The sequence below is a fragment of the Arachis ipaensis genome, chromosome B5 (genome assembly GCF_059453495.1).
Source record: "Arachis ipaensis isolate K30076 ecotype BB chromosome B5, ASM5945349v1, whole genome shotgun sequence".
Taxonomy (NCBI): domain Eukaryota; kingdom Viridiplantae; phylum Streptophyta; class Magnoliopsida; order Fabales; family Fabaceae; genus Arachis; species Arachis ipaensis.
Window position 1 is genome coordinate 150,587,201 of NC_142440.1, and position 142,790 is coordinate 150,729,990.

General features: G+C 34.1%; 16 protein-coding genes across 21 annotated transcripts; 8 read left to right on the forward strand and 8 right to left on the reverse strand.

Moving 5' to 3' along the window:
• The first annotated feature begins 13,956 nt into the window (after nt 1-13,956).
• Nucleotides 13,957-16,086, forward strand: LOC107644463 (zinc finger CCCH domain-containing protein 20). Its single transcript, XM_016348324.3, has one exon. The coding sequence runs from the start codon at nt 14,395-14,397 to the stop codon at nt 15,514-15,516; it is 1,122 nt and encodes a 373-aa protein (XP_016203810.1). The 5' UTR covers nt 13,957-14,394; the 3' UTR covers nt 15,517-16,086.
• Nucleotides 16,087-20,656: 4,570 nt separating this feature from the next.
• LOC107644464 (putative LRR receptor-like serine/threonine-protein kinase At4g29180) lies at nt 20,657-25,384 on the reverse strand. Of its 2 annotated transcripts, none has more exons than XM_016348325.3 (12): nt 25,001-25,384; nt 23,567-24,601; nt 23,347-23,485; nt 23,163-23,234; nt 23,002-23,073; nt 22,820-22,900; nt 22,562-22,704; nt 22,156-22,382; nt 21,922-22,048; nt 21,778-21,840; nt 21,373-21,598; nt 20,657-21,236 (listed from the first exon to the last, which is right to left on the reverse strand). In XM_016348325.3, exons 1-12 carry the CDS (start codon nt 25,095-25,097, stop codon nt 20,807-20,809), a joined length of 2,712 nt encoding a protein of 903 aa, XP_016203811.1. In that variant the 5' UTR covers nt 25,098-25,384; the 3' UTR covers nt 20,657-20,806. The 2 variants fall into 2 exon arrangements, with proteins under 2 accessions (XP_016203811.1, XP_016203812.1); XM_016348326.3 differs by having other exon boundaries at nt 24,984-25,216.
• Nucleotides 25,385-29,891: 4,507 nt separating this feature from the next.
• Nucleotides 29,892-32,347, forward strand: ATMND1 (Mnd1 family protein). The gene is made up of 10 exons (XM_016345724.3): nt 29,892-30,000; nt 30,330-30,410; nt 30,534-30,650; nt 30,771-30,809; nt 30,911-31,018; nt 31,103-31,165; nt 31,256-31,307; nt 31,435-31,479; nt 31,663-31,742; nt 31,961-32,347. The coding sequence occupies exons 1-10, from the start codon at nt 29,998-30,000 to the stop codon at nt 32,027-32,029; spliced, it is 657 nt and encodes a 218-aa protein (XP_016201210.1). The 5' UTR covers nt 29,892-29,997; the 3' UTR covers nt 32,030-32,347.
• Nucleotides 32,348-33,183: 836 nt separating this feature from the next.
• Nucleotides 33,184-34,548, reverse strand: LOC107642446 (large ribosomal subunit protein eL31-like). 2 transcript variants are annotated; one of them, XM_016345844.3, is made up of 3 exons: nt 34,421-34,548; nt 34,213-34,319; nt 33,184-33,618 (listed from the first exon to the last, which is right to left on the reverse strand). In XM_016345844.3, the coding sequence occupies exons 2-3, from the start codon at nt 34,293-34,295 to the stop codon at nt 33,339-33,341; spliced, it is 363 nt and encodes a 120-aa protein (XP_016201330.1). In that variant the 5' UTR covers nt 34,296-34,319; nt 34,421-34,548; the 3' UTR covers nt 33,184-33,338. The 2 variants fall into 2 exon arrangements, with proteins under 2 accessions (XP_016201330.1, XP_016201409.1); XM_016345923.3 differs by having other exon boundaries at nt 34,213-34,333; nt 34,421-34,525.
• Nucleotides 34,549-36,114: 1,566 nt separating this feature from the next.
• LOC148566210 (arabinogalactan protein 20-like) lies at nt 36,115-36,724 on the forward strand. The gene is made up of 2 exons (XM_088486043.1): nt 36,115-36,382; nt 36,480-36,724. The coding sequence occupies exons 1-2, from the start codon at nt 36,265-36,267 to the stop codon at nt 36,551-36,553; spliced, it is 192 nt and encodes a 63-aa protein (XP_088342169.1). The 5' UTR covers nt 36,115-36,264; the 3' UTR covers nt 36,554-36,724.
• Nucleotides 36,725-37,753: 1,029 nt separating this feature from the next.
• SNF7.1 (SNF7 family protein) lies at nt 37,754-40,290 on the reverse strand. The gene is made up of 7 exons (XM_016348331.3): nt 39,876-40,290; nt 39,600-39,762; nt 38,895-38,994; nt 38,696-38,781; nt 38,512-38,603; nt 38,304-38,418; nt 37,754-38,174 (listed from the first exon to the last, which is right to left on the reverse strand). The coding sequence occupies exons 2-7, from the start codon at nt 39,675-39,677 to the stop codon at nt 37,983-37,985; spliced, it is 663 nt and encodes a 220-aa protein (XP_016203817.1). The 5' UTR covers nt 39,678-39,762; nt 39,876-40,290; the 3' UTR covers nt 37,754-37,982.
• LOC107644468 (asparagine--tRNA ligase, cytoplasmic 1) lies at nt 40,221-43,061 on the forward strand. The gene is made up of 6 exons (XM_016348332.3): nt 40,221-40,802; nt 41,145-41,738; nt 41,918-42,174; nt 42,278-42,407; nt 42,538-42,596; nt 42,685-43,061. The coding sequence occupies exons 1-6, from the start codon at nt 40,317-40,319 to the stop codon at nt 42,866-42,868; spliced, it is 1,710 nt and encodes a 569-aa protein (XP_016203818.1). The 5' UTR covers nt 40,221-40,316; the 3' UTR covers nt 42,869-43,061.
• Nucleotides 43,062-44,110: 1,049 nt separating this feature from the next.
• On the forward strand, nt 44,111-46,258 carry LOC107641318 (Tetratricopeptide repeat (TPR)-like superfamily protein). Its single transcript, XM_016344814.3, has one exon. It carries the CDS (start codon nt 44,164-44,166, stop codon nt 46,132-46,134), a length of 1,971 nt encoding a protein of 656 aa, XP_016200300.2. The 5' UTR covers nt 44,111-44,163; the 3' UTR covers nt 46,135-46,258.
• A 7,718-nt stretch (nt 46,259-53,976) lies between these two features.
• LOC148566211 (uncharacterized protein At2g29880-like) lies at nt 53,977-54,568 on the forward strand. Its single transcript, XM_088487443.1, has 2 exons — nt 53,977-54,321; nt 54,524-54,568. The coding sequence occupies exons 1-2, from the start codon at nt 53,977-53,979 to the stop codon at nt 54,566-54,568; spliced, it is 390 nt and encodes a 129-aa protein (XP_088343569.1).
• Nucleotides 54,569-62,843: 8,275 nt separating this feature from the next.
• LOC107644470 (protein FAR1-RELATED SEQUENCE 5-like) lies at nt 62,844-63,461 on the reverse strand. The gene has a single exon (XM_088487814.1). It carries the CDS (start codon nt 63,459-63,461, stop codon nt 62,844-62,846), a length of 618 nt encoding a protein of 205 aa, XP_088343940.1.
• A 3,644-nt stretch (nt 63,462-67,105) lies between these two features.
• Nucleotides 67,106-70,491, forward strand: DHS (deoxyhypusine synthase). 3 transcript variants are annotated; one of them, XM_016348333.3, is made up of 8 exons: nt 67,106-67,246; nt 67,386-67,669; nt 67,773-67,940; nt 68,412-68,630; nt 68,917-69,003; nt 69,236-69,341; nt 69,421-69,656; nt 70,006-70,491. In XM_016348333.3, exons 2-8 carry the CDS (start codon nt 67,460-67,462, stop codon nt 70,084-70,086), a joined length of 1,107 nt encoding a protein of 368 aa, XP_016203819.1. In that variant the 5' UTR covers nt 67,106-67,246; nt 67,386-67,459; the 3' UTR covers nt 70,087-70,491. The 3 variants fall into 3 exon arrangements, with proteins under 3 accessions (XP_016203819.1, XP_088345213.1, XP_016203820.1); XM_088489087.1 differs by having other exon boundaries at nt 67,127-67,246; nt 67,434-67,669; XM_016348334.3 differs by having other exon boundaries at nt 67,137-67,250.
• Nucleotides 70,492-70,719: 228 nt separating this feature from the next.
• On the reverse strand, nt 70,720-74,515 carry LOC107642145 (cation-dependent phenylpropanoid and flavonoid 8-O-methyltransferase 1-like). 2 transcript variants are annotated; one of them, XM_088487810.1, is made up of 6 exons: nt 74,430-74,515; nt 74,182-74,254; nt 73,114-73,193; nt 72,799-72,943; nt 71,862-71,993; nt 70,720-71,360 (listed from the first exon to the last, which is right to left on the reverse strand). In XM_088487810.1, exons 2-6 carry the CDS (start codon nt 74,227-74,229, stop codon nt 71,070-71,072), a joined length of 696 nt encoding a protein of 231 aa, XP_088343936.1. In that variant the 5' UTR covers nt 74,230-74,254; nt 74,430-74,515; the 3' UTR covers nt 70,720-71,069. The 2 variants fall into 2 exon arrangements, with proteins under 2 accessions (XP_088343936.1, XP_016200938.1); XM_016345452.3 differs by lacking the exon at nt 73,114-73,193 and having other exon boundaries at nt 74,430-74,485.
• Nucleotides 74,516-79,646: 5,131 nt separating this feature from the next.
• Nucleotides 79,647-85,287, reverse strand: LOC107644471 (uncharacterized). Its single transcript, XM_016348336.3, has 7 exons — nt 84,908-85,287; nt 84,585-84,717; nt 83,831-83,934; nt 82,993-83,164; nt 82,764-82,904; nt 82,380-82,614; nt 79,647-82,294 (listed from the first exon to the last, which is right to left on the reverse strand). Exons 1-7 carry the CDS (start codon nt 84,946-84,948, stop codon nt 79,848-79,850), a joined length of 3,273 nt encoding a protein of 1,090 aa, XP_016203822.1. The 5' UTR covers nt 84,949-85,287; the 3' UTR covers nt 79,647-79,847.
• A 2,815-nt stretch (nt 85,288-88,102) lies between these two features.
• On the forward strand, nt 88,103-91,653 carry LOC148566212 (uncharacterized). The gene is made up of 6 exons (XM_088487444.1): nt 88,103-89,793; nt 89,951-90,170; nt 90,742-90,982; nt 91,074-91,204; nt 91,280-91,471; nt 91,522-91,653. The coding sequence occupies exons 1-6, from the start codon at nt 88,103-88,105 to the stop codon at nt 91,651-91,653; spliced, it is 2,607 nt and encodes an 868-aa protein (XP_088343570.1).
• Nucleotides 91,654-94,804: 3,151 nt separating this feature from the next.
• Nucleotides 94,805-96,231, reverse strand: LOC107642146 (putative phospholipase A2 homolog 1). The gene is made up of 4 exons (XM_016345453.3): nt 96,065-96,231; nt 95,934-95,982; nt 95,732-95,851; nt 94,805-95,192 (listed from the first exon to the last, which is right to left on the reverse strand). Exons 1-4 carry the CDS (start codon nt 96,212-96,214, stop codon nt 95,017-95,019), a joined length of 495 nt encoding a protein of 164 aa, XP_016200939.2. The 5' UTR covers nt 96,215-96,231; the 3' UTR covers nt 94,805-95,016.
• A 1,115-nt stretch (nt 96,232-97,346) lies between these two features.
• On the reverse strand, nt 97,347-99,595 carry LOC107644472 (uncharacterized). Its single transcript, XM_016348338.3, has 3 exons — nt 99,381-99,595; nt 98,553-98,748; nt 97,347-97,826 (listed from the first exon to the last, which is right to left on the reverse strand). The coding sequence occupies exons 2-3, from the start codon at nt 98,732-98,734 to the stop codon at nt 97,640-97,642; spliced, it is 369 nt and encodes a 122-aa protein (XP_016203824.1). The 5' UTR covers nt 98,735-98,748; nt 99,381-99,595; the 3' UTR covers nt 97,347-97,639.
• Nucleotides 99,596-142,790: the final 43,195 nt, after the last annotated feature.

Genomic DNA, 142,790 nt, shown 5'->3' on the forward strand with positions numbered 1-142,790 from the left:
AGTCAAAATTTCTTGACAAAGATGTAGTATAATCCATGGGTGTAGTAGCAGGTTTGGCTCCAAGTAAGCCACAATCATTGATCAAATCTAAAGCGTATTTTCTTTGATAAAGAGCAATCCTGGTTTTACTTCTTGCTACTTTCATGCCAATGAAGAATTTTAAAATACCAAGATCCTGTATCTTGAATTTGCTGTCCAAGAAGCGTTTAACAGCTTTAATTTCCGAGAGATCATCACCAGCTAACACAAGATCATCGACATAGACTAAAATAACAGTGAAGCTAACATTAGTGGACTTGGTGAATAAAGAGTGATCATTTTCTGACTGAATATATTCCAAATCAATTAGAGCATTGGATAGTTTGATGTTCCATTGATGGCTCGCTTGTTTCAAACCATAAAGAGATCTTTCTAATTTACAAACTAATTTGGGATTATCACACTTCAGCCCTTTTGGTAACTTCATATAAACATCTTCATGGAGATCCCCATGAAGGAAGGCGGTATTGACATCAAGTTGATGAAGATGCCAATTCTTTGATGCTGCAATTGCTAAGAGAACTCTCACTGTGCTCATTTTAACAACCAGGCTGAAGGTGTTAATATAATCAACGCCTAGAATTTGAGTGAGCCCCTTAGCAACTAACCGAGCCTTATGTCTTTCAATTATCCCATCTGGGTTGAATTTCGTGCGAAAAATCCATTTACAACCTACTACATTCTTGCCAGGAGGAAGAGAAGTGACGATCCAGGTCTTGTTTTGCTCAAGAGCAGCAAGTTCTGCATCAATAGCTTTTCTCCAGCAATCATGTGCATAACAGCCTCAGAGTAGTGCTTCGGGTCAGGGGTATTTATAAGTGCAAAAGTGAAGGCTAAGTGTTTTAGAGAGAAAGATGCATATGACAAATGGTGTGATAAAGGGTACTTATAGTTTGAAGAAGAACGAACAGCATTGATGGGATCCTCATGTGACGCCATACTGAAACAATGAAAGTCCTTAAGGTATGAGGGTAGTTTTCTATCTCTCTCAAACCTTCTCAGGGCAGGTTGAGTTGGTTCAGGTTGAATGTGATCAATATGAGGCATAAGGGCAGTAGCATTATCACTATTTTCATGAATGGATGATGCATATGCAGATGATGTAGAATTCTTACTAATGTCATTATTCAAAGATGAAAGAGAGCTATTGTTATTAGAGACATTAGCAGTCATTCTAGGATGTGATGATGTATGAATAATATCCTCATAATGTGATGCAGAAGGCAATTGCAATTCAGGAAAAGGATCAAAATCTGTTGGATTAAAAGAGTGTTGTGGGTGAGAATTTGAGTTTGCATGAGTCCCGGTTGTTGTTTGAACAGATCTAAAAGAAAAAATGTGTTAAAAAAATTTTGTATTTCGTGAGATAAAAATTTCTTTTGTCTTAAAATCAAACAAAAGAGAACCTTTAGTTCCTGACTTGGATCCTAAGAAAATACACTTTCGAGCTCTAGGATCTAGTTTTGTCCTACCAGTTGTAAGTGTTGAAGCAAAAAACAAGACAACCAAAAATTTTAAGCTTATTTAAATCAGGTTTTGAATGAAATAAAGTCTCATATGGAGTTATATTGTTTAAAAAGGCATTAGGTAACCTATTAATTAAATGAACTGAATGTTGCACAGCATAATGCCAAAAATATTTAGGAACATTTGAATGAAACAATAATGCTCTTGCAACTGTCAGTAGGTGTTGATGCTTTTTCTCCACAACACCATTTTGTTGTGGAGTTTCAACACAAGAAGTTTGATGTTCTATGCCTTTTGAACTATAAAATGAGTCCATTTTAAATTTCATACCATTATCAGTTCGAATTCGCTTAATTCTTTTGTTGAATTGTGTTTGCACAAGTTGGACAAAGTCTTGAACTAATTTTCTAGTTTTAGATTTCAATTTCATGCAATAAATTCATGTGAACCGAGTTTTGTCCTCAACTATAGTTAGAAAATATTTATGACCTGAAGTTGATTGAATAGAAAGAGGTCCCCAAATATCAATATGCAATAAATCAAGACATTTTTAGAATTTGTATTGCTTGTTGTGAAAGGTAATTTTCTCTGTCTAGCATATTGAGAAGAATCACAAACATGTGAAGAAGTAATGCAATCAATAAAAAGAAAGCCTTTTTGCATAGTAATCATTTTGTTGTAAGGTAAATGACCTAGTCTAGCATGCCAAAGAGTTCCTAGGTCTTGCTGCACACTAAGAGCTATAGATTGTATCCTAAAATCTAATGAAGGCAGTTTCATAGGTTCAGCATTCATCACATATAAGTCTTCTTGCATCTCAGTTTGCCCAATCATCTTCAATGAAGGAAGTGCCTTTATCTCACAATAAGAATCAGTGAATCTAAATTCACAGTGTAATGATTTAGTAAGTTTGGAAACATAAATTAAATTATATTTAAAGTTAGGTATGAATAAAATATTGGTAAGGATTAAAGAGGTTGACAATTGCACAGTTCCACAAATATTCGTAAAGGTCTTAAATTCATCAGGTAAATTAACCAAAACAGGCTTTATATGATAAAAAGTTTTAAAAAAATCTTGAAGATAATATGCATGATCAGTAGCACCACTGTCTAGTATCCAAGAGGTTTTAGTAAAACATGCATTCAAAATATGTCTACCTTTTGGTTGAGTTAAGGTGGCTGAGGAAGTGATATGATTCACACTACTTGAAGTTGTCATGAGTGGTTGGTGGAGAAGTGCAGTTAAAGTTTGCTTCTGGTCTGGAGTCAAGACAAGAGCAGTTTCATTACCACCTTCTTCTTGACCAGCATTAGTAATGTCACCACCAGCACCTGAATCTTCAATTTCACTTTCAATGCTGATGTGATTTGCACTTTTCTGCTTCTAGTGTGCAGGAAAACCATTTTTCTTGTAGCAATTCTCAACCAAATGTCCAATTCTGTTGCAGTAAGTGCATAATTTGGAAGTGCATCATTTACCAAAAATCTTCTGAGCAGTGTTTTTCTTGCCACCACTTCAAACTCTTTCTCTGTCTCTTGAGGAATAACTACCTCTTTGTTGATGTTGTACTTCCATAGGATTTGTGATTATCTTTGTATCCAAGAAATCTGAACTTAGTTCCCTCTCTTGTTGAGTTAGCATTGCCAAAACAGCATTGATATCAGGCAAAGGTTTTAGTAACATAATATGAGATTTCACAGTAGAGTATTGCTCATTCAAACCTCTGAGAAATTTCACAACGTATTCCTCATAAGCATAATCCGTAATAATTTTTAATCCACAGTTACAGCCATTAATACATGCTATACAGCTAGGGATTGTACAAAGGTTCTCTAATTCTTCCCAAACAGATTTCAATTTGATAAAGTAGGAAGTAACAGTTAAATCACCTTGCCTGATAGTGTAGAATTTCTCTTTCAATTCTCTAACTCTAAAGACATCTCCATGTGAGTAACAATTCTTCAAGTCCTTCCACAGATCTGAAGTATTGCTAATCCATATCACACTCTTAGCAATTTCTGGGGAGAGCGAGAGATTGAGCCATGAAAGCAAGATGTTATTGCAGCGATTCCAAGCTTCAAACAAAGGTTGATTCTCAGCTGGTTTTGGAATCGAACCATCCAAGAACTTCACCTTGTTCTTCGATCTGAGTGCTCTCCACATATCGTGTGACCATTGGTAGTAGTTTTGAGAAGTAAGCTGAAGCGGAATCAAAGTCGTACATGAGTTTTCACTCGGGTGCAGATAATACGGGCTGATGGGCCAGAGATTGGAGAAAAAGAGTTTGATCTGTTGAGCTGAGTTTGAAATTACGAGAACTGACGCATAAACGCTGTGGATCGTTCGAAATCTGCAGCGGAATCTACTTGAGTGTTGACATTTGAGCTATTTTCTTCGCTTCTCGCCATTGATGTAACCTAGCTCTGATACCATGTAAAATTGTATCCATCTTAAGCAGCAAATTAACAATAAATGGAGAAAGTGAAAAAGAGTTGCTGGTAGCTAGTGAAATGGCTGCAGCAGAATGAGGAAGAAAAGGAAAAAAAGAATGATTGAGAAGAAACCAAGAGAGAGAGGAGTGTTGTGATGATGAATTTTCTAAGTCCAATTGAATAATACATCATAAGAACTTCACACTATGCTATATAATTTATATAGCTGTGCAAAAGGTTTGAAAACAAAAAGGAATAACAAACTATATATTAGCTAACTCTAACAAACTAGTCAGCTGAATAATCTAACAAACAAACAAAAATATACTAACAAATCTTTTACATTTGAAAATATTATATTAACTAACATATACAAAAATAAAAAATAAAATAAAAAATCAAAGTTCATTTAAGAGAACAATAGATAGAATTAAAATTGTCTGGGGCTTAGGGTTAGGGTTACGTCAGATGAAAAAACTGAAACAACCTAAAATCATATAACTAGTATTGCCTTAACAAAATAAGAATAAAAAATAATTTGCTTTAACATAATCTAATCCCATTTTATCTGATTCAAAAGGTTCTAATTCAAGTTGGAACGTATTTTTTTAAAGATATTTGGACACACAAAAAAATATATTAAATTAATTATTATATATTGAATTTTTTAAATAAATAAAATAAAATATTTTATTTACAAGAATAAGTAATTTGAAACATTTTTAGTGATTTACGTTGCCTTACTTTTCTTATTTACAGTGTAAACGAGATAAGACATATCACAAAGTCTACGCATCATGTTTGCAAACGTAATACGTGGGAGATAACTATCAGTAGTATTTCGCTTACACCGTAAAGAAGATAAACGAAGAGTTATGACGTTTTCACTATAAACGAGATACAGTACGACAAATTTCGAGCAGTTATAAAAGGATCTGCAACTATTTGTATTCTCCCAAACAATTCACTTCTTCTTCTCCTCCGTTTTTCTTCCCAAACTTAAGAAAAAATGTCTAGTAGTAGCGGATACGTAGTTGTAAGTGTATATCCCAATTGTCATATAAGAAACAATGATACTAGGGTGATATTTGAGTGTGATAATCCTATTATATTAGTTCCGCACTCGAAGAGTAAATTTTTTGTCTGAGTTAAAGAGTCTAATATTGAGGAATATAGGTGCTAGCACTAGGGGCGGCAAACAAGACGAAATTTGTCGGGCTGGCCCGCGTAACCCAAAAAAGGCAGGTTGGGCTGAAAATTTGAAATTGCTGGCAGGCTTCGGTGGGACGGGCTTTCTCGGTGGGCCAGGCTTTTTTTTTAGGGCCGTTCTTTTACAAATTTCTATGATGTTATTAATCTATAAGAGGATGAAGATGATAATTGAAGATATTCTAAGTTATATTTTGGAATTATGTTTTATGTTTGATTGATTATAAACTTGAAGATGTTAAATTATATGTTTTGGACAGTGTTTGCTTTGCTACAGATAATGTTGGTTTTATTATTTTGTTTTAAAAAACTTGGTTTATGATTATGTTTATTACATATTTATAATTATAAAGACTTTAATGTTTGTGAATTTAAAAATTATAATTTTTTTATTCCTTTAGAAATTATAAATTTATTGAAATGGTTGTGAAATTATATATATTGTTTAATATTTAATGGTTTAAAAAAAGATATTTAGCGGGCTTGCCCCGCCAGCCCACCGTTAGGCGGGGCGGAGGAGGAATTCAAGACCGCCTCATTAGGCGGGCTTTCCCGTTTGCCACCCTTAGCTAACACCGATGGGAAATAGAGTTTTTTTATTTTGTCTGTTTTGGCTCTATGGCGTTGAGCATGTACGCCTCATGTTTGACATCCACGGAAAAATCATGGTGGAACAAGTGATGTAGATTTCTGCGAAAGTTGGTGATGTTGGTGGCGGTGGTCTGGCAATTCGAATTTTGTCCAGGATAACCCACTTCTTGCACCACCACAGTTGCACTGTGCTAGTCCAATGGTAGCACTACAAGAAAAATGTTGAGTACCATCGGATTTAGCGTTGGCCATTAGTGGCGAGTTTTCCGTCGAATTTATCGGCAGTAATGGCGTCGAATTCGTAAGGTTTAGTAATTATCAGCGGATTTTGGAATCCGACGATAATTATTTGAGGGAAACAAAAAAAATGGCGCGTTTCTTACCGTCGAATTTATTAGCGAATTTTTCTGACAGTAAAGCCAATTAGCGAAAACGATGCATTTTGGTGACCGCAAAGTTTTACCGTCGGAAAATTTTGACAATAAATTTGACGGTAACTGAGACGTAAATTCAAAACGCAAACCCTCTTCCCCCTCATTCAGATTCATTCCCTCTCTCACTAAACCACTAAAACCACCATCTCCTTCCCTCTCCCAAAACGACCCTCTACCGCCGACACCGCCACCACCACAGCCCTCTCTCTGTCGCCATTAACCCACCCACCCCTAAGACCCCCTCGTTCTTCTTCTTCTTCTCCCTCTTCTCTCTTTACCACTTCATCGTTAACCTTTTCTATTCTCCGAACTGCTGTGCCGCACCACAGAGCCACCACTGCAGCTCTCCAACTTCACCTCTCTGGTGTCTGCTCGTCATCGCCACCACCACCATCGCTGCCTAGCTTGTCCTCTTCGAATCGACTCTGTCTCTGCAATAATAGGTAACAGATTCAAATGCAAATATTAAAAATAGAAGCTTGTATGCTTAATGATGATGCATGTTGAAATTCGATTAGATTATACTTTATTTTGTTAATTGAAACTCTATATTAGGATAAAATATTTTGTTGTAAATTGAAAAAATTATCAAGCTGTCCATTTTAACAAATTCAAAAATGATTGAGAAATTAAGTTATATTGAAGCATATGTTGCTTAATAAGGATGCATATTTGAAAAAAAAAAAAACTAGTTTAACCTGTTCTTCTATTTGATGAAAGTGGAGATGGGTGTTTATGTCTGGTTGTTTATATCCAACTGTTTTTCTTTTAATAGATTATATCCACATGTATGTAAACTATATATTAAATGAAACATTATCCTAACAGATTTTGTTAGTAGAGTGAAAAAATATTTGTTTTCTATTTAATAGCTTTTTCCTTTTTTCTATGAAAACCTGGTTAGATGATGTATATGATGAGCATGGAAACTGTGTTTTTATACGTGTTTGAAGACGGCTGAATTTGTGTTTATGAATATGCCCAAGGTTTTATTGATTGTTGAATTGGTTTTTCCTATTTTGATTTTGAATTTCAACTTTGAAAAATGTTTCGATTATTGAACTGAATTACTGAATATTGTTGCTGGAGTTGTTTGACATTGTCTGAAAGAAGTGCATTGACTGTGTTACGGCTGGTTTTGATACATGCAGACATGGCAACAGGAAGAGGTGCTGCGGAGGCTGTTGGTCATGGTTGCAGTCGTGGTCGGGGTAGAGGGAGTGTTTCCTCCGGTACCCCCGGGACATCTGGATCCTCTCCCTCTACTCTGACCATCCCGATCACGCCACATGTTGCGGGTTTAGTGGACCAGTCGTTCATCATGGTCCCTAACCCCAACTATGTGCCGCCGTCCACGGAGATGACGCCGCCTCTTACCACTCAGCAGCCCACATCCATGGCGATGCTGAGTCCAGCTTTGATGCCACAGCTTCGGAGTTTAGCCACGACAGCAGCTGATGCCCCTCCACCACCCACCATCGTACAGTTGCGCATTTGGCCTCATGGTAACACGGGATATGTATCACGTTCAATGCTCTTGTATTTTCTGTTTATTATTTTCTAGTTTCATTGATTATGATTTTCGTTGTTGCTGAGATTTCCTGAAAATTGATTCTTGTTTAGTGGATTTAGATTGATCTGAAATGCTGGTGGTTATTATTTTCTAGTTTTATTGATTATGAGTTTGTTGTTGCTGAGATTTCCTGAAAATGGATTTAAGTTTAGTGGATTTAGGTTGATTTGGAATGCTGCTAGTTATTATTTTTTAGTTTTATTGATTATGATTCCCGTTGTTGCTAATATTTTCTAAAAATTGATTCCTATTGAATGGATTTAGGTTGATTTGGAACGTTGCTGGGTTTGAAGCTCCAGGTGCAGAAGCTCCAGCGCAGCCTTCACCAGCAGGCTCAGAAGTTTAACAATTATCAGGAGATCCTCACCCGCGTGACGTCTACAGGTGAGCTCAGGCTGGAGTTTAGGGAGTCGCTGGAGCATATGCAGCGTATGATGGCTTAGATGGAGGTGTACCAGACCCAAATGCGCGCCGTTGGCATCGACCCTGCTGGTGGCAGCACCGCTGTTGATGGCAGCGGTCCTGCTGCAGGTGGCAGCGGTAGCGCTGGTGTCACACGGACATCATCATCGCCTCCTGCACCGCCGACTCAGGGTCATAGAACCGACAACGACGACTACCCGGATCTGTAGATATTAGGTTTTTGATTTATTGTTTCATACATTTATTTGGTGTACTTGACTTTTATTTAATTTGCCCATTATGTTATTTATTTATTTTAAATAAAAATTTCTCATCATTTATGAATTGACCACTAATAGTGTGAAAAAAATTTAAATTTAAAATTTAAATTTACCATTTATTTCAAACTTAAAAAAAATTAAAATGATAATATCATCGGAATTATAGTTGGATTACAAAACAACATTTTTAGCACCAACATTACCGTCGAAAAAATTTGACAGTAACCAATTCGTTTACTGAGCTGGTAATCCGTCGCAAAATTCGACAGTAATTACCAGCTAATGAAATAAGTCCGACGATAAGCATTTAACAGCGAAGTTTATACCGTCTGATTATTTTCAATGGTAAATACGACGGTAAATTAGTTACCGTCAGATATATTTGAAGAATTCGACTGTAAATTCGACGATACTCAACGTTTTTCTTGTAGTGTAGACATGGATGTGGATGGTGAGGAGTCTGATGAGGAGTATGTTGCCGATAGCTATGATAGTGGTTCTTCTGAGGATGATGACAAGGAGGAGTTTGTACCAGAGACTCCAGTGGACACAGTAGTTCGGTATCTTCTGCTTGTGCTGTAACCAATTTCGACCATATCAATTGTACCAAGTCACTATCATACTTTGGATATGGACACGATGCACAAGAAAACTCTATTTTCGAATATGGGTGGGGACGCTTTCAATATAGACGGTGATGTGAAGTTTAGGATTAGCCATATATTCAAAAGCAGAGAGAAAGTATTGCAAAGTGTGAAGAATTACAATATCCGTAGAAGTGCTGAGTGCTGAGTCATGGAGTCGAATCGATTTAAGTACCATGTACATTGCAGGCAAAAGGCAGCAGGATTTCCTTGGAGTGGTACGTCCATGCAAGTACAACGGATCCCCAAGAAAGTATGCGACACCTCTCGAAGTCATCCAATAGTGGCAACCACCTGATATGGATATGATTGTTTGACTTGTCGGTCATCAGGTAACCTCCGATCAGCAACAGGATGTAACACCTCGTGTATGGAGGGTGGTTGCATCTGTAGTAGCGGGCATATGCTAGACTTGTTCCCGAAGCCATGTCAGCTTGATGGAGAATGACTCCTTCCTTTACGCACCCTACTACTAAACATGAGGAGACCTGGCACCAAGGAGCTCATCTACCAACTCTCAGGTCGGGTGTTGGTACCATGTGTGAAAATCACACAAGCACCCACCCACCGACTCTCCGTGTGTGCGTAACCCCAGGTAATACGCAACGTCCTGTAGGGTTATGGTGCACTCATCCCAAGGCAGGTGGAAAGTCTGAGTCTCCGGACGCCAGCGCTCCACGAATGTAGTAATTAAGGATTTGTCAAAGACAAAGTTCCTGAGCTGCACCGTGTTGCCATAGCTAGCTTCCCTTAAGTAAGGAAGAATGCGTCCAGTGGTACAAGAGTGTGGCTCACTCGCCTAAAAAGTAGTAGGCGTGACCTCTATTAAAAAATATAAAGATTTCAATAACAAATTTATTTTATTTGTAAAGAATTTTATTTCGAAATAAAAAAAATTAACAATAAACAATTATTTCATATTTTAGAATAATTAATTATAAAAATCAGATATTTAAAAAATTTATCAAACATCAATGCAACATATTCAAAATTAAAATTAAAAATATAAAATTTGATTTAAATGCATAAAAAATATAATTAATTATTTTAATTAAATTAATTAATTAACATGTATTAATCTCTACATTTCACAACCTAACAAATTTTAATAACATGACAACCTATTCTACGTGTGTAACAATATTGGATCTATAAAAGTATCCTAACTATAATTACATGTTCATTTAGTTAAAAGAGGAAACAACAACGTTAACCTCGAAGTCGATCACTCCCACAATGTGCCAAGTCAGGTACAAGCGATTGATGTATCTGTCTTGTGCATCCACGCGCGCCATAAAATCTGAATATCTCACAAGTATTAAGAGAAACATCCGAGAAAGGAAGAAATGAAGGTAATATACAATGAAAGTGACAAAAGAGGCACTATAAACGAAAATTCTTATATAGGCGCGTCTAAGCCTTATCTTGTTTAGTGTGTGTATTTTGTTTATACTGTAAACAAGATAAAATACATGTCATAACATGTATACAAACGTGATATGTACATTGATAAACGTAACTTATTTCGTTTACACTTTATAGTGTAGACGAGATATACAGATACTTATTTCGTTTTTATTGTAAACGAGATCGAGATAAATAAGACAATGTAAATCAGTAAAAATGTTATAAATTATCTATTTCAGTTTATATATTTATATATAAATAGATATGTATAATTTAATTTAAGTTTAATATATATTTTATATTTTAATATTAATTTTATATGTTAATGGCTTATTTTAGTATGTATTTGGTATATTATATTTTTATTTAAATATATATTAATAAATTAATTGTTATACTTTATTAACTTAGGCAACAATTTTTCAAAATTTTTAAAAATGAATACATATTCGTTTCTTCTGATTTTTCCTTCGTTTTCAAATAAGATTAGTTTCCTTTTATCTGAAACCATAGCAAAGTTTTATTTTTATTTTTATTTTTTTTGGACGTGGAAACCATAGTAGAAATTAATTGAATTGAATTGATGTGCGGTGGTGTCTCTGTCTAAATAAAATTAACTAAAATAGAGAATGAAAAAGAAAAGAGAAAAGAAAAAAAAAAAGGGACGGTGGGTAAGTAGAGAAACGATAAGAACGATATGGTGAGGGGCAAAAATGACAAGTGACATGAAAGTCAAGTAATGGATTAGATGGCCATCAACTCCGAGAAGCTAAGATATTGATGTGAGACAAAACTCTTAAAATAAATATTGATATATTGATTTTTCGTTATAAATAAATTTCAGATACCATATTTGGCTAATTTTTTTTGAATAGAAGTAAAAGTGGTGATATATTTTAATATGGTAATTTTTGTTATTTTTTAAAATTGTGAAAGTACATAAATTTCTGTGACCGGTTTTTGTACTTAAAATTTTTTAATTTTTTTTTAACATAAATCTTTGGGATCGATTTGTGTACCAACACAAATCTCTTGAACCGATTTGTGTACCTTTCAGAAATCCCTAGGATCGATTTGTGTATCTTTCACAAATCGGTCGGTCCGATTTCTACTTCTCTAATTAAACGATCTCACATTTAAGTATAACACCCCAACAATCTACATTTAAAAAAAATACCACTACCACTCTAATATTAAAAATAAAAAATTACCATATTTATCTTAATCATTTCAACGATTATATGAATGCACGTACATAAATTCTTATTTTGTATTGAGTAATATTAAGAAAATAATTTTATTAATTAATATCAATTATTTTTTATAATTATCTTGTTTATTTTAATTTTAAATATTAAATTGAAAATTAAATATTTTTAAAATTAAAAAGATTAACTAATATCAACTAATTAAAAATCGATTCATTCCTAAATTTTTTATTTTGTATTGTTAGAATATATCTACTAAGTCATGATGTAAACACATTAAAATATTCTCAAAAATTCTAACTCTATTTGTTTTTAAACTAAAAATAGTTTTCATAAAGAAAGTTAAAATATTATATATCATGTATTCACATACATCATCGCAACATATCTTTTAGCGGTAGATTCAATATCAATAGATCATCATGCAAGAAAATGGCTCATCATCGGTTATGATTTCTTCTTCGGTATGAGGTATGAGAATTCATCAATTTGATTTTTTCTTTTGCAAAAAGTTAGACTTTAATCTCACGATTATCATTTTGCATCCAACCCCACTCATTACCCGCTTTATCCGTGCATTACATTAATAATACTATTTAGCAAAAAAATAAAAAATAAAAAAAAATTAGAAACTACGGTTTTAGGATAAACTACTCAAAGCATCTCTTATTTTTTTAACACGTTTAATTTTATTAAGGGCAAAACTTTTTTAAATATTTTAAATATCATAAAAATACCTAATATTAAGTATTTATTCTTAAAAAATAAAATATTTTTATTTTTAAAATTTAATAATTTTATATAAAATAAAACTTTTCATTTATTTTTGATATAATAATATTTTTTATTTTACTTTTTTATAATATTTTAAGAATATTCTTTTCGTTATCAAATTTAAAGGATATTTTATCCGTGTTTTCGGAAAATTGAGAACAATCTTAATAGTTTAACACAGTTTTATTTATAAAAATACTCGTAAGCTTAGAATATTTATTAAAAAAAAAATTAAAATATCATATATTTATAAAAATATATTTATTACCTTGACTATTTTACATTTATTATCAATAATCACACACTAATTACCATAATTATACTGATCCGTTTGTTGGATACTATACGATTGTATATAACAGTTGTTTAACTATTTATCGATGGTTCCATGACCTTCTTTAGAGCTCATGAGAAGCATTGTGAAGGTGCCCGCATGGTATAATTGCACCCTGAGTGTGTAGGTACGTATAGGCCTAATAAAAACAGTCGTTTCGTATATTCATCAATATATTAAACTTGTCGTTTATTCTACGTCGTTAACATCATGCAATAAGCGTTTAATTGGTTCTAAACCCTCAACTTTGGGCTTTAGGGTTTAGACACAAAACTAACATTAGCGAATCTATAGTAATATATACTTATCCAAATTAGAACTATTCTTATCTAAAAATAATATTCAAATTAAAAATGAACTCATTTTTCTTCACTTCAACACGCTGTGTGGCCATGTTTATTTTGGTTTGACGGGATATAAGGTCTAGAAATGGAATTATAAATAATTTTGATGAACTGAGGATATAATTTTATAATGTTTTAATTTCATTTAGTCTTTTTTTTAATTTATATTTATATGGTCATTTGAGTAATGAGAAATATCATCATCATCGTCAATTATAATAATTCATGTGATTATATATGAGTAGATCTGATCGAATCCATCATCATTATCCATATTACTCCAACCAATTTAAAAAGTTAAACTTATATAGTTTTACAGCAAAATTAAAGCAATTGATGAATGTACTGAACTAATTAACAATACGTAATTGTACTATATATATTAATCAGACAGATAATAACATCTCATTTGTTATATAGCAGAGACTTACACAGAGTTTATATTAATTAATAACATACCATTATCAAAATTCATTTTTATAGAATTTTCAAGACTCGTTTTATGCGTTACTTTCCAAGTCATTCATATTCATCAAGTTGCATATAAAAAGAAATTCAATAACGAGAAACTCCAATAACTTTAAGGGCAAACCCATTGTTTCAATTTGGCAACAAAATTGAACGATTCGTTCGTTCAAACACCACGGGCTTCCCAATTAATTTTCCCCACCAGGCCATCTCAAAAAATAAAAAAAGAAAAAAAGAAAACGATAGTGGATAAGAATTGAGGACTATATCCAATTATTATTTTCCATGATGATGATTATTAATTTTCCCATGAAATATTCCACCATTTCCTTTTTCATCCAAAGAAGATTGTATCGTAATTATTCAGGAACAGATCTTTTAATTAATTAAACGAGTCGTATCGCACGCTCCACCGCTTTCCGGAGACCAGGGGCGTCTCACAGATAATAAAGTCGAATACGTTACACCGCTGTCACCTAATCCAAGTGACCCTCAATTACAGCGTTCCACGTGGACTAATAACGCCACGTTAGTATACCCACGTGGCACAAGCGGAAGCGAACCGTGACGTTATCCCTCAAATGTGCACGGTGACCGAGAAAAACCCTCGTCTACTTTAACCGCAGTGGAAAAGATCGCAGTTTCATTGATTTTTTTTAACCTAACCATGGTAAACCCAAACCTAACCACAGTTAAACCATGGTTAATTCGCAGTTTATAAAGGGTGCCAACCCTGCCGGAGTTTTCGTAAACATCCATAGTATCACCCCAGAAGAAAAAAAAAATGATGCTCGGGGAGCACCATCGTGCAAATCCTACGGTTCACGTGCCACCGTGGCCGATCCTCGATGATCAAACGGCTGATATGTACTCTCCTTATTCCGTAACCGAAGGCAATGCTGGCGCAGGCGATTACTCTCCTTACTATCTACAAGAAGCTCTGTCCGCCTTGCAGCGATACCTGCCGTCGAATGATGCTGCCGGCGACGGTGGTGATTCCGACGGGGAGGCTCAGGCTGACGCGCCGGTTGACGCGTACTCGTGTGACCAGTTCCGCATGTACGAGTTCAAAGTGAGGCGATGCGCGCGCGGGAGGTCGCACGACTGGACGGAGTGTCCGTACGCTCATCCTGGCGAGAAGGCTCGCCGTCGTGATCCACGGAAGTTTCACTACTCCGGGACGGCGTGTCCCGATTTCCGCAAGGGAAACTGTAAGAAAGGTGACTCGTGCGAGTACGCGCACGGCGTCTTCGAGTGCTGGCTTCATCCAGCGAGGTACCGTACTCAGCCGTGCAAGGACGGCACGAGCTGCCGCCGGAGGGTGTGCTTCTTCGCGCACACGCCGGAGCAGCTTCGTGTCCTCCCGCAACAGAGTCCTCGAAGCGTGGATTCGTACGACGGATCTCCATTAAGACAAGTCTCGATGCCGTTCGTGTCGTCACCGACTTCAGTTTCGCCGCCGGTTAGTTCTCCGGTGGATTCTCCGCCGATGTCGCCGATGATGAGGTCGCTCGGCTCAAGTAACATGTCTGATATGGTTGTTGCTCAACTGAGAAACTTGCAGCTTGGGAAGATGAAATCGATGCCTAATAGTAACAGGAACGTGACGGTTGGATCTCCGGGTTTCGGATCTCCCCGCGGATCTGTTATCCGGCCCGGATTCTGCAGTCTACCAACAACACCCACACAGGCACCGGTTCGGTTCGGGTCGAATTGTTTCGAGTTGTGGGAGCAGAGTTTCGAGGAGGAGCCAGTTATGGAGAGGGTGGAGTCTGGAAGGGACATAAGGGCGAAGATGTTTGAGAAGCTGAGCAAGGAGAATTCTCTGGATAGGTCCGGTTCTGGTTCGGGTCGTCAATCGGGTGGAGTCCCGGATCTTGGGTGGGCCTCTGAGCTTGTTAAGTGAGAAAAAGAAAGTGAAAAGCTCAATGGGCCGTTTGGGTCCGGTGGGCCTGGCCCATTAATTTCATTTTATATCGGGTTGATCATTTTGTTTCGTCTCTCTCTCCGATTTTGCCAATTTCATTGTGCATAGAATGATAGAAAGAAAAGTGGGGGTGGAGTTGGAGTTATTTCAAGTTGTGGGGGAGGAACGGGTGAAGATTTATTTTGGGGAAGCAATTAATCCAAGCAAGAATGGTGGCTTTTTTTTCTGTAAATATTTTATCGCCGAAGGTAATGGGGGTGAAGAGTAGAATCTCTTTTTTGGGGGGAAGCTTTTTCTTTTGGAAAAATCAAGGCCGTTATATATGCATTGATATATGGGGAAGAAAAACTATCCTAAGGTCTTTGTATAGTTTTTATATTTAGCAGATTGTTATTATGGATTACTATTATTATTGTTATTGTTATTGTTGTCGCATCTATTTCCCCCCTTGCATTTTACTAATCTCATTTGATGTATGTCTAATATGTAGGAACCAAGTTCTATGGCTCCTGTAATTCAAATTATCAATGTTATATGCATTATGCTTAATCTATTGGGTCTGCTCTTTATGTTCCACTTGATTTGCAATCTTTTGTGGCTCTGCACCTAGGTAAGGAGAATTGAAGATGCTAGAAGCCTAGAAACCTTTTCAGTCTGTAAATTGTTTCATTGCATGTTATGAATTTTCTCTTCAATTTTTCTTTTAAAATAAAATAAATTGTTTGTTCTCCTGTGTCTTGTGATAATCTTAGGTTGAAGAGTGAATCTAGAATGTTTTAGAAGTTTTAATTTATTTTTATAATATTTAAATGATTAAATATTTGATTTTATATATATATATATATATATATTATTTTTTTTTGAAAATATTAAGAATTATTTTATTTAGAAATTAGAGTATGAACCAAGACTTTTGATTATATTTTTATTTTATTTTATTCAACAGATAGATATCCTCTTGGCCAAGACATAAAAAAAGAGTACATAGATTTTTTATTAGATTGAGTATCCAGGATACCAATATCTCATTTATGGTATAGATGAAGGTGAAGCATGGGTATGGTGTGTTGAAGTAATAAACAATTCCAACCATATTATATAAAACAAGTTAAAATTATACATATATTTATATTAATTATTAATGGTTGATTTAAATATTGAAATAATATTTTTATAAACCATTATGCTCATCTTAATAGGGGTTTGTGATGAAGCTAATGTATTGAGAGATGGAGGGCTGAGATTTGGTTTTGACTATATAGAAGAAATGACTATGACTATGAGTGTGACTAGGTACTGGGTCCTCATCCTCATCTTGGTGGTAACCCATCTTGATACGAAAGATAATAACTTGTTCGGCGTTTTCCCCTTTTGAGTTTTGTCTATTTGCAAAAGGGTTTCTATACCCTGATGTAGTGTGATGTAACACTTGGATCCCCCCATTCACTATTCTGCTATTCTTTTTCATTACTTGTTTTAGGGGAAAACATTATTCTATAAAAGGGTTATCACTATAGTATGTACTTAGGTTTATGTGTGCATTCAATTTTAAATTAAGATTAACATCAATCAACAAGTAACAAGGTTGAACAAGTCGTGTGTGTGATTGATAAAGATGAATTATTAGCAACATTGAATGGTCATTGTAATTTTGCATGAATAGTTGGGTTGAAAAATAAGGCCATATAGCAATCTTAGGTCTATCATAGTGAAATGGACTTTGGGGGGAACATTACAAATACACACATGGATGGTTAATGCAAGATTGCCACGTATGTTTTTGGATTGTTGTTTGTGTTGGCGGTTGTGAGGAACAAACAAAAATCATTATCTTTAATTGATATGAAAGGTATCGTTTTTTTCCCCTTTCTTTCTTGCCCCATTGTGGCAGTTCCAATTTGAGGACACAGGGTCCTTGTGTGCATTTAGTTTTGCTTGTCTTTTATGCCGTCAAACGTTATTCAATAATTACATGCCTACTTATGTAAGATTCTGTGTTCAACTTCTTGTGCTTGAATTGAATTCTATTGTTTCACAATTTTTATGAAATGGTGTGTTAATATGTTTCAGGGTAGTAATGGTATTTTGCTTCTTATAGGAAGAAATTGTATTCTATTTCGTTGCCCATGTCACAATTCTAATTGGAAAAGTAAAATATGAAAAGCAATTATACAACTCTGTATATCTGTTGTCATACTCAGTAGAAAAGTAACGTTTCGAGAAACAATATTATCTTATATATATCATTGTCACGCAGCAGCATAAATATTTTTCTAATCTAGCTTTTCTGTTCATTTAATAAAGTGTTGAAATAGTGAAATTGCAATATGGTCCATCAAAACATGATTGACTAAGAAAATGGGTTTCATTGCTGGGTGAGTTGTTAGCTTAGGAAGGTTAACCCAAGGCAATATAAAGAAGCTTAATTAACAAATCAATTGCTAACAAATGGGTGATCGAACTAATCAAATTATTAGGTCATTGGTTTAATTAATGGATTATTAATTGAATCGGTCTCACATAAATAAAAAGATTAAATAATTAAAATTTAAAATTAAAATTTAAAATATATATATTTACTAATATTTTAAAAATTCAAATCATTCTAAAATAATATGAAACAGGAATAATAAGTATTTTATTATTTTTATATTAAAATAACTATTATTTTTAAATTTTAATAATTTATTAATTAGTTTATATTTATTATATTATTATATATTACATACATTTATTAAAAAAATAATATTAATAAATATTATATAATTATAAAAAAAATGAGTTTATAACTAAGACTAAAATATATTAAATAAAAATAAATTATTTAATGATATATATATATATATATTATAATTTACATATGGATGCCTCCTTCTTTGAGAAGAGTGGTTTCAACCCCATATCAAGTATTTTGGAATTTAATTTTAAATTCCAAAATCAGAAGCGCGGATCATGAAGGATCGTATGGTACACACATGTTGGGATACGGTGGACTTGCAAACTGTTGATGCGTCGTAGGTTTACCCTCATCTCCAACCGAATGGTTTAGTCGGACCGATCTTTATAGATTTGATCGGTTTTTGTCGGTTCACTCTAGTTTTGACCGATTGGTACCAATTTTTTTTATTTTAAAGGGCCCTAGCTTTAGACCGGACCGATGTAAGGTCCAATTCTCCGATTTTCCAGTCAAACCATTGGTTTGGTCCGGTTTTAACATCTTTAAATATTTAAAGAAAGCCTTATTCTCATCCGAAGGTCTAATGACCAATTTTTAAAAGTACACAAAATGTCCAATTTTTCCAAGCAAGAGAGCTCTGTTAGTCTGTTGTGATGGTTAATGTTTTTATTTATTTTTATTTTTCACATTTTTTATGACAGCCTTTTAGGTTTTAGGGCACTTAACGAAAAGAACCTCAACGATGCAGTTACATATTGTACGGAGGTCACTATCAAAGTTCCCTAGAACATCCTAAGCTTTGTAGCATCCCCAAGTTGACGGAAGACTGTTGGTTGTGTGCCAACAAGTTTGGCATTTGATTTATTTCTTTTTATTTATTTTTATGTGAAATGGATTATTAAATCAGGAGACAAGATCGACGAATTTGTGGTAGAAATTTGGAGATAAGATGCTGATTGAATTGACTATTAAACCACTACAGATATTGTTAACACACCTTAATTTATTTATATTATTTCATAGCATACAATATCTTTTTAGTGTGTCTTTGGCCTTATCCCAAAAGACAGAATCTTAGGACCAGTCTTTTTGGCTTGGATTTTATGTGCCTTCCTAGTTTATAATTATAATCATATATCATTCTCTTGGGTTTTCTTTAGAGGTAATAATATTCCACTTTGATTTATGAATTATGATTGTTTGTGTTCCGGTTAAGATATTTTCAATTTCAAGTTTTAAGGGGAATTTAGTAGATAAATGAAAATTATACAAATTTTATCAAATATTCATGAAAATGAATATCTTGCGTTTGGTTTATTTATTAGAAGTTAAAACAGATGCTACAGTAAAAATTATAAAAAAAAAATTTAAATGGATAAATGAGTCATTATTTAGTTCCATCAATATTATTATCTTCATTTATTCACCAAATTCTTTTATAATTATTTCAATTAACAGTAACACTCAGAATTTCACTAGTCAGAAAGATTGTTAAAGCTTCTTACAATTTTTTTTTTGTCCACACTACACACATTCATCACATACACACACACTAAAAAGTCTGTTACATTCTATTTTTGGGATTTGAACCTGATGCAGTTAGATAAGAAGTTTGCCCTGACCAAAGCTTCTTACACTTGTTTTCTGGGGTATTCAAAAGAGTTGCATTTTTTGGGCCTAAACTTTTCAAACTTTGGGTCGTCGGTTACAACTTTGGGCTAATTTAGGCCCAGAAGTGCTCCGGATTCAGACATCAAACCGGATCAATGTACCATGACAAAATTGAGAATTCACTTACACAAAAAAAAAAAAAAACTTGAGAATTCACCAAAGAAAAACAAAATGTATTGAACTGAGCACTTTAAAGCTACAACTAGCAAGACAAAAACAAAAAAAAAAAAGCTACAACTAGTAAACCAACTTGGATTGGTTCAGTAATCAACCCACTCGTCCGCTTAAGTAAGTATCGGAATTAAAAACCCGCCTTGTACATGCAGTAACGCAGACCCTTGAAGAGTTGAAAACTTGAAATGTTGACTGTGATATAAGAACTCTTGATATGCATGGGTTTGATACACAATAAAAATGGCATGTTTTTACGGCATTTGAATAAGTAGTTATTTCATTAAGTAGTTTTAGTTTTTACAGAAGATATTATTTTGGCATTAATATTCTTTAATAATTAATACTTTTTTTTTTTGGTTTTCTTAATAAGTAGGTAAAGAAACAGTAAGCATTATTAGAACTTGAAAAAAGAGAGGAACAAGAAGTGGTAAAACATGACCAAAATCGAAATAAAGAGAAAGACAACAACAAAGTCATGAAGGTGGTTTGTGTTTGTGTAAGTGCTTTTATAAAAGCATGCAAATTTTGTGATTTCTCTAAAGCCATAAACTAAGAATTTGAATAATCAGAGGTGAAAAGAGGGCCATGGTCACCTGAAGAAAATGCCTCACTCAAGAGCTACCTTGAGAAACATGCCACTGAATTAATAATCATGGATTTGGTTCTTAATTTGAAAGAAAAAATCATGATATATGCAGTAATTCATTAGTACAACAATTGAAGAAGCTTTAGGAATGCTTAATTACACTATCTTGGGAAAGGGTAGGTGATTGATTCACTATCCATGGAATATGCTTCAGATGAACTATAAAGTTCACTATACACATTTCTTGGCACCATAATTGTTTCACTAGGCCTAGGCAATTCCATCTTCAAACACTGCTTTAATTCTGATAACACAACACTCATTGTAGGCCTCTGAATGGAGGTTGATGCAGTGCATGATATTGCTATTCCTAATGCTTTCCATGCAGCATTTTCATCATATTGCCCTTGCAGCCTTGAATCCAATACTCTGCTCAAATCTTTACTTTCAAGCTCTGGCCTTAACCAATCAAGAATGTGCATTCGCTGCTCGCCTTTTAATACGGCCGGCTGCCCCGTGATTAGTTCCAATAGAACAATTCCAAAGCTGTAGATGTCACTCTTCTCATTCAAGTTCCTCAATTTGTAGTATCTGAATAAATGGAACAATGTAGTTTGTGTTACTTAGGAAACTAAATTCCATGATAAGAGAAAATAAACAATAGTTCTGTTATTTTTTCTCATGTACTAGTTTTCTGAGATTAGAGTTGTGATTCTTAGGGACTTACTCTGGATCAAGGTAACCAGTGGTTCCCATGACTGCTGATTCTGTATTTTTGTTATCATTCTGATGGACTGCTGATACTTCTACATTTTGTTTTTCATTGCGAAACACCCTAGAGAGGCCGAAATCGGCTATCTTCGCTTCTAAGTCTTCGTTTAAAAGAATGTTAGCCGACTTGACATCTCTGTGTATTATAGGTGGCTTGCATCCATGGTGTAGGTAATCCAATCCTTCAAGTCAAAAGACATTCTTCATCAATCATCACTACAGAATTGCAAAATTATATAATCCTAGCAACATAACCATGGATAAAAAAATCATATATACCAAAAGAAGAAGCAATTAAACTGGTTTAAATGATGTTAGTAAAATAGGACAATATGAAAGCAAAAATTGAAGGTAGACATACCCTCTGCAGCATCAATCGCTATCTGAATTCGCCTTTCCCAGCTCAAGTTTTGTGAGTTTCTAACTGCAACCATGATATTAAGTAATTCCGTAAAGCTATACAACAAAGAAATAAGGTGCAATCTAAAGCATTGTAAGGGTCTACCTGAGAGATAATCTTTTAGGTTGCCATTCGCCATGTACTCATATATGAGTGCCATTTTATTATCATCATCACAGTAACCAATGAATGATACCAAATTTTTGTGATGAACAGTCATCAAGAGCTCAGCCTGCAAGCCATGATTTTAGTTTCTTTCTTTTTTGATGCTTCCCATGTTGAATTGAATAACATTTCCATTGAACTTATGTTGTGTATAAAGTACTAATTAGTAATTACCTCGGTCTGAAATTCCTTTGGGCCCTGTGATGATGATGATGGAGAAAACACCTTAACTGCAACTTGGTTGCCATTTTTTGTCTTACCAATATACACAGTTCCAAATCCTCCTTTCCCAATGACCATTTTGAAGTTTTCCGTGATCTCTAAGACCTCGACATAGGTATATTGCCAGTTCCTTGACGCTACGGTTCTTACTTCATTGATGGGCTTGCTCATCTCCTCATCTTAGTTCACGAAGAAATAAAGTAGGTTATTAAAGCTATATAGAGCTTAGCTTAAAAAAATTAATCTTGTTGGTTAAGCAAAAGTGTGGTTATTGTTTGCAACTTGTGAACTTCCTATCTAGTCTTCAGTTTTTGAGAGGAATATGGAAGTGGTTAGATTCATTAAATCTAGAATATACCTGAGTTATTAGTTCTCATAAACTTCCAAATCAAGATGAAAACAACCAATAGAGCTAAAACCGATGATAATGAGGCGACTATGGGAACAACAACCTTTTTGTTCTTTTTGTCACCCCAGGCGCATCGATTTTGATCATCCACCCTGAAAATGGTGAAAACAAAATGCTCAGATCCTCCAGTATACATCTTCAAATGCTTCATACATACATAACACCTTGGCTCCTATTAGTTTTAAGGCAAATATAGCAGGAACTTACTTCATTGTTAGTAATCCAGCCCTTGATCTTTCTTCAAGAGTATTAGTGACAGAACCTGATAATTTGTTACCTTGTAAGTTCCTACAAATATTTTCATTTTTTCTTGCATCAGCCATTTAACAAGTTATCATTATATATAAGGTGCTGAGGACTAAACCAGCATCAGTCACTGAAAGACTTACAAATATTTAAGGAATCTCAGTTCTTCTAAAAACCGAGGGACTGTTCCGGTTAAGCTGTTGTTAGATAAATCCCTATGTTCAAGATAATGTAGCTTCTATTCAGTAACGCAAAAAATATGCTAAGCATATTACATTCTCATTTTTTCAAGATGTGTACTTACAATGATTCCAGCAAAGAGAGATTGGCAATGGAAGGAGCTATTATTCCACTCAAACCACTTGAGCTTAGATTCCTATCAAAACAATATGTTCTTTACTAAGTATATATACCATGAATTGGAGTTTAAGTTCTAGCCAAAATATGAAATAAGGAACATGGTATGCAGAAAGCTAGAGAGTAATCACAGTGATATAATTTGGCGAGGAAGCGAAGCGCTGTAGTTGCATCTTATGCCCTCCCAAGAGTAGTTCCTTGGCTCACAAGGATCGCCCACCCAATTTCTTTGAACTCCATATCTTTCTTTGGTGTCCACCATAGCATCAACTGTGTATAAATAAAAACTAAATTTACTTTAAGAATAATCACAAAATAAGAAAACATTTGAGATGCACTTTCACATCATACCATCTTGTTCAAGTGTTGGAATTGTGTCTTGCTCTCTTACAACATAAATCTCAACCGCATTAAGAATAGGTGGAAGGGTTGAATCTTTTGTCTTCTGTATAGAAACATGATGTTCATTCGCCACCAATGGTTTCGAATTAGAAACAACAGTTGCATATAAGTAGCGTGGAACTAAAGGTTCAAACAAGGGAGATCCATTCCAAGATATATTAAACTTCCTCAACTGTGTTTTCTGAAGCTGATCCAATTCAGCAAAGTACAAGTAGACATAAAACTTTGAATTCGGTTTATCTGGGGTCCAAGAAAGTTCCAAAGCATCGCTGTTATTCCTAGGCCTAGCAGCATTCTTCATGACTTCAAACGGTGCTCTATAACCATTAGCATTGACATTGATTTCTGAAGAAGTTTTTACAGAATCCCAAGAGGGGGAATCATAAGGGGACCAAATTCTATCATAGACGTCATCTTGATATCTTCCGCTTGCATTGATCATTGAACCAATGTCCCATCTTTTGAAAAGTAACAAAGAAGAAGATTCACCAAACTCTGCATTATAAATAGGACTATAAATAGGCCTAAGTTCCAATGCTGAGATAAAAGGAGTTCCTTTTCCCTTATTTACAAGACAAACATTAGTAACATCTGATTCTGCCATGCTGATAATTTCCAATACAACTTCCTCTGAAGCATCTCTAAATGTCACCGATGACCAGAAATTGACGCCGACATAAAGATCGAATTCAGGGAGATTGTTTTCGCCGTCGTAGTTTCCATACAAGAAGGAAGCCCTGATAAAATGTAAATTCCCTTTTCTTCCAGCTATTAAGCCATAACAGTTCCTCACTCCTTGAGGGAAACTTCTGAGATCAGAGAGTGGCTCTGGCAAATTGGGATTTTTCGGGTATGCATATTCAGTGGAAATGTTTTTGTTAACACCAGTTTGTATATAAGATCCATCACTGCTATACTTTATATTTGTTACATCATCTGTGTATGAAAGATTCTCAGGACTACCACAATCAATGCTTATGAACCCTAAAATCAGAAAGACAAAGCAGATTAAGAAACTGAAAAACACAAGCACCCCAATTGACATGCATGCAAAAATCTGAGATATGAAAGCCTTCAAAGTAAAACCATGAAATGCTCCTAGACCACATTTTATACATATAAGAGCAGCATGGTGCACAAGCATTCCACCTTAACGCAAGGTTCAGGAAAGTGCTGCACCAAAGGGTGTAATGTAGGCAGCTTAACCTGATAATTACATCAGTTGGCTGATTTCATGGCTTGAATCGCACTGAAAGTTATTTTATACAGTATTCCAAGATGATGAACAAGAACAAAGATCATAGAACACAAACATGTCCAATAATAGTGTTGCAGAAAGAGTAAAATTTAGTCTCACTCTAATTACATTGTTATGACGCTAACCTGTTTGTTGTTGTGCCTGAATGAAGATTGCAAGAGCAACACTACAAAGCATCCACAATAAGAAGAATGTTGAGGAATTGGCCATGTTTCTGGACATAGAATAGAAAATAAGCCTTGTGATGCTGGTAAATGAACAAATTATGTATATATTGGTCAATGTTGTGCAGTCAAGTCAAATAAGATAGCTAGCTAATTGGTTTTAATTAACTAATGAACGAACTACTAATTTTGTTTTTGACCTTTAATGAACTAAAGTATTAAAATGGTTGTGATTGAATAAGAACAGTGAGAGTAGCGTTAAGTCAAACACTGGGAACCATTTTAGTTGCAAGTTGGCAACTTGGATGTGAGTTGCTAGTTTTGAACAAAACCAGCCCCTGAAATGCTGAAAACCAAGATGTAATAAGCGAATTAAAACCCATTTTGGCGCTGAAATTTTCGATCGGCTTGAATTTCGACCTATAAATTTATAGTTATCCAATTAACACCTTAAATATTGGATAGTGTCCCATGTTTATCCCTGTAGCTATCTGCGTTAACGAAGATCTAATGTGGCACGTTAAGTTGACAGAGTTTATATCCACGTGGTACTCAGCTTGCGAGAATAAATGTGTGATGAGTGAATAATGTGGCAAAAGTTGAATGAACTCAATTTACAGCCCTCTTTTCTCAATACGTTCGAGACTTTGATGGAGAAATTGAATTCGTTCAACTTTTGTCACATCATTCACTCGTCACACATTTATTCTGATAAATTGGATATCACGTGAATATACACTTTGTTAACTTAACGTGCCACATCATATCTCTATTAATAGGGATAGCTACATAGACAAATATAGAACACGATTCAATATTTGGGGGTGTTAATTGAGTAACTATAAATTTGAGGTAAAAAATTTCATGGCTAAAATGAATTTCAACTCTATAATAAGCACTAAAATTTTATGTAAGTTAACAATAATGGAGTATTGGCATTTCATTTTTAATGTTGTAAAATTTAAAGATATTGGAAATCCTCTATGAATATTATTTCAATAAAAGAATTAAGAAAACAACTACAACATGAATATTATTGTTTACAAAATTTTTTATTTGTAATTTTAATGCCCCAACAACGATGTATTTTAAATTTATACTTAATTGGATACACGTGTAAAATAAATTAATTTTTTTATTAGTATAATATTTTAGAGTTATTCATAAAAGATAAGAATGAGTGATTTTGTATTTTTTGCTGTTTTTGGAAGAGAAACAGAGAGAAAGAGACTGAAATTAAATTAAGTCTCTGCATTATGGTTAATGCAAAATGTATAATATTAAACTATTTCTTAATATTTTATTTAGTATAAGATAAATATGTATATGAAAAAAATATGTATCTTCGCTTTTTGAAGATATTAAAGAGATTAAATTAAAAAAATATTATTAAACTTTTATTTTTTTATTTCTAAAATTTTTAATATAATATATTTCTACTTTCTAGAAATAATAAATGAATTAAAATTTTGTATTCTAAGACTGAAATTTTCAATCTTTTATTACCAAATATAATATTAAATTTTAATCACTCAGTGTCCATTTTAATTTTTGAAAATAAATACTAATTTGATAGAAGACGCATTACATTTTTATTAGAGACATGCAAGTAATTCTTAAAAATTAAATTGCTAAGTTGGTATAATAATTTTTATGTGATTCAAAGATACAACAAATTAAAACTTGGTTTTTTATTAGATAAGGTGTCAGAAAAAGAGTACAACCAGACAGGGAAATGATTCTAATAAGTTAGTGAATAAAAATGAGAAAACCGATGAGAAAGGCATGTCTATCACCTACTTTTGATTCTTCATCCTGATTAAGGATAAAATAAGATTGATATAAAAAGTACTCTTAGCGATAACAAAAAAGGAGTTTAATTACGTAAAGCAATTGGAATGGACCCTAAAATTTCAGAAACCTGCTACTAAGTACTAACTATACGTAGAATTCAGCATTATTTTATCTTTATTATCAAATGGGTTTAATTAAGAAAGTTAGTAATTAGGACCTATGATCTAGAGTATGACGATAGAGTTGTCGGACGAGGAATTATGTCACCAACTTACCATTGACTTTTATATATATATATATATATATATATATATGTTTCTCTTTGTCATTTCATTTACAATAATAATGTTCAACATACACATTTTCTTCATTTTCTTAATTTCTTTCATTTCTAAATTTGTTAACAATAAGCACTGAGTTGTCAGACGAGGAATTATGTCACCAACTTACCATTGACTTATATATATATATATATATATATGTTTCTCTTTGTCATTTCATTTACAATAATAATGTTCAACATACACATTTTCTTAATTTCTTTCATTTCTAAATTTGTTAACAATAAGCACTGATCATGTGTGTGCAAGTGTATTATAACTAGCTTCCTTTCAATTTTTTTTTTTTAATTGATATCCAAATTTTATTTCCAAAAATTCAATTAGTTCATTTGGAGAAATCCGTTATGATTTTTCTTCCAACACAAAATTTTTAATCTTCTCAAGAAGTTGAACTTAGAGCAATGAAAAGAGAGACTTTAATTTGATCTTGGATATTTATCAAAATAATTAGAATTTGTAATTAAGAAAACAGCCTTATACTTAATTAGTTAATTAGCTATAGAATATAGAGGCTATAACATGTTAGTTAGATGTAAAATAAAATCAGTGAGCAAATTAAATTTATAAAATATATATAAAAAATAAATTAAAACATATATATATATATATATATATATATATATATATATATATATATAACGACTAATTTTTTTGTTCAAATAACATTTTTATAGATCATTCTATCATCATTTTAACTGTTGTTAATCATTAAAATTATGTTCTCTCTCAAAATAATTGAAAAAGAATATTACAACATCCAATTAGAAATAACTGATTAGCTTTAAATACATATATAAATAAGAAATGGACTAAGAAAAATCTCAATACTAGATAAATTTAATTTAGATTTATAATATTATTCTTATTGATTTTCTTTAGTTTTTATGTATATCTTTTCTTTTTTTTTTTTTTCTTCATTTAAATAGTAGCATAACTTTAGAGAAGTACTTTAATTTAATGCCTAAGTTGATATTAGTAAACTAGTAAATATTTTCTTTATGGTATTCTACACTACAATTAAGGAGTTGGTACTAATTTTCCCAGGGAAAAAAAAATGTAAAGGGCTTAAGGCGTTGATAATATGGGCAAAAAACACAATTAAGTCGAGGGAGGAAAGAAATTACATGAATTAGCCAAACTCAAAATTGATTGAATTAGAAAAACATGTAAATCGAACCAATGGAACTCGAATTATGATAGAACACGTGATGGATGTAATTCGAATCTATATGGTTCGAACTACAATTGAGCATAATTCGAACTAGATGAGTTCGAATTATTCAAGAAGACGACGTTTCATGTAATTCGAAGTAAGTTGGTTTGAATTACATGATGTACAGTTCGAATAATAATAATAATAATTTGAATAAAACCAATTCGAATAATAATAATAATAATAATAATAAGATTTTTTTTTGGTGACTATAATAATAATAAGATTTAAACATACTTTATTATATTAGGTTAGATAAAAATTAAACTATTTAAATAAATAATTCGGTGTCTAGAAGTCAAGTCTCAGAATAATTTTTTTGGGAATTATTTATCATATTATAAATTCATAATTATATAAGTATGTGAAAGATTTATTTTTTAAATTACGTTTTTAAATTAAATGGCTTTCAATATTATTAGATTGTGTTATTTTTAAATTGGTCAATTCATTTTATATTTATATATTGTAATTATTTATTTTGTAACGAGTATCACTAAAATTTTAATAACAATTATTAAATTAAACATTGTTACTATGAGTACTATAAAAGTTTATAATGTACTCGTTACTAACCTATCACATAATAAAAATTTTTAAACTTTATAAAATGTAATTTTTTTCATAGACTAGTATTATCGAACTAATTGAATTCGATTTAGCATTGGCTCCATGTAGATATAATGGTTGGTGTATTAAAATAATTACATGGATTAGATTTATGCTATAAAATTTACATTCAATTAAAAATTTTTATTATGTGATAGGTTAGTAACGAGTATATTACAAACTTTTATAGTACTCATAGTAACAATGTTTAATTTAATAATTGTTATTAAAATTTTAGTTGTACTCGTTATAAAATAAATAATTACAATATATAAATATAAAATGAATTGACCAATTTAAAAATAAAACAATCTAATAATATTGAAAGCCATTTAATTTAAAAAATAAATCCTTCACATACTTACATAATTGTGAATTTATAATATGATAAATAATCCCTAAAAAATTATTCTAAAACTTGACTTCTAGACACCAAATTATTTATTTAAATAGTTTAATTTTTATCTAACCTACTATAATAAAGTATGTTTAAACCTTATTATTATTATTATTATTATTATTATTATTATTGGTTTAATTCAAATCATCGTGTAATTCGAACCAACTTACTTCGAATTACATGAAACGTCGTCTTCTTGAGTAATTCGAACTCACCTAGTTCGAATTATGTTCCATTGTAGTTCGAACCATATAGATTCGAATTACATCCATCACGTGTTCCATCATAATTCGAGCTCTATTGGTTCGAATTACATGTTTTTCTAATTCGAACAAAACTGATTCGAATTATATAGTAATGTGCTTTGGCTGATTCGTGAATCAATTTTGAGTTTGGCTTATTCATGTCTTTCCTCTCTTGGCTTAATTGTGTTTTTTGGCCCGATAATAATTTGGTATCTCGTTTTTTTCCGCTAACTTAAAAATATAAAGCGCAAAATTTTACAAGCAATTTTCCCGCCAAAACCAGAGAACCGCAACTACGCACGAAACGCGTTTCCAGAATATTCTCCGTCACTCCTCCGCCACCGGACGCCGTCGGAATGGTAATTCGTTTTCCTCTCTCGCTGGAATGATTCCTCTGTTATCTTTGTTGATCTGCGTTTGCATCTTAATCGCTTGGATTCCTCCCCTTCGTTGTTTATGTTTTTGTTTTTCTGTTCGATTCTATTTGATGCCGTAATTTGGATTAGAGAAGGATCAAAATTAGGCCTAACGAGAAGCGAAACCTAAAATGGAACTTTTTTTTTTATTTTCCCCTTTTGGAGTTTCGAATTATTTGAGTTGGAGTGCTCTCTTTGTGTTTGTGAAAATGCCAGTTGTGGTGTTTGTGAAATTACAATTTGGTTGACGTGTTCTCATTGTGTTGCTGCAGTCGAAGAAAAGGGGTCTTTCATTGGAAGAGAAGCGCGAGAAGATGCTTGAAATCTTCTATGAGTCTCAAGACTTCTTCCTGGTTGGCATAAAATTCACACTTAGCTTGCACATTTTGATGTTAATCTGAATGAGTGTTGCTTTGATCATTTATTTCATTGCCAATTACTAAATAGTTTTGTTATCGTTGTTCTTGTTGTTTCAGCTTAAGGAGCTGGAGAAGATGGGTCCTAAGAAAGGTGTTATCACTCAGTCTGTGAAAGACGTTGTTCAAAGTTTAGTGGATGATGATCTTGTTTCCAAAGATAAGATAGGAACTTCTGTAAGTTTTGAAATCACTTAATGTTATGTATGCATTGCCATGGGAACATTGTCAAAGACACAAAATATGTTTCTTATTATTTATGCTTCTATAATGCATATTTATACTTTTGCCTATCAGGTATATTTCTGGAGTCTTCCTAGCTGTGCTGGAAATCAGGTGAAGTTCCAATTACCAGAGCTACAATGTCTTTGGCCATGTAATGTTTGATATGATTGTAAATGTCGCTGTAAAAGTAACCAAATAAACTCAATGCACAGCTTAGGAATGTGCGTAACAAACTCGACTCTGATCTACAAAGCAGTAAGAAGCGGCATGCTGAACTTGTTGACCAATGCGAGGCACTAAAGAAGGGGCGAGAGGAATCCGTGGGTTATAGTCTCTTCCCCACCTATATTCCAGTTAGTTCTACTTCTGTGTCATTGTATTTCTCTATGTTGAATGTGAAACAGGATGAACGAGCGGAGGCCCTAGCAGATCTCAAAGCAATTGAGCTGAAGCATAATGAGTTGAAGGTTGGATTATAGTTTATTAGTTGGTAATGTATATCATGGGTATAAAGTCTGTCTTATTTGTAACAGTCGAATATCTTTTAACTATTTCAGGATGAGTTGGCACAGTACAGAGATAATGATCCAGCTGCTTTTGAAGCAATGAGTTACGATATGCTTTTTTATTTTCTTTATATGTACAATACATTAACGTTTCAGAAGATTAATAATCTTCATACCTTGGTATACTTTGGAAGTTTGGACCCTGATGTTTCTGGTATTATTATTGGCAGAGGAAGCAATTGAAGTTGCTCATGCATCAGCCAACAGATGGACAGGTATTACCTTCCATGTTTAACTTTCTATTTTGTTTTATTTTAAAATTATTTTCTTATGTTTCTGTTTTCCTGCATGGTTTTGATTCTAGGATAGGAGGGAGAAATGGCATGTCTAGTATAATTAAATATCATACGGTGATGGCGATACATATATTTATTTGTTGTGCCCAATATTTTATGCAGATAACATTTTCACCCTGAGACAATGGTGTTCAAACAACTTCCCACAGGCTAAAGAGCAACTTGAAAACATGTACAGGGAGGTCAGTCATTTGATTTTACCTAATCATCAGCTAATTTGTTGGGACTTCTTTTGCTTCAAATATTTGTTTCAATTGAATGGAATGATATAGCTTGGTAACTGCAGCAAGCTTACCACATAAAATATCCTCCAGTGTGCCCCATCTTAAACATGCTTTGTTGTCATTGTCTTCTCCTGTTTGTTTTTCATTTCTGTTTCGCACCTTGCGTCTCCATGCAGGTTGGTATAACAGACGATTTTGACTATTTGGAGTTAGCTCCTCTTCCACTCAAAGAAGTTGCTGATTAATTACATAGCCTATCGAAATGCGTAGTTGTGCACTGCTGACTCCAGTGTTTCTCTCGAACACCGACAATTAGAATAAAATTTGATCAAGTATGCCAATGACATCCTCATTTATAGGGAAATGGTTTGTTATTTTCTTCTTTCTTGTTGTCTTGAACCAATGACCTCTCCAGAGACTTTTTGCTTCGAGATGCAACATATGTAATTTGCTTTCATCTTTTTCTACCTCTATTTTGTTTTCCCAACTTGACTGAGGTTGGTATTTCTCACTTTAAGGAGGATTTGCAGTGTGATTTATTGATGGTTTCTTTTTCTTAATAATCTATATTAGCCTTAGAAAATCTTATTTTTTAAGTAATTTTCTTAATTCTGAATTGGTGGTTACTTGCAATCCTAGAGCCTCCCAAATTTCATTTTTTCTACTTATTGCAATCTACCTTGCCAACAGCAGCTCATTCCCTTCTAAAATTGATCATACAAAGCTAGCTTTGTTCTTAACTGTAAATTTCCACCAGGGTTGTATGATATATTTCTCTGTAACTATCACTTAGTCAACTACCTTAACGATTTTATACTTTCAATGACAAGTCCATAGTTTTGTGTAATGCTCTTTGCTCTATATCATAATAATCAATTAAGTAGTCTAATAAGATGTCATTTTCCTTGCTCACTAATTAGTTTTTACCACTTGGCCACTTGGAAGTTGTTTAATTAACATGCTCCCAAAATTGTTATTTTTTATGTCTGATCCTTAATTGGTCTGTAGTGTCTTGGCATTCATGTTGCTTTGTACCCCAAAAAGAACTAAAATGAGGTGGCTTGCACCGTCATAATGCCACTTAAGAGTCTTCGAAAGCAAAGGTTTTACAATAAAGCATTTATAGTTTGATCATGTAAATTAATTTAAACAAAGTTAACTAAATCTAAAATAAGTACCAAAATAAAGGTTTTATCCCTGTGCTGTCTGTTGATGTGAATTTGGTTTATTTGCTGAATCCAGTAGTAATATAGCATTGTAGACTAGCCATATCCAACTGTATACAACAATACAATATAACACATCAATTTGATTCATAACTCTAGAACTTTAGGACATGCTTACCACATATTAGTCTCAACTAAATCGGTAGGGTAAAAAATAAATTAGAAGGCAACGGTTGCAATAAAATACTAAAGTAACATCATCATAAAACTTCAAACCACGTCTCAGCAACATCAGAATTAATTGGAAAAATCTAGAAAAGGCAAAATTTGATTGCAAAAGACAATAAAAAACTACATGTGTCCCTGGGTTTCAAACAGAAATGAAGAATCAATCCTCATCTTCAATGACCTTGGTGCCCAACCCCTTGATCTCTTCCTTGGGGATTTCAACAACAGTGACCAGTGAGTACAGCTCTTCCTTTGCATCTTCATCATCGTTCCTCTTGCGAGCAATGCGAACCCTAATCCTCCTTGGGACACTTCGGATACCCTGGCTCCAGACAAATTTGTTCAACTTCACATCTACTCTCACATCATTGGTCCCCATTGCTTTTTGGGCAAACTTCCTTATCTCCTTAATGGCATTGGGAGCCTTCTTCTTGAATGTGCTGTCCATACACAACGACAATCCAAGCAAAAACTAGTCATGTATCAGACATTGTCTTATTCAATAACATACATGAATTATGCCTCAATTACTAAATATTCATATAAACAAAATAAATAACAGCAAAAACTTTTATGATGTTACTCATTAATATATCAAATACACAACAGAAATTATGGATAGTGTTGATAATAAAAGAATAAAAACAGAAGCTAAAATCTAGAGTTATATGCTTAGGTAAAAACCATCTATCAATAATCAATATAGAGCATGGGCACAACAATTTTTGTATGAATAATCCATCCAGGTAATTGAAAAACAAACCATTTGGCTCCATATTATAAATCACCTTATGCTCCAACTGAAATTATTATGTTCAAACTTGAGTTCCTAATCATTCTTTTTCTTCGTATTATTTTTTTGCAGTTCCTAATCAATTTTATTCTACAACCACCGTAAACTGTAAGATCGTGAGAACATGTTTTGAGCTAAACATATGGGAAACACTAGGTAATTAGGGTTCAACATGATACACTGAAATAAAAGAAAAAAGAAAAAGAAAAACCAGATCTGAAATTGAGAAGAAATGGAATACCAGCCATGCAGGCGCTTGTGCAGATTGATGGTGTACTCTCTGGTAACCACCTCCTCCTTCCTACCTTTCGCCTTCTCCACCATTCTCGATCACCACGATTCACTTACCTACACAACAAACACTGATCCATCAATCACATTAAAAACCCTAACTTTATAAATTCAAATCCGAACTTCCAAAAATTTCTGCAAGATAGTAGTCGAGGTACCTTTGGTTCCAGAACTTTGAGAGGCAGCGTAGAAGCTGAAAGACGAAGGAGAGTGAATGAAGCTATCGCCCTATCATAACAAGAAGCTAAAACCCTAATCCTAATGGGCCGATCTCAATTATGGGCTTTAAGGCCTAATTTAATTTTGATAAAAACTGTTTTCAACTAAAATAGGCCAAACTGTCCAAAAATATTAAATATATGCCAGCAGACAAAATTTTGGGGCCATATCCCATTTTTTGTGGCTCACTAATTTTAGTTTTCAAAGTTTAACTTTTAGGTTGCGTTCACGTAGACACAAAATTGTATTTGACAAATGAGATAAGAACAAAGACATTATATCACGAGATATTGAATTAGTATATTTTGTATTTATCTTGATTGAAAGACAAAAACATAATTTTTTTTTAATTATTCTTGTTAATTTTTTATAATTATATTTTTTATTATTATAATTTTTTTTACAATTTTGTTGAATAAAAAAATAAGAATAAATTAAATTTTTATAATTTGTTCTAATTTATCACCAAACAAAATATAAGTATATTAATTTTTGTGTCTCTTCTTTATATCTTATTCTTAGTATATTGTCTTATTTTATTCTTAGAACCAAACGCAACCTTAATTACAAGTCTTAACAAAGAAAAAACTCTTTTAATTACAAGTATCAACATCCCTGTCCAAGAAAAAAAAACAGAATAAGGTAATTTTATAATTAAAAATTGATTAATATTTGTTAATTAAAAGTTAATTTTCTATATGTATTCTATTAGAAACTCACCTATCCTTCTTTATCAGTGTTCTTGAATTTTGTCTTCAATTTTAATCAATGAAATATCGATTCTTCTCAAAAGTAAAGTAAAATAAAATAAAAGTTGAGTACTTATAAGTGCAACATCACGTTAAAGTCACATTCATTATAATAAATGTTAATGATAAAAATAAAAAATTAAACGATAAGAAAAGAATGAGAAGACAATGAGAAGACACATAAGAAAAGAAAAAAAAAAAATTTATTTATAAAAATAACGTATTATCAGCTTGCTGTCAGTTTGTGATATGTGATTTGTGAATTGGGTTTGTTTGTGGGCCCCACATCATGCAGAACCAGCCAACCATTGCCGTCCATTGCAATTTACAACGGTTCAATAATCTTTCAAATTTTAAGAAACCCTAAACCAAAGAATAAATAAAATAAATTAAAACTCGTGTTTAAATTTTAGGTCGTTGATTTCAGTTCAATTGATTAATAAAAAATCAAGTAAAATTCAAATCGGTTGAATCCAGTTGTGCATATGATATTGGACCAATCACTCAAAACACAACCATGTGGCACACTGGCACCAAAACAAATCAAACCACGAATATTCTTAGGTATTTATGTTTTACAAATTATGATTATTATGATGATGCATTATTTTCACTAAAATTTTGTTAAATAAAGACTATGATAATTAATTGTACTTATGAATATTTGATTTTGATAATCTAACGTTTTGGAAATTTCAAAAAACCCAATCTGATTCATGATTGGTTGGACCTCGATTCTCTCTACACAAAAACAGCTAGACTGTGTAACGTGCAGGAAATAAGAGCCGTACACGTGGCATAAATCAACGGCTAGTAGTGAGTAGCTATATAATTAGCCAGAGTGGCTACTTCATTGCCAAAGATTCTCCCAACCCAAAAGAAAACAAACCAAACCAAACCACCTTTGCTCTTTGGTCTTTGCTGTCTCTAATTCTCTCCCTTATAAACCATCTCATTCTTCATTTCCTCATTCAACTAAGTTTCACTCTCTTCTCTTCTCTTCTCTTGCTTCTAATTCAATTCATTTCATTACAATGGAGGTCTTGAGAGTTCAGCTTTTTGTTGTATCCATGGTGGCTCTTGCTTTTGCCTATTTGGCTCCTTCCATTGATGCTCAACCTCTTGCTCCTGCCCCAGCTCCAACTAGTGATGGTACATTTTAATTATATATACTATATGTTTTTTTTTAATTATTATAATATCGTTTGATTCATGTAACGGATACACCTGCTATTTGAATTCTACGCAGGTATATCTGTGGACCAAGGAGTTGCCTATGTGCTAATGTTGTTGGCTTTGGTTCTTACATACATAATTCATTAGGCTTTTGCAAAATTCGGAAGGCCTAATTAATTAATCGGATCGGATTGGATTGGATTCATCAATTGACTATGGATATTTTTTTGGGCTATTTTTTAATTTTTGTTTATACTTAGCTCCCTTGTCTGTATTTAATTGTTTGCAGTCTATTCTTTGAATGAAACTTATTTGATATTGGTGGGGGTGTGTCACATTCACTTTCTCTCCTCTAGTGTATATTTTTGCCATTAATTCTTGGTTCCACTTTTATTCCACATTATGAATTGTAGAAAAGTTTAGTCCCATTGAAAAAAAATGAAAGTGAGTCAGAATCTCTTCAAGGGATTTGGTAGGGGAAGGGGGGTGGTGGGGGTGTGTGGAATAGTAATAAACAGCTTTTGCTTTTGCCTTTTTTTTTCTTCTGGTTCCTTTTTTTCAATTTAGTAATGAAGAATAGTTTTACAACCTGTTCTCCACAAAACAACTTGCAAGTTGCAATGCTCAATTCGCTTTCACAAAACAAATAGCAATACAGATTAGCTTATGTTTAGGTTGTAACAAAAGATGAATTTGCAATAATGTCTTCTCAAAGAATTGACATAAAAGTTAACTTAACGTGCTATAGGGACGTCTCTTTTCCTGGATAAATTGGATTAGTTTTTATGTTTAGACTTTTACTTAATAACAAAAAGGAAAATATAAACATTAAAGTCCAATTTGAATGGCACATAAATAGCAAAATACAAATGCTTCGTCAACAACTTGTTCAGTTGTTTGTATATAATATAATATAATTCATATATAACTTGAAAATGGATTCTCTTTCACATGCTTTTTAGTCTCACTTAAATTTTATATGATGCCAAATACTATACAAGACTAGTTTAATGCTCAATAATATTAGTCTCTCAATTACCAACATTTTGATAAACTAATCTTGGGCCCCTTTTTTAAATTTAGGAGACTAGTACAATCCTGATATGAATTTCCACCTTTAAATTTTGATTTTGAGATATACACTGATTGAACTGAAGGAAGATTAATCTTGAGAGTAATCTTGAAAGACACTTTTATGTTCAATTCTTGTCACCTTCATGTATATATATATATATATATATTCTCTGATCTGTTCAATGGTTTCACACATACTTGTGGCCATCATGCACAGGATGGTGCCTGCAAAATTCTGGCTTAATCATAACCACCAACAAATCCAACAACAACTGCACAAAATGATATTTATCTTATTGACAAGTGATCTCAGGTTCAACTTTTTCAGACTATTGTACAAGTGCACTCTCAAAGGTGCAAAAGTTGATAGCTAACATGAAAATGATAAATACACAAGCCATTAAACTGCAATGTTGGTTGCGACGCGACATTCATTGAACTAAAACAAACTAATGCGTGGTGTGGATATTGGATTGTATTACATTTGAGAATATGGACCTGCTCAAAGTGCCATCTCAGCCTGCAAAGCTGCCAATTCGTCTTCTTCTTGAGTGCGTTTTGCAGGGACGGGCCGAGTAGGTTGCCGGCCGGCTGGGACTTGCACCGGGGCAGCAGGAGCTGTAGTTGCTGGTTGAAGAAGCTGTTCTTCCAATTCAGCACCCTCCAGTTCTTCAAGCTCAGCTTCCAATTCATCCTAAAGGGGAAGAAGACAGAAAATTCAGAATGCATTGAAGACATGCTAAAAAAATGTGACACTACACAATGAATACAGATTTTGCAAACCCTACAGCAGAATATATATGGTAAACAATTTTAAGATCACCTCATCGAAATCAGCTGCTGCACCAATTGGAGCAGACAGTGCTTCCTGAATCTGCTTCATGTTTTCGGTTTGCTCATTGATCTCATCCATGGTCTTGTCAACATCATCAATATTCCTAGAAAAAGTTAATTAAAAAATATATAAGACATCATGTGAAGAATAAGCTGTAAGAAAACCGATATATCATAGCATAAGTTGCACTACATACGTTGCTTTCTGCATAGCCTTCATAGCCGATGCTCCAGATCTTAATGCATCTACTGTTTCTGTGGTGGCTTTGGCACCTTCCAACATTATCATCTGGAACACAAGTTTCCAGCATAAGATGCAAATCAAAGATAATAAACTAAAACATTTTATGGACAAATTCTATTGGAATATCGGATAAACACCTGATCATGAATGCGCAACTGGAAATTCCCAAGTTGCTCTATCTGTTGCTCATATAGCCTCTTCCTCTTCAAACATTGTATTGCCGCTGCATGAAACAGAATGCACAAATCTCAGGTCACAATAGAAGTGAAGGTGGGAGGAATGAAGGCATTAAAAAACTATTGTATTGAACAACAACACAAGAGTAATGCAGTATACCCCTTTTGTTCTTCGCCCTTGTGAATTCTTTTGCCTTTTCAACTTCAGCTGAAACCTTCTTAAGGAGAACTTTCTCCTTTTTCTCCAGCATTTCAAGCGTCTATAAGATTCAAAAACCAAAACAGTCAAATTAAGAAAAATTTTCCCCGAAGGCATAAAATTAATACTATACGAAACGGAAAAGGGTAACAAAAATCTACGTATGATACTACATGATGCAGAAAACATTGGATAATGACGCGTTTAAACTTTGAAAACATTATTATCCTCTAGCCATGAATGAAAGATTTTGTAAAATTCTTATCATCTATGATCTAACCATGATCAAGCAATCTCCCTACAAACAAGAGTCTAACATCGTCGAAAAAACTGGCAAGAGCACACTAACAACTTGTCATCTATTCTCGTGAATTTCAAAAGGCATTATCCATAATCAGGGGGGGAATGATTTGTACTAGGAATCACTGAATCAAAGTTGCCATAGGAACAAGATTAAGTGAAATTACAAGGCAACTGAGGAATTTAATTGCAACATAAAGCTAGAGCTCAAAAACACAACATACTCATCAAAATTAACAACTAATTTCAATCCAAACAGTTGCACTATTACATACTCATCTAATATGAACAAAGCATGGGAAACATTTAAAAACGAAGCAATCACCAGTGAACCATCATAAATATGAACAATCATGAGTGAATTACCTCGTTTAACTTATCCAAAGTGGTTAAAGCATTGGTTTCCTGTTTAGGTTTACCAAACATGCGCCCAAACATAGACATGGTTGATCCTTATAGATTAATATATACAGATGTAGATTCAAACTCCTTTACAATAGTACCCTTCTTCGTTGCAGAACCGATCTTCCTGAAAAAGTCAAAAAAGGAAACAATTTCAATCGCGAAATATTTACAATACAAACAAAGAAAGAATAAATCCCCAAAACAAAACTGAGAAAAGTGGCTGTGATATGAACCAACCCCTTCTAGAAAAATCAGATTTTGGAGTGAGATCGATAGAGAAGTCAACAAAAAGATCAGAACTTGAGATCTGGGTATGGTAAAGGAAAAGCAAAAGAGGAAAGAAAGACCGGTAGTTTTAGTTCCCTTCAAGCGTGTTGTTTCGGTGTTTGGAGGTTCAAAGAGGAGAAAAGAAGCAACCTTGAACCTTGTCTGTTGTCTTTTTTTATCTTTTTTTTTTTTTTTTTTGGTCGGAAACCTTGTCTATCTCAGTCTCTTATTTCCACCCCCTCCACGTGGCGCGAAATTCATGGGCCAGGCCCATTAGGCCCAATCATAAATTCAGACAAAAAAGTGTTTTTCTCTGACAAAAAAGGCTAGGGTTTTTCCGATATTTGTGTCTCATTGTTTCACACTTTCACTTTCTCACCAGAAGAGAGAAATAGAGAAAGGAAGAAGCCAATGGCGGAAGCTACGGCGGAGCAATTGGCCGCGACGACCATAAACGACGACGGGATCGTTCCGAAAGCGGAGTTCTCGGATAGGGTTCCGATCAATTCCATAATCTCGCGGGCCGATGGTGGGTCAGGCCTAGCGGGCAAGAAGGCCCGCGTGGGCGGGTGGGTAAAGACGGGTAGGAAGGCCGACAAGGACGCTTTCGCTTTCTTGGAGCTCAACGACGGATCATGCCCCGGGAATCTGCAGGTGATCGTGGAGGCGGGGCTTGTCGCCGGCGAGCTGTCTCAGGTGGTACCGACGGGGACCTGCGTGGTGGTTGACGGCGAGCTTAAGTTGCCGCCGGAAGGGGCGAAGCAGAAGGTGGAGCTGAGGGCGGAGAAGGTTGTTCACGTGGGACCCGTCGACCCTGCCAAGTACCCTCTTCCGAAAATGAGGCTCACACTTGAATTCTTAAGGGACTTCGTTCACCTTCGCTCTAGAACCAACACGGTAATTTCCTAAAGTTTCAGTTTTTTGTATTTATTTTGTTTGTTTTTGGTGATTGTAAATTAGGGTTTCAACTTGACTTGGATCAATCTTAGATTAGTTGGAGTTCATCTAGTGGCATAGATTAGAAAAAATAAAAAATAGTGCTTGATGCATTACTGTTTAATGTGCATCAGTATTGAGTACCAATTTTCTATTTGATTTGTTCAAATGAATGGAAGGTGATTATGGACAAGAGTGGGAAGTTTTGTTGTGTGTTTACCCTGAGATCAAATTTTATTATATTTCTTGTTCTTAGATCAAGATTCTTTGTTGACAGCATTGGATTGTTGTGTACAATTGCAGATATCTGCTGTTGCTCGAATTAGAAATGCTCTTGCTTATGCCTCACACACTTTTTTCAATAAGCACGGGTTTCTATATGTGCACACACCAATAATCACGACTAGTGATTGTGAGGGTGCTGGTGAAATGTTTCAAGTAACAACTTTGCTCAGTGAAGCCGAGAGACTGGAGAAGGAACTAGTACATAATCCTCCTCCAACAGAAGCCGAGGTGGAAGCTGCTAGAGTTGTTGTTAAGGAGAAAGGGGAAATTGTTTCCCAGTTGAAATCTGCCAAAGCAAGTAAGAAGGAAATTGGCGCTGCTGTGGATGAGCTTAAAAAATCAAAGGATACTCTTTCGAAGCTGGAGGAGAGATCCAAACTTAAACCCGGTATTCCTAAGAAGGATGATGGAAACGTGGACTATGCCAAAGATTTCTTTGCCCGTCAAGCGTTCTTGACTGTTTCAGGCCAACTTCAAGTTGAGTCATATGCTTGTGCTCTAAGTAGTGTATACACCTTTGGGCCAACATTTCGTGCAGAGAATTCTCACACTTCTAGACATTTAGCAGAATTTTGGATGGTAGAACCAGAACTTGCTTTTGCAGAGTTGAAGGTATATCGGCCTTGAACTCATTCTCAGTTGTTCTATTATTATAAGTTTAGGAGAATATATGGCTATTCTTTTCTTACGTTTTCCATGTCTAAATTTAATCATTAATTATATTATTTGTTGCTATTATTAGTGCCAATGTCTTATGCTTTTGAAACTCACGACTTTTCATTATTGTGCAGGATGACATGAACTGTGCCGAGGCATACGTGAGATTTTTGTGTCAGTGGTTACTTGACAATTGCCTAGAAGATATGAAGTTCATGGCTGATAAGTTTGATAAAGGTTGCATTGATCGTTTGAAAATGGTTGCTTCTACCCCATTTGTTCGTGTTTCATATACAGAAGCTGTGGAAATACTGGAGGAGGCTGTGAAGAATGGTAAGAAGTTTGATAATGAAGTGAAATGGGGAATTGACTTGGCATCTGAGCATGAAAGGTATTTTAGTTTTATTTTATTTTGGTTTGTGTTTTTCACTTATCAAAGATCTTCTTTCTTATTGACTTAGAGTAACTGATATCTGGGACATGGTGTTATGCAGATACCTTACAGAGGTAAAGTTTCAGAAACCTGTAATTGTGTATAACTATCCAAAAGATATCAAAGCATTCTACATGCGACTAAATGACGACTCAAAGACAGTTGCCGCCATGGATGTACTTGTACCAAAGGTATCTGTCCTGCGTATTTGATTCGATTTTTAAACATATCTTGTGTGCCTGGCTAGTAGCTATTGGTAATATTTTTAGATACCTAGTGCCTCTTCTCTTGGTGAACTTAAAGCATGAATGTAAATTTCAGGTTGGTGAATTGATCGGTGGAAGCCAAAGAGAAGAGCGATATGATGTGATCGTTCAAAGGTTCGAAATATAAATGCTATATACATTATAGATCACAAATTGTGTTCTCTTTCATTTTTTTTATAACTATTTCATTTTTATGTTGCAGGATAAAGGAGATGGGGCTTCCTCTTGAGCCATATGAATGGTACCTTGATCTGAGGCGGTATGGAACCGTGAAACACTCTGGATTCGGTCTTGGCTTTGAAAGGATGATTCTTTTTGCAACTGGCCTTGAAAATATTAGAGATGTGATTCCCTTCCCTCGTTATCCTGGTAGGGCAGATCTATGATCATAGTTATGGATCTGTTGCATGTGTGACTAGTACAATTTGATTCCACAAGTAGTTGGAGTTATAAACAGAAATCTAGTGAATACGTTTTGATGCAACTCAACCTTGGGACATGTGCTGGGTTATTCTTTGTTTTGCTACATCCATTTGAAAGGATAGAATCTTTATAATTCAATCAAAGTTATTATTTCCAGTCTTGTATTGTACTTCATTCATTATCATAGGTTTGTTTCTGTGAAATGCCAGATTGCTTTAAATTCAAGGTATTTATATATTTTTGGTTGTGAGCTATATACACTAGCTAATTCATTTGCCAAAGCTGTTATGGTAACCAAATACATTGATACATAAGATTGTAAATCAGTTATACACCAGAGAAAGTAAACCCCAAATTTCTCCAATCACACACTAACGAAGTGGTAGCTCGGAGTTTTGTGTTGGATTAAAAACATATGGAACCTTTAATATCTGGGGCTATTCAACACATGAGAAACCAAGCTGCTATTAACTAGGTGCAAAAGATGGAGGAAACATGGTCAATCCAAAGTTTCAAACAGAGAGCTCTAATTTAGTAATTTACTGAGCTAAGATTAAGTTGTTAGTGATGCTCGCAATTGATGTAATGAAATGGTCGCCTGAGGAATTTGTCCTTATGTTTTCACTTTTATGCGTCATCGCGTCCTTTCTATTTATACATTACCAACTGGTTAACTACAACCACTTTATACATTGTTACCTTATCAACAATGCTTGTTCCAAAATGCTTTAGTTAAAGCAAGTACAAAGAAGCTTTTCAAAGCATTAAAAAGTCTTATTTTTCTACTATTTTCGTTCTCAAATCACTACCACTATTATTATAATCAATACAATTATAATTTTTGCCATTACTTAAAAGAAAATCATAGTAGAAAAAGGATATTTTTTAAGGAAAAGAATTTGATCAAAAGACTAAAATAGAATGAAATAAAATGTTTGACACAAAAATAAGACATTTTAAATATTAGGAACTAAACTAGAATTTAGCTTAAATGTTAAGTATAAAAATAATATTTTACCCTAACGACGAACTCCACAATTTTTTGATAAAAATATGAAAAAAAATATACATATAAACATGTGAGGTTATTCTTGAGAACTTCTATTGACCTAACATATCCACTTTTTAGTTTTTTAAAAATTTCATATACCTCGTCATAAGTACTTCATGTTATGACAACCTTATATTGCATATATATAGGTTGAAACAAATTCATGAATAACAATAAAAAGAAAATAACACTCACATTATCATTATCATGATGGTCATGTTCCCCGCCATATCTCTCTCAACGAACATAACTGTCAAAACCAACATAACAGTTTCCGCCACACCAACACCAAGAACCACAACAACTCAGAAATTACACAAAACAACACCACCTCTTGGTTCAACCCTGAAATCCCTTTGCAAATTGGGAAAATTGGAGGAGGCCCTTAGCGTTATAGAATCCTCAAAGCGCAAACCCAATGATGAAGACATTGAAGTTTTCTCTCTCTTCCTCCATGCCTGCATCTCCACAAAGTCATTGGAACATGCCCAAAAGCTCCGTTCCCACATTCTTCGCTCAAAACCGAGCCTTTTGCAGAACCCCACCCTGAAGAGCAAGCTCATCACGCTCTTCTCCGTCTGCGGCCAACTCGAGGAGGCTCGCCGTGTCTTCAATGACCAAACCAGCAGTGAAGCCACTCCCTCGGAGCCAGTGTGGGTAGCCATGGCAATTGGGTACTCTAGAAACGGATTTTCTACTGAAGTTCTGCTTCTGTATAGTAATATGTTGTTGCATTCTGTGAAGCCCGGAAATTTCGCGTTTTCGGTGGCTCTTAAGGCCTGTGTGGATACCTCTGATGCTTTCTTGGGTAGAGCAATCCATGCCCAGATTGTGAAGCATGATGAGGAAGCTGATCAAGTTGTGAAAAATGCCCTGTTGAAGTTCTATGTGGAGTGTGGAGGGTGCTTCAATGAGGCACTGAAGGTGTTTGAGGTAATGCCTCAACGAAATGTTGTATCTTGGAACACGCTGATTGCGGGTTTGGCTGGTCAAGGGAGAGTGTTTGAGATGCTCGATGCTTTTCGAGTTATGCAGGGAGAGGCGATGGGGTTCAGTTGGGTCACCCTTACAACGGTTCTTCCGGTTTGTGGTCAAGTTACTGCACTTCACAGTGGGAAGGAGATACATGGGCAAATTGTGAAGTCTAAGAAGAGAGGTGATGTTCCTTTACTTAACTCTCTTATGGACATGTATGCCAAATGTGGAGCAATTGGTTATTGTAGAAAAGTGTTTGACAGAATGCAGAACAAGGACTTAACATCATGGAATACAATGCTTTCTGGGTATTCAATCAATGGGCAAATAGATGAGGCAATGGCTTTGTTTGATGAAATGATAAGTAATAACATTAGGCCAGATGGTATCACCTTTGTTGCCTTGTTATCTGGTTGTAGCCATTCAGGACTTACAAGTGAGGGGAACAGGTTGTTTCATGTGATGCAAAATTATGGGGTGAAACCATCTCTAGAACATTATGCTTGTCTGGTAGATATGTTAGGTAGGTCAGGGAAACTCCACGAGGGGTTAGCAGTGGCAGAAAGCCTTCCAATGAAGCCTAGCGGAAGCATATGGGGATCGTTGCTTAACTCGTGTCGGCTCTATGGCAACGTTTCTCTCGCAGAAACTGTGGCCGAGCGGTTGTTTGAGATTGAACCTAACAATTCCGGAAACTATGTGATGTTGTCCAACATATATGCAAACGCAGGGATGTGGGAGGAGGTGAAGAGAGTTAGAGAAATGATGGCAATGAGGGGAATCAAGAAAGATGCCGGATGTAGTTGGATACAAATAAAGCATAGAATTCATACATTTGTTGCAGGAGGGAGCACCGATTTTCGCAATTCAGCTGAGTTTTGCAGAGTTTGGAGTGAGTTGTCAAATGCTACAAAGAAAGTGGGATATGTCCCTGACACAGAAGTTGTTCTTCATGATATTAACGAAGAGATGAAGACAACGTGGGTTTGTGGACACAGTGAAAGGCTTGCAGCAGTGTATGCACTCATCAACACTGGTGAGGGAATGCCAGTTAGGATTACTAAGAACCTCAGAGTTTGTGTGGATTGTCACTCATGGATGAAGGCAGTTTCAAGAGTTACAAGGAGATTGATTGTATTGAGAGATACAAATAGGTTTCACCATTTTGAAAATGGTACTTGTTCTTGTAAGGACTATTGGTGATGGAAATACCATACTTGTTCTTGTAAGGACTATTGGTGATGGAAAGTTACCATAATGGTTTTCTAGTAATGTTGTTATTAAGTTTCCAACAAAAGTTTCAGTGACATGCAAAATTTTGGAAAAATATTCACCTTTATTTTTCTCACTAATATTTCAAACTATTGTTAGAAATATTTACTCTTCAAGAAAATTTCAAAATTATGAGTTAATCTCACCAAAAAAGAGCAATTTGAAAGGCTAAATTCAGTTTGTAATGTTGTATTATATCCACATCAATTTGACTTCAAATCCTAGAACTATCACAATAATTTAAATTTTCTAGCATTTGCTTGATTTAAATAAGCCTAATTTAAGGCAAGTTCTACTGTGTAGATGGTCTGCTGATGTCTACAAGTATAGATTTGTGGTGGCAACCTATGGTTACAATAATTGTCATAAGAGGAGATAAAATTTAAAGTTTGGTAGGAACCTGTTGAAAAAGCTGAATGATATTCACGTGAGGAGATTAATGCTTTGGTTTGATAATTATATTTTATCATGATTAATTAAGTTAACTTGATTACGGGCCGTATCTTGGATTTTCGACATTTTTGAAAAAAAAGTTGTTTTTATGTTTAAGGTCGAAAAATATATAAAAAAAAAACATAAATTAACATCATTGCTACAACTACGCCGTATTATTTTGGTCTTTCATACACTCATCATCATCCATATGCAAAAAATTGATATTAAAATAAATAATTATATAATTCTAATAATAATAATAATAATACAAATAATTAAATAATTTTAAGCAACATTTACTTGAATCTGCATGTGTTATATACAATAATTTATAATTAATTTTAATTATATGAATTTAATGAATCATTTAAATCAAAATACGAATTCTATAATAAAGTTTGATTTGTTTTATATTTATTTGAATCTAAAAACACCCAAATATATAAGAATTGCAAAACAATTGATTATTTTCTTATAAAATTGTAAATTATTTATATTATTGAATATTATTTAAACATATTATTATACACATAGCATAAGTAAAAGAAAAAAAAACACATAATTGTGAATAAAAACTAAAATATTATTTGAACATACTATTATTAAGATATAATATAAATAAAAAAATATATATGTATGAATAAATATTAAATGTGTATGCTTAAAATATTATTTTGATAAAATTGTTTATATGATTTAAATCACGAATATTAATTATATTTTTATAAAATTTTAATTTATAAATAAATTATTTAAAAATATGTATATACTATACCCAACAAAAAATTTGAAGACCACAAAATTATTAAACTTTTGTTATAAAAAAAATATTTATTGGTACCAAGTACTAATGTAGACAAATGATAAACTAATAATTACAGTATATATGTTTGCACCCTAAAAATATTATTATAGAATATACTTGGATGAGAAGTTTGGATATAGAAGAATAAAGAATTTTTTTAAGCATACCTCAAATAAAAGACATATTTATATAAATATTCATTATATATTTAACAGAAGTTAATTTTAATGTATTGTTAGTATAAAATTGTTTTACATATACATTTAATTACATAACGTTACATCAATAAAAATAACTATCATTTATTTTGACTGCGTAAATAATCATCTAAAAGAACGGATGTGATTGTACGACTGTGTAAAATATTTTACATTGTCAATGCATAAAAATTAAAGTCATATTTAACAACGAAAATATATATAATATTAAAATTCATGGGCGTTACATTTTGGAAAACCACTTTAAAGAAAACAAAACCTATTTTCATTATCGACGGGCCTGAGTGGCTGAGACTAAGAGCATGCTGATAAAACTATATTTTATGATGATTTTTGAATTGAAAAGAGTGAATTTTATTAACTTATCTTACATTTATTCTTAGAAATTGTATGTTTTTGTGAATTTTCTTTTAATTGGGCTTAATTGTTAAAAACATGTTTTTTATACTTTAAATTACCAAATTTAATTCACTTTTATTCTATTTGATACCTTGATATGTTTGTTTAAGTGATTTAAGGCTTAGAAGGTAAGGATGACTTAGAAAGTTAAAGAAAAAGCATGCAAAAGTAGAGGATTCATGAGGAAATAAAGATTGCAAATTCTCCAAGTCGTGCGTAGGTATGGGCTGTGCACACGCATCATCTTCATTCATGCGTACGCACCATAGGCGTATACGCATGACTCCAAGCACGTGGCTCACTTAAAAGAACACGTGGCTCGCAATTTCAAGCCCATTTTTGGGCCAATCCAACTCATTTCTAAAGCATTTAAAGCATGGATCAAAGGAGATCAACTAAGTAATTTTAGTTTAGATTTTATTACAGTTTAGGTGATTCTAGAGAGAGAAAAGCTCCAACTTCTCTCTAGAATTTTAGGATTTTTAGGATTTTTTAGTTTAATTTCTCTTTAGTTTTTGATTTTGGTCTTGTTTTAGCTTAATTTTCTTTATATTTTCTTGTTCTACCATCCTAGTTGACTTAGTTTTAATTGTTAGTTCCTTTTTTTTTTGCTATTTTTAGTTTATGAACACTTGTTGAATTTTCAATTTTTTTTAATGCAGTTTGAATTTTTTCATGTTTATTGATGTTCATTTGAGTTGTTATTATTGCTTTCTTGTCTTGGTTAGTTGTAAATTTTATTATTATTGTAATTTATGATGCTTTGCTTTTATACCTCCTGAGTGTTCGATAAAATGCATTTCTTAGTTATAGAATAGAATTTTGTATTATTGGCTTGGGTTGGTAACTTGGGTGACCTTGAGTTACTAATGTCCAAGTTGATTGATAATTTAAAAATTTTAGTTAATCTTATTTTCATTGACGCTAATCTTTTGCTAATTCAATTAGTAAGTTGATTAGAACTTATATATTAGGATTAATTAATTCTGGTTGACTTTTCTCGCCATTTAGAGGTTGATGAATTGTGTTTGCTCTTTGTAATTATCATGTTGTGGTTAGTGACAAGAATATTGATCCTTAACCATCAACCCTTGCCAGTATCTTTCTTAGTTAATTTGCTTTATTGCTCTTAGTTTAATTTGTTTTGTCATTTAGATATTGTTTTACTCTTTAATTTTTTTGCCATTTATATTTCTTGTTTAGTGATATGAAAATCTCGATCCCTCATAGTCAATAATACACACACCCAACTACAATTCCATGGGAGAATGACTTGGGATTTAAAACTTGTGGTATTTGATTTGAATTGTGACAATTTTTCTAAACTTTGATAGGGTTGGTTACTGGTTTAAGACTATACTCATAACGAATCTTGTTGTTTTTAATTTCATAAATTCTAAACCAGTATCTAGCCGTCATCAAGTTTTTGGCATCGTTGTCGGGAAGTTACAATGTTTATATATTGATTCAAGTAGTTAAGTGTTTGGAGATATTCATTGAAAAATTTAAAAAGTTTATATATTGATTCAATTACGTAATTAGGTTAGGGTTAACCTAAAGGCTGAAATTAGTCGAATAATATGCGATGTAATATTAGGTATTTAGGGTTTAGGGTTAGGACCTTAAAAAGAATACTTGGTACAATATTATGATAGTTTAGAAATATGGTCTATGATATCGGACAATGTAACAGAGGACAAGCATGCTCCGTTCATACTTTAGGGGTGTTTAATAGGCAGTAATACGTTATATGTAGTTCAGTAATAAGCTATGTGTAATTTTGATAGTGTGGTTTTGTTAGTTGTGTGTAATAGATACTTCAAGTTTGGGTATGTAGGGTTTAAGGTTAAGGGTTTAGGATGAATTTAAAATACTAATACAAAAGATATTAATAAATTGTTAAATTAGTATTTAAATAAATCAAGTTTAAAATTTTAAATTATAAATTAAAAATTGAATCTCATTAAATATGCATTATTATTCTTGTTATAGTGTTAAAAAAGAGTAAACATCAAATCCGGTCCGTGTCTATTCTAAAATAGGACAAGGCGACCTCTAAATAAAATGCACCTAATCTTGGGCGCCGCGTCTGAAATGATGACAAAATCCATTTTGTAGACGCTTCATCTAAATTGGGAATGCAAAATTTGGCAACACATTTGCCTTGTGTATATTTAGGAAATTAAAATATTTTATATATTTACGTAAATAAAAAAGGCATAAAATTAGCGATAACAATATATAGTATTAATAGTAGTTCTAGTAGTAGGGTGTAGGGTTTATGAAGTGAGGGTTACCAAGAAGTTAATCTGATCCTTTCCAAGGACACTGATTACGATGAATTGACAACGATGGTTTGTGATGCGGTGTGTGAACAGTGAACAAGATCTTTATTTTAAGAGTGAATTGTGTTGGAAATATGGTCTAATTCAAAAGATGATTACCTAGTCTTGTAAGGGGTTCATTTGTGTTAACGCTATGTTTGTTTAGATGGAAAATAGGGAGAATTTAATATGGACAGAAAGAAATAGAAGGAAAATGTGTACTTTCACTTGTTTGGTTTTGAAAGAAAATGTAAAGGGAAAAATACAACAGTAACAAAAAGTGAAAGGGACCCACCAAAAACTTTTCTCTCCAAGTAAGGCGAGAAAACGGAAAGAAAACTCATTCCATTCCATCATTCCAAACCCTACCCTTCTCTTTTTCTCGAAGACTCTTCTTCAACCTGGGACTCAGCCGTGTATGCTACCCACTTCCAACACTATCAACCATTGCAACTGTTACCAACGGTCCATTCTTCCACTACTGCTCAACCATTCTGGTCACAGCGTCTTGCATCTACTGGTAAAATTAGGTAAGTTTTCTATGTTACTCTTATTTCACCTTTCATTCTTTAGATTCATGGATCTGTGTGTTTGAGATTCAATTTTGTAGTATAGGGACAAAATTACATTTTAGTTTGATTTACTAGTTTGTTAATTTTCATGTATGTAAACTGTTTGATAAAATACTCCAATGAAAAAATGCAAACTTACTAATTCATAAGTTAATCAGAGTTGAAAGAATTGATATGTGTATAGACTATAGATAAGTTTTTGATGTTGCTCTTATTTCACATTTGACGCTATATATTGATGGATCTGTGTTTGTGATTCAATTTTGAAGTATATGGACAGAGATTATATTTTGGTTTGATTTATTACTTTGTTAATTTTCATGTATGTAAACTGTTTGATCAAATGCTCCAATAAAAAATTGCTGATTCATAGTTTGTTAACTTTTATGTCTATAAACAGTTCGATAAAATATTCCAATCGAAAATATAACTGGTAAAGTAAACTTGGTTTAAAATAAACTAATTGATTTCGCAGGAGACACAAATTATTATTATTAGGGAGCTAAGTTATTAAACGATAGAAATTAACAACTTACCTTTCACGGCAAAGTAAACTTGGTCCACCGCGCTTGTTCGCAAACTTGATCCATAATCTACACTTTTATAACTATTCAGCTATTTTATTTATTTGTACACAAAATTCATAAATAATTCTCACATGGATAGGTGATGAAGATGATTAAAATAATTTTTTTATATAAAAAGGACAGCTAAAAAAACGTTAAACAATTTTAAATATTTGATTAAATTAATTTATGATATAACATATAACAAATTAATTACTATCTTAATGTGAATAGTCTTTATATATAAAAAAAATTCTCTTTTATAGTGTTTAATAATTTTCTTCTAAAATACTCCTTTCTATATATCTATAATTTTTTTCATTTTTATGTAAATTTAAACCCACAACCACATTAACACCTATTAGTTGCTTTCGTTTTCTGTGTTTTTTATTTTTTTTTTCTTTCATATGTAGTTTATGTTTAAATTTTTTCGAAAGGTATAAAAAATTGTTATCTTTCAATTGGTTGAGATTCTTTTACAATTAATTATATTCTTTGATTAGGAGGTCATATATATAAATACTAGTTATTTAACTGCATTGATTATGCTTAACATATGATGCTATATTTCTTTGTTTTTGTTGGTGCTGTAAATCTACGATATATACATTTGAAACTACAAAGTGCTTGTTAAACAGATAAGGCTGATCATAAAGAAAGTTTTTTGGTCGCCAATATGGAAGACATCTTTAATTGTGATTTTCCATTAAACCTTTCCTTTAAGTTTGGGCTCGATAATCAAGAAAATATGTTAACCCTTGAAAACGAAGAACATATATTAATAGTTTTGAGGGAGGATTGGAAAAGACGATAGAAATTATGCACAATAACAATGATATGTTACATCGTGCACATGTTATATTTATTGAGATTTATGTCTACGTGGGTTGACAAATCCATCTCCCATAAATTGGTTGGACGAGAACAAATTCGAGCTACTTTAATGCAACAGTTAAGAGAAACTCATAGGTGTCGTGACATCCTACACATGGGCCCTGATGCATTTCTTCAATTGTGTGAGAAATTAAGAGCAATATGTCAAGTGAGAGATACAAAACATGTTACAGTAGAGGAGCAAGTTGCTAGGTTCTTGTATATAATAGTTCATAATGTGAAAACTAGAACCGTTTCTTTTTTCTACCACCGGTCTGGAGAAACTGTTAGCCGCCACTTCCATGCTGTGTTACGGGCAATTATTTTACTAGAAGATGAATTTCTTCGACAACCATCTGCATCCATTATTTCTCCAGCGATCCTTCACAATCATAGATTTTATCCTTATTTTAAGGTATGGACATGTACAATTACATGAATAAATAATTTTGATTGATATATACAATTTCATGTTACTTTATTAAATAATGGACTATTATTTAGGATTGTATTGGAGCTATAGATGGAACACATTTTCGTGTCAAAGTACCCATAGTAGATCAACCCAAATTTCGAAGGAGAAAAGACTGGCCGACACAAAATGTATTAATTGCATGTGATTTCGATATGAAGTTCACTTATGTATTAACAGGTTGGGAAGGAACAACATTTGACTCAAAAGTTCTTAAGAATGCATTATCGAGGGATGATAATCTTAAACTTCCATGAGGTTAGCATGTACATAAAACTATATTGTCTCATTAGTAGGTAAAGATTAGTAGTTTGTGTGTTTATACTAAATTAATCATTTTAAATGATGGATTCTGTAGAAAAAATTTATCTTGGGGATGCTGGATTTATGCTGAAGCATGGATTAATTATCCCATATCAAGATGTAAGGTATCACTTAAAAGAGTATGCAAGACGTGGCCCATAAAATGAAAAGGAATTATTTAATCTTCATCATGCTTCATTGAGAAATGTTATCGAAAGGTCATTTGGAGTTTTGAAGAAAAGATTTGCAATAATCACAAGTGGCATTGAACCACATTATGACTTTGAAACTATGACTAAAATTGTGCTAACTTGTTGCATATTACATAACTTTTTAATGGGTGTAGATCCTGATCCACATCTCATAGCTCAAGTTGACCGAGAACTACAAGAAAATAATCCAGAAGAGGATGAAATAGTTCGACATGAACAAGATGAAGACTATAGGCGGGGAGCCATGTTAAGGGATGAAATAGCTGCTCAAATGTGGGCTAACTATCAACTAGGGCTCTGATCACTCGTTTAAAAAATTTTGCAAATAAAGTTATTAGTTGTATTATGTGTGCGCTGAGTTGATATTATAACTTTGATTTGTTATTATTGAATTCATGTTACCTCTTGATGTGTTATTATATTCTGTTTAATGACTTTGGTGTGCAATTATTGAATCAAGTTGTCACATGTTATACTTATGGAGTGTATTGAATCTTTATTTATTGAATAACTGATAAGATAGTTTACAAAAATTTTGATTTAAGATTATGGATGTTATTTCTATCCACTTGTTTTGTAGATTGACAAGTGTTAATGGCAAAAAGAGCATCGTGCCAAGGTGAGGCCACTAGTCGGGATACCTTAAGATGGACCGACGAAATGGATACAACCTTCATTGATGCTTTGATTGAAGAATGTCGCAAAGGAAATAGAGTGAATGGCACATTTACTACAATGGCATATGACAATATACTTTCACTTTTGAGATCTATCTATGGTAATCACCTCCGCAAAGAGAATCTTAAGAATAGACTCAAGACTCTAAAAGATCATTTTGGAGTTTGTTATGATCATTTTCATGGGCTTAGTGGATTTTCTTGGAATTCAATTACAAAAATATTTGAGGCTGAAGTTGAAGTTTGGGAAGAATTGATTAAGGTAAACTTTATGCATTTACTATCTTTTTTTGTTTTAAATTTCACTAGTAAATATTGAAGAATTATTTCAATAATATATATTTACATATAGACATACTCATAGTAAATATTCTACTATTTAATTTAGACAAAACCAGAAGTGAAAAAGTGGATGCGTACTTCAATTAAACACTATGATAAACTATTTGAGATATATGGTACAGACAGGACAACAGGAAAATATGCTGAAAGTGCCAAAGAAAAAGTGAAAAGGTAGAAGAAGTATAAAGAAACAATTAACTTGAATGATGATGATAGTTTCTTAAATATGGAAGAGGAGTGGAATGATGAGCCAATTACTCCTCATGCTACTAATTTTACAATGGATCATAGTCCTGAAATTGGTTTATCTAACCAATCAACTGGCTCTCAAGGAACATCATCAAGAGGTACTAAACGCAAAACAACCATGAGTGATAAATTAGAATCAGAAATGGAAAGAATGAGTCAAGTCATTCAAGCATTGATTGAGATGATGAAAGATGGGAATTATTTTTATGAGAGATCAATTAATATTGCTGAAAAGCAAGTGTTAACAGCTGAAGAACAAGTGCAGGTAGCTAAGGAGCAAGTTCAAATTGCTAAACAACAAGTGCAAATAGCTGAAAGGGGTCTTGTGATTCTTGAGCAAAGTAGGCCTCGAATTTACTCTGAAAATGACGTGTGGACTGAGTTAGAGAATTTAGGTGTGATGCCAGAATTGCGCATGAGGTGTTACCGCTTTTTATGCAGAGAAGATAGAGCTGAGAGAATTTTTTGGTGTTCCAGCTGACATACGTCTTGCCACATTATATGAATTGATGAAAGAAGCAGGTGCACTCTAGGAACAATAGTCCTAGTAATGTGGCTAATATTTTGAGACGGGCACAAATATAACTTTAAGATCAAGAAATGTACTAGTATCTTTATATTTTGTGGGTAACATATCTATGACTTAATTAAGGCTTATAATGAAAATACCTCATGTCTTTGTATTTTGTGACTTTCATAACCATAACTATTGTTAACTATGCTATAAGTAATGAGTTAGTCAAAGAAGTCTATGCTATTAGTAATGACTTGATCAAAGAGGTCCCAGTATTAAGTTTGTTAGTTTCGTATGTAAATTTTGTTTTTAGCTGACCTTAACGTGTTATCATGTAAGACTTATTTGATGTGTATGTGTAAGTGTAATATAAGACATAATATATTAATCAAATGATATAATGTGATCGGTTAGCCTCTTTAAAATGATGTACATGTACTTATTGATTTAGATATTTTTTCTTCTTGAAATTATCTCCAGTTTATGTATTGGGATGAGTATTAAACAAAAATAAAATTTATATCTAAATAGATCACTCTAATTTTGTGATTATTATTATTATTATTATTATTATTATTATTATTATTATTATTATTATTATTATTATTAACTTGTTATATTATAAATATAATTAAATTTTGTTGTTATTATTTAATGACATTTATAAATATTTACATAATAATTATATACATAATAATATTACTATATAATATGAAGGGTAATATTGTTATTATATAACTTAATTCATTTTTTTTATTTTTCTTTCCAAACAAACAACATAAATTATTTATCTTTCAATATCTTTTTATCTTATTTTTTTTCCATTCAAACACACCCATAAAAATTAAATTTCACTTCTATTTCTTTTTTTTTTTATTTCTTTTCATTCAATTTTAGCAATATTTGTATAAATTAAAAAGTTGGACATACTATACACTAATATTTTTATTTTATTGTAATTTAAATATTATTATTGTTCATTGAAACATTATTAAAGTTATGACAATCGTTATTTTTGTTGATCACGGTTAGTATTGTTATTGTAAATATAATTTTTATTATTAGTGTTATTATTATTGTGATTACTATTTTATTTGAAATGAGTTTTTTATGCATTAGTTTAAGGTAGCGCACACTCACGTGGGTTTGGGTGTGCAGGTGAGGGGATGGATTTTATTGATGGATTATAAAATGCTTATAAAAATAACTATTTGTATCCATGAATTTTACGAACGTTAATAAAAATACTCATTAAAAAAGAAAACTGATGTTGTATTTATCAAAGATGGATTTCGTATGACAAAAGTACCCAAATCCTAAATTTATGTTAACTTTTTAATAAAATTTTAGAATTATCCCATTCTTTATCTTCAACCCTTCCTCTCTTCTTTCTCAAATCTCAAATACCTCCATTGCCACTTGTAACACCCTCATTATCCGAATGTCACGCTTCCAACTGCTCCACTCTGATAGCTTAGGCATTACGACAACTCTAAACATATTTAATACTAAAATAAAAGCCTGTTTAAAACTTAAAACCGCAAAACCTTAATAAAAAAATACTTTTTCATTGAAAGCATAAACATAAATGTACATACAAACCAGATACAATAGCTTAAGATATATATATATATATATATATATATATACACACACACAAAACACTAGCTTACATACATACATATTATAATTTTCTATCCCTCTTACAAACTTAATAAAGATATAAGGCGAGAGAAAAATAATAGCTAAGATAATACAAAATACTGAATAAACAGAAAAATGAACATAACTCTTCTGAAGCTTCGACGTCCATATCCTGAAAAGGAATAACCTGTAGGGGAGTGAGAACGTCGTCCTCACTTGTTCTCACTATAGGATTACAGAAATTGCTATAACAAGATACGTAAAATAAAACTATTCTTAGAGTACAGTGATCAGTGCTCGTCTTATGAGTCTTTCCAAAAACCATGGGTCCACATTCAAAATTCAGAAAATCCTTTTCGAAGAATTGGTAAATTTCTCAATTATTTTAAAACAAAACCTTTTCCTTTCTTGTAAAATCTGAAAAGTTTTTCCCTAAATAGTATGAATGACCAACATGTCCCAAGCATAGAATCAATTAAGTCTATGCTGTAAGAGTTTGATTTTTCATACTTTTCTAGACCACAACCATGAAAGCAGTTACTTACGTGGTATAAATGATCATCCCGTTCCTAACATAGGTTCATTAAGTCTATGTTGAACCGGTCAGATACTTTATACAGAACTAGAACTCAATATACCAATCACGGCCTCAAGCCCATCCAATCCAACACGGCCCCTGGCCCAAACAACTCAATCTTCAACCAATTCATCACAAACCAACCAATCAAACACAATCACAATTAATGTAGTTCAAACACAATTAATAGCAATTACAACAATTATAGCAGTTAGCAGTTAACATAAGTATTCACATAGGCAAACCAATTACAACATGCACACCCAAACAATGTCACATAAATGCATATGATGCATATCTGTCCTACTGGCTGTGATATCACATTGTCGGTTATGTTGCCAAAGCCGACTAGGATAAGCGGGATCCAACTACCGTCCTTATCCGTAGGTCCCATAGACAAGCGGGATTAAACCACCGTCCTTGCCTCCACCGTAAGCGGGATTAACCACTGTCCTTACACGGGCGCCGCACCCTCGACAAGCGGGATTAACCACCATCCTTGCCAGGCGCAAGCGACTTATCAACAATTTCATCTCAGCATAAGCGGGACGAACCCGGCCCTTATGCCTACCAAGTAATAACTCATCAATCTCGATGATATCCACAATCAATCAGGCTCAATAACTTATTTCAAATTCATTCTTAGCCCATTTTTTTAAATAACAAATGTATTCAATTCACATCTTGCCAAGAATCACTTTTCAAAACGGAGCCACATTCCACATCTTTCTAACACTTCCAAACCATCACAAAACCATGTCAAAATCAAAATCTCTTTTGAAAGACTTAGAATCATTCATTTCTAAATCAAGATTTGGTCATAAAATTCCTCAGCGGAGTCTCAAGACTTCAGGGGAGAATAACCTAACTCATTTCTTAAACTCATTGAAAACCTCTGAAACCTTAACTTCTTGATTTGAATAAATAAAATTGAATTTAAACCAAAACCAAGTCATGTATCCAAATATTCCGAACCAATTTCAAAACCAACTTATTTAAATCAAAACCAAATCATTTAAACCGAGAACCAGTTTCAGTTTCATTCTTAAATCTATTTCCAAAGGCTCAGAAATTGTTTCAGCTTTACTAAATCAAAGTTTCAAAAAATACTTCAAATTTTTCCTAAAATGTCGTAAAGTGAAATTAGTTAATCGAACTCCATTAAACATCCCTCAAATTACTTACTTGATCAAATTCCAAAACTTAAATATTTTCATCTTTAAATCGGCTTTAAAACATGATTCTTTTCTAAAATAGTTTACATTCAAAATATAATAATTTCCTTAATAAAAGGGTCCAAACATAATCCATTTATCAATAATACAGTTCAAGGCATAATCCATTCCTTTTTTAAAATACCATTTCAAATAAAATCTCGGATTTTATAGAAATTTCGGTAGCATCTCCCCTAAAACTTCGATTTTGCCACATTTCCGGGTTCCAACCAAACCAATCCTCAACTCTTTCCAACAGATTCAAGACCAAATCAATTTCAAATAAAACAAAAACTCAACTTTCAGATTATCAAAACCAATCCAAATCAACCAATTCAGAAATCTCCAATTTATCAAAATCAGACATTGTTTCAATCAAATAGGCAACCATATTCATTCAAGACAAAATCAGACAATTCATAAGACTCACCTAATCACCAGAAATACATTTCGCACAGCATATCTATTTCTAACAATTCCCATTTAAAATAAATTAGTTTGTATAAAAAGCCCCTACCTCGACTCGTCGAAACCATAACCCAAACGCATCAACTGAACTCTTTCCTCTCAGCCCGGAACCAACGACAACCACAAACTCAGCCCCTTATCACTTTCGCAGCACTCACAGCAACCTAAAAGCGGCATTCAACATACAGAACTTGAACCTACATTACCAAACCTCAGAGTTTATAACCAAACATAATAGAATACTAACGCAGGAGTTTTCGAAACATAAATACTTACCGAACTAAGAAAACGAAACAGCGGCGATAGCTGCACCGGTTTGGCGGCAGCCCCGGCAACCACCTTGAGCGGCAGTGGCGACCAGAACTCTGGCGACGACGATTGTAACAAACATGCAGCGATGAAAATCTTCTGGAAACTCAAAAGGAACGAAAGCCAACTTAAAAACCCTTACCGGAAATGGCGTTTCCGGCGGTAGAAGCTCGGCCAGAAGCTCCGGCAGCGGTGGATCTGGCGGTAACGGCTTCTCAACGGCGACACACTCCACGGTGGTGACTCCCGCGCAACGCGTCTCGCTCTCTCTCGCGAACGGCAGCGACGGCGACTCCTCCTCGCGCGACTCTCTCCCTCGGTCCTGGTCTCCCTCGCGATGGCGATTAGTGGCGCGGTGGCAGCGGCGGTCAGCGATGGTGGCGACGAGCTAGAGTACGAACGGCAGCTGCTATGGACGACAGCAATCTCGACGACAACAACGGCCTCTTCTCCTCCTCCTGGTGGTGACGCGACAGCACAATGGTGACGGCGCAGGGACGGCGGCAGCTGAGCGTGGCACAATGGTGGTGCGAGCTGGACGCGGCTGGGGTGGTGTGAATATTACTAATTTTGGGACTTAATTTGAAAACTAATTTAATCTCTAAAATTACTTTAAAATATTATTTGTGGTATAAAAATACTAATTGATCCTCAATCAATTTCTCTAATTGGAAATACATAGTATAATTAATTTTCTTTATCCTTAAAACTTAAAGTATTGAATGATATAAATATAATTGATCTAAAATCAAATCATATGAAATTCTTATTATTTCATAACTACCAACTTTATAACTTAATTATAGAAATGAATTCAATAGTCATAAAATTATATGAAATTCTGATTTAAATAGCCAAACCTCATTATTTTTGAATTTCTAAAACTTTAAATCATAAATAGAAAAATAATCCATAAGTATAGAGTTTGGATAAAAACCTTAATTTATTTCAAATCCAATTAATCAAAATTACCTTAAATTATTTTCAATACAAAGAATTTTTGAAATTAAAACTGTAAATAAATATATGATTTGAGATTAGTTTCAAAATAGGACTTTTCAAAAGTCTTGGGTCTTACACCACTACCTTAACCAACATCTATTCTCTACTACTCCACTAACCACCACTGCCGCCATCTTTCCACGCTGACGATGACAAAGACGACAACTAGGCAACCAGGCAATCCATCCGTTCCCACGCAATGCTACCACCTTCAGCTGCAGCCACCCAAACTCTACGGCGGTCCCAACGCCGCCTCAAGCCCATGCACATATCATCTATACCTTGGCATAGTGGCAAGTTCAGAGTTTAGAGCCACCGGATTCAAGCTCCAGTAGTGCCGTTACACAGAGATGCCGCAATGCCTCTCCGGCCAAGACCCCGTCTAATGTCGCCACAAGATGGAGAAGCTCCGAAAGCGAGACTGAACCGAGATCTAACGCGCAAGGTCCCTTCCTGTGGTGCGATTCAACTCCTCCTAGGTCCACTTCAAACTCATGGACTCCATGGAGAAAGGTCCTATATATACAACAGTACAAATTACAAATTTATTATATAATTAACGAAGTTGAACAAATCTCCTGTAACTAATAATTTATTTGTTTTTATCTATACCCAAATTGAACCAATTGAGTGTATTCATTATTCAAATTCTCTTAGAAATCTCCAATCATATCTATGTTAGGATATTTGTCAAGTCAGAGAATGACTCCGATAACCACAATGGCAATGGAGGTGCGTGGCGTTGATTGTGACGAAGATGACGCGGGGTTTGGGGAAGAGGGGGAGAAAAAGGGGGAGAAGGATCCGGTTGGAGAGGTTGTGTCGGTGATCAAGTTTCTTGGAGATGGGTTCATGAAGATGGAAATGCCGTCATGGTAGCAGTGGTGGAGTAGAAGAGAAAAAAGAAGGTGGTTAAGGTGGTGGTAATAGAGGGATGTGAAAGTTTGAGTGGGAAAGAAGAGATGGTTGGAAGTTGATGTTGAAGATAATTGTGGGGGTAATTCTGGAATTTTATTAAAAAGCCAACATAAATTTAGGATTTGGATACTTTTGTCGTACGAAATCCATCTTTGATGGATACAACGTTAGTTTCCTTCTTTAATGTGTATTTTTGTCAGCGTTCGTAAAGTTCATGGGTACAAATGGTTGTTTTTCCTAAAATGCTTTCTTTGTTCTTTTGTATTGTAGTACTCCGTAGATGAGATAGAGGATATTTATTGTGACACATATTTAAATGAAATGTCTTTAGTGGTGTTAGCCTTGTTTATCCCCCATTCTTCTTCGAATATACAAGGAGAGTCGTATGCGTTCATGGTCATGACAACCGAAGCCGGACGTTTTCAGTTTTACGCGGTTTGTAGAGGTTGTGTCTCTAGCGTTTACAGGTCATGAGAGGAATGCGACCAACAAGTGAACGGTTTCCGAAATAATGAACACCGTGGCTTCCATGACTTGTCGGAGGCCTTGGCTTGGATGCGCAGCACCGCATCTCCTTTTTCTCGTCAGCCAACACCACAGGTTCAACCGGTGAGAAGAAGACCGTCAAGATTGTTAGAAGGTGCTTTCTATTCAATCCCTTCCCCTCAGCAAGTTTCTTCCATGGGAGTGGCAGCCAACAGCCAGCACTGTGGAGGTAGTAGTAGTGGTAGCAGCAACCCTGTTTAAGTAGATGGTGAGCTTTAACTTCCTTTCCTTCTATTTAAGCTTCTGTCACGATTTTCATATAGCAATCTTGTAATGGCAAAGCAACTGTCATGTTATTGATGTGCATGATTCTGAACTAATACAGAATTGGGTCGTGCAGTTGCAGAGCCAGGGGCAGAGGGTGAGTTCATGTATGTGGAAGACATGGAGCTCATGTTGATGCGAGCATCCTCATTCTTTGGAATTGGTTCCCTACTCTTTGTTCCTTAGGAAATCAACTCAAACGATGAACGAGTGCTGTTTGGGTTTGTGGTGGTTTTTCCCCACAATGGCAGAGGTCTTGATCTTGTGGCTCATGGTTCTTTGTACTATGAGGAACGCTTTGCTCATCAAGAAGTTTCTTTCACAATGCTTGATAAGATTCTTTCTGCTACTGGTTATACCGTTCGTAATTACAACTACCAGATTCTTCGACGTGTGAAAGAACATTTGAATTAGGACAGGGTGGAAGAAGTTGGTAGATTGAATGCGCAAATTCATGTACTAGAGAAGGAAAACGAGGAACTTTTGGGACAAGTTGAAATGTTTGGAGAGATGTTAGAGGAATAGGGTGCATTGTGGAATCGAATGCTACCACGTCCCCAAAATGTTGACATGGGATCAAATTGTACCGGGCCATCGACATGGGATCAACAGCTGCCTTGCCTTCTAGGTAGACTATAGTAGCGTTCATGTCTCCAATACCAACCTCTGCACGCTTCTTACGATCAATGTAGTTGTATGTGTTCTTCTTCGTAAACCCCAAAGAAGAATAACCACCTTCAATCCCAGCTCATGTACCCTAGTATCTTAGATATCGGTAAGCCATACGCATGCATTCCATCCATGTGGCCCTTTGCGAACCCAGATATCACCCGGCAACTTCGGATCATGTGAACCATTCCCCTAGGCATCAGTTCATGGTTAAGCTCGAGGATTACTTTCCGAACCTTCCAAATTGAGCTCCCCTTATCAAGGTATACAAACATCAAGGCCTGACAATTCGTGTGTGTCTCAGGCCTGTGAGATCTCTTCTTGTCTAATCTGTTGTACTGCTTTCCATCCCTTAGGCCAACCCTGTTACAGAAGAACCTTATTCTCATTATAGTCTCATCTTCATCCTTCGCATAGTCTCCCTTATAGATCCCAAATCCGTTGCATTTCCCTAGCCTCGAATAAAACTCATATGCACGCTCCTCACTTTGAAACACCATTTTCATTATGTCCTCGACACTCAACCCAATCACGTCTCCATACACACGACCATCCTCATCCGACAACAACTCAGCCTTTCCTAAATCATCCTCATCAACAACATCATTGTTTGGAAGGCCTAACTCAGATTGACTTTCATCCGATGACAAATTGATTATCTTGTCCATCCCACCATAGCATTCCATCAGTCAAATTTTAATCGAACAGAAATTCCTAAAACAAGCGAACAATACATAGACCAACACTATCACATACGGTATTTAAGCCACAAAGTCAACAACACTAACTACAAAATCCTACTTTTACATAACAAGATTATTAAATAGCTACTCTACCTTCATTAGCAAAACTAAAGGTAGGATTCAAACCAACTAATCAAAAGAATTGCATCGTGCCGAGACATGATTGATGTGGAAATATTATACGTTTCACCCAAACATTAGTTGCAAAAATGTTAACTCCACTTCAAGGGTCAACAAATGCATTCTCACATTTATGACAATGACAAAACATCATGCAATTTATTTTATTCTAATCCAAAAGGGTTACTGTCCATTTCTACTGTCAGGAACAAAACTTAGACAACCATTTTCAATTTATTCAACAAAAATAATAAATTTCAATGATATCAATACAGAATACACGCTCTAAATCCAACCTTTACCCCTTTTATACTGTATACCTTAAACCGTGTGTTATCAAATATTCTAAGTGACAAAATAAATATATATTCTAACAAATACCAGTTATTATTTCCTAACATTTTACAGGGACAAAAACTACATCTTCTGGTGCTATTAGCACATTCAACTGCTAAATTAAAAAAACTCAATTTTCAAGCCAACCTAAGTGAAGCTTAACTCTACACTCCGCCGTAAAACATAAATATTCACACACAAACATATTGAAAATGGTATCTCAGAATAAAAATTTACTGCCTCAACCGCACACCGGTGCCAATATCCTCCCACTGGATCTAAAGGAAAACAACCACAAGCCTGAAAAAAAGCTGAAGAAAAAATCAACAAAGCCAAGCCCCCAAACAAAAAGATCTCTGACTTTGCCTTGTCTTCGATTCCCAAAGAAGGAGATAAGCTATTGTAACAATCTACCTCAACTAAAAATTCAACAAAATTTAAATCACATTTCGCCAATGAAATTGCAAAATTTATTATTTTAGAGAATAACATTGTCATCAACAATTATGGAACTCAGAGAAATTATAAGAATTGTTTCAAACACGGTGCATATCTACATGATTAGAAATTTATAATTGAACATCCACAATAGGAATTAACTTCTGTGCTCACCTGAAGCTGCGCCACTGCCCGATTGTTGTTCTCTTTGTCGACCGCGAAAGACACAAGAAGACTTCAATAGGCAACTCTCTGTTTTATGTCGATCAAGCAAGTCACATCAGATTCATGCCGTGGGTCACGACATCATAGATGATGGCACCTCTTGTAGTTCTTCTCTCCGTCATCCCCGACGCAGGTCACGGTGTCCAAGAAGAAGGCGTCTCCTCTGGTCCTTCTTTCGCAGCGTTAAAGAAGAAGGCGTGTTTTTGTGGAACTTCTCTCATGGCGTCGAGGATGAATGCGTCTATTGCGATACTTCTCTCCGCAATCCAATTAGAGTCACTGGACGAAGAAAGGCAACACTTCAAGTGATGGTCATTTTGTTCAGTTTTTAGCTCTGTGTACGTGGGGTAAACAATGGCTGAGAATGGGTTTAACTCATTGAATGGTGGGTCATATATTTTTTCTTTGGGTCGAGTAGATTTTTTCATAACCTTCCAAAGCCCAAAATGGTACGGCGTAGTTGTAGTAGTGATGTTTATCCTTTTTTTTTTGGTAATTATAGTAGTAGTGATATTTTTGTTTTTTAGGTATTGAGTAACAATAATGTTAATTTATGATATTCTTCTTATATATTTTTCGGTTTTAAACATGAAAACAACTTTTTGTCCAAAACGTTAAAAGTCCAAGATACGCCCCTAATTAAGTTAACTTAATTAATCATAATAAAATATAATTACCAAACCAAAGCATTAGCCTCCTTACATGAATATCATTCAACTTTTTCTACAAATTCCTGCCAAACTTCAGACCTTGTCTCTTCCTATGACAATGACTAAAACCCCAAAGTGATCCCTGAGATTGGACGAGTTATCCATAATCGTCATTGACTTTCAAAATTCCCTAATGGTATCCCTCACATTCAGCTCCGGGACCCATAGTCGTCCTGCGACTCTTTCCAGCGCACAGTCAGCAAACGGAGTAATGATTTGGCACCTCCCATGCCATGCTGGAGCCAGCAACGGCTAGCTGACGTGGCAAATCTTAATTTTTTACCCAATGTGGTCTTGGTCCCATTAAAACCCTAGAAAGTAAGAATGATTATTATATGCAGTATCTCTTCTTCCCTTCTCCTCCGTCCCATAGAATTTTGCTTGCATAGAATTTTGCTTGCTTCAATTAACAAACTATGCTCTGGTCCAGCAGAAAGCTAACTAAACCCTAACTTCACTTCTGGTCAAAACTATAACAATTCAACTTGATTTCGCTGAACATATTGACCTAAATTGGAAGCTCGAAGCTCAAATTGCATACTTGGAGCTAAAATTTGGGAGTTGGGGATAGTAACAATGCAAATTGAAATCCATTGGAAGCTCGAAGCTCAAATTGCATACTTGGAGCTAAAATTTGGGAGTTGGGGATAGTAACAATGCAAATTGAAATCCAAAGTCCAAAAACACAAACATTCTGTTATCCCTTGCAAAAAGTGAAGAAAACTCACCAAGAAGATTAATCTCAGAGCCATATCCATGAACCCTAACAACATCTTCGAACGCCATGGCTGCATCTCTCGGCACGCCATACCAGGTCTTCCCAGAACCCATGTGAAGGTAATTCAAGCTATGGAGGTCATGGTCCTCAACATGCCAAGCGAACCAGCTGAACAACATAGCCAAATACACCATTGGAGAAGTAACACCATGTATCTCCTCCTTCATGAACCTCAACAATGAACCATTCGCCCTCGAAATCTCCCTCATATTCCACGCTGACTCCGCTAGCGCCGCCGCACACTCCTCCCTGCATTTCCGGCTGAACGCCGAGCCCGGCATGTCGTTCACATACTCCACCGAGAACGGCTTGTCAACGGTCGCCTTCCAGAACAGCGTCTCCACCTCGAGAGGCCCTAGGCCACCGGAACAACAATTATGGTGGACCACAATTATGGGACGGAGGAGAAGGGAAGAAGAGATACTGCATCATTCTTATTTTCTAGGGTTTAATGGGACCAGGACCACATTGGGTAAAAAATTAAGATTTGCCACGTCAGCTAGTCGTTGCTGGCTCCAGCATGGCATGGGAGGTGCCAAATCATTACTCCGTTTGCTGACTGTGCGCCGGAAAGGGTCGCAGAACGACTATGGATCCCGGAGCTGAATGTGAGGGATACCATTAGGAAATTTTGAAAGTCAAGGACGATTATGGATAACTCGCCCAATCTCAGAGATCACTTTGGGGTTTTAGTTTATGACAATTATTAATTTATTATAACCATAAGCTATCACCACAAATCTATATCTATAAACATCAATAGACTATCTACAGAGTAAAACTTGCCCTAATTTAATTGCCAATAGAATAGAAAATTATGATTTTCACTGATTAAAAACTTGTTTTGTTACCCGATAAAATCTTATTATGAGATTAATCCAAATGAAATTACTTAGAAAATTATATAAAGTCATAGTAACACTCACCATAAAGCGAGACACATGTCATATTTTCATTGATCAACTGCTATACTTCATAGTGAAGTATACAGAACATACTTCACCAGACGATGCACCATAATCACAATCCCTAAAACCAAAAACACTGAAAAGTGAAAACACATCATATTCCACTCTCTGCCGCCGGCACCGCGACGATTATCACCTCTTTCAGAAGCTCAGGTAGGTGCTTAAGCTTTCACTCTTCATCTGTTCTCTGTCTCTTTTTTTTTTTTTTTATATTGTGTGTTTTAGTTTAGATAAATATTCCTTCTGTCTTCATCTGTGAATTGAGTTTTGTTGTTATAAAACTTTATCCCAGTATCATAGCACGTTTGTGCTCCTCGTACTGTGTTGCAATTTTCACAAGAACTTCTCAGCTTGGGATTCAGCTCGATGGGTGAGGCAAAGGAAGATAATGTTGTTCTATCTTCAGTTCACTCCACAGTCTTCAAAGAATCCGAAAATCTAGAAGGAAAATGCACCAAAATTGAAGGCTATGACTTCAACCAAGGCGTCAATTATCATCAGCTTCTCAAGTCCATGGTCACCACTGGCTTTCAAGCTTCAAACCTAGGAGACGCAATCCAAGTCATTAATCAAATGGTTTGTTTTGTTTGCTTTTCTTTGTGCCCCCCATCTGTTTGTTTTTGTGACTTTTTGCTCATAAAGTTATTGTCTTTGCAACTTTTGGGGAACTGGGTTGAAGCTAGATTGGAGGCTCGCTGATGAACCAGTAGTCGATGATTGCAGTGAGGAAGAGAGGGATTTGGGTTACCGAAGGTCTGTTACGTGCAAGGTGTTTCTGGGATTCACTTCTAATCTCATCTCCTCTGGTGTTAGAGACACTGTTCGGTTTCTCGTTCAACATCACATGGTGAGTATCCTGTAAGCGTAAATTGGGAAGTTGGTTCCCCTTAATTTGTGTTAACATGATAAATGTTTGGTTTTCGGTTGTATCTGGAAAAATATCTGTTTTAGTGTGTTGTTTGTAGTGTCATAAAATGATTGTAAGATGGAAGAATTGAAAAAACTTTTGTAGCTGGTGCATATAATGTATATAGTATCTCTAGTTCACTACCAAGTATTTTGTAGCATAGCATCGTGAAAGTAGAGACTTTGTTGTTAGATTGTTCATCAATAGGGTGACAAGCATCACATTGACTGATTGTTGCTAATCCCCTTGATTAGAGATAAATTTAAATTTAACTGATTGCCTTTGAACAATGATAGAGTGTGTACTTGTTGAATTCCAAAAGTAATTTTCAAAAGGAAGTGTTTTTTTTTCCTTTGGAAAAATAAATTAAATTCAAATTGTGATAGTATTATAATTCTTGATCTGTTACAGGTTGATGTAATTGTGACAACTACTGGCGGCATTGAGGAAGATCTTATAAAGTGCCTTGCACCAACATACAAAGGAGATTTCTCTCTGGATGGAGCCTATCTGCGCTCAAAGGGATTGAATCGTATTGGTAATTTGTTGGTCCCTAATGACAATTATTGCAAATTTGAGGACTGGATTATTCCCATTTTTGATCAGATGTTGACAGAACAAAATAATGAGGTACTTTATTTTATAGCTGTCTTGTAGTGTGTGTAAGTTTTTGTGGATGCATGGGGACTTATTTACCATCTGTCTTTGTTTTCCTTTTTCAATATTAGTGTCGTCTGTATTTGTATTATACTATTCTGTATATGTTTTGTTTATGGTAAGTTGCTAACAAAATTAACTAAAATAGATTAACATTTTAAAATTGAATGGCATACCTCTGATGAAGCAGGTGCTACTTGAAACTTGTTTTTCCCGACACTTGTTCATCTTACTCTTTTTTCTTCTTCCTTTTTGACAGAATGTGATATGGACACCATCCAAGTTGATTGCTCGATTGGGTAAAGAAATAAAGAATGAAAGCTCTTACCTTTATTGGGCATACAAGGTAAGGCTGTGGGAGCAAAGGTTTTTTTATAATCATGTTATTCCCTGCATTTTGTTCCTGATTCAAGTCTTCGCCTAGTTCCTTTTCCGAGCATTAGGTTATTGTTTCTCTATATTTCTTGTATCATGTATGTATACGATGAAACGTAGTTATTGTGTAAATTTCCTGATTTTCTAAACAGCATTGATTTAGAAAATCACAATTATTGTTGAGTTTCTTTCATGTTTTCCAGAACAATATTCCAGTATTTTGTCCGGGCTTAACCGATGGCTCATTGGGGGACATGCTGTACTTCCATTCGTTCCGCAACCCGGGTCTGATTGTAGACATAGTGCAAGGTCTTTTCTACTCTCTTTTGCCTTCCTACTTCCTGAGTGAATCTGAATTGTGTAGAATGACAACTTTTCAATGTAACAGATATAAGGGCCATGAATGGAGAAGCTGTACATGCGAGTCCTAGGAAGACCGGCATGATTATTTTAGGAGGTGGTCTTCCAAAGCATCACATCTGCAATGCCAATATGATGCGTAATGGTGCAGACTACGCTGTTTTTATTAATACCGCACAAGAATTTGATGGTAGTGATTCGGGAGCTCGTCCAGATGAAGCTGTTTCCTGGGGAAAAATACGAGGATCTGCAAAAACTGTTAAGGTACATCGTCTATATGATTTCACAATTACTTTTCTTCTTGTCAGAATTCTCTAAATTGCTGCGGTGAATGCTATGGCTATAGTTTCATACTTTTGGATTATTGTAGCCAGCTAATATCATCAATCATCATCCTGATTTAGAATATGACTGAAAATTCCAAGGTTCATCCAATTTTATATTATAAAATACAACCATGATTTCTACTAACATTAGCAGAATTGCAAAATATGCTGATGTCCATTGTTCTTGTTATATTTGTTGGACTTCTAAAGATTTATGTAACGTAAGTCATGAATAAATATTTGTCTTAATCTCTATGCTTACAAATATGTTGATTTCATTAAACCAGGTCCACTGCGATGCAACCATCGCCTTCCCTTTGCTTGTTGCCGAAACATTTGCCCCAAGAGTGAAACCTTGCAATCAATAGAGGTTAAGACAAACTAACTGTCAAGTTTGCGTAAATTGCATTGTTTGAGGACATTGATGAACGTGTTCACCGTTGGTATTCGATTAGGTCAACATGCCTGTATTCGATCGGTATCTCCATCACTATCGTGTGCATTTTATGTTATACCATAAAAGAAAAAGTAATACACTAATTCTGACTGCATGAGAGACAGGAATTATAGATGCAGTAACCAATTTTCATTGATTTATGTGAGTTTTGGGATGAGGATGATTGTAACTTCTAAAACAAATAACATTAGAAACTTGAAAGTTCATCAACTTTGCAAGTCAGTATATTTTTATCTTTTTTTCCAACTGATGGCCAAATTTCATGTTGGAGGAAAAGATATATCACAATTCAGACCTTATTTGTTCTTCTGAATCATATTGCTGTGCCTGTACTTGTGTTCTTGATTGTATATATGGTTCTGAATCAAATATAATGATACAATGGTATTTTCTTTTACTTCATTTTAACCAAATGTTTAACAGTCTCTTCTTTGACCAACATTTGTCTGTTTTATCTTTTGGAAATCTATGAAGAATTTGTGAAAATAAATATCTGCCAAAATAGTAAATTAATTCATCATTTTCGTTTAACAGCAGGCCACAAACACGAAGCATACAACCTTATTTTGTTTGATATATATATGGTTACTACAAATCAATTATCCCATGGTTCAGTAGTAACTGTCTCTTAAGATTCTGTTATATGACACCACACGTACAAATGAAACATCATAGTACTAATAAGGTGGTCACCACATGAAGTTGTTAAACGAGAATCTTTAGATGATTTAACATGTTTGACTGAAATGTCATCTAACCGTTTTTATTTATCGTCTTCACATAAGACAATTTCATGTGAGTAACCATGTACTAATAATCAAATAACTCGTCGTTTTTATCCGTATATAGTTTATTAAGGTTTGACATTCAAAGTGAAAGTATGATTTAAGTATATCATGCAATGCGCCTGCAAATAGTGAGTCCGTCTCCGACAGAAGCAAGAGCGATCTCAACGCGTGGGTCTGTGGCGAGTGCGTCGTTGACTTCGATTAAAGCTTTTCGATATGGTCTGTGAGAAGCTTCAACATCCTCTTCAGGCCACACAACATATCCACCTAAGAGTGTGTCATCGTAGACAAGCAACCCACCAACCTTCACCAGATTTATGAGCCTCTCATGGTACTTCACATAGCTCCATTTGTCAGCATCAATGAAGGCGAAGTCATAAGTTCCCAAGTTTGAAGGCTACAACAAAAACATACCAAGAATATAAGAAGAAGAAGAAGAAATAATTAGTAAGTTTTTTTTTTTTTTTTTTTGTCTGGAAATCAAGGAAAGAAAAAGACAGAGTTAAATTATTAGAGGAACAAAGGTTATATGAGAAATTCTTTAAATGTTCTGTGAACAAATCAAGTCGTTTGCTTGCTCTATTCACTCTGTGTAAAAGCAATAAAAATGGAATTAGTTGAGATGACAAATTGATTATAAGTTAATTAATAGGTTTTGGGTTTAAGTTTTCAAAATAACAAAAGAAAAAATATATGGATATATATATAATAAATCATATTGCTATTATATATAGTATGAAAGTATGGATATAGATATCATTTTAAAAATAAATAAATTTACATTGTTGTATGACAAACAATGAATAATAAAAATTAAATGATTTGATTTGCTGCTAGAGCATATAAACCTTAATTTCTCACAAAACCTATGTTTCTCCAAGCAAAGAAAAATGCTTACATCTTGCAATAGTTTGTCCAAAATTGGCAGAGCTGGAGACTCTATAAAATCAATCTTGTGCTCTACTCCAGCCTTTTTGATGAATGGTAACCCAACCTCATAAGCTTTTCTGTCAATATCTATGGCTGTAATCTGCAATAATTATAACGTCTTTCTTTTATAAAAAGAAAATTGAAATATATATGCTGGATTTATTTTAAATTTAATTCATATAGGGAATGAATTCTCTCTTGTGAAAGATTTACAAGACTTAATAATTTCTTATCTTGACTATTAAATACTTTATTAAGCTTCCTTATTTGCTCAATGTCTAAAGCAATATCAAAACTATATTCTTATTTTGTTGTTTATATTGACATTTCATCTCAATTATAAACTATCTTATTTCCTACTATATTTATTCCTAACATAAGTAAGACGTTGAAGCAAGTAAAAAGATACTATAGCAAATTAAATAATAAGATAAATAAATATTGTTATAATTTCAAGTTTTATAAAATATAATAACCAGACGACTAAATAATAAACATAATAAATAAAATAGAAAACGATAAATAGATTTTAGCACCCTAACTTTTGAAAACCGTAAATACAAGCACGTGGACTTTTTAATTTATCAAACACAAAACGAGGTGTTTGTACTTTTGAAAAATATGAGTACATGTTTAAAAAATTTTATCATACCAAGTCTAAGCCACTAACTAATCAAAAATATAAAAATGTCCCTCACATTTTAAAACATGTAATATATAAGTTTCTCTCGATGACTTATTTGTCCTTGTATATTTTGGACAAAAGAACTTATATGTCTCACATTTTAAAAGATGAAAGACATTTTTGTATTTTCAATTAGTCAATAATTTATTTATCTTTGAATTAAAAAATTAGAAATCTATTTATTTTTTTCTCTAAATAAAATATAAAAAATTGTGCAAACCTTTCCATCAAGAGGAATGTTAAGAGCTGTAAGAAGAAGAGAGTAGCCAGTAAACACTCCAATTTCAATCGTCTTTTTGGCATTCAATAGCTTCAACAATATTGACAGTAGTTGGCCTGATTCAGGACTAGTACCCATGAAACCCCTAATAATAAATTTCGAAACTTTTTAGTATGAAAAATGATTTAAACTCTTTATCCTTCTAATTTTTAAATAGAAAAGGTTTTGAGCTTTTTTATCTTTTATATTTTTAAAAAATATTACATATATATAATTTTTATTCATTTAAGTATATTACATATATATGTTAGTAACCTAGGATAATTCTGAGTCAGTTCCCTCAGCTCTTTAAGAAGCTGTGGCTCGCGAGGGTAAACAGCAGTTTCCACTATATACTGTAAAAAAAAAAAAAAAATTACACATATTAAACCATTTTGTTAATAATAGAAAATTTTAGGCATAAATAAAATTTTGGTCTTTTATTTATTTATTTATTTATTTGATCCGGTAAAATTTAAATAGTAGTCTTGACAAGTAGAATTGTTATTGTGAAAAGACGTATTTATTGAAAATGTTATGTTAATACTTAATGGAATAAATTAAGCTAAGACAAAACTAAAATAGAAACATTTTAAATTTTATTGGACCAAAACTATAAAAGATTTATTATTAACCAAAATAAAAAAGCAATTAGTTTTTTTTTTTTTATAGAAACCAAAAAGTTGTTTAAACTGAAACTTTATTAATAGACATTACACTGATAAAATACCATAAATTTTTTTTATTAAAATTTATTAAATAAATATTTTTTTTATATCTTTAATGTATTGAATATATAATAAATTTTAAATTTTATTATTATTATTATTATTAATAAAATACATCTTTAAGATATAAAATAGCTAAATCCTTCTTAATTAATGGTTACTATTATATTATAAGTAGAAAAATAATTTAAGATTTTAAAATTGAAAATGCGACAATTATTTAAAAAAAATTGAAGTAATTATTATCTCAAAAAATCCAAACCAAATGACCATAAAATGAGGTTGATTTGGATTGGGTTTTGAATATGAAAGAAATTAATAAACATCTTTTCGCACAACAAATAATGTGAAGTTTTATAATAATAATAATATACTTAATAAATACATAGTTCAAAAACAATAAGTGTAAAGTTTTGGGAAATAAAAAATGAAAATAAAATCGTATGTTGAATGAAGTAAAGGAATGATCATTCAGGTTTTAAAATATTATAAATTAAATCGCTCCAAACCTTAGATTTATTCGTTTAATTTGATTCCATCTATCTTACTAATGATAATAACTATGTGAAATTGTGAACGAATCCAAAACAATACAATTGATATGATTTGTACAAACCTTTGCTAACTTTTCGCTCTGTAGTATGACTGGAGCATCGGAATCCATTGGTTCTTCTATGTTTTCCAGTTCTCTGCAATCCAAACATCATGTTCAAAACACCCTATTATACTAAATTAGCTAAACCATGTGCTAATAATTTCAAAACATTAATTACTTAGTTGCATAAATGAATAGAATTATTAATAGAAGAAAAAATACGTGAAAGATGAGAGAGTGTATTATAATATTTCAGTGACAACGCTTACACTTGAGAATCCTAGGATGTTGGAGAAGTATGTATTATAATCTGAGGATGAGAGTGTGAGTGTTAGTGTTATATATAGAGAGCAAGCTAGGGTGCCACTGACATTCAATTCAAAATTAGTACCACTTTAATTAATAGAATATTTTTAGAGCATTAATTTTGGTATTTTTAAAAAATAAATAAATTTAAAATTAAAATTTATATTCGAATTGATAAATGAAATAAAATTAGTATTATTTTAAAAAAATAATATCACTTTAACGTAAAACTAATAAAATCTTGTTATTTATATAATTATTCTTTTGATAGAATAATTAAAAATAATATAAAATTTTAATTAAAATTAAGACCAAATATTAAAATAATAAATTTTATTTTGTATTTTAAATTATTATTTATAATATATGATCACATTAATATTGATATATCATTTTATAAAATTTAAAATAAAATTCAACTTAAAGTTAATATTGGATATGCTCTTTAAGTATTAAATACAAATCATACACAGATACCAAAAGAATACAAATCATACGCATTAAGTTAGTCAATGGTTTATTATTAATTTAGTATTTAAAAGATTCAATCACAAATTTTTTTAAAAAATATTATTAATAAAATAATTTTTGAATGATTTAAAAATACAACAAAAATAATCAATAATTATTATATTTGTTATAAGTAACAAAATAAAATTTTGTATTTAGAAATGATTTATTTATTTGATTTGAATTTTTGTGGTCATATTTAAATAAATATTTAAAAATTAAATAAAAAATTTCAAAATAAAATTTCATTTTTAAAATTTTCTTTTATTTTTTGAAAAAATATGGTAATTTATAAAAGAAAATAAATCTTTTAAAAAAATTTACATGATATAAAATTATCAAATTTTAAAAATAAAAAAATTTTATATTTTTAATAATAATTGTAAAAAGTTACATTAAAATTTAATTTTTAAAATTTTTTTAAACTATATATAAAATATCTAATTTTTTTATCACATTTAAACAAAATTTATAAATATATTTGTCTTTTGTATTTTTAAAATTTTTTTTTTTAGCGACGTTAACTTTCAAATATTATTTTGTTAATTTTTTTTTTAAACGGTCAGATGAGGCGGCTTAGTTGAGAATGATAAAAGTCTTTTTTGAGTTTATTCTTACTTGTGTCCACCAAGATTTCTAGATCTATGCATCACACTGGTTGATTTTTTGCAATTTTTTGCAAGAAAAATCTTCCATTAATAATATTCTCTTGCACTGCGACGGTCACATCAAAATCAGGTGAAGTACCAAAAATACCTCTGACAAAATTTTGGTGCTAACAAGTAACAATTACACTACTTCTAAAAGAGCAAAATCATAAAAACATTTAAAAATAAAATAAAATGTGACAATAATAATTAATAAATACTTTTTAAATGACCTTAATATTTAATAATGATTATTGTATTTAATCTGAATTTCTGTAAAGATATTTAGATAATAATTTAACAAATATATAAAAAATCAAATTAAAATTTAATTTCCAGACTTCTTTATATTTTATTTTATAAAATTTTATGTCATCTATAAAAATAGCAAACAAATGTCATTTGGTATAAAATTACTAAATTTTAAAAATAAAAATTTCTCTATATTCATAAAAAATAGCATCAAGTTTCAAATTTTATAGCATTTTTTATGATACATATTTTATATTTGATTATTTTTTATCACATATTTAAACCTTTTAAAAACGCTTTTGTTGTTTTTATTTTTTAACTAAAGATTATTTTTAATTTATTGTTGATAAAATAAATCAACTAGAGAGAACCATTCTCCTATATAGAGATGGTAAAATTCTCTAAAATGCGGGATTTTTGCCGGAGCTGTCTCAAATGAAAATCTAATTGTAAAGGGGATAGAAGACGAAATTCTCCCAAGGAAGGTGCGGGGATTTGAGTGGGGATAAGAGAGAGACTCAAAATTCCTAATTCTTATTTGCATAAAATCTTTCTTTAATTCATAAATTTCCAATGTTATCCATACTCCATCCAATGGCCTATAAGAATATATTTTTAATATTTATTAAAAGAATTTATTGTATTATTATAAAAATTAAAAAAAATATACTATATTATTATTACTATAAGATTCTTATTACTATACTATATTATTTGGTCTATTTTAAAATTATATTATATACAACTCTTATTATTATTACTTTATTTCTTAATTTTTTATACAAATTATTAAAAATTACTCCAAAAAAATTTAAATTTGGCACATCTTTTTTATTAAATATATTTAAATATATTATAATTATAAAATTAATTCATAACTTTATATTATATTTTTGGTGTTATTCAAATTTATTTTTAAAATTTTTTTAATTATTTACAAACAATGAAAACAATAAAGATGTAAATTTGTACGATTCTAATATAAAAAACTTATGTTTTTTTTAATAAATGAATTCAAATTCCTAAAAATAATAATCTATAATCTAATTTATATTCTATTTTTGTTGAATAATTATATAAAATTATATATAAATTATTAAATAAATATTTTATAAAATATTTTTAATGTAAAATACTTTAAATTTAACATTGGTATATATATTATCCAAGAGAAAAGCTCTACAACCAAGTAAAATACCTAATCAAGTAAGTTGTTATAAAAAGTTTTAAATTTTCGGATATGCTTTTCTTCTTCACCTTTATTAGTGTTACTATTTAGCTTCTTCTTCTCCTTCTCATTTTTTCTCACCTTTCTCTTTTGCTATCATTGTCGTCGTCTTCACCACCTCCTACTCCTCTCTTTTTTTTGTTTGAATTTCTTCTCCTCCTTCTTCTCCATCTTCTTCATCATCGTCATTATCATCATCGTTATCGTGATTGTCGTCATCGTCGTCTTTTTCTTATATGTATAGCAGTTTAAATTCAAAATGCACCGAAATTCCTTAACGATGACGACACACAAAAAACTCACTTTAAAACAAGCTCAAACCAAGTGCACCTTATTTAAATCTAGAATACACCGAAATTACTTAATGATAACTCAAAACTCTTCCTCATTTTTCATTATCATCATCATCTTCTTTTTCTTTTTTTCTTATTCATCTTTTCCTACTTTTTTTACCTTCTCATGATTCTTCTTTTTTTATTCTCTTAATAAGAATAAAAATAAAAAAAAATCAAATAAAAAAGAAGAAGTACATAATGATGCAAAATCGGTAGGAAGAGAAAGAACTTATATTCATTCAACTAAATAAAATTGCAATTTATTCAAGTCTAATATGAAAAATAATACTCCAAAACATAGTTGTAAGAATCAAACTAGATCAGCAAATTAGACCTTAATTTGATTCGGTTTGATATTATGACTGTTTAAAGATAAAAATCGATCAAAATCATTCGAACCGTGTCTAAACCGGTCAAAATTTGCAAAATTTCTTGAGGTGGGATTTAAGAAGAAGAAAAAAAAAAGAAGGAGAAGAACTTATAATGATGCAAAATCAGTAGGAAGAAGAAGAACTTATATTCATTCAACTAAATAAAATTGTAATTTATTCAAGTCTAATATGAAAAATAATACTCTAAAACATAGTTGTAAGAATTAAATTAGACCAATAAATTAAACCCTAATCCAATCTGATTTGATATTCTGACCGTTTAAAGATAAAAATCAGTCAAAATCATTCGAATCGTGTTCAAACCGGTCAAAGTTTGCAAAATTTCTTGAGGTGGGATTCATGTCAAAACCCACACTAAAAAAGATTTAAGCATGCCTGTAGCCACTGAGCTACAGTGTGTTTCACTAAATTATGTGTGTTTAAATATATTACATGTCAAACAGCTATGATTAAATTGGACCCTTTTTTTTGTCAGAATATTGCTATTTTTTTAAACTAGATATTGTTGAATTTTTTTTTGTGATGGAAAAATAACATGTTGGACTTGTTTAATTGTTTTATTTATTAGAAAAAATAAAATTAAAAAAATTTAAACATTTATTTTTTAGAGACCATAAACAATAATTTTTATTTATCGATTTCAATTGGACAAACAAATTACATGGTTATTTACCTATGAATAATATAATGTAATAGGTATAACTTAATTAATAAATTTTTAAAATAAAAAATTAATTAATTTAATATAAAAATAAAATAAAAATTACTTGTTATGAGAAAAAATTACATAAAAGTTAATATAGTTCATGGATTGTTATTATTGTGTCAAATTAAAATATTATTGTAGTAACACTGACTAATTTTTATCTTTATACTAGTTATTTTTAGAATTTGAGACTTAATTATTCTTAAAATATCAGTAAATATATATATTTCAAATTTTAATTTTATATTTTTTATTTATATAGGACTGGTTCTATCAGTTCAACTAGTAATCTATCGGTTGAACTAATAAACCAATAAACCAGTAACTTAATCGGTTCGATTCTGACAATTATGCTCTTAAAAGAAGAAATAAGAACAATAGAAAAAAAAAAAGAAAGAAATAAAAAAGAAGAAAAAATGCAGCATTAAATAAGATATTTTGTGCTTTTGTAACAAAATTTTGGTGTCAAAATTAAAAAATTTATGTGTTATTATTAAGAAATTTGTGTTGTTTTTCTGATAAATTCTGCATAATTCATAACTCTTCCTCCTCCTTCTCATTTTATGCCACTACTACTTTTTATTTTTTTTTTCTTCTTTCATCTTCTTATTTTATTTTTTCATAATTCTTCTTATTTCACTCTCTTAAGAAGAATAAAATCGCAAAAAAGAAGAAAAAAAAAAGAACAAGTAACTGCACCTGAGGAAGAGGAGTAAAAGAAGAAACAAAAATAAAACGCAGCAATAACAATACCAATAGAAAGAAGAGGCGCACTAAGAAATACAAAAAAATGCGAAGAAGAACAGCGTGATTTCACCTTAATGTTGTGAGTAAATTTTGTTGAATTTAGACCAACTTAATAAACTTAATTACCAAAAAAAACTAAGATGTATAACAAAACTCATTATCTAATTAATCTCTAAACAATATTAAACAATATTAGACTATATTATACAATAAAGTCCCATTCTAGAATATATAAAGTCAAGAGAACATGCATCATACATGCTAAGTTGCTAACACGTTTCCCAGTTACCCATCTAGGCATTATAATCACCGCTTATGAAATATGAATTTTTCTTGTATTTTCAGGGCTGGTTCGTAAGAATATTTGATGAATTCTGTGACTCAATTTATACAACAAAAATACCATGTGACATCTATGTTCCTCAAGTAATTTGAATATTAAACTCACGCATCTATGTATACCAATACCAGTACAAGCTGTAAAAAGAATGATGAACCACTAAGGAGTACTATATAGTATATACTGAGTGTGGCTACGCAACTAATATGCAAAGCAAACAAAATTTATTGGCGACCCTTTCTAAGAGACATGAAATGAGCAGCAAAGGAGTCATAGTCAGGTAGCTTTGGATGAACATGACCAGCCTTCTCCTTACTATCTGCTTCAGAACTTCCACCTTTTGAAGCCTCTTGCTCCTCACCATAATCTTGCATCACTTTCTTAGGAAGAGAACTTGAAGGTTGCACACTGGTGGATGATCTAGGCTCAGAACTTGCTCGATTTTCGGAGCTATTCATGGATGAGGCCTCTTCATTTTCACTCTCCTGAGAAGCTCTAGTAGATTTCCATCCAAGTTTTGTACGAGTAGTCGCAGTTTTCGAGGGAACAGATGTTCTTCGTGATGCTCCGCTACCAGGACGAGCAGAACTAGCTAAATTTTGTTTAGGCTGTTCATCCTCAGAACTACTATCATCAGAATCAAAGTATGTCTTTGATTTCTTTTTTGTCTCACTCTGCCCCATCCGAATACGAGGTTCGTAAGTACTAGTCAGAGGCTGCTGCGAGTTTGAAGACAGTTCAAAGTTATCAGACTCAGAAAAAGTGCTCTGTGTTCTCAAACCCACACTTCTGTTTCCAGTGCTCGCTTCCCTTGAATCCGAACTGACTAAAGTCCTTGCAGTAGGCAAAGATCTTTCATTCCGGATCGACATGTCATCTGGTGGAGATTGAACCCTATTCAATGTACCCTTAACATAAGGTGGTCGACTATAACCCTTGTTGCGAAAACCACCCCTCAATGTTCCATAGTTTAATTCCCTGGCACTTCCTATTTCAGATTCCTGAAAACTTTCAGTATCAATGGAAGTGTTTGGTGACTGTGATGCATGGATATTTGCCTTAAGATCCGAATCCAATACAGAGCTTCTTTCCCTTGAAGATGGCTGACTGGTTGGTGAGTCATTGTTGCCAAAGTTCTTCCCTGAAACACTAGCAATATCCGCCTTTCTCTCAAAATGCTCTTCCAGAGTATCCGAACCAAATGAAGATGGTGATAATAACCTAGGATTTCTGTCAGAACCTGCAGTCTTATCAGTTCTTGATGAAGACCCTAAAGCCCCAAGCTTTGTACTGTGATCAACACCAGAATTTACATAACCGAAATTCCCGGGAACCTTAGAATTGACTAAATTCACCTCACTATCTGAACCCGAGTCATCGTAATCATCAAAAGTGACAGGCAACATGTCTTCTTTTTCAGAAGAAACTGCAGACTTAGTCAATCCTTCAGAAAACGTAGATAAGTGTGACTGTGAACTATAAATTGGCACTTCCTCATTAATATCTTGTCCATGGCTCCAAGAATTTCTCTTTTCTAATGAATCAGTATGTGACTTGCTATCCGGAGATGGGAAGAATACTGTATTGGGTTTTTCATCAAACTCAAATTTATAATCATCATCCTCTGATCCATAATTATCAAATACAACGGAAGTATCTTTATAAGAACTTGTTTCCATGGTGTTCCCTTCACCAGTGACAAACCGATCTTCCACATCTTTACTGACCCTTCCCCAGCCACTCAGATTCAAACTATCATGGCGATCATCACTCGGAGAAATGAGGTGAGAAGAGGAAGCTTGTCTAGATTTTCTATCTGTACTTGCATCACCAAAATCATAATTGTCTTCAGTCTTCAAATCACTATCACCATGCAGTTTAGTTACAAAATCTGCTTCAGTTCTGCTTTCCTGCCTTTTTGTTCTCACATCACGGAAGTCACTGCTCCCTTGCTCAAATGAGTGATGCTGATTTATGTCAGCCATTTGAGACCTGCTAGCAAATGGATTATCATCAAAAGCACTAGCAGATGACAATGATGCGGACTGCACATGTTTCATTGCATTCTCTTGACTATTCCTGTAATATTCATTGGGAGCTCCTCCCATGTTATCTTGATCTCTGGCACTATTTTTTTCATTTTTCATGCCAGAACTGCTTCTATGGAAGGTGCTATAAGCAGAGTTTGTAGAAAGGTGTTCATCATCAAAAGCACTAGCAGATGTCAATGATGCAGACTGCACATGTTTCGTTACATTCTCTTGATTATTCCTGTAATATTCATTGCGCATTCCTACCGAGTTATTTTGCTCTCTTGTATTAATTTTTTCATTGTTCATCCCAGAACTGCCTCTATGGAAGGTGGTATACGCAGAACCTGTAGAAAGGTGTTTGTCATCATTAAAAGAATATTCTTGAGGTACTTCATCTCTTAGCTGGCTTCTGGGAGAACTATGTGATTCACTTGAATGCTGCCTTGCTACATTTTCACGACTTGAAAGTTCCGCAGCTGCTCTTGCAGCCATGCTTGCACGCTCCGCAGATTCTGCTGCTGCCTGTGCAGCAGAGGCAGCATCCTTAAATTCCATATTCCAATTCTGCTTTACAGTAGGAAAAGCACTCCTGTTTTCAGAATATGAATCTCTATAATGCATTTCTTGATTTCCAGTTCCTATCAGAAAGGACAACAAATATTTAGGTAATAGACAAAACACAAGGCCTGAAATATATCCACAGTTATTGCCTTAAACATATACCTGAAGGCATAATTTTGGGATCAGACATGCCTGATGGTCTCGACTGATTTCCAGTGTCCTTTCTAGTAGCATCACTTGTATTCTGTGCATCCAAACCTGTTGGTCTATCATATACTGGTTTAAATTGTGAGGAAGCCTGTACGATAGGAGGACCCTTTTCATCACGAACAGCTGCTGGAACATGGACTTGAGAAGGTTCTGCATAAGTTGCCTTCTCAAAAGTGTTTGGCCCAGCCTTAACATATAAATAATAATAAAAGAAAAGTCAATAACAACCCTTACTCCATTTGGTGGAGTTGGCTAAAATAATTAAATACTGTAAAAACAATAAAAAATAACAAACTCAAATTTCATATAATAAATTAAAGAAAATAAACAGCATACCAACAAGTCTTGAGAAGGCTTTACATCATTTTCTCCAAATGACTTGGGTTCCCATTTGATATTATGTTCTTCAGCAATTGCAGACAGTATTTTTATTTTGGTTGGACCATCGGGTGCTTTGGCAGACAATTTCTCAACCAACTGAAACAAAACCATTTTATTAGAGGGATGAAAAAAAAGGCTGAGAAAATTTGATCCTATCAAACTTTGGACGGGTAGAAAAACTTGCCAAGCGATTTACACCACAGTCAGGGCGTAATTCAACAGCTGCCGATGCAAATTCTTTCCCATACTTCACTGTAAGATGCTTCCGCACATCTACGAGCTCAGGTAAGTCTGCACATCTTGGACATGCAAATATTACACTTGAAATTGCTTCCTTTAAATCGATGGGACAGTTTCTGGAAAAGAAGAAAAAACAAATCAACACCAAAAGTTCTGCAAATCGTGCCAAATATTACCAAACGAACCTTAAAGGTGACACTAGAATGCTGCATAATTAGTTGAACATGATTTTTTATCCAGGGCCTCTGCTAGTATATGAAAGCAACATTGTTGTCAAAAAGATTATAATTTGTGCAAGGGCATAATATTAATATCTTTTAATATATAATGATAAAAGATCATTGATAAAAGGACTGAGATAGTAGTGAGAACACATTTTGGCCCAAGGGTTTACCTTATACTAGGATGCCATAACCTCTTGTTTACTTAATTGCATTTACTAATCTTTATTCGAATAATTTCCTATATCTACAATCGGAGCCTAGCTTGACTAGAACCACCTAAACAATCATCTGTTACTCTTTAGCACATAATAGAATTAGATTCTCCTATTCTAATCACCATTTTTCTTGAAAAAGCCTAACAAAATAATGATACAGGAAAACTTAATCATATTTCCCGGATGAAGAATGATATGAAGTCTCTGGAAGATCAACTAGAATAGATATATCAAGTGACATGGCCTTAATGATGTAGACTTTCCCGCATTAAAAGAATAAATGAAAAACTTAGAAATGTAGGCAAAGTATAACAGAAAATATTATTTGAGAGGTTTCAAATACTTTTGTGACTCGATCATTGGCAAGCGTGCAGCAATAAGTTCACAGTATATCTCAATAAGATCATAAGCTGCCATCGTCTTCTCTTCCCTGACAACATGTTCAACCTAAGCACAAAACAGAAGACACGTCAAGGAAAGCAAAAGATAGAAAATAAAAAGGTGAAATTTCCTGAATTATATCGCGCTACATTTCTGTTGTATCAGCATGTATAGCTTCCAGTAATTTCAGCAAACAGGTAATGTGGAAGGATCAAATATCATGAACAAGAAAAGACAAGACTCCATGATCAGTTTTACTGTTTATCCAGTGATTCTTTTACTAGTACATATAGAAGTAACATTTTATTTGAACTGATCACTTAATAAACTTTTGAATCTGATGCTTTGATTCTGTTTCAGAGCAACTAAACTGTGAAATGAAAGTCTCAGTTTATGTATGTATATATATAGCTAGCAATAGTAGGCTACATGTTCAAAGAACACTAAATGGATTAAGGAGCTTGCTGCTGTAACAACATTTCAGCTCTGTTTCGTTCATAATTCATAAGTAGTGAATCCAATATCTCAATACCATTATCTCCATCTCTCCCCTTATTTACTTTAATCTAAATAAATTTCTTCTTTTTATCAAACTAGAAAAAATCCTAACTGTGCTATCTTACACCAAATTTAACAAATAGAGAAAAACAACAGCAGCAACAACAATAGTAAATGAATGAAACATATTCTCAAATGAAATTCCTCAAGATTATTACCCTTATTCTAGCAGTTTGATCTTGACCAGACTCAAGCAACTGAGCTAGTTCCCTCTTAAGCTGCCTAACTTGCGCTTCTCTCTTATTCTTCAGAAGCTTTATCCTCGAAACCGCAAGCTTCAATGCAGTTTTGCTGCACCAAAACCATAATCCAAATTCAAATTACTCAAAACTCAGAATCCAAACACAAACAAACAAACAAACAAACAAACAAACAAAAAAACCACCTCCACTAAAAAGAGAAATTAAAAGATTACTGATTCATATGAAAAAAAAATAAACAAAAAGAAAGAAAATTGAAACTGATTTCGAGTTACTCGTACCACTTTGCAGGCTTGAAGCTTCTATGCAACATAGAAGACATAGTTTCTGCAGGGATTAATCAACGATGAAGATGAAGACTCTAATTACTAACTGTAATTCTACCTATCTGATATATTATAAGAAAGGGAATCACTTTCGAATTGTGCTTTGTACAAAAATGAAATTGATGATTAAGAGATTAGAATTAAAATAATATATGTGGAAGATAGAGAATGAAAAGAATGGATCTTGCAGGCGAAGGAAAGAGTAATTTTTGTTACAATTAGGGGAAAAAAAAAATTTGAAGTTTCGTCGAAAGACGACAATGGAATCCTTATTGGAAGAAACCTTTTTCTTCCTACGCTATTAATAGCGCGTAATTGCGTGCGAGAAGGTCCATGGAAATGAAACGAAATCAGCAAATTTATTTATCAGATTTTTTTTTTAATTTTTATATTTACACATGTATTTAATTATTTATTGTTATATTAATAAAAATAGTTATTTTTTACAATAAATATGTGAATGATCATTTAAACAATTGACATGAACATGATTAAATGATCCTATAAAATAGTTTTAAATTAATTTTTTTTTATTAACAAACCAAATTTTGAGAGTCAAAGTGATCGCCTTTTTCCTGCTTTTTTTTTCTTTTCAATTTTGATGTGGTTCTCTACTTTTCTTCTTAGTTCTTCCTATTGAAAGTTAGGTTAGAAGTTAGAACCTGAACGGACCAGCACATTAAATATTTTAGGGGGCAATTATATATTGGCTCCTAAAATTGTTAATTTAATAGTAACAGCGATGACTACAACTAATGGCTTACCTGTGATGTGATGTGATGTCGACCGTTTTGATAGGGTAATTAACAATAATTAATCATGAAAATGGGTACTTTTTCCTCTTGTATGATTAAGAAAGAATAAGGTAGCGTGTGTTTTGTTTTGAGGTATTGAGATAAAGATGAAAATATTGAGATTTAGTATCATATTTGTTGGTTTAATTTAAAAATTGATACTAAAATTTTTGTTTTTGTTTTCAAAATTTTAGTATTTCAGTAATTTTAAAAAGTAGAGATATATAGGACTAAAATTTTTAGAGATAGAGACTGAAATTTTAATAACATTTTATACTTAAAATATCTTCATTTCAATTAATTAATTTTAATTTTATTTTTTGTACAAATTAAATTAGAGTTTCATTCTTGTTTCAATTATTATCTCTTATCTTACACCAAATAGAATATTAATATATATTTTAATATCTGTCTCTTAATTTTTGTCTCTTAGTCTCAATTTTTCCATCTTTATCTCCCTATCAAACTCTACTAAGAGTTTAGATTTGCTTCTTTTTATTGTGGTGACTGGTGAATAGAATTTTGCATGGTTAATTGTATATTTATTTATACTATTTCTTCCATTTACTGTTGGTCTTTGGAAAGAACGTTAATGTTTCAAAAGTTTTATAGATAATTCAAGCAGAACACATTATTATAATTAGATAGAGTAAATGATGTAATATTGACAATGAAAAGTATTACATTATCAATGTAATTCCCCCCCCCCCCCCAAATAGTTTAGACAATTCATTCTCTCAATAGAAATGTAGACTTGACGATACATACATGCTTACTTTCATTCTTTCAAATTTTTTATTTTTATTTTTAAATTTTCAAAGTCTACAGCAACTATATTAATTAATTTAGTTTAGAAAACCCACGCGTCATATTAATGGTTAAATGTAGGGTATATATGGCTCGGTTTGTTCTAGTATGTAGATCCGACTCAAGTTCGAACATTTTATGAGTTAATTTAGTGTAATTTTATTATATGTAAAATTGGATAAAAATTTCAAAAATAAACTGTTATTATTTAGAGTCGAATTCGAATAAAAACGAATCTGATTTTACTTCGTCTTATATGCACCCTAAAAAAATTAAAAAATATATATTTTAAATTAATTTTAATATTATGTTATATTAATTATAGATTTATTATTTTATTTTTAATCATACTTAATTAAATTAAAAAATAAATAAAAAAATACAAATTAAAATTTATAAATAAATTTAAATTTAAATTTAAATATTAATTTTTTGATAATAAATATTTTTTTATAAATAAATATATCATAATTTTTTGATATAAAATTTATTAAAATTCGAATTTTACCGATGTAAATCTGATTTTAATATGAGTAAAAAATAATATAATTTTACTGAATTTAAAATCGAATAAAGACAAACCCGTGTTTCACCCAATTTATGTACCGCCTAGATAAATGTATGATCTAACCTCGGCCACATGCTTCCTTGTCCCAGAAAGCTAAATCATGTCACCGTCTCTTTCAATTATTTATTATATTACTGCAAGTCGCTATGCCTCTCCCAAACTAGAGATCTGAGTCCATCAAATGAATATTAGATAGTTAGATGTTAGATCCTTGTAAGAAGGAATCGTCTATTGTGGAAAAATTTGAAATTGGTTTTTAATGGATCAGGTGAGTATATTTCAATTTAGTATTTTTTAGGGTAAAGTATAAATTAGTTTCTTATATTTTGTTTTTTTTCTGTTTTAGTTTTTAAGGTTTAAAATATTTTATGAGTAAAGTACTATTTCTACTCATGAAAATTGAAAACGCTAACAAATCTACCTACAAAAGAAAGAAACTACTAAATATAACTATCATTCGTGATATTTGTGGGACGAAACTAATCAAGCTTTATTCCTGGCGTTGACTCCGTTAGTAATGCTACCTACGTGGCACTTCACGGCATGACAAGACTTCATACGTGGAAATTGTAATTACAATTATCTAAAAATATAATTGGATTTCAAAATTTTAATTTTTTTAAAAAAAAAAAGGAAAATTAGAATTGAACAGTTATCAAAGGTACACTTCTTTGCGCATTTCACATAACAGAGGGTAGAGCCTTAAGAATAAATTGTTCATCTTCTCCACTCACAGAAAACTTCCGGTGCCGACGATAATCTCCGTGTTGAAGAGAGGGTGCTTGTTGGTGTGGATCGTGTCAGCTATTTGAATTGCGTGGTGTTATCCATAGGTAAGTAGTAACCTTTGATCTCTCTACCTCATGGTTTTCTGAATTTTCGGTGCATGGTTGTGGATATGAGGTTTTTATTAGGGTGTCTTTGTAGTAGCTATGATGTGGTTGTGAATTGGTTTTGTTTTCTGTATATGTATGTTTGCAGATGGCAACTATCCACATTACGTTAGTCATTAGTTACAGAGAAAAATTTGAAAAGGATGATGATGGCAAACTGGCATATGTTGGGGGTGAGAAAACAGAGATTGAACGAGTGAATGTGGATACCCTTAATAAGTTCTTCATGAATGACTTAGTAAATGATATAGGGTACACTGATGTGAGCGAGCTTTACTGGCTTGAACCTGGGAAGGAATTGGATGGTGGGTTGAAGTTGCTTAGACTAGACATGGATGTGGTGACTATGTACGAAGTAGTCATTACTAATGGGAGGAGAGTTGAGGTGTTCACTGAGCATCTAGTAAACCTTCCTGAGTTCATAGAAAAAAACAATGAACCTGAACCAGAGGTTGAGATATTAACTGTTAATAGGACCCCAGTCAAGCACAGAATCAAACAGTGTGTTAGGAGACCCCCAACCCCAAAGAAGAAGGGAAAGAGACTGGTGAAATCGAGTGAGACTGTAGGAGGTGCGCCTGGACCGGATGCTCAAACAGAGGATGATGTGCTAGACAAAGACGTCTATCCTACCACAAGAAACACACAACAACCAAATATAAGCAATGATCAATCAAATATACCCACCCATTCACCAAAGTTAACCTTCGAAGAGGCACCAAGGATCATCCAGCTCCCAAATGCACCCACCGAACCCAATTTACCTCCATATCAACCGCTGGAGAAGACTCCTCCACACCCTGAACAACCAAATGTGTCAGCTGCAAGTGAAGAAATTGGACACCGAATTTCAGTTTCTGCAGAGTCAGTGGCTCCCACTGTTGATAAAGGGCCTGCAGAATCTGTTGAAGTTTTCACACAGTACATCACACAGCCTTGTCAAGAACCAAAGTCTCAGGAGCAGAGCATACAAAATGAAAAGGAAACACCCGGTAGTGGTAGTCAACCCAACAATTCACAGCCCGAATCAGATATAAATCCAGATATGGGTGGTGGTAGTCAAAAGAAGAGGAAGAGACGATCAACAGTTAGGCCTCCACCTTCAGAGCAAACCTTCATACCTAACCAGGATCCAAACAAGCATCCTTCAGTTTTTATACCTGTGGAGGGTGAAGATATGTCGGAGGCAAGTACAAGGATGCATTGTTACGAGTCGGAAGAGCTGGATTCTGTTGCAAGTGATGATGAAGGCAGTCAGCAGGCAGCATTTTCTCAAGCGAATCCAGATGCTCCAGTAAGGGAAGTAAGGTTGGAGCTTGGCATGGAGTTTGAAAATCTGGACCATTTCAAGAAGGCAGTTAGGAAGTTCAACATCAACATAGGGCGAAGCATATTCTTTCCAAGAGTGGATTCAACTAGGTGTAAGGCCATATGTTATAACGAGAGTTGTCTGTGGCAGATATACTGTGCAAAACGATTGTATCCATTAAGCTTTCAGGTGAAGACGTTTGTGAATGAACATACCTGCAGCAGAGTTAATAAGAATAAATCTGTAGATGGTAAATGGGTTGTAGAGGAGCTTGAGGACAAGATCCGTGATCATCCAGACATGACTCAATGGCAGGCACAAGATTTTTTCAAGAAGGAGTATGACGTGATTGTGAACGAGAGGAAGATATACAGGGCTATGGTGAAGGCGAAAGAACTAATAGAAGGGTCAGAAATAGCTCAGTATGCAGCTCTTAGGGACTATGCTAATGAAATTACCCTGGCTCCACTGTGAGGATTAGTATTGATTATGTTGAAGGAACTGGGCATAAATTCAAAAGGATATATATATATATATATATATATATATATATATATATATATATATATATATATATATATATATATGCTTGGAAGGGTGTAAAAAGGGTTTTTCAGTTGGCTACAGGCCTTTTATAGGGTTAGATGGAACTTTTCTAAAGGGATACTACCCTGGCCAGTTGTTGACTGCAATCGGCCACGATGCCAATAACCACATATACCCTATATCATATGCTGTTGTGGAGTGCGAATGCAAGGATAGCTGGAAATGGTTTCTCGAACTCCTCCAAGAAGACTTAGGTGACGCTGCAATCAATGGAATCAACTTCATGTCAGACATGCAGAAGGTAATGACTAAATTCTTATTCTCTGTGTATGTCTTCATTATTAGCTTTTTACAATGTATTGTGCATACCTACTGATGTCATAGTTATTGTCCTTCATAGGGTATAATCATATAGTTGTTTTACTTTTCTCAACTAGGGCCTCATCCCTGCTATGCGTGAGGTGAATCTAGGAGCACATCATATATTTTGTGCTATGCACATATAGCAGAACTTTAGAAAACAGTGGGGGGATACAGAATTGAAAATGTCAATGTGGAGATGTGTCAAGGCCACAACCTCTCAAGAGTTCAATGTTGTATTAGATAGGATCAAACGGGTTAATCCCCATGCTTGGGAGTATCTGAACAGGATCCCTCCAAGTCAATGAAGTAGGAGTGGTTTTAGCGAATACCCAAAGTCTGACAATTACACGAACAACAACTGTGAATCATTCAATTCTAGGATCAAGAAAATGAGAGGAAAGCCTATTATAACTATGCTGGAAGAGGTGAGGTGTTATATGATGAGCATCATTGCAAGAAACAAGAAGGCGTTGGTGGGATATAACTGAGTAATCACTCCTGTGCAGTAGAGTAGGCTGGAAAAAGAGAAAAAGGAGAGCAACAAGTGGCGGCCGTTTCCCACCGGAGATGATCCTGGAAATGTGTACGAAGTACAGTGCCTCCCACATAAGGTTATGGTGGATATAGGAAAGAGGACTTGTTCCTGCAGGTTTTGGCAACTGACTGGCTTGCCGTATAGGCATGCATGTGCTGCCCTGCATACCAGAATAGGAGGCCAGAGGAACATGCACACAATTGGCTCTCTATGGGGCATATAATAGCACATACCAGTTTGTCATCCAACCTGTTCCTAGTCAAGAATACTGGTAGCATGTCGATCTACCTCCTATATTACCCCCAGTATACAAGAAGCAGATTGGGAGACCAAAGTTGAAAAGAGACAAAAAGAACGACACCCCAAAAGAACCCATCCCAAATCCTCATAGGCCCCCCAGAAAGTATGGCCCTATCACATGCAAGTACTGCCTAAAGGTAAACCATAATCCGTATGCTTACATTATTTGTGCTTTGAATTTCCACGTTTATTTCATGATATATGTATTGTAGACTAGACACAACAGTCGTAGTTGTTCCAAGAAGAAGGAGGCAATGGCTGGGAGTGCTGGGGGACAAAGTTCAAGTCAACACCCAGCTGCTGATGATGATGAAGAGGAGGCGGCAAGACTAGAGGAGATGTTCTGGGAGAAAACTCTGAAAGCTGTTGAAGCAGCTGAAGCAGCAGCATCTCAGCCACCACCTGTAAGTCTAGTGATATATTTTACAACTTCATTTTACAAGTTCTGTTTAAGCAAATCACTCATATATGTCTACTGTTGTACGATACCACCCCAGTTCCTCAACCCGTTCCTAATCCAGTCAGGCCTCCTTCAACTAGGCCACCAACTGCAAAAAAGCAATCAAAGAAGAAGAAGAATCTGTGAAGACCACCACCAACTACTCAGCAACCACGATCTGCTCCAGCTATTGTCAGGCCAATAACACCAACTACTACTAGTCCATCACCCCTGGCCTCTGATGTGTCCCCCACTGTGACACCTCAAACCATGCAAGGGGTCAACAACTGCACACTTGAAAGAAGGGTCAAGCGGAAGCAGCAACTCCACTCCAAATCCATGAAGCAAGAGTCTTTATATTATGTTTTTTTTGTACTGTCCATGGCAGTTTATCTTACAATTATTGGATATGTCACATACTATACCTTCAATTGCTTATGTTTTGATTTTCGGTATGGGTGCATACTCGTAGTTGATAACTCATACCTATAACTTGAACAATTCAGTAACTCAATTACTGCGTACTTATGAGGTTATTTTGTCCGTGTTTCATGTTATTTTAGAACAGAACGTAAACAAGAATTGCAATTAGTACTGGATAATTTCTGCAAGTTACATATCTTATAAGACTCTATTTGACATTTTCTGGATTTCAGATGTCTACAAATGACAGACTCAAAATCGAGCATGGATATTTTTGTCCTTATCTAACACTAACAACTACTTAGGCTCAAAACCTCCTGAGAATTAGATACAAAGTGCACACAACGTTACATACCACCACCATTGACATAATCACAAGCCAAAACCTAAGTTTACTAACTTCAGCTTCAAACCTCCCTAATCTCATGAGCATTTTCACTTCAGCCTCAGCCTCATTTAAGTTTTCCTGCATCTTTCTTTCTGACAGTGCTCTCCTCAAATCCTCTCACTGTCTTTCGATTTCGTCTACCCATGCAAAGAAGTTGCAGTCCGAATTCTATCCATGGCAAAAAAAAACTAAAATCAGATACACATTCAACTCACACAGAACAGGGTGTACAACGGGTTACCTTCCAATTGGGACAACGGACGAACCACCTCCCAGGATTCATCGCCCTCCCTGACTGTAACAGCATCACCCCTAACCCACAGAAACATCTGCCATTGAACTTCCTATCATGCACTCGCTTTGAAATTGAGCTTCCAGACATACTACCACTGCCATTCGAAAGTGGAGTAAAGAGTCTTCGCCTCGACATTGGTATAATTTCGAAGATTTTTGTGAATCTAGGGCTAGGGTTCGTGTTTGGGATGGAAGAAGGTTTGAATTTGGAAAATTTTGGGGTTGAGGATATATTATAACGGTCACACAGCTTAGCAATCCACGTGTGAAGCCCCCCAAGCCATGTCACGCCGTTAAGTGCCACGTAGGTAGCGTTACTAACGGAGTCAACGCCAGAATAAGGCTTGGTTAGTTTCGTCCCACGGATGTCACGAATGATGGTTACATTTGATAGTTTCTTTCTTTTGTGGGTAGATTTGTCAGCATTTTCAACTTCCATGGATAGAAATGGTATTTTACTCATATTTTATTTGAATTTTAAAAAGTTTTATTTAGTTTCAATTAATTTTTATGTGAGGTTAAAGTTAAATAATTAACAAAATATTCTTTATGACAGCAGTACAAGAACAAGGTTAATAATTCATCAATATATTTATTTATCATTTTTCTTAGTTTTATAAAAAATATTTCATTTAAATTATAAAAAAATAATAAATAAATATATTTATGCATCGACGGTTGATTTTGTGCCTTTGGAGCTTGTATTTGTTCTCTAAATTATCGACCTTGTTCTTGTATTGTTGTCATATAAAAAATTCCGTTAATTATTTAACTTTAATATCATAGTAGGACTATAATAAAACTAAATGAAATTTTTTTGGATTTAAATAGAATATTTTAAACCTTAAAGACCAAAATAAAAGTATATCCAAACGTAATGGACCAATTTAATTTTTTATTGGTATTGTACATAAAGTTATAAATTTGCAAAGTTTGACTTTAACTCTTTAAGTTTGTGCTAATTACAAAATGGTCTATTAGATTATGTAAAGAATTGATGTTTTAAGTAATGTTAGTTAAAGACCACTTACATTTTTTTAATTAATTTTTTTGGAAAGATTAAAGATATTTTTTAATATTACAAAAAAATAATATTTTCGGTATTAGCATTAAAAAACAAAAATATTATTTTATTTTTAAAATCATTTAATTATATTACAATTTAAAATTTGATGTTTATTTTAAAATATTAAAACTCCAGAGAGAGTTCATTTAAAAAAAATTGCAATTGTTTAATATAGTTTGATAAATATAGGTCGACAAATTTTCGTTAATAAGAAAAAAAAATGTAAATTAATTAATTAAAGTAATTAGTTGTTTAGATATTTTTTGAAATATTTATATTTTTTCTTTTATTAATACGCATATCTTTTTAAATTTTAAAATATTTTAAGAATTACATATCAATAAATTATTTATTTGTTTATTTATTACAATAATTTGAATTGGAATGGATTGAAAAATAAATTTAAATTGATGTAATATAAATTTTATTATTTTAAATAAAATTGATTGGTCTAACAGAGAAGAAAAAAAAGACATATAAAAAAAGAAAATAAACATACTTAATTAAAATTAATTATAAAAATAATTTGATCGTATAATATTTTTTATTATTTATCTCATTAGCAATGACAATGATATAAATAATAAAAAATATAATTATTTTTTAAAAATATATAAATAAATAAATAATTTATTTTAAAAAATGCTTTAAATGGGAAAAGCTTAAATCAGTAAAAATGAAAAATGAAAAGAACATGTTGTAAATTTGTAAGTATTCTATGCAGAAAAAATTATATTAATATATTTACAATTTCACCCCAAATTTATTCTAAATTCCTTTAAGCATTCTGATTCGTTGAAGATCATTAGATATTTTCACTATACTAGATTCTTCTAAATAAGAATGATAAAAACATTATCAAACATCAATTAACTTGAAGATAAATTAGGATTCTTAAATCTTAAAGCTCTCAATAGTGATTAGTAAATAGGTCATCCAATTGAACATAAATTAAAAAGATAAGCATTGTTTATCTGTAGTTGTTAGTTTGCCCTATATGTATGCCAAGTTACACAAGTACCTAGTAACCTAGCTAGCTAGCATTTTTAATTTGAATAGCAAGTAGTATATTAACATAGCAACAAATAATATTAAGATTATATTATGAGCATACATTGAGCTTACAGTGAGTCAAAAAGTTAATAAGTACTCATCAATAGTTAAATATAATATTAAATATTGGATAACATTGTTCTCAATGTTCTGATATCATATACATTAAATATCAGTAAATATATTTGGACAGAAAGAATGGCTGAAGCAGATCATTAAGATTTTCTGTTTCAGAATCAATATTAGTTTTGTTCATTAGGATTTGGACGGGGAAGGAATATGTTAATTAATGATGTATATTGCTCCCTAATTGGGTCATCAAGATGGCAAAATCCATGCCTTTAATCATAGTAGGGACAGCTACACTGACCGGACACTCCTTTGAGAATCCTTCCTTCCCAGATTTCTGAACGTCGATTAGGCACTTCTTCAACTTGTGGTGACAATCCACAGAAAGCATTCCTGTATTAAAACAAGAACACCATGCTTAGTTAGTTACATTGTTAATGATGCAGAAGCAATCTTCTGTAAATAAGTTTACTATGCTGATAGTTATGGGCTATGGCATGCAGCAGAAACAGTTTCCATATCCATAATGAACACAATACCACATATCTCTCTATCTAAACACTTGAACTTTTGGGAGGAATAAGTCATATAACGAGAAAATGGTTAGTATTTGATCATTGTCTTTAGTTCTTCTGAATAAAAACTAAAATTTCAGCACAAGATAGAACGGATCCATGCATTGTTCAATCTATAAGTCTGTAACATTGATTAATGTGGCTTTAGCCCTTTACCCAACCACACAAGGAATTAATGATATTCATACACGTTTGCTTAATATGAATGGTAACATAGTCCATTCCTAATTGGTTCCATTAGATTCCATCCATGTGAAAACATGGTACGCTACATGTGAAATATGTCAACTTCAATACGCAGATGAATTGTAAATTGGTACGTGAAATTCGATAATAGGAAGAATATGAAAAGGTTACCTTCTTTGTCAACGCAATTGTCATGGGCCATGCAACAAGCGTCAATATCATCACAGGGTTGCTCACCAGGGCAGCCAAAGTACCCCACCCCGCAATACTTTCCGTATTTGATTGACAGCACTGAAATGTGAAAACAATTTCATCAATCAAATCTATGCATGAAACAAATCCAGCTTCAATTTAAATCTAATCTTATCTTTACCGTTGCATTGTTCTGCAATGCATTTCTTGCTGCACGCATTGGCCTCTACCTGTTCTCCGCATCAAATTCATCACGAAACGCGATTAGGGATTAGACATTACAGATTTGATAGAAACAGAATAGTTAGTTACCTCGGAGAGATCAACAAGGACAGCGAGGAGGAGGACAACGACGACGGCGGTGGCGCGTGACATATTGCGTCGAGTAAACCGAAATAACGAAAACGTAAAACAACGAGACGTCCCGTAAGCCAATGTCGTTGCAGGCTCTCTGTTTTTCATTGGTTTTAAATAACGCAGGTTATGTCAGGGAGGGCATACCCGAAATTACCAAAACAGCCCTTACCGAAATTACCAATTGCTATTTGCGATGCAGCTTTCTCTATATTTAGACTTTGTTTGATAAAATTTGTTTGGTAAAATTTTTTAAAGAAGTGCTTGTACTTTTTTAAAGTTCAAATTTTTTATTTTATATTTGGTAAAAAAGATTATGTACTTATACTTGCGGTTTTTAAAAGATCAGCGTACTTTTAAAAGTACATAAGATAGAGCTTTTTAAAGTTGACTTATACTTTTCAAAATTTAAAAGTCCAATATAACTTTATATGTTAACTAATTTTTAAATTTAATGTTTGCATTTATGTCTATTTTAGTATTTTTAAAATTTAAAAACTATTTTATGAAATGTAATTGTTATTGCTTGTGTTTATTCAAAGCTATTTTTAATTTAATTTACCAAATATAAATGTTACAACTTTTAAAAATCTATCTTTTAAAAGTTAACTTTTATAAACTACTTTTGAAACGTAAAGGCTTTACCAAACCAAACCTTAGTTTTGATATAAGTTTACGACCATGAAAATATTTAGGGTTATATCAAAGTGATGGAAATAATACATCTTCAATAACCCTGCTAATTTATTGACACATACTATCAAATTCAAGAGGATCTCTTGCATACACGAGCAAATAACAGAGTTCACAACTTTTGGAACAAACTTCCTTAAGTAAAAAAATATGATAAAATGAAAATCTAATCACCCGTAATAAAAATCACACGTTAATAGCAAATTTGACATTAATTAATCTCTTATTTTACCGCTTTACAAATTTTCTTCAGAATTTTTTTGCGTTCTATACAATGCGGCTGTAGAACTAATAATACACACGAAACAGTATATATGTAATAAACCAACACTATTTTTTGATTGTCCCCAAAGATAATTAGACCCATTTTTTCCTGTAAAAGGTTTAGAAAATAAATTTCAACCATCTGTCTTGTATTTTGCGTGGGGTTCTTAAGCATTTATTGAAGTTCACAAGCATGCACAAAATTCTAACTAAACATTTTTCAACTTCTTTTCATGCAAAGCTAAATGAGTTGCCTCAATCATTAAGTAATTTAAACAAAGGATTATTGCAAAGGTATCATCATTCATTCTCGATTGTCACTAGCTTCCAACATGATAAGAGGAGCAATGCATGGTCCATCCCGCTTCAAATACAAGAGGGTTATTAATTGTGGCTTATCAAAGTTAAACCGCTAGCTTCTCAGCTTTTTCTCAAAGAAAGAAACAAAAATCCACAATAACAAAAATTATGGTCTAGAATGCTCCATAATCCACACAATGTGTAAATGACCAGTGCAGCTGGCTTAGGAGTATAAAACCTCAAGCTAAAAACATACACTACCCGAGCAGTTTATCTTCAGGGATAGTAACCGGTGATGGTAAATCCCCTTCCGACAATCTCGCCAGAACAAAACCATGCAAAACATTCCAGGCCAAACAAAGCGGCAATACCTGCGTCCTCCACCTTCAACTCTTGCCTGTTCTTCCACAAATTCTTGACGTAATCAAGCTCCTTCCAGAATGACTCGTTACGGCGAGGAATGCTGTAAAAGAATGGAAGGGTTAAGCATATTGCCACAACATTAAGAATGAAGGTCCACTTGATAAGTGACCAGATTGAGTAGGGAGAACATGTCTGCATCTCAATCAGCAAATGCGCTGAAGATGGGAGCAACAACACAACAATTTTGAAATGCATGTCAAATTTAAAGGACTTCAAGAGATCAAACAGCATTGACATATGTTAATAAACATGTGATGGGTCAAAATGAAGTATAGGATAAAATACTGGTGCTTATGAGGCCTCACAAGAACATAAAGAGTATATTCATATGCAAGTCATACAGTCAACCCATAATATAGCAGAATTTGGTGAATCATAAAACTGTCCATCATAGCATTCATGAATTCCATGTCAGATTTTAAGAGCTAATTCTGAGGTAACCTCTAAATGCAAATACAGTCCATACCCTCAAAAAGCCAATTGAAAGAACGAACAATAGCAGTCATGCATTTGCCCAAAGCGGTCAAGACATTTGAAAGGAAGGAGCTCTTATTTGATAACATTATTTGAAAACTTGACATTATTTAAATGGAAGGAGCTGGTTTTAGCTGCAACATCAGATTCTTGCAAGGAACATCTACTACAATACTATTTGAAAACAAAGGTACTGACATGATCAAACTTAATTAAAGAATACAGCAAATCCACACATGGGAACACTTTTTTCTTTCGGGGAAAATTAGAACAAGATTGGAGAAAATATAACCTAGCAAGGCGGGTGTAGAACAATTGTTTTGCCAGAAGGTCACATTTCTCCACCGTGGGTGGCTCCTGAATGTATTGCTTGTTCTGCTCCAACAACTGCTTGTAGTAAGCAGTTCCATGGTTGGTGATGAATTTTGAGGCTTGGCATGCCTTCGACTGCAGCTGATGCAACTTCGATGCCATCAAGAGCTCAAATTCTGCAATTCAAGAAGAAAATCAGGAATCCAAATTCTTTATAAAAAAAAAAATAAAAATCCAGATGCTAACATATATTCCAAAATCCACATAACTACCATTTCTAAAACTTCTTTTTTCTATGTAATATTTCAGGAAATTCACTGAAAACATTAACGAAGCATGACAAACTAGAACCCAAGGTTCCCATCGTCGAAATGCATATAAAATTGATTCAAGAGTATATAGCCATTTTTATTTCTTCTATCAGGATACTTCATAATTATACCCAAAAAAATGAATAAAAGGTAGCTATCCAATGACATGAGAATCTCAATAATTTGAATGAAAACAACACAGATCTATCCAGAAATGCACATAGAGAGACTCAAAAACCCTAAATGTCATACTGGGTGCTAAGTCAAAACCCTAAATTTCAAACCATCCATATTACACAAATAATTAAAAAGACGAAAACCAAATTGGAGAATCGGTGAATGTATGATTGGAGTTAGTGAGAGGAATTACAACAGATCAGAGAAAAGAGATTCATGGAAGATCTAAAAGACGGATGAAGCAGAAAAAACAAAAATAAAATTAGAAGATGCATAGTAATGAATGAAGGAGAGAAGGAGAGAGTGAGAGAGGGCATTACCGTGGTGCGAAGGAGAATGAATGAGACTGAGACTGAAAGTGAGAGTGAGCGTGAGAGTGAGAGAGGGTTTGTTAGGGATTTGAGGGTTGCAGTCGCCGCCGCTAAGTTTGTGGAGGTTCGCAGCAACGAGCGAAATGAAAGAAAAACGATAGTGGCTTTGCGTTGTGTGTAGCAAGATTGAGATCGCTATTCACTGAGGTTTTTGTTACTTGTGCCATACTAATACCATTTCTTTCAATTTATTTATTTATTATTATTAAACCACCATTTGTCCAAAAATATTTAGTTTTGACAACGAAAAAAAACAGAGAATCATTTTAATTAGCAAATATGATTTTCGTTGTTATTGTAAAGAGAAAAAAATATTTGTTATTGTTCTGGACCGATATTCGGTCCTTCCTCGGAACAGTCACCAAACTTGGTTATCTTGGATTGGGTCATTTTTATGGTCTAAAGTAAATCAATAATTACTAATATCCTAACTTAACATTTAAATTTAAATTCTTCTCTTATCTTAGTTGAATAAGATAAGATAAGATACCTACCTCAAGCTATATAAAGAAGAGTTAGAGTTTTCTTCAGGTACGTAAAACAATTCTAATCCACACTTATACCTCTCAGATTCATTTTGATTTGGGCGTCGGAATGTCTTTATAGGTACCACCCCCGCCGTTCCAAGAGTCCAACCCGTCGCCATCAAGACTGGCCGATTCTCAAGCCCTCTCACAACCCGTATAAGTGACTTCTTGTACATTGGCGCCGAGGGAAGAATTCGAGGAGCGATCCTCGAGCCATCACCATGAACCTAACCCACGAAAAGGTTACTGACACAGGTCATCGCCTGCCAACTCCTGACCAACAGCACACGCGAGACGACGACCGCCAACTCGGGAAGCCCAAAGTAGCCGACGGCCTAGGAGAAAAAGCAATCCAGATAATTCACGAACTCTAAAAAAGGATACAGACCCTGAAAAGTCAGGTCACTCCCAAAGAGCGATATCGACCGAAACATGCAAGCCATGCGACCTGCAGAACCCGATCATGACGAGAGATAAAAATGAAAGGACACCCGATTGGCATCACAGCAAGTGCCGAGACCGCAACGCTTCTCGAGAGCCGGAGCGCCGATGAGATGACGACGATAGAAGCCACCAACGAGATCCCAAACGGACAAGGACCGAATATGTGATAATGGGAGCCACTCCATTCACCGAAAGAATCCTAAGGGCCAAATTATCAAAAGGTTTTGACAAACCCACCGACATGAAGTATGACGGCACCAAAGATCCCCAGGAACACCTAATGGCCTTCAAGGCCAGGATGAACCTGGAAGGAGCCGCTGCGATTTGGTGTAGAGCCTTTCCGGTGACCCTAGCAGGCCCGGCAATCAAGCGGTTCAACGCTATCCCAAATGGATCAATTGTCAGTTTTGACGACATCTCCAGAAAATTCATGGCACAGTTTACTGCTAGAATCGCAAAGACAAAACACCTTATCAGTCTGCTGGGAGTCACCTAACGACAAGACGAACCCACGAGAAAGTACCTCGACAGGTTCCGCGACAAGTATCTAACGGTCGACGGTGTAACGTCCCAACTTCTAGCCCGTCATGACCAAGGCTAGCAATCAGGCGCTACTATTTAGCTGACTTTAAAGACTCTAGACCATATATTAAGTGTATACATATGAGCCTATAGCACTAGTTGAGAATTGTGTATCTAGTCGCGCATATTGGAATAATTGTAAGTTAAGCAGTTAATACAAGAAACAGAAGTATAGCAAAGCATAATCATATTATACATGAAACGCCCACAGGCTTAATTCATTACAAGACCCAAGTTCATACTTAATTACTTATTATAATATGTACATACTTCATTTTAATGCCTACAGGCCTCGACTCACAAAAGCCACCCTAATCTGGGACCCGATCTACTTATTAAATAAATACAAAAGAGCTAGCTCTCTAAAAAGACTATCAAGAGCGAGGGCAAGGACCACTACTAGTAAGACTACTACCATTACTATTACTTCTACTACTGATACTGGATATCTAAAAACTGCTGACACAATATGCTGAAGCAAGGGAATCACTCTGACATGCCCGTGATGTTGCTGCTGCTCCCATCCTCTGTGGAGTCCTCATCCCCAGTCTCAAAAGAACTAGAGAATAGATCTGCCATCATCTGATCGATCCACACCTCTGAGCTATATTCTGTTGAAGGTGCGGAACCAAAACTTTTGGGATGTGGTGGAGCATCGGGCATAGGTATATCGGGAACCACTTGATCCTCTTCAGGGTTGAACCATGGTGGATAGTTGGGTACGCCAACGATAGGGGACTCTGGTATTGGATCTGCCACATGTTCAGAGGGTAAGGCAAAAAAGAATACTGGCCTCTGTCAGGGTGAAGCTCAGATAGCAGTGAATCATAGGGCATGTCAGGGTTAAACTCTTGGCTGAGCAGAGAGTGAGAGAAAGGATGGTTGAAAAGATAGTAGGTGCGTGTACACGGACAACCCTAAAATACCGCGCTTCTCGTCGTGGGGCCCACGTAGTTGCCGTATGCCGGGTACTCAAAGAAGATCATGTCGGTCCCCATCTGTGGACATAGTAAAAAAGGGGTGAGAACCTAAGGTTTCTAGTAGGGTACTATACGAAAAAATCTAAGGGGGTCCGCAGCCTAAGTCTAATAGTTTATAAGGTTACAACAGTAATCAATCATATAAACAAATGCAATCACAAGTATATAAATCAGTATAACAGTCATATATACAAGTAAGCAGACACAAGGAAAGAAATGCAGCAACCAAGTATGATACATGTCTGGTCCTACACAGGTCATGAGCTCATGCGTCGGTTGGCTACCCGCAACCCGACGTTATCCAGCTCAAGTCCGAATATGGCTACTTCATTGGGTCGGTCGTGCACCGGTGCCCGAAATACAGTCACGACACTAATAAAGTATGGCCCAAAAATACAAGGTGATCTCAGTGAGTAATAGTCCATATGGCAGGCATCCCCACGTTCATCTAGTCTCTGGCCAGGCGAGATGGAATCCCGCTTTGGCAGGTATCTCTTAGCACCTTGGAGTTTACAGTTTCTTCTTTCGTGGCACATCTCAACAAAATTTATTTCTAAGGGACTTCTCCTCCCTTCTTTTATAAAAACTTGTGCCTAGTTCTTTCTTAAAATATCTCAGCCTTGTCATATTTTACCATTTTGTCCCTTTTATTTAACTTCTCTTTTTACCGTTTTCATTAGGTTTTTAATGACGCTTTCACCATTAATGTTATTATTTTACTATTGTATCTTCATATTTTTCCTAATAGACATTTTCTCCTTCGTTGAGTTAATTAATCAATTTTAATTTGTGCCTTATGCCTAAAAATTTTATTTTTACTCCAAGTGCTATAGTTTTACCGTTTAACCTTTTTAGTGTCAAAATTTCATCAGATTAATCCTAATAATTTTCTATGACCAAAATTACTCCTAATATTTTTATTAAATGCCAATTTTTACCACTAAGGACCTAAAAGCCAATTTACGATTTATTAATTTATTTACTTGCTCTAATGACCGTTTTTTACTGTTTTACCTCTAACTTTTACTAAAATTTTCATTTAGGCCTAAAACTTTATTTTAAATATAAGTTTTGACCCAAATAATTTATATAATTATTATTTAACCTCTAAACCTATTAAATTCATAATTTTATTCATATCTTGTTTCTATTATGTTTTTAATCTCCTTTTTATCCGAAAATGACTATAATACCCATTTTATTTTTACCTACTTGTTTCATAGGATCAAAACTATTTTTCTAATTAAATTTTAACTCTTTTTCGTCATAATTTCCTTGTTCTTAGTGACTGGAAATTTTAGAGATGCAGTTTTTATATTTTTCTTCACTTTTTTAACGTTTAAAACTTGAAACTTAAACTCCAAGTGCTTTCATGTTTTCGGCTGTTATCACACAAAATCCAGAGGTAATATAACAATATATTACACATATTTAGCAATCCAAAAATAGTGGTAACTCATGAAATTTTTAGAATATCAAAACAAACACAAATTCGCCACAAAGTGACTCCTATAAGCACCGAAAACAAGCATAAACATACTCTAACTAAGCCTAACCCTTACATTTTATGTAATTTAATTATTAAACCTTTCTCACACTGGAAAACATGCACACAAAGTTAGAAACACAACTGGTGGTGGTGAGTTTCATTTTATTGGCCTAAAGTGTCGCAAAACGTGAAAATTCAACCACTTTGAGCTCGAAACTCCCTAACTCCTTACGCGTGCTCCATGGGTGCTTCAAGAGGAGTTCTCTAGCCAATATTTCGGTATGAATGCAAGGATTAGCAAAAACGGGCAAGAGTTTGTGCCTGTATGGTTTGAGTCCTTGAAGAATAGTGTATGAAAAGTGAGATAGGGGGCTGAAAGCGCAGGTAATAAGTGCAGAAGTTTCTCTATTTCTCCTCTCTCACTCACGATTTTTATCTCTCTCTTTATGGTAAAATGTTATTGAATTTTTTGTTGGTAATTGTCTTAAATAAAATCTGAAGTCTAACCTAATTAAATGTGATAAAAGAGGGCTAGAAAAATTAGAGAAGAATGGGCTGATAATAAGAGAGAAGGGTGTGATTTCGAAGAAACACAGTCAGCGACTCAGCGTCATAATGATGTGTTTATCCACAGTTAACTGCGGTTAATTACTCGTGGTTAAAAACACAGCAGAGAGGAGTGAGAGGCTAAGATAATATTGGCCCAAAGGCTGAGAGAGGGGGCCGAGTTACTTGGGTAGCAAGCAAGAGGATTCGGAGCCTCTCGGAGTCGTTTGTAGAATACTAGGCAGAAATTCGGTTCAGATAACTTTTACCGGACGGTAAAATAATTAATGGCTGATATTTATTCTTAAAGAAGTAAATCATGAAGGAATGGATAATATAAATCTAGAGACACATTTACTTAGATAGAAATTACTTTTACCACTAGTTTTAAGGTTTTCGATTACTAGAGTTTTTCTCGACGCGCGCAAAATCGTCACTAAAAGTGTTTATGCCGCTCAAAAGTTTCTAGTGTGGTAACTAAACCAATGGTAGGATAGTATTTAATATTCATTAGTCAAATTTGACTTAGAAGGATTAATTACCCTCATAAAGCTAAGTTTGACCTCATAAATCTCTTTTTATATTTAATTTTCATTTTTGTATTCCTTGGACCTGCCTTACTATTTCTTAATGGGACGTGGTTTGGGATTTTGAAAGATAATTTATTTAAAAAAAAACCAGAAAAGTATGTTTACCAAAAATCTGATTCTTATAGACGGGCTTACAGATTTCGTGGTTAGCCTCTACCTGACCAACGGACTCATGAATGAAGACTTTCGGAAGCACCTAACAACCAAACCAGTGTGGACAATACATAAAATCCAAAACGTGGCAAGGGAATACATAAACGACGAAGAGGTAAGCTAGGACGTGGCCGCCAATAAATGGCACCACAGCAACATGGCACTACGAAGCAACCCCCAGCCAGAGAAACCCCAAAAGAGCACTTCAAACCCGCCCCTACCAACTGGCCACCTAGGGTGGGAAAATTCACAAACTACACACCCCTACCAGCCCCAATCACAAAGATCTATCACCAGATAGCGAAGCGAGGCATCCTCCCGAAGGCACGATAACTGAAGGAATAGACAGGCAGCAACAAGAGTCTATACTATGATTACCACTGAGGATATGGACATAAGATCCAAGATTGCTTCGATCTGAAGGAGGCTCTCAAATAAGTCATCCGAGACGGCAAACTCCTCAAGTTTGCCAAAATCATCCGAGAACCCAGAAAAACTGAAAGAGAAAGATTGTCAGAACGTGAAGGATGCAATCCCAGGATGATACGACAGGCACCTCAAGAAAGTTTGGAGGCCGAACCCACCATAATAGTAAACGTAATCACGGGAAAAGATGTTCCAAAAAAGGTCAAAATCATCATTGAAAAAGGATCTCAGAGTCCTAGCGGTAGAATATTGGTAGACATCTTGGCGGAAGACGCCCCCTTTGTCATCTCAGCAAGGGTTGGGACTGGACTGATGAAAAGAATATTGGTAGACACTGGAGCTGACTCCAACATCCTCTTCAGAGGAGCCTTCGATAAGCTAGTCTCCGAAACAAAAATTTGGAAAGCCATCGCAACGGAGTGATCGGACTCGAGAACAACTTCCTCAAATCAGATGATTCCATAGTGTTACCAGTAACCATTGGAACTGAAAGCTAGAGGAAAACCATACTCTCCGAATTCATGGCCCTCAAAGATTCTACTGTCTACAACATCATCCTAGGATGAATGACGATTAATGACCTGTCCACTGTCATATTCATCAAATTCCTTATCATTAAGCTCCAAGTCGACAATGGCATCATCGGCACCATACACGGTGACCGAGAAGTTGCGATAGAATGCGACAACACCAGTCTAGCTCTCCGAAAATGATCCCGAGATGCGGCAGTGATCTTCCTAGCCGACCTCGACGTACGACAAGACGATCAGCCAAGACCGGAACTAGAGGGAGACATGAACAAATTACAAATAGGAGAGACTAATGAGGAATTCACATTCATCAATAAAAACTTACCCTTCAGCCTAAAAGGTGAACTCGTGGAGCTCCTAAGGCAAAACAGAGACCTATTCGCCTTCACCCGGCCAACATGTCACGAATAGACCCAGAATTAATGTCCCATCGGCTGGCCGTAGACCCCAAGGCCATGTTAGTAGCACAAAGAAGAAGAAAGATTTCTGCAGACCAAGCATCCGAGGTCAGAAAGCAAGTCAAGAGCCTACTCGAAGTAGGCGTCATCCGAGAACTCCCTTATACGACCTGGCTGGCCAACGTCATTCTAGTAAAAAAAGCAAACGACAAGTACCAGCTACAGGTACTTGAACAAAGCCTGTCCAAAAGACGCCTTCCCCCTTCCGAATATCGACGGACTAGTAGATGCTGCATCGGGACACCAATACCTCAGCTTCAAGGACACATACTTCAGGTACAATTAGATACTAATGCACTGACCTGGCGAGGAGAAAACAGCTTTCACGACCACCGAGGGTACGTACTGCTATATAGTTATGTCCTTTGGATTGAAAAACGTCGGGACCACCTACCAACGGCTCATCACTAAGATTTTTAAAGACCTCTCAAGAACTAAACTGGAGGTCTACATCAACGATATGCTATCCAAAACACAAGCTGGCGAGGAACTCGTTGACGACCTAAAACTCATACTGGGTACACTTAGGAAATGTAAGGTTATCCTCGTTAAGGCAAACTCATACAAGTGTAAGGTTATCCTCGAGATGAGCAGCCCAGCAAACCTCAAAGACGTCCAAAGACTAACGGGATGACTTGTCGTCCTCTCTCACTTTCTCAGAGCCTCGGCTCAAAAAGCCATCCCATCATTCAGACTCATGAAAAAGGGCATAAGCTTCAAGTGGGAACCCGAATGCGAAGAGCCCCCATACACTCAAAACCATGAATGAGAGAAACGCTTTACCTCTACCTAGCTATAACGAACGACGCGCTAGCTGCAGCGCTCATCCTACAAGACAAGCAAAGGACACAAAGCCTCGTATACTTTATAAGTAAGGTCTTCCAAAATTCTGAGATATGATACTCCAAACTTGAGAAACTTGCATTCGCACTACTCACGATATCTCGACGCCTTCAAAAATACTTCTAATGCCACCCCATCATGGTCCGGAAGGATTAGACGGTGAGACAAGTGTTGCAGAAACCAGACCTCGCAGGGCGGATGCTCGCCTGGTCAGTAGAGCTATTATAGTACAAAATCTGGTTCGAACCCAAGAATGCGATAAAGGCCTAGGCTATGGCATACTTCATAGCCGAAATGACCATTTGGAGCAAACCCACTAAAATATGAAAGCTCCACGTTGACAGCTCGTTAAACACCAACTTAGGGGGAGCAGGAATAATACTGGAAAATGATTGCGGGGTTGCGATCAAATAATCTATTCGATATGAGTTCCTGATCTCAAATCATCAGGCCGAATACGAAGCCCTTTTAGCTGGGCTAGCACTTGCCAAAGAGGTCGGCGCAAAAAGCAAAGAAGTATGCAGCGACTCCCAGATAGTTAGCTCCCAAATAAATAGGGAATACCAAACACGAGACCCCCTGTTAATCCAATACTTGTCTAAGTCAAGGAGCTAACCTCCGAGTTCGACGAAGTGACCATACATCATATTCCCAAAGAATGAAACGCAAGGGCCGACTTGCTTTCAAAACTCACAAGTACCAAGACGGTCCCAGCGAACTGATCACTCATCTAGGAAGTCTTCAAAACACTATCGGTCACGGCCACGACCACGACACACCTCTCCATGTCAAACCAACAATCCTAGATCTTCCCGGTCCTCCGATACCTCACCGATGGAAGCTTACCCGAGGACCTGAAGGAAGCAAAGTGTGTAAAGCGAGAAGCCCCAAATACACCACCATAGCAGGGAAACTATACAAATGAGGTCTATGACAGCCCCTCCACAAGTGTATGGATCCCGGCGGCACGTACTACATACTTCGTGAAATTAACGAAGGATGTTATGGCCATCACATTGGGGATGACCCTAGCTCAAAAGATTATCTGAGCGGGATACTTCTGACCCACCATCATTAGAAATTTCCTCAACTAGTCAGAAGCTGCCTAAAATGTCAAGCCCGCACCGACCTCCACCAAGTGGCCCCACACCAGATCAGCGTCGCGTAATAACGATAAATCGGCCATTCGAAACTCGGGGAACCGACCTTGAAGGACCCTTCCCCATGGCTTCTGGGTAAATTCGATACCTTATAGTCGCCATCGACTATTGCACAAAATGGATTGAAGCCGAGGCACTGGCCACCATCGCAGCCACCTAGTGCCAGATGAGAAGGATAACACTTAGTTAGTCGTTTGAGCAGTTATTTGATGTTTAGCTCAAGATTTATTAATTAGTCTAGATCCTTCTATATGCTTGATGTTATATTGTAGCTATATATATTGAATACAGGGAAATACAAGGGAGTACGTCATGATTTGTTTTTCGAAATAGAAAATTACCTCTTTTCTCTCTTTTGTGATATTGTTATCAAATTCCAAATTCTCTACATGGTATCAGAGCCTCGTTCTTGTACATGATTCATGGCTACTAGTGTTGTTAATTCAGATTCTTCGGTCACCTCTTCCTCTTCTAATTCATCATTCACTCCATGATCCTTTGATCATCCCATAGGTGACAAGCTCAATAAAAATAATCATAAGACTTGGCAACAACAGGCTTTGGCTGCAATTTTTGGGCAAGCTCTTGAGGATCTACACTCTGACAGAATGCCCTCACAATTTGTGTCCAAAACTGATCGAGCTGCTGGTATTCTATGAACCGATTACAAACGATGGAGGCAAGAAGATTACAATATTATTTCCTGGTTTCTTGCTTCCATGGATGAATCCTTCAAGAATAAAATGATAGGTTGTGTTTTTGCTTTTGATATTTGGAATATAATTGAAGATTATTTCTCAAAATCGATTCGATATAGGGTCAAGCAGCTGAAAACTCAACTGAAACTTATAAAGAAACAAGGTCTTCCTGCTGCTGATTATGTCTCAAGAATAAAGAGAATTGTTGATTCTTTAGCGTCTTTAGGTTTTCTTTTGACTACTGATAAACACATTGATGCTTTTTTGGAAGGGCTCAATGAAGATTATCAAAACCTAATTACTACCGTTTCTACTAAACCTGAGTTGTATTCTCTTCAAGAGGTTGAGATGTCCATTCTATCTCATGATGATATGCTTGAGAAATTTCGCAAATCTGATCCGTTTCTTGCTCAAGCACATCTCACTCAGTCTGCAATCCCTTCTTCATCCTCTGCTGGTAGAAGTGCTGGGGGTAGAAGGGGGCGTGGTGGAAGATTCTTCAGAGGTGGTCGTGCCTCCTTTGCTAACAATAATCGCCTCCAATGTCACAATGTTGCATTTCCAAGACTCACTACACATTATCCACCTGCTCTATTTTCTGTTTCCTCTTCCAATTTTCAGTTGTGGCATAAGAGACTTGGACATGCCACTACTAACACTGTTAAAATTGTTCTTCAATTGTGTAATTCTATACAATTTTCTAATAAAAGTGATGATTCTATACCTGTGTTATGTAATAACTGTGCCTGTGCCAAAATGCATAAATTACCTCTTGCCTGAACTCTCAAGTTATTGATGCAGCATTGCCTAAGAATGCCAAATCTGCTTTGAGCATTCCTCATTGGTTTCAAGCAATGCAAGATGAATATCAAGCACCGATTAGGGCCAACACATGGACACTTGTGTCTCCACCAGAAGGTGCTAAGATCATAGGCTGTCGTTGGGTGTTTGCAGTCAAAAGGTTGCCAAAGGACAGATTCAGAATTACAAAGCTTGTTTGGTGTCCCAAGGCTTTTATCAAAGTGAAGGTTTTGACTTTGAACATGTATTTAGTCCAGTGATTCGACCAGTCACTGTCAGGTTAGTTCTTAGTGTTGCTTTGTCCAGAGACTGGGTACTTCAACAATTTGATTTTAATAATGTATTTCTCAATGGAGAATTGCATCAAGAAATCTACATGACATAGCCCTTGGGATTTGAAATGGGTGCTGCGACAAAAGTTTGTAAGCTTAATAAATCCCTTTATGGTCTAAAACAAGCTCCAAGGGAGTGGTTTTTAAAATTAAGTACTACTTTACAAATCTTTGATTTCTACAATTCAAAGTCTGATATGTCATTATTTATTCGTATCTCCTTTAAATCTGTTATTTATATTCTTTGTTATGTTGATGATATTATTATCACTGGAAATGATGCTGTTGAAATTGATGATATGATTAAGAAACTATACAAAACATTTTCGTTGAAAGATTTAAGAAACTTAAACTATTTCTTGGGCATCGAAGTAGTGAGGACTGCTGATAAGTTGTATTTGTCTCAATCTAAGTACATTAGTGATCTTCTTTCAAAAGTAGGTATGCAGTGTGCTAGTCCTATGCTAACTCCCATGCTGTCTACTTTGCAGCTCACAAGCAAGGGCTGTGAGGATTTTGAGGATCCCAAACTGTATAGATCTGTAGTTGGATCTCTTTACTATGCAACTATTACTAGACCTGATTTATTGTTTGCTGTTTGTAAAGTAAGCCAATTTATGCATGCTCCTAAACTGGCTCATTGGAAATCAGTAAAGTTGATCCTTTGGTACTTGCAGGGAACGAAGAACTAGGGCCTGGTTTTTCATAAATGTCAGGACTTCATCAGGCTCTATGGTTTTTCTGATGCTGACTGCGCTTCAGATCTTGAGGATCAGAGATCGGTGTCTGGCTTTTGTGTATTTTTGGGAACTAATATTTTGTCATGGACTTATAGGAAACAAAGTACAATCAGCAGATCCTCCACTGAAGCAGAGTTCAGGAGTTTAGCTGACTGTGGAGCTGAGATTGTTTGGTTCACAAATCTACTGGCTGAGCTGCGGATTGGCCTGGCTACGACTCCTATACGGTTTTCTCACTGCAAATCCAGTTCTTCATGGAAAGACTAAGCATTTCCAAGTTGATATCCAATTTGTTCGAGACTTGATTAGGCAGAGGCAGCTGCATGTTGTTCATATTCTAGGAAGTGACCAAGTTGCGGATGTCTTGACCAAACCCCTGTCTGCAGCCTCTTTTGTCAAGTTTAGGTGCAAATTGAGAGTTGTTCCAAGACCAACTATCAGTTTGAGGGGGGCTGAGAAGGATAACACTTAGTTAGAACACCCGCAAACCAATGGCCAAGTAGAATCGGCCAACAAGGTCATCGTAAAGGGTTTCAAGAAACGGATAGACGAGACAAAAGGCCTATGGACCGACGAACTTGGATCGTCATCTGGTCATACCGAACATCTCCTCAAGCCTTAACAGGAGAAACCCTCTTTCGATTAACCTACGACCTTGAAGTTGTCATTCCAACTGAGGTTGGGGACCTTAGCCCGCGGAGGACTATGGGGGGACATGACGAGAACGCCGAGAGGGACCTCACAGATGAAGTCTGGAGTATAGTACACCTACAGGAACTCACCCTACAACAAAGGATAAGCCTAAGGTACAATCGCGGCGTGGTGAAATGAGACTTTAGACATGGAGACCTCGTCTTACGATGCAACGATATCGGGCCCCCACCCTAAGAGAAGGAAAGCTCACACCTAACTGGGAGGGGCCTTACCAAGTAAAGACCATAATCGGGAGAGGAGCCTACAAGCACGAATGATTATATGGGACCGAGCTCCCGAGGTCCTGGAATGCCACTAGCATGCGATGCTACTACACATAGGAACATCCTTCCAAGCAAACACACGAGAGGTAAGACCAAGAACTTTTTAAATTTTTGTTATTTTCCTTTGTTGCTTAGTTTTTTTTCTTCGTATTATTTTGTCATGTAATTTTGTTGACGGGTACTCTTTCCTACCAACAACGGGAGATTTTAGCGAGACCCAATTTTTAATAAAATTCATTATACATCTTTCCTTTCAAAATCACCAACTCTGCGTTCTAACCAAACCGATGGCACAAATAAAGCACGGCTACCCCGGGGACCAATCACACCCGAGGCCAAAGCAAACGGATATCCACAAAAAATTAAACAAGTATTCAATACGGCCCACCAAGGGCCAACTATCTCCGAAGAAGCCGAGATAACAACTTAACAGTTTTTAAACAAAATCCTATAAAACATAGACACCAAATAAATGGCTTACAAAACCGCAAATTGTTATGCCTAAATGGCTTACAAACTTAAGGAAAAGAGTACGAAAATAAACAAAGTCACTCCAGGTCTACAATCTAACCATCCTTAACAGTACACATCTACACCCAAGGTTAGTACCTGAGCTTGGGCCTTCATCATCTCTTCACTAGCCGAGATAGCACCCTTAACATCTTCCAGTAGTTCTCCCTTCTCCTTCTTCAGCTTTGCTACCTCAGCCCTCAAAGCCTCTGCCTCAGCCAGTAGAACGGCAACCTTAAACTTGGTGTTCAAGGACCGCTTGTGCTCACTGAAAAGCTGAGAGAGAACCGAAGTCTCTACTCCGGAGAGATGGAGTAGCTCAGCACCTGCATCCTCGGCATCTTTCATAGCCTTCAAATGAGCCGTCTCGGATGCCTCCAGCTTCTTCTTAAGCTTACCAACGTCCGCCCCTTCTCGGATTTTATTCATATTATTAACTTGTACAGTTCACACTCTTTGCCTCTACCCATGAAATATCTAGTAAAATAGGTCGATTGAGCCTAGCGAAACTTACCATCCAAAAGCCCATCTGATTCAGCACTGGCTCTGCCTCACAGACGATAACAGTTGGAACGAAGGAGGGCCCAATACATCGACTTCGCCTGGCTGGCAACATCACAATCATGGAACAACTCCGTTGTACCTGAAAGAATGTGTTGGTCAATGAAGACTGGAGCATCAAAACTTTGGTCAATCACGGACGGCACCGACCTTTCCTCCTCCACATTTTCCCCGCTATTCCCCTCTACCACTTTTCTCCGCTTCCTACATGCCTCGGTAGGCAAAACCATGACAACCTCCTCCTCAATTCCAATAGCAATCGGCCTAGGCAAAGTGACACCAGCTGCCCTAGCCGAAACCAGGTCCTGAGAGACAGTTCGGGAATCCGCCTGAGGCCGAGACTGAGGTGTCAACGGTGAAGCCTCCCTGCCCTCTTCCTGGGCTATGACAACCTTCAATCTCACTAAGTTGGTCAACCCGCCACCCATTTGGACTGAAAAAAGGGAAAAGAAGAACATATGTTTCAAACTCGGGAAGTAAGGATATACCAAAGAAAGCAGTTAAACATACACCAATATAAGTCCGGCGATGCATTCATGACGTCCCGAGGGTTCAACGGCCATTCCCTAAACACCGACCACAAAACATTAGTGATGTCTTTATTCTCGGGAGACAATCCCTCGTGAGTAACACGCGTCAAATACGACACACCGTCCCCGAAATTTTAGTACATCACAAACTGACATTCTCCCTCCAGGGTCAACAAAAAAGGATGGTGCTCATGAGCAGGGGGCACTTTAAAGTACTCCCTTTTAAACCCGTGAAAAGAATCCTCAAATAACAAAAAAATTTGTTGATTCGGCTGAGCCCAGAACTACACGTAACCCTTTTTATGTTTTCCCTTCTTAGTTGGAAGGGTACATAGGAAGAAGAATAAAAATACCTCCACCCGAGCAAGAAGCTCCAAGTAATCACAGACCAAGTCAAAAGTCCATATGGCCGCCCAACTGTTAGGATACAGTTGGGACGGCGCCACGAAAAACCAATTAAGCAGGACCTGTACAAAATCTGAGAAAGGGAGCCGCACCCCTAGTCGCGTAAACATGGATTCGTAGACCCACATCCAATCGGCAACTTGGGGGGAGTCAGGGTTTATATAGCAGACCCTCTCATCCATCCCGGGGAGCATGAGCTCATACTAATACTCCGCCTCACCACCCCTGCAAATAGCCCCTTCATCACGGAGCCTCTGGAGGTCTGCCTCTGTCACCCGCGATGGCGTCCCCACACATCAGAAGTCACCCATAATACATGTTAGAGACACTGCTGACGGGACAACGGGAGCCCAGGGGCCCTCACTCCTCTGACGTGCCATACCTAAAAAAGGGGGGAGGGCACCACTGTCAGCCCTACTGACCAAATGAGAAGAAAACCATAAACTAAGCACACTCAAAGGAAGCCCCAAAAGACAAACATTCTCCCCTCCTGCTTATCATAAGACTACACTAAAAACAGTGGCACACACCCCCTGATTCTCTACCAACTCCCACTAAAAAAATGAACCCAAAATAGAAAAATGCAGAAATAAGAACAATTGGAAGCAAAACACAGAAAAAACAAGCAAGTAAGCAAAAAAGAAGGAACAGAGAAAAATACTAACTTGATTGTCTGAAGTAAGCAAAGAAGAAGGAATAGCACGAAAAACAGACAAGCAAATGCACGGATGAGACCAGACAAAATGCAAGCAGCAGAAAGAAGGTATGAAAATAAGAGAAAATGAAAGAAGAAGAAGAGAGAGTTATGAAGCGAAGAGGTATATAACAAAGAGATGGTTACAAACAAAACCCCCAACTTTTCAAATAAAACACGAAGGGTCTAAGGGAAAAGTTGGAAAAGAGTCCAAAAAATCAAGGTTCTGAAAATCGGACCAATCATCAAACCGTTCTAGTGACTGGTTCACTGGTTTACTAGTCCAACCGGTGGTTCAACCAGAAAAATCGTTTTAGAATAAAATAATAAATAAATTATAAACAATACATCAAATATCTGTTCCTATACTTTGCATTGTTCTGTTCTTGTATGATATGTGCCTTTTTCTTGGCTTGTGGATCAATGCCACTGTGTGTGAGATGATTGTTGTCATCAGAATTGTTACAAGAACCATGATTGAAAATACTTCATCGCTCAATACCTACATACATACATAATGAATTGAATCAATAATATGCATCATGGGTATACGTGAATTAATTTATAAAAAGTTAAAACATGCATCATATAAATATACCTTTTGTTCCCAGCCAATGTTGAGCACTATAATTTCAATGAAGCCTTTAGTATTCATAAGCAGACCAAGAATTACACGTTCCATGACAGGTATTTGGAATAGAAGAGAAACAACAAGAGTACCAAGGACCTTGCCAATACAAGTAAGAGGAACCATCAAGATCACAAATCTCCATCTAGCGGCTCCCTAGATCAAGGTGAGATTAGTCTTGAGGCCACTGATAGCAAAGAAGAGAGGTAGCAGAAGGCCAGAAACAAAGCCCTCAAGCTTCCCAAACACAGCATGTGTCCCAAGTGCATCAGTGATAAAAGCAGAGATCATAACACCAATAAGCACAATGCATATCTGTGTTTCACTGAAGGGTTGTTCCTCTGGGGTTTTATGTATCATCCATGACACTAGAGGCCTAAAACAAGAATGCAAACAACAACAAATGTAAGACTTGACAATAGAACCCAGAGAGAAGCATAAGAACTATTGCGGAAGAACCTAGGGCTAGGGTTTTGATTTGGTACTAATTTGCTTTGCTTCAGAGGTGGAGTGAGTTCACAAATGAGGGGGTGTTAGGGGAAGGGGGTGCTGACGGGTTAGTTTTTTGTTTTTCATTTAAAAAAAAACATAAAACAGTGTTGTTTATTCAAAACTAGTCGGTTTTCAGTCCGGTCCAATTGGCCGGTTCTCGGCCAGTTTAACAGTTTCTTAGCGGTTTGCAAAAAAATGGTTATAAGCAGTGTACCGAACCATTTTTATCGCTGATTTCTGGTTAGACTGGTCCGATTTTCAGAACCATGCAAAAAATCCCTTAGCATTAAAAGCGCCAGTTATAACACCTAGAAAATCGCAACTGACAAAACTCCCCTTCGGGAAAGCAACAGACAGGTGATGGGGCGTCCAAGGCACTTCACAGTTTTCTGACCTCGCTCGTAGAACCCGAACGACGCCCTTCACGCCGAGTTCTCGATCACACGACCAGACAAAAGCTCCAACAACGGAGATTGAGCACCATCACTCTCTCACTTTAGGGGCAACTGTTCTGGACCCGATTTCCAGGTCCTTCCTTGGAACAGTCACCAAATCCAGTTATCCTGGGTTGGGCCACCCCTACGGCCCAAAGCAAATCAATAACCACCAATATCCTAACCCAATATTCAAATTCAAATTCCTCCCTTATCTTAGCTGAACAAGATAAGATAAGATACCTACTTCAAGCTATATAAAGGAGAGTCAGAGGCCCCTCAGGTACGATACGTTACACAATCCTAATCTACACTTATACCCCTTAGATCCATTCTAACTTTGACATCGGAGTGTCTTTACAGGTACTACCCCTTGCCGCTCCAAGAGTCCAATCCATCACCATCAAGACTGGCTAATTCTCAACTCCTCTCACAATTCGTACAAGTGACATCTTGTACAGTTACAAATTCAAAATTTCTTTAATTAATAATAAATTAACAAAGCAGTAGATGAATAAAGATAAAGGATTGTAAAAAATAAGTTTCAAATAATTTTTTTACTGATTATTGATTAAAAATAGTTAATTTCTAAATTATTTTTAAAACACAAATTGGTTCGTTATTGAACAAAAAGAAAATTAAATTCTTATCAAAAATATAACTTTTAAAAAATTGAAATGTTATTAAGATTCAAGACCTTCTAAAAATTTGTTCTGTGTTACAAAATAGTTACAAAATTTGGAAGAAAAAATTGACAACATAAAAAATATAAATAAATAGACAAAATGACAAATTAGTCCGTAGTAAAAATAAAAGTGATACACATTTAGTAACTTTTTTTTGGGCTGGTACAAACATTTAGTAACTTTAGTGATCTATTCTGATAACGTCCCTCCCCAAAAAATATATATGTATATTAAGTTTTTTTTAGATTTTTTACCGTATTTTTTAATTCAGTAAACTAAGAATTAATTTATTATATATTGTAATTTTATTTAAGAGTTTATCACGTTGTTAGCGTACTGTATTCACAATGCAAGATTTAAATACATACATTTTTTTTGTCACTATAACACATAGAGAAGAGGAAAAAAGATTGATTTTGATAATCGAACGAGGATGTAATTACTCAAAAGACAAGTGAATTATCATTGTATTAAAATTTTGACCACATACCTAATATTTGTTTAAGCAGATTAATAAACTAACCACAGTATTAATTTAAATAAATTTTTTTTTAGCATTACCAAATGGATTATTTCTTATTTGTCCATTAAGCTATATATACACATTTAGTAGAGGTGCTGTTTTTTATCCTCAAACATTTCCTTCCCCCACATGGTCCACACCCTAATTTTATGATTCACGAGGGAAGTGTGTCGTGTGATGCAAGGTATGATAAGTATAATGAAAAAAATTAATATTAAAATACTATTAGATCAGGTACTTAATATGCACCTTTTATATTATATTAGATTATAAAATAAAGTTATATAATTTTATTTTTTTTTTAAATGCAAGAATTTATAAAAAAAAATTAAAAATACCGTTTAATTATAATAAGCATATTATAATATAATTTTATAATAAAATTGTGAACAAAGTAATTTAATATTAAAGTCTCGTAAAAAATTTAACTATAAAATTAAAATTTTAATGAACAAATTATTACCTTAATATAATAAAACATTTGTTATGCCACTTATTAACAAAATTATAAAAAAATGACAAAATTTTATTAATAAAAAACTACAATATAGTGCAATATAATTATCACCATATTTCAATAATAAACTTTCAAAAGTCATATAATTTGAAGATAAATGATATTATTAATGAAACTAAAAGAAGTAAGATTTTCTACTAAACTAAAATCGAGTCACACATTAAGAAAATTTTCATCAACTATCAAATTCTGTCAATTATTGAGACACTAAGTAATAAGCCAAAACAAAAATATGACTCATAAATCACAATCAATTACAATGACAAAATAGAATGTCTGTTTGGTACCAATTAAAAGAAACCAAAACTAAGATTTCAAACTCAAATTAATAAAAAAATCAACCAAGAGGATGAAGGTTCCATTAACTGGACCATTGTTTATTAATAATATGTATTTAATCTTTAGTTAAGATTTAAGTCTATAAAATAATCTCGCCAAAACTATTGATTCTCAGTTAATTATACAGTTAGAATATCTCATATAATATAAAGAGAGATTAAAAAATAAAAGAAAACAGTATAACCATTTGAAGCACAATGACTCTATTTTTTAAAAGTAATTTATTAAATAGATAAAATATCTTATAATGCTAAAAATCTTTAGCACAGTTGCAACATATAAATGAAGAATGGTGGTGAATACAGTGAATGATCCGGGGGCAGCCCTGGTTCCCATCCTTCCTGTCATACCCATAGGAAGACTTGCACATACCACATATGGAAAGCATAAAAACTGCATACAGTGAATGGTTCGCGCTTATAGTCTTTCCAACATTATCACCATAAATTCACACACTTGTTCACCCAAAGTTGTCATTGTCTTTTCTTGAGTAATACCAAAAAAAACAAATACATAATTAATATGTTGTTTAATCTATTATTTAATCACTAAAATATTTAAACTCATAATACCATAAAATGAAGAAATTTTTGGATTTTTTATTTTAATATAGAAGAGTGAATAGAATTTTACGTTAATGTTATAAAAAATAGAATTTTACAGTGTTTTGGAGGTGTACTGTAAAATAATACAATACGCAGCAGTCTGTGTATTATTTTTATAAATTAAAAAAATTTTGATTTGACAATGAATTCTATAGCCCCAAAATTTTGTAAAATACCATAATTTCCAATATTAAAGAATTACACCAATTCTTATCCAATATCCAAAAAAATTAACCGAAACCTCTCCGTGCAACAATATAGGGTGATTATTTGAATTAATCATTATATGTTACATAAGTTCAATCACAAATAAAAAAAATTAATTTGAAAAGAAAACAAACATATATATACTCTAATGCATACTCTCACAGATCAAAACATGAGCAAAAGTAATTTCAAATCTTATTCATCATGTCTAACCAACGCTCTGAGATGAAGAGTAAAAATAGTATTTAACATGATTATTAATATTTGTTATTTTTCACACTTTTTTTATCATAAAAACTTTGACCTAATATCATCTTCTGCTGCCATGTCTTTCAAAAATATCATAATACATAAAGCAAAGCATATAATTTCAAAAAGAGTAAAAATAAAATACAAATCCTTATAATATATAGCTTGTATGAGCCTTAACCATCCAAAGAAAAAATAGGTTTTAGTCTCGTCTTCTGTAACTTGACTTAACAAAAAAAAGAAATAAGTATGATTTTGGTCCCTAATGTAGAGTCCAAAAATTTATTTCGTCCCCGCCTTTTTTTCGCTACAAAATGGTCCCCAAAGTTTCAGTTTATTTTAAAATCATCCTTCGGACGAAAATACCCTCCCCTCCCATCTTCTTCCTCAACACCCGTCTTCTTCTTCAATATTAAAAGAAGCAGAAGCAGATGCACAAACGCAAAAAAAAAAAAAAGGCAACAATGGATAACAATCAGCAGAACAAGTATAATAAAAACCAAAAGCAGCAGAAACAGAAGCGACCAAAGCATCAACAACAGGAATAAAAGGAATAAACAGAAGCTACCACAACAACAACAACAATAGAATCCTTTAAATTTGAAAAATTAAAGAAAAAAGAATAAAAAATTGAAACAGATGGAAAGGGTTGTGGCGGTGATGGTGGAGGAGGGGCTGCAACAATGAACAACGATGTGGAGGAAGAAGGGTTGCGGCGGTGAACAACGATGTGGAGGAGGAGGGGTTGCGGCGGTGGTGGAGGAGGAGGGGTTGCCGCGCTCCTCTCTTCTCTTTCTCTCTCCCTCTGCTCTCTCCTCTCTTGCCATTAGTGTAGGGAGCAGTGGCAGATCACAGGCAGCGGTGCGGCGGTGCGGCGGTGCCGTAGTGCTCTCTCCCTTCCCCCTTCTTCCCTTCCCTCCCCTCCCCTCTCGTGCCCCACCCCCTTTCTTTCCTCCGCCGATGATGTCTATCCCTTTCTTTCTTTTTTTATTTATTTATTTTATATTTATTTTATTTTATTTTATTTTAATGAAGGATAATTTAGTAATAAAAAAATAAAATTGATAAAAGGGACGATTTTAAAACAAACTAAAATTTTGGAAACCATTTTATAGTGAAAAAAAAGTCGAAGACGAAATAAATTTTCAGCGCCTCTGTGTTAGAACCAAAATCATACTTATCCCAAAAAGAAACTCATCTGTGGCTAAGAAGTTGTTTGTCCCAAAGGTGCCACGACAGTCTCTAGGCATTACCCATGCATTACAGTATCACATACACTATATGAGTTTATTTTTGGATTCATTTTTCTTCTCATGAGACTTGAATTCAAGTGTGGTTGTTAAGGAGGCATATGATATGTGACTCAACTAAGCCTCCAACCACACTGGAAAATGATTAAAAAGTCATATATTATGTGTGTGCTGTGAAAAAAAATTGGAAAGAACTCATCCTGGAACCAAGCCCAGAGCAAGAAAGCAAAAGCATAAAATAAATAAATAAATAATGACCTAAAACAATAGCTCCCCGGCATGCTTTCCTCCTATTTAGGTGAAAAAGGTCATTACAAATTAATCCAAATGTGTCCTTTCAAGTTTCTCTAGAATCCTGTCCTAAAGAAAAAAGTTGAATAAAAAATTGAATATAAGTTTGTCCAAATATTTACATATGCTCGACCAAAAAAAAATGTTGATAAGAAATGGATTAAAAATTATAAAGATGTGTACTTGATTTTCATTTTCAACATAAGAGCTCGTGAAAGGGGCCACCCAACTAGAATTGACACTGAAAAATAGTTCTGTTGAGTGTTGACGACATTCCAAGTTCCTTTAATTTGGAAAGTTTTAGAAAATTCAATCCATTCATTGGTCCTTCCAACAAATTTGATGAAAGTTTTAATGTCACCAAATTTGAGAGAATTCCTAGAGTTTCAGGCATACCACCAGTTAGAGAATCTGAAGCAAAGATTTAATACCTGAAGGTTTTTCAAGAATCCAAAACTCTTTAGAATTGTCCCATTGAGTTGGTTGTGACCGAGATTTAACGTCCTCAAGGATGATAAATTCGCCAATGATGATGGAAAATAGGACCTGTGATGGTGTTGTTACTGAGATCCAAGACTTCAAGATGCTCAAGCTTGCCTAATGAATATGCAAGTTCCCACTGAGTTGGTTTTCTTGTAAGACAAGACTCTGCAAGTTCTGAATTCTTGATAGCATCTTAGGGACTTCACCCTGAAGAAAGTTACCGTGCAAATCAAGCTGCACAAGAGTTCTACTCAGATTAGAAATCCATGAAAGGATCCCTTGATTGAGATTGTTGTTTGAAATAGTGGCTGCTTAACACAATAGTGTAGTGCAGTTTATATTTGAAATCATTAGTCTATGACATATCTATCATATATATGACTCTGAAATGCTTCTGAATATGTGAATGTCAATAATTTGTGTGTAGTACAAGTATTTATCTTTTATCTTTTACTTTTATTAATGAGTTGAAGCAAAAAATCTGCTATTTGTCACACTTTATTTTGCAAATATTGCTCTTATACAAACTTGTAACAAACTCCAATCTTTATCCACCTGGTATTTTTTTTCTAAAAATGAAAATAATATTTTCTTTTTTTTGTAACAGAAAATTGCACGCTAGTGCTTATTAATTTTTGGTGAGATTTTACATGTTGTTGTCTTCTTATGAAGTTTATAGTCGAGAATCATCATTAAATGATAATTTAGTCAAATAGATCAAATTATTTAACGGTTAATCTCAACTATTAAAGTTAAATGAAGATAATTATACGTGAATTTTTACTTTAATTATTAATTATATATATATAAGTAGGTCAACATTTTTTGTGATCCTCATATCTGAATTTTGAAGTGGTTCATCGCTTTTCCAGTCAACGGTGGAGTGTCCTGGTTGCACACCTTGACTTTATGGACTCCTGATTTTTACTTGCATTTTATTGGGGAAAGAAAACCAAACTTCAAGTCACGAGCGATTAGGACACTCACTACAAATCTGCAACTACTTGATCATTTCAATATAATTATGGTGGATAAATAATACCTTAGACATGATTATGCTTAAGAAATATTTCTATTTTAAAGACTTTTTTTTTTACTTTTTTTTTTCGTTTAATGGCAGTGGTAGGGCCATTACCAACCCATTTAGGCATTTAGTACAACCTGCATTTTCTGTGGTCAATCAGAACAAAAAAAAGTAAAAAACCATGATAACGAATTCCACATTTAGTTTTCCAATTTATTCTAATAATATTCGTACTATTTTTCTCTCTGTTCATTCTTCTAGAAGTTGTATATAACAAAGTGCTTTGTTTAGTTTGATAAATGTGGTTTATATCTTTTGCAAAATAAGCTACCTTGATCTCTTTGTAAGGTTATCCTATTATCTAGTATAGTACTATCTACTATCTCTACTTCTCTAGCCATTCTCACTCTTCATTTACTTTCATGCTGATTGTTCAACAAAAATTCATAACTGCTTCTATGATTTCCTATGAAAAGGAAAAGGAAAAGAAAATAACATAACATGATAACTTCTAAATAATTTTATGAAAACAAAAAAAAGGCTTCCTTAGTTGGCGATAAAGATTTTTCTAGTGCAGAAAAAAAAATACAATTTGCAAACTAAGCAGCTGCTATCAAGGAGTGCTTAAAACAAAGCTTACCTCTAATTTTTGCAACTTGCTTGCTCCATATTGTTACTAATGTTACCACGGAGATAAATCAATTTAAACAATGATATATTAACTTGTGAATTATTATTGGATCATCTATATGTAAACTGTAGAATTTTGTTGATTTCAGAGTAGGCCTCATAGCAGCAGTAACTTCAAGGCTGAAGACTTTGATGCAGCTCTATTAACAATTAATTAAGAACTCTGAAGTTCTTAGTCTCTTTATATGCACTTTTAAGTTTTGTTCCAACCAGCCATTGCATTTATCTTACTTTTTTTTTTTTTTACCAAAGATATGAGACTCGAACTCGCAACTTCTTAATTGAGTATGGAAAGACTATGCCATTTGAGTTATAACTCATTGGCCATTGCATTTATCTTACTTGTTCTCACTTAGTTGTATAATTTTATGCATTTAGAAACTGTAACAGCCACCTCTTACATATACTTATCAAAATATTTAAAGTACTTACTAGTAGTGAAGAGAAAAACTCAGAATATAAAGACATAGTGATCATTCTTCTCATCAAAGTATATGATGAATGCATTAATCCAAACAATTTATTTGTAATAATAGTCAATTCAAATGTTGTTTCAGTTATGAAAAACGAGAAACAAAGACTGAAAAAATAAGAACTAGATACACATTCGATCACAAAAGCATGCTTACATTTTATCACAAAAATACTAATCAACTAAAGACAGCACCAAAGGACTACAAAAAGAGTTACTAAAAAAATACACAGCCTTCTTCCTATCCACATTCCAAAGGAACTAAAAACAGAATATGAATGCATTCACCTCCTGCGCAGTGGAACAACGTCGTTAACAGCACCATGATTAACCCCCTCAGTGGCACCATCAGCAGCCCCAGCCTCATGCCCCGCAATAACAACATCACCAGGAACATCCTCCTCGTCTGCACGTTCATTACTATTGAGATCTGGTTGTAGAGGAAAAAGGGGAAGTAATCTTTGCAAATTCAATCCACTATTTTGGTGGCAGTGTGAAAGAGTTATGGAGACAAATTGGTGTATAAATTCTCCCACTACACTACACATTCTCTAGTGAGTGATTTCCCACCATTAAAAATATTATTGATGACTAATTGATGATTACAAAACACAAAAATTACTAGCACCCTATCACTTCTCTATTAACAAAGTTATACATTCTGTTAATGGTAAATCTCAACCTAATCAATATAAAAAAAAAAGGACTCAATTTGGTTTTTATCTAATTTTAGAAAAGATAAAATGTTTTTTTGTCTAAGAAAATATTTCGGCCATCAATTTTTTTATTTTAGGATAATATGTTTCCTTTACTAAAAAATTTGTTAAATAATAATAAAAATTAGTTTTATAAGAATTTTATCTGCAATTTTAGGATTTTAAACTTTCACAAACTATTAATAAATTTATTTTTAAAAAATTCCTTCGCCAATGATGGTTAAATAGAGAAAGACCATTATTAAAAAGGATATCGCAAGACAAAAAAAAAGTAATTGCAGTGCAAAAATATTTTAAAAAGAAAAAATAACATAGAACAAGAAATAAAATAAGATAATAACATTAATATTAATAATATTTGTATTGGTGAATGGTGATGATAACAGTAAATGAGATAACAATAATAATATAAAATATGATTACACAATAAAAATAGCAGAGATAAAAATGATAATAATAAAAATAAAAAAGGTGATAATAGTAGAGGTGATAGTTAATTATATTATTAGAAAAAAAGTTTGTGAAAGTTTAAATTCCTCACAAAATTACAAATAGAACTTTCATAAAATTAATTTTTATTACTATTTAATAAATTTTTTAACAAAGGTCATGTTGTCTTAAAATAAAAAAGTTGAAGATTCAAATATCTTTTTTTAACAAAGAACGGACAGAAGTTTAGTTGAATCTTTATTCATCAATATATCAAAAGATTTATATACAAATAAAAGAATGAATAAAAAATGGGCAAACTAACTCTAATAAATAGAATATACATGCATGAAACTAACAATCACTAATAAAAATTAACATGACTACACGCTAACTACCACTATCTCATTACAAATTAATCCAAATATGTCCTTTCAAGTTTCTCTAGAACCCTGTCCAAAAGAAAAAAATTGAATAAAAAATCGAATATAAGTTTGTCCATATATTTACATATTCTCCACACAAAAAAAATGTTGATAAGAAATGGATTAAAAATTTATAAAGATGTGTACTTGATTTTTGCTTTCAACATAAGAGCCCGTATTTTAAATGATACATAAATTTTTATAGATTTAATTATTTTTGGAGGTTTTTATAATTTTACCAAAATTTTAATTAAATTTTTATAATTTTTAATTAGATTTTTATATTATTTTATTTTTTAATTAAGTTCCTATTAATGTTAAATATCAAAAAATATTAATGAAGTATGAATTAAATTATTTATCCATATGATACATTTATAATATGGATAAAAAAGTTAAAAAAAATTCAAACAGCATCTTCAATACCATTTAGAGAGAATGGTATTTTTGGAGGTTTTTACTATTGACAATAATTTACAGGATTACTCTAGGTTTATTGATTTTTTTGTGTTAAAAATTTGGGATATCATATTTTGGAAATGGCGTGCTGATCTTCTGTTGATCTTGAGAGATGCAAATACAGTAATAGACATCATGGCAAAGACTGTAATTAGGACTATTTCTCTCCAAGTGGAGCTTCCGTTGCCTTAGCTTGGAAGGAGTTTGAAAGTAGTATTCAGCAAAACTGTATTTCTTAAACAGTTTTTTATTTATTTTTTCTTTTTTAGTTGTTGTTTATTTTTTTAAGTCACCAAAAAAAATAAACAAAAATCAACTTTCTACAAACAAGATTAATTTCAAACAAATCAATCCAGAACAATTTTAAACAGATTAATTTCAAATAAACCACCTTCAAAATTAGAATAATTGTTACATCTAAAATCAAAATGTACTAACAGAAAGAGAGAGAGCGACAAAGAAGCACTAACTGCGGCTGTTGCTCAATTTTGCCGCTGAACCACTTCATATTTGGCGTTGCTGGTCCATCTCCACCACTGGCGGAAAGGAACCTTGAAGGAACCTTGAGGAAAATCAAACCGAAAATCAGAGTTTTCCTTCTCAATAAAAATACAACAAGGGTTTGGAGTTTTTTAGTCAGAGAAAATAATAAGGATATTTTTGAAATTTTAAAAATATTAAAGTGTTTTTGGTTAAATTTTTTATTTTTAATTTTAGAATATTTATTTTTTTAATAAAATATTTTATTATTTTAATTTTTTTTATAGGAAAAATTTAATTGAAAAAAACTTAAATGATACAAAAATTTAATTAAAAAAATATAAAAATATAAATAAAAATTTGATAAAATTATAGAGAGCGATAAAATAATTAAACAATTTTATATAAGCATCTAAAGAATGTAATGGTATATGTTGACCCTAGCTGCGTTTTGTGGTGACGGAAATGGATCTTCTCCATTTTTTTTTGTCATTGGAGAGAATAAAGTGTAATCTCTCACCTTTAATTCTACAAGTGGGACTGAAAATAAATAAGAGAGAGAATGCAATGAAGGGTGAGATCTTCCACTGGATACCATCCAGTTTTTTTTTCCACTGGAGAGATCCACTCCCCTGTGGTGACCGTATTATCTCTGTAGCTATAATGGCAACAAGGTGTTTTCCAATAATAAGTCTACACGTGCAAGGGTAGTTGGATTTTTTGTTAGGAAATTATTTGATTTTCTAATTTATTTGTGGGCAATACATATATTAATTATAATAATAAATTATGCTATTTCAAATTAAATGACTTATATAATGGTGATCTTATTTATTGTTATAAATGCTAAATTGAATAAGTCATTATTACTTTTGATTTGGAATTAAATGAGAATAAAATCGGATATTATCTTTTGTTCCTTAGATAATTATCTTTATGGATTTTAGATATATTATCTTTTGTGCTTTAGATACTATTTTATTTGGGCTTAAGGGTTTAATGGGTGCCATACTCAAATATAAATAGACCTTCAGGGTTTCGGTCCCCAATATGCCAAAGCCGCCTTTGTTATTCTTTCCCCATCAAAAGAGTTGCAGTTCAGCCTCCTAGGAATACAGAAGGCTTTGGTTGAGGAAGATCGAAAGAACCACAAGATCCAAACTCTTCCGATCGTATGATTCATGTTTATGAATTCAGGTACGCTTCCGCATTATGTTATGTTATATTTTTGGTGATTCAATATGGATGATCTGGGATATTGAATTATTAAAATTAATTTATTCTAACAAGTGGTATCAGAGCCATTCATAATTTAATCATCAAAAATATTCAGTTTTTTATTTTTCTATTATCGAATTAATATATATATATATATATATATATATATATATATATATATATATATATATATATATTGTTTACGATATAAATTGTTGCACGCATATATGTGAACTTGTTTGAGTTTGTATGTGTGCGTCAATGTATATATAAATTGATACGTATATATATATATATATATATATATATCCATCGATATGCCCTCCTGTGTTCTTTACGTGATGACAATAATGTATATAAAGAAATATAAAAAAATATATATTTTTGTGTTCCTTAATCAATATATGCGTGTATTATGTATATACGATTGTGCCTATATATATGATTTTAGTATTGTTTCAGATTACATGTTATTACTGCTATTTGGATTGCTTTATATATATATATATATATATATATATATAAAAAAGCAGCCGAAAGTATATATATATATATATTTTACCGTATCGAATTTTTTTTATTTGATATAGTAATTGATTTATTCTGAAACATTAGCACAAAAATATTATTATAATGGTCTCGGGTTTTTTTTATGTGTGTCATTAATTTAGTATAAAATTAATGGATTATTCTTTTGAGATATAAGAATTATTATATCTACTAATTTTATAAAGATTGATTCTAATTTTAATGGATCAAGAATTCTTGGCATATGAATTATAATCATATTTTTTTTTAAGATCTCAAAAGACATCATTAAGATTTACTTCCTTTTGAGATTTAAGTATTTTTTTTTGTTGTTACATAAGAAAATTGGTAACAATTTGGATTAGTATACCCATCTATTTTATAAAGATTTGGTTTTGGAATAAATTGATTGAACATTATGCTGCCAAAGTAGCCTCTTTTATGAAAATTGATTTATTCAAAACATAAGGAATATGGTGCTATGTAATTCATACGAATATTGATCGGCTCAAAGGAAGGTTTATATTTGGCCGAATTACATACACATATTGATGGTAAATACATATTTGGGTAACTAATTAAGAATAAAGTAATGTTTATTATTTATGCAAACAATAATCGACCCAAAGGAAGTTTATTGTTTGGCCAAATAATAAGCATTGCATACTTCTGTTTATTTTCTATTAATTATGCGGTCAATAATCGGCCCAAAGGAAGGTTATTGTTTGGCCAATTAATAGAAAATATATGCGATAATAAATAGGTTGCGAAGTTTAAGTTTCCATGTGCGCATTAAGTCGGTCCAAAGAAAGGCTTAATGTGTGACAGGAATTTTGACAATATTTGATTACTGCAATGAGAGTATCACTTACAGTTAATTTTTCTATCCAAAGATTGAAAATTAATGTTGTGCTAGATATCTCAATATGGATTTTTACCCATTAATAACTAATATTACTGCATGTTCTTTTTGTTCTAATCCAGAAACTATGGCTTTAGCTACCAATGTTTCTGCGCAAATTAGCAGTATTCCTATGCTGAATGGTTCAAACTTTAAAGTTTGGAAGGATATCATGGAAATTGTCCTCGGTTGTATGGATCTGGATATAGCTCTTCGAGAGGAGAAACCCACTTCCACTCCGGAAAATCTCAATGAGGTTAAAATAGAGAAGTGGGAGAGATCCAATCGAATGAGCATTATGATCATGAAACGCTCAATTTCTGAGGCGTTTCGGGGCTCAATTACTGAGGATAAAGATGCCAAACAGTTCCTAAAGGATGTTGAGAAATTCTTTACTAAGAAATTCAGTGCTCACATGGCTTTATCTTCTCAGTATAAAAGAAAGCGTGATACTACTGCGGATGCGCCTTCTCAGCAGAAAAAGGCTAAGAAACAGGATCAAGTTTCAACCTGTTTCTTCTGTAAGAAGGTGGGACACATGAAGAAGAATTGTACCAGTGTAAAGAAGGGTATAATTCTTACTTTCGTTTGTTCTGAGGCTAGTTTAAGTTATGCACCTGTTGATACTTGGTGGGTAGATTCTGCTGCTACTACTCATGTAAGTGTCACTATGCAGGGTTGCCTGTGGAGCCGACCGCCAAGTGATGCTGAAAGATACATCTACGTGGCAGACGGCAATATAGTTGCAGTCGAAGCTATAGGAACCTTTAGATTATGTTCCACGAGTGAATTTTACTTGGATTTATTAGAGACATTTTATGTACCGTCATTTAGACGAAATTTGGTTTCTGTTTCTCGTTTGGACAAATCAGGTTATTTTTGTTCATTCGGAGACAATAAAGTCAGTCTCTTTTACAATTCGAATAATATTTGCTCTGGTCATTTGGTGGATAATCTATATGGGCTTAACTTAAATTCCTATAATAATGAAATACTGCAAACAGGTACAAAACAAAAACTGAATGAGAATTCGGCATCATTATGGCACAAACGCCTAGGCCACATCTCTAAACAGAAAATTCAAAGGCTCATGTCGGATGGAATTCTCGAACCCCTAAATTTGGCGGACTTTGAACTCTGCATTGAGTGCATAAAGGGGAAAAGGACAAACGAAAAGAAATTAGGTGCCGAGAGAGCTAAAGATGTCTTAGAACTAATACATACCGATATATGTGGCCCATTCCCTACTGTCTCTTGGAATTGACAACGGTACTTTATTACGTTCATAGATGATTACTCTCGTTACGGGTATCTATATTTAATTCATGAAAAGTCCCAAGCCTTGGATGTTTTCAAGTCTTTCAAAGCTGAAGTTGAACTTCAACTTGGAAAGAAAATTAAAGCTGTCAAATCTGATCGTGGTGGTGAATACTACGGAAGATATGACGGTTCAGGTGAGCAACGTCCTGGGCCTTTTGCTCTTTTCCTAGAGGAGTGTGGTATTGTTCCGCAATACACTATGCCAGGCAAACCTAGCATGAATGGTGTTGCAGAGCGAAGGAACCGAACTCTTAAGGACATGGTGAGAAGTATGATTAGTCATTCTTCCTTGCCTGAATTACTCTGGGGAGAAGCCTTAAAGACCGCAGTGTACATCCTTAATAGGGTGCCAAGCAAAGCAGTTAACAAAATCCCATATGAAATTTGGACTGGGAAAAGGCCCAGTATAAAGTATTTGCATATTTGGGGATGTCCAGCTAAGGCGCGACTTTATAGGCCGCATGAAAGAAAATTGGACCCAAGGACAATTAGTTGCTACTTTGTTGGTTACGCTGAGTGTTCACGGGGTACAAATTTTACAATCCTGCATCAAGGTCTATTTTGAAACGGGAAATGCGAGATTTCTTGAGGATGTTGAGTTTGGGGGGAAGGAAATATTAGGAATGTTGCCTTTGATGAGGATTCTGTAACTGACAATGATCTGGTCTTTGTATCTATTATTGTTCAAGACACAGTTATAGTACAAGAGCACAATGAGAGTTCTACTGTAGATCTAGTTACAGTACAAGAGAACAATGAGAATATTGTTGTTTCTCAAGATACTGCTACAGCACAGGAAAATAATGGGAATCCTCCTCAATCCCAATCCATACAGCAAGCTCAACAACCTCAAGAAGTGTCATTAAGGAGATCCAATAGAGAAAGGTGAAAATCCATCTATGGTCTCAAACAAGTTTTTCGTTAATGGTATCACAAGTTTAATTAAGTCATTATCTCATGGTTTTGAGGTAAATATTATAGATAAATGTGTATACCGCAAGTTCAGTGGGAGTAAATACTTTTTTGGTCTTATATGTTGATGACATTCTACTTGCCAGCAACGATATAGGCTTGTTGCATGAAACTAAGAAATTTCTATCGAACAAATTCGAAATGAAAGATCTTGGTGATGCCTCTTTTGTATTAGGAATCGAGATACTAAGAGATTACTCTCAAGGTATTCTTGGATTATCACAAAAAAAAACTATATCGAAAAGATTTGAAGTAGATATGGCATGGAAAGTTGTAGACCAATGGACACACCTGTAACTAAAGGAGACAAGTTCAACCTCAAGCAATGCCCTAAAATGATCTTGAGAAGACAGCAATGCATGATAAATCTTATGCATCAGCACTAGGGAGCTTAATGTATGCTCAAGTCTGCACACGTCCCGATATATCATTTATAGTGGGAGTGTTGGGTAAATACTTGAGCAATCCGGATATGGATCATTGGATAGCTGTTAAACACGTAATGCGTTGTTTAAAGAGAACAAATGATTACATGCTTATTTATCGGAGATCAGAAAATTTGGAGATCATTAGGAACTCTGATTCCGATTTCGATTTCATGGCATATGGTTGCGAAACTTTGTCACTAAGCTTCATATAGTAGATGACATTGAAAGGCCATTAAAGATATTTTGTGACAATAAGTCAGCAGTACTATACTCCAATAACAATAAGATCTTGACAAAATCGAAGCATGCAGACATCAAGTTCTTAGTTGTCAAGGAGAAAGTTTAAGAAAAACAGATTTTCATAGAACATATAGGAACAGAGTATATGCTAGCAGACCCATTACCAAGGGATTGACCCCTAAAGTTTTTCATGAGCACACTGCTCGGATGGGTGTCAATATTTGTGATGCCTTGGTTTAGTGGGAGTTTATGCTATATGTCCTATGACAGATATTGAGTTATTTTCTGCAGAATTAAATTGATGGTTTATTTCATATTATGTGAAATGTTCATTTTACAATATTTGTATTGTGTTTGATCTCAATAAAGTTGGACCAGCTGGAAATAGACATGCATGAGATCACTTGGCATGTAATTTCCATATTACTCATCCAAATTTGATCTATGTCGTTGAGTATATTAGGATGGTGATTGGCGTGGTTTAGTCACGGCATTTAATGTGATAAAAGCTGCGGTAGTTCCATATCTAATGTATGAGACGGACCAGATTGTTAAAGTAATGAGAGAAATAGCATTCAGATGCGCGCATAAAGTTTATAAAGATGTGATTATGTCAAGAAATAATATATGTATAGCCCAAGTGGGAGATTGTTAGGAAATTATTTGATTTCCTAACTTATTTGTGGGCAATACATATATTAATTATAATCACAAATTATGCTATTTCAAATTAAATGACTTATATAATGGTGATATCATTTATTGTTATAAATGCTAAATTGAATAAGTCATTATTACTTTTGATTTGGAATTAAATGAGAATAAAATCGAATATTATCTTTTGTTCCTTAGATAATTATCTTTATGGATTTTAGATATATTATCTTTTGGGCTTTAGATACTATTTTATTTGGGTTTAAGGGTTTAATGGGTGCCATGCTCAAATATAAATAGACCTTCAGGGTTTCGGTCCCCAATATGCCAAAGCCGCCTTTGTTACTCTTTCCCCATCAAAAGAGTTGCAGTTCAGCCTCCTAGGAATACAGAAGGCTTTGGTTGAGGAAGATCGAAAGAACCACAAGATCCAAACTCTTCCGATCGTATGATTCATGTTTATGAATTCAGGTACGCTTCCGCATTATGTTATGTTATATTTTTGGTGATTCAATATGGATGATCTGGGATATTGAATTATTAAAATTAATTTATTCTAACATTTTTGACTTTGAATTTGAAATTGTTAATGATGATAAAAAACAATAAAAGAGAAAGTAAACTCTTTAAAAGGTTATTAGTTACAAAATCAAATAAATTTGGAAAGTGTTAGGTAAACAATGACTATTTTGAATAATATGAACAACTATTAATCAAATAAAAATATATTATACTTTTAAATTAACTATCTAAATCTTAATATTAAAATAATTATTCGTATAACTAGTGAAATAAATATCCAATATATTTATTATTTATATTATTTAATATTTTCATTGTCTACCTATACTTTTTTAATTAATTTGTGCTAGAAAATTTAAAAATTAAAAAACATTAATCTTATTCCAAAATTCATGAAGGATGAGGGATGACTAAGTTAGGGTTTTTGGCTTGTTGACGGCGCATCGCACCATGGCTTGAGCATTTGGAGCGCATTTGGGATAACTCAAAAGAGGGGCATCTATCGAAAGAAATTCACCGTCAACAAAATTACCGGTAGCAACTGGTATAGTAACAGCGAGCGGGTACTTGTGGTCGGAGAAGATCGAACTCCGGTGGATAGCGGTGACCAGTGAAGACTGATCGAAGGATTAACTACGGCAACATTGGTGATTTCTGATTCTCACATGGAAACTCGCGATCCATTTCAGAGACCAATGGCCTTTATTAACGCTACATTTCCAACCACTAACAATGGACACCTCCAAAATTTATTCCCTTCAGCTACCCATTTATGAACAACGAATGTTAATTTTATCGTCTTCTACTCTACAACACAGCATCAACTTATTACGACGACAAATATTCTAGCGACAACTTTTTCTTAGTGGAATATAGCCATTCGAGCAATTATCATTATTAGCCATAGAGAATCTCTCTATTTACAATCCAATCTCCACCATAACAACCCAAGAATAACCATATTTAATTAAAGAATGCAATGCCATCATTCAGAATCACTTATCAAAGAAGATGCCAGATCCAGGGAGTTTTCAAATTCCATGCACCATTAGGAGCACAATCTTTGAGAAAGCGTTATATGATCTGGGAGCAAGCATCAATTTAATGCCCTTGTCTGTGATGAAGAAGCTGCAAATCGAAGAGGCACAACCCACGAAGATAGCATTACAGATGGCAGACAAATCTATGAAGCCTACATACGGATTAGTGGAGAATATCTTGGTCAAAGTGGGTAAGTTTTTCCTTCCAACAGATTTTGTGATTCTTGACACACGGGAGGATGAGAATGCCTCTATAATTTTTGGAAGACCATTCTTAGCCACGGGGAGAGCTCTAATTGATGTAGAAGTGGGTGAATTAGTGCTCAGAGTGCATAATGAGCAACTGGTCTTTCATGTCTTCAAAGATATACATTCAGCAGGTAAAGAAGAAAGGTGCATGCAGACTGAGCTTATTGATCCAAACCTTCAAGAACCCTCTGATGATGCACAGCAAAATATGCAGCTCAAACCTCCTTTGGTGGCAATCAATAAAACTCCTCCTGACATCAAACATAAGTTTGGTGTCGAGAATGCATCATCCACCAAGGAGGAGGTTCCCAAAAAGAAGAAAGTATCGAGAGGATGGAGAAACAAAAAGATCCCCACTGAAGGTTTCTCCCCAGGAATGAAAGTGGTGTTGACTAGCAATCCAGTGTGGATTTATACAGTAAACAGAATCCTCTCTCTAGAGCATATTGAGCTATTTTGTGGAGACACAGGAAAGAAGTTCAAAGTAAGGGGTGAAGAGCTGAGCCCCTATGATCCTCCTCCTTAGAGGAGCTGACCGTCAAGCTAGTGACGGTAAAGAAGCGCTTGTCGGGAGACAAACCGATGATTTTGTATCCTTAGTTATTTTTCCATTGAGTTGATTATATTATTTGTTTGATTTTTAATGAGTTTTTACTGCTTTCCTTTACTTTACTTGTGTTTTAATCATGCAAAATTTTTAAAACAGGAACCAGACACTTAGCAAAAATTTTTTAACACTCTAATAAAGATACAATATATATATATATATATATATATATTCTTTATTTTAACCTTTTTTATTTTTTTATCATTTTCTTTTTTTTTATTTTTGTTTTTCCTCCTCCGTGCATTTTTTATGTCCCTCCCTATTTTTCAGATTTTCTTTGCTTGAGGACAAGCAAACCTTTAAGTTTGGTGTTGTCACTTCGCTGATGGTTTTTAAAGCACCAAAGGGAGATGAATATTCTTCATGGAGGAATGAAATGGCCACTAGCATAACTGAGGTGGTTAAGTTCCTTTCATTTTATTTCTCTTTCGTTCTTATTTTGTTGTTTTCTACTTTCTGTTGCTTTGATTGCCTGCATGATCTTTAGTACTTTCAGTTCTTAGAATTAGTTTCGTTCTATTATATGTCTCATGTATTGCTCACTGAACTTGAATCTAAAAAAAAAAGAAAAAGAAGTGATATATTGCATGAGAAATTGAGTTTATATTGAAGAGTAGTCTTATTCACTTAAATGTGGTGGTATTTTCTGTAACTCTGAATGCATGACATGAACAATGCATATTTAAATTTGAATCAAAGAATGTTGATGTACAAGGAACAGGAATTTAGAGAACTATTATGAAGTCTCTGTAATAAGTAAAAGTTTAATCCTTGAAGCAAAAGAAACATCAAAAAAAAAAAAAGACAGACATAACAAGGTCCAAGGCTCTGAGCATCAATAACTAGGGAGGTCAGACATGATTAAAAGCTTAAAGAGTTATGTCCCTAGTTATATGCTTGTGGTGTTCTTGTGTCAAGTAATCCTTGAGACAAAACATTTAGAGTCGAGATCAATTGCAATTAACAGAGTATGCCAAAGGCTTTGAGCACCACTGTCTGGGAATAACGGAAAAAAAATAAGAACTTCAAAAGATTTCTCTTGTTAAGTGCTTGTGGTATTTCTGTATCAAGTAAAACTTGAGACAAAACATTTAAAGTCACGGCTAGACTCAAGGTACAAAGCACCAAAGAAAATAAAAATTGCTTTGTTCAAGGGTTAAATTGAGTTACAAAAGATCAGAGAATTCATAATATTATTCGGATTCGAATTCCGAATGACAGTAACATTCCTCTGATTCAAAGGAGAGTGAGATGCCAAAACTATTTAGAGTTACAATGAATAAACCCCATTTTAAGAATATACTTGAACATGACTAAACTCTCACTTCTCATGCAAATTCACATCTTAATCTTTCACTTATTTTGGTTGGTTGAGGACAAGCAATAATTCAAGTTTGGTGTTGTGATGCGTGAGCATCTTTCCTATCTTTTCCTAGTAAATTTGCATTTAAATTGTTGAGTTTAATCAAGAATTAATTATCTTTTAGCCACTATGGATGCTACTTTGAGTCTTGTGCAATTCGGTTTATTTTAGGTAGCATTTGGCTGGATTTGATGGAGTTTCTGCAGAAAAAGAGAAGAAGGCGAATGATGCTGTCAACCCTGACCTCTCTGCACTCAAACCTGAATAACTCGAGCTACAGAAATCCAAATGACGTGATTTCAGTGGAATTGGAAAGCTAACTTCCAGAGCTTTTCAACAATATATAATAGTCCATACTTCTTTTGAATCAACTCTGCCAAGGCTGCGCCTAACTTGAGATTTCTCAAGTTAGGCGCAAGAAACAACAACAACACACAACATTTGCTCTGCTCCAAGTAAGCTGCATTGCCTCCTCTTCAGTCCAAGTAAGGCGCCTTGTGTGGTGAACAACATGAAGTTAAGCGTAGCTCTTAGCCAAGTTAGGCGTGGATCCAGTGAAGCCAAGTGGTCCCCACGTTACAAGGCGCGGATTATTTAATTAATTCTGATTTAAATTTAAATTTTATTTTAAAATAGAAAAAGATATTATTTTAATTTTAAAAAGATAGATTTTAAATTAATTAGGATTAGATATAAAAGGGAATTCCAATAGGGTGATTCCAACACAACATTATTCCGATTTACAATTTACAATCCTTATTTTTCACTCTGAACCATGAGCAACTAAACCTCCACTGTTAAGGTTAGGAGCTCTGTCTATTGTATGGATTGATACTATATTTTTCTATTTTAATTCATGTTTTAATTTATATTTCAATAATTATTTTCGTTCTTTATTTTATGAATTTGGGTGGAACGGAAGTATGACCCATGTTCTAATTGAGTTCTTGTATAACTTGGAAAAGCTCTTTACTTGAACAACAGTTTGAAAACATATTATCCTAAATTTCTAATTGTTTGTATTTAACGGGATACGTGACATATAATCCCTTTATTTTTGGATAATTAGGATTCTTGTGGCATATAAACTGGAATTTGATCATGCAGCTTCTAATTGGAATTAATTGACCAAGGAATTGGCAGTTAATGAATTTTAGAGGAGACTAGGAAGGTCTAAGGAATTAGGGTCTAGTCACATATAGTTTGCCATGAATTACATCTTGCATGATTAAAGTAGTTAATAAGAAAAGTCAATCAGGAAAATAGATAACTCTGAAGTCTTAATTGTTTTCTCCCATATTTTGTTTTCAACTTATTTACTTGCGTGCTTGCCTTCTGATATTTTGAAGTCACTTTTTAAACCTTTTGAACATCTCAAAACTCTTTTCTGTTTGTCTAACTACGCCAATCAATCAATCATTGTTGCTTAGTCCTTCAATCCTTGTGGGATCGACCCTCACTCACCTGAGGTATTACTTGGTACGACCCGGTGCACTTGCCGGTTAGTTTGTGGGTTATAAATACCGCACCATTGTGCGAGTTTTATGCGTATGCATGATACCTAATTTTACCCCACCTCGCGTGTACGCATGCCTTAAGCGTACGCACGAATTTGAATTTTTATCCCCTTTACGTGAGTGCCCTAATCCCTCCTCGCGCAACCTTTCTTTCTTCCCTCCAATGTTCTTTTCCTCCCCCTTTTCACACCACAATCCACCACCTCCATTACTGCCACCCTTCACCACCATACCGCCAGTCACCATCGGCGAACCCATTGCGTCACCGTCAACTCCTTTCTACTTCTCCCACCTCCTATCTTCTTTCCCTTTTCCCCTTCTTCCCCTCTCTTTTCTCTTCCATTTCCATTTCACTGCCACTACGGTGGCAACCAACGGCCGCTGGCGCCATTACAACAAGCTCCCGTTACCCTTCCTTAAACTCCTTCTCTCACTACACCAATAGCAACTGCTAGCTACTTCTCCATTCTCCACTGTCTTCGAAGGAGCAAAACAGGGCACCCCTGTTTTCTTTTCCTCTTCCACCACCATCTTCTGTCGGCACCGCCTCTAGGCCGGCCACGCCGCTCCTCTTCCACCAATCCACCCCCTTTGTCTTCCCTGTTCTTCAGCCCTGTTCCAGGTTTTCCATTTTCTTCCCTCTTTGCTTCTGTTTAGTTAATTATGTTAGTTAGTTTAATTTAGCTTAATTAGAATTAGTTAGATCAGTGACGGATCCAGAAAATTTTGTGAGTGGGGACAAAATATACATAATATGATAATAATTTTTATAACTATACTTTGTTATTATAAAATATAATTAGTCTTTAAATTATCTAACCAATAAATTAAAATATTAATTTTTTAATTGATATTGTTCCAGAAAAAACTAAAGTTGACTTTTAAAAAAATACCAATGAATAAACAGTATTATTTTAATTTCTTATTATTATTATTATTATTATTATTATTATTATTATTATTTAACTATTTTTATTTAATAGTCAATATAAGATTAATATTTTTATTAGTCATTTTAAATTTAATATTAAAATTAGTTTAATAAGATAATATGTTTAATTTGAAATTAATTTAACAGGATAATTTTATATATTTATAATCAAATCTAATAAAATATTGGGCTGAATTCTATTAACTATCAAATAGTTAGATTAAATGGATATGTCATTTATTAAATATTAAAAAAAATTGTCACTTTTAATAAATATAATATATATTAGTTATTTTTATTGCAATTTTTAAATCATTCAATAATTATTTTATCTATTGAATCTTTTGGATATTAAATTGGTAGTTATCTCTGTTTTGAACAAATAATCAAATATATATATATAATATACATACACGATACAAATAGTGATATTCACTAAGTATACAAACAGATTTTTTCAAATTTTAAATTTATTTATTAGTTGTAATTATAAAATAACAAATCTATAATTATTTCAATCCTTTTTAAAGGTTATTGTAACAAATTTATTTAAATCTTAAATTACCATTTGTTTCTATATAAAAGTTGATGAGTGAAGTTTAATTATAATGGGGTCAAATTTAATTATATAATGGGGACAAATAAATTTTGTTACTATATATTAGATAAAAAAATTTAAAATCCACTGGGGCACTTGCCCCCACTTCCTTAAGCATGAATCCGCCCCTAGTTAGATATGCATGTTTTAGTTGATTTTAAGTAGTTAGGTAGGTTTGAACATAGTTTGTAGTGGATTTAGGCCTGATTATTTTTGCTGTTGTTGTTTGGAATGGATTATTTCATGAATATTGTTTGTTGAATGATGATGATTATTTGGTTTGTTGATTAAATTGTGAATTGTTGATAATGTTTGTTCACTCAATAGTTGCTTCATTGCTTATTTCATATGAATTAATATGCGGTTTGTTTGCTTAATTGTTATTGCATTCATATGGATATTGATTTGATTGAATAAATGTTGGAATTATGCTATATATATTGCTGCTGAAATGCTGTCCGAATTTTTCCAGTTGATTGATTGAGTTTGGTGTTTTGTTACCTTTGTTTTGAATTGTCACTAAGCTCAATTAATCAATTGTCCGGCTAGTTGTTTCATCGATTGTTGCTGAAAGTTGAGAATCCTGTTTCTGTTTTAGTATGCTGCATTGATTGATTTGGAGCAACAAAGCTCTATTTGACAGATTTCTGTCTCAAATAGACTCTTGTTTGCTAAACTGGTTTTGAATTACCTCTATGACTTCCTTGTCAAGTTTTGGTCAAATTTTTTCTTCAAAGTTTGTTTTCAACTCTTTGTACATCAACCATTGAAGTGAATGTTTTTAAATTTTTCAAATGGCCAAAGCTTGTAAATTTGCTTATTTGAGGTTTTCTTTTGACTATATTTAGAATATTGGTGCATTTTCACTTTTGTAACCATTCAATTACACTATTGCATCTTAAATGATTCTTGGTTACATTAAGTTTTAATCTCGCTCTTTTCAGACCAATTTTGCAATTTTAGTGATCAAAAGCATTGATGGATGATTATACCTCGTTTGGCACCTTTTTCGTCATCAATGTTTTGTGTATATGCTTGAATGACATGTAATGCTTGGTTGAGTTATTATGTGCACTACACATATTCAATCTGGTCATTTTAAGCATAGTGTATTGCTTGTGAATGTGAAACTAAGCTTGTTTGTGAGATACTCTTTTTTAAACTTCTCATCAAGGTTTATGATCTTGATTGTTATGCACCTAACCTTTGATTTTTTTCTTCTTTAATTAACATTTTTTCTTGTTTAACTAACTATTTTGTTTTCTTTATTTAGTGCATAACGCCGTCATCCTTTACTTTCCTTTTGATTAAACAAGCAAGCTTAGTTGCTTTAACTTGATTCCGATTAATTGGAATTTCTGCTTGATTTTTGCTTTATGACTTTTTTTTTCAACTTCCAATCAATTCTTATTCTCATTTCACATGCACTTAATTGTTATCCTTTGTTTTCTGTTTCTTGCTTGCTTGTCATATTGTTTTTACCTTGTATGTTTTAGATTAAATTTCATATCCCCGTTACTTGTAATTTTTTAGGATGACTGACAAAAAAGAAAAAGACAAAGGCGCAAAGCTAAGGCTATCTCAAGCAAGAGGAAGCGAACGCCATAGACCGCCGAAACAACGAATGAGCTACTAATAGAAAGTGAGAGGGATAAGGTCAATCAGAATACACCCTCTTCTGACCTGATTAAGTTCGTCAACCTTTATTCAGAGTTGAGGTTTTCGCACTTTCTGGAAAAGGGGAGCCTACATGTTGAGAGAAAACTGTAGATATCCCTCGAGCTGCGGAAGTATACTGCGCACCAGATTGAGCAGCGGGGTTGGGTATTTTTGGAGTGAAAACATGTTTTTTAGGTTCTTAATTTGCTAAATTTAATTTACTTTAATTTCATTCGATGTCTTGATGTGTTTGTTGAGTAATTTCAGGCTTAAAAGGCAAAGATTGGATTGAAGAAGTGAAGAAAACAGTATGCAAAGTGGAGAGCTCATGAAGAAATGAGATTTTGGAGTAATTCATGGTCATGCGTTTGCGCGTACGCATGCTTTGGGATTTTGTCATGTCGCACGTATGCATGCCTCATGTGTACGCATGACATGAAGCACGTGATTCACTTAAGAAAAATGTGGCTGGCAATTTCTGGACCTTCTTAAACCCAAATCTAACTCATTTCTGAAGTATTTGAAGCCAAATTCAAGAAGGAACAAGGAGAGAGCGATTAGGTTTAGTTTAGTAACATGTTTTAGGTTATATTCTAGAGAGAGAAGCTCTCTCTTCTCTCTAGAATTAGGGTAGATTTAGTTTAATCTCTCTTAGATTTAGGTTTTAATTCTTATTTTGATCTAGTTTCATTCACTTTTCATTGTTTAATTGCCTTGATTCTCTTAGTTTATCTTGTTAATTTCTCATGTCTGTCACTTTTAGTTTCATGATGAACTCTTGTTACTTTTGATTTCTATTAATGCAATTTGATATTTTCATGTTTATTGATGTTTAGTTGAGTTGTTCTTATTGTTATCTTGCAATTGATAGCTTTAGATTTTATTTTTATTGCAATTTTACCATGCTTTCCTTTTACACTTTTCAAGTGTTTGTAGAAATGTCTCTTTTAGTTTTAGAGTAGATTTCTACACTCTTGACTTGGAATTGAGTAATTAAGGCGACCTTGATGTCTTTGATGTCCGATATTAATTGGTGATTTAGAGTTGTTAGTTGTTTTTGTTATAAGACTGACTATGCCTATTTGACTTTCTCCCGATGTTAGAGATGACTAAATAGAATTAATTTTGAATAATCACCATGTTCGTGGTTAATGACTTGAAAAAGAAGCTTTAATTCTCAATTCTTACCAAGAGTGTCTTTTAGCATTTATACTTTCTTAGTTGTTAGTTTTACTTTCTTATCACTTAGTTTTTTGTTTTTTTATTCGCAAATTCCCTTTTATACTCATAACTGATAACACGCATACCTCACTGCAATTTCTTTGAGAAACGACTTGAGATTTAAATACTCTCAATTTTTATTAATTTGTATTGTGACAAATAAATTAAACTTTAATTAAAAATTTATTACAAATTTAAACTATATTTATTGTAATGAAATTCTTTTTTATTAAAAAATTCTAAACCGACATAAATCTCTCTATCATATATAGTAGATCCGTAATATGAAAACACTCAATCAATATGTGGCATAAGTTGACCAACTTATATATAATACGTATCCAGAGTTAAATGCATTTGTAGTGCATAGAGAGGTATAAAAAAATCTGAGCAGGCATGTAACCATGTGTTACGGCCTGGTCCAAACTCGCGCGGGTCGACCCGACCCGAGCTCGCCGGCCATATAATACGCCCTCCACCCGACCCGGACACGCGTCCCGTACGGCTTGCACACAGCCGAAGGACAGCGCCCTTGGGGGTATGGGCCTGGCCATTGAAGGGGCCCACTACTGACATGTATATAAGGGGGAGACTGGCTCTCCCCCCAAGGTACGTCACATTCACACACCATTTCCTCTCCGCCTGCACATATTCTGACAAGGGCATCGGAGTGTCTTTGCAGGTGGCACCTCCCTCTCCATCTGAAGTGCTCGGGATCTCGCTCATCCGGGACCAGGAAACCACGACCAGACGAGCTTCTCCACCATCCGAAACGTTGACCTCAGGGTCCTAACCCGAACCGTCCGGTACCCGACCTACCGAACATTGGCGCCGTCTGTGGGGATCGTCCATGGATTTCGTGCTGGTCCAGACTGGGACAGGTTCCGAGGTAGCGCCTCCCGTGCTCGGGGGAGGCGCCGTTGCGACGGAATCCCGGCAGCAGCAACGGTCGCCCCCGAGGGATGCGACGCAGACTCACGAGAGACGCCCCTTCGGGGGGACGGGTGATAACCACG

Excerpts from the sequence above, each read along its gene's own strand:
- LOC107644463 (XM_016348324.3), top strand. The coding sequence starts at position 14,395 with ATGATGCTCGGGGAGCACCATCGTGCAAATCCTACGGTTCACGTGCCA.
- LOC107644464 (XM_016348325.3), bottom strand. The coding sequence starts at position 25,097 with ATGTCCAGAAACATGGCCAATTCCTCAACATTCTTCTTATTGTGGATG. Across the intron at positions 21,599-21,777 it reads AGCGATTGATGCTGCAGAGG|GATTGGATTACCTACACCAT; the intron begins GTATGTCTACCT and ends TTTGACTTGAAG. Across the intron at positions 21,237-21,372 it reads ACTGGTTACCTTGATCCAGA|ATACTACAAATTGAGGAACT; the intron begins GTAAGTCCCTAA and ends CCATTTATTCAG.
- ATMND1 (XM_016345724.3), top strand. Across the intron at positions 31,019-31,102 it reads AGAAGGGGCGAGAGGAATCC|GATGAACGAGCGGAGGCCCT; the intron begins GTGGGTTATAGT and ends AATGTGAAACAG. Across the intron at positions 31,743-31,960 it reads TTGAAAACATGTACAGGGAG|GTTGGTATAACAGACGATTT; the intron begins GTCAGTCATTTG and ends GTCTCCATGCAG.
- LOC107642446 (XM_016345844.3), bottom strand. The coding sequence starts at position 34,295 with ATGGTGGAGAAGGCGAAAGGTAGGAAGGAGGAGGTGGTTACCAGAGAG. Across the intron at positions 33,619-34,212 it reads CACAAGCGCCTGCATGGCTG|CACATTCAAGAAGAAGGCTC; the intron begins GTATTCCATTTC and ends GTGTATGGACAG.
- LOC148566210 (XM_088486043.1), top strand. The coding sequence starts at position 36,265 with ATGGAGGTCTTGAGAGTTCAGCTTTTTGTTGTATCCATGGTGGCTCTT. Across the intron at positions 36,383-36,479 it reads CCCAGCTCCAACTAGTGATG|GTATATCTGTGGACCAAGGA; the intron begins GTACATTTTAAT and ends AATTCTACGCAG.
- SNF7.1 (XM_016348331.3), bottom strand. The coding sequence starts at position 39,677 with ATGTCTATGTTTGGGCGCATGTTTGGTAAACCTAAACAGGAAACCAAT. Across the intron at positions 38,995-39,599 it reads CTTTGGATAAGTTAAACGAG|ACGCTTGAAATGCTGGAGAA; the intron begins GTAATTCACTCA and ends TGAATCTTATAG. Across the intron at positions 38,419-38,511 it reads AAGGCTATGCAGAAAGCAAC|GAATATTGATGATGTTGACA; the intron begins GTATGTAGTGCA and ends AACTTTTTCTAG.
- LOC107644468 (XM_016348332.3), top strand. The coding sequence starts at position 40,317 with ATGGCGGAAGCTACGGCGGAGCAATTGGCCGCGACGACCATAAACGAC. Across the intron at positions 40,803-41,144 it reads TTCGCTCTAGAACCAACACG|ATATCTGCTGTTGCTCGAAT; the intron begins GTAATTTCCTAA and ends GTACAATTGCAG. Across the intron at positions 42,175-42,277 it reads TTGGCATCTGAGCATGAAAG|ATACCTTACAGAGGTAAAGT; the intron begins GTATTTTAGTTT and ends GGTGTTATGCAG.
- LOC107641318 (XM_016344814.3), top strand. The coding sequence starts at position 44,164 with ATGATGGTCATGTTCCCCGCCATATCTCTCTCAACGAACATAACTGTC.
- LOC148566211 (XM_088487443.1), top strand. The coding sequence starts at position 53,977 with ATGGCAAAAAGAGCATCGTGCCAAGGTGAGGCCACTAGTCGGGATACC. Across the intron at positions 54,322-54,523 it reads TTTGGGAAGAATTGATTAAG|ACAGGACAACAGGAAAATAT; the intron begins GTAAACTTTATG and ends TATATGGTACAG.
- LOC107644470 (XM_088487814.1), bottom strand. The coding sequence starts at position 63,461 with ATGGAATGCTATGGTGGGATGGACAAGATAATCAATTTGTCATCGGAT.
- DHS (XM_016348333.3), top strand. The coding sequence starts at position 67,460 with ATGGGTGAGGCAAAGGAAGATAATGTTGTTCTATCTTCAGTTCACTCC. Across the intron at positions 67,670-67,772 it reads TCCAAGTCATTAATCAAATG|CTAGATTGGAGGCTCGCTGA; the intron begins GTTTGTTTTGTT and ends ACTGGGTTGAAG. Across the intron at positions 69,342-69,420 it reads GATTGTAGACATAGTGCAAG|ATATAAGGGCCATGAATGGA; the intron begins GTCTTTTCTACT and ends TCAATGTAACAG.
- LOC107642145 (XM_088487810.1), bottom strand. The coding sequence starts at position 74,229 with ATGGATTCCGATGCTCCAGTCATACTACAGAGCGAAAAGTTAGCAAAG. Across the intron at positions 73,194-74,181 it reads AGAGCGAAAAGTTAGCAAAG|TATATAGTGGAAACTGCTGT; the intron begins GTTTGTACAAAT and ends TTTTTTTTACAG. Across the intron at positions 71,994-72,798 it reads ACATTCCTCTTGATGGAAAG|ATTACAGCCATAGATATTGA; the intron begins GTTTGCACAATT and ends TAATTATTGCAG.
- LOC107644471 (XM_016348336.3), bottom strand. The coding sequence starts at position 84,948 with ATGTCTTCTATGTTGCATAGAAGCTTCAAGCCTGCAAAGTG. Across the intron at positions 84,718-84,907 it reads AGCTTCAAGCCTGCAAAGTG|CAAAACTGCATTGAAGCTTG; the intron begins GTACGAGTAACT and ends GTTTTGGTGCAG. Across the intron at positions 82,615-82,763 it reads AGCCTTCTCAAGACTTGTTG|GCTGGGCCAAACACTTTTGA; the intron begins GTATGCTGTTTA and ends TTATATGTTAAG.
- LOC148566212 (XM_088487444.1), top strand. The coding sequence starts at position 88,103 with ATGGCAACTATCCACATTACGTTAGTCATTAGTTACAGAGAAAAATTT. Across the intron at positions 90,171-90,741 it reads TCATGTCAGACATGCAGAAG|AGTAGGCTGGAAAAAGAGAA; the intron begins GTAATGACTAAA and ends CCTGTGCAGTAG. Across the intron at positions 91,472-91,521 it reads CAGCATCTCAGCCACCACCT|CAAATCACTCATATATGTCT; the intron begins GTAAGTCTAGTG and ends GTTCTGTTTAAG.
- LOC107642146 (XM_016345453.3), bottom strand. The coding sequence starts at position 96,214 with ATGAAAAACAGAGAGCCTGCAACGACATTGGCTTACGGGACGTCTCGT. Across the intron at positions 95,983-96,064 it reads TCCTTGTTGATCTCTCCGAG|GTAGAGGCCAATGCGTGCAG; the intron begins GTAACTAACTAT and ends TGCGGAGAACAG. Across the intron at positions 95,193-95,731 it reads CAATTGCGTTGACAAAGAAG|GAATGCTTTCTGTGGATTGT; the intron begins GTAACCTTTTCA and ends GTTTTAATACAG.
- LOC107644472 (XM_016348338.3), bottom strand. The coding sequence starts at position 98,734 with ATGGCATCGAAGTTGCATCAGCTGCAGTCGAAGGCATGCCAAGCCTCA. Across the intron at positions 97,827-98,552 it reads TTCTACACCCGCCTTGCTAG|CATTCCTCGCCGTAACGAGT; the intron begins GTTATATTTTCT and ends ATTCTTTTACAG.